The following is a 144179-nucleotide window of genomic DNA, read 5'->3' on the forward strand; positions in this document are numbered from 1 at the left end:
ATGATGTCCCAAAATTCTTGAAAGAATTCAACTGGAAAGCCATCAGGACCATGAGCCTTCCCCTTAGGCATGCCAAAGACCACCTCCTCCAGCTCTTCCAAAGAGATTGGATGCATGAGATAATTGTTCATTTCCTGAGTGATAAGGGAAGGAATACAGGACAAAATAATATTTTCTTCATTATCAGCAGGAGGAGAGTCCTCAGAGAAGAGGGTAGATAAGTACCAAATAGCCCCCTGGAACAAAGCTGGCAAGGAATTCAGTTGGATACCTTGATAATTAACCAAAGAAGAGATAGTGCTCTGATTCCGACGAGATTGCACTGTTTTATGAAAAAAGGAAGTGTTTCGATCACCTTCCTAGAGCCAATCAACTCTAGCCTTTTGCTTCCAAAAAATTTCTTCTCGAAGTTCCCATTCTTCTAGAGCTCTAGAAGCAAGGGATTCAGCCTTGCCAAGATCCTCTGAGAAACCTCGATCTCTAATCTCCCTTGTGATGACATCAAGATCTTCTTGAGCAAGCCTCTTCATAAAGTGAAGGTTCCCAAAGCATTGCCTATTCCATATCTTGAGCTGCCTTTTAACATATTGAAGCCTTTTAGAAAATGAGAACATTGCAGTACCATATGCAGGAGCACCATCTTTCCACCAACAGAAAAAAAAAATCACGAAGAGAGGAGTCACGAAGCCACATCAACTGGAACTTAAAAGGAGGATGCTTCGGAACACAAGCCCCTATAGCAGAAAATTTGATTGGCCAATGATCTGAACCTTTCCAGTCAAGGATTTCTGAAGAGATAGTAAGGGTACCACTAACCCAGAAGCAAGAAACAAGAAATCTATCCAAACGTTGTGAGATAGCAGCAACACCAGTCCTGCGATTATTCCAAGTATAGAGACCATTAGAAGGCTTAACATCAGAGAGATGCAAAAGAGATATGTGTTGCCAAAGAAGAGCAGAAGAAGGGCCAAATCTAGCCAAACCACCATGCTTCTCCTCCAGACTTAAAACTGAATTGAAGTCCCCTGCTAACACCCAAGGATGATAAGGATGACAATTTCTAACATATTGAATATGTTCCCAAAGTTCCTCCTTTCCCGCAAGATCAACAGGTGCATACACATTAGTAACCATGATTACCTCTCCTGAGTCTATAGCAGAAGCTACCATAGAGAGAGCTGAGCGAGAAGACATCCAGCCAAGGGGAGAAATTTTTTTAGGATCCCAAAATATAGCTAAACCACCAGCACTGCCTGTTGCCCCAACACACTGGCATTGGCCACGAGACCAAATACTAGAGGCATGTTGGACCATAGACTCCAGAGAGAGCTTAGTCTCTTGGATACAAAAAACATCAGGACTATGATCAACCACCAAGTTATGAATAGCCTTTTGTCTAGGGATGCTATTCAACCCCCTAACATTCCATGAGAGAATAATCATCATTGGGTAGAATTGGGAAAATGAGAATCCAAAGGTTTCACTGAACCAGACTCAATCAATATATCTCTTGTGAGTTTAATCTTCTCTTGGTTTGTTTTGCGCCCACTCCTTAGAGGGGGAGTAAAAGAAACCCGCTTAAAGGGTCGAGGCATCAACCCCAAGGGGAGAGGAGATCCCTTGCCCTTACCTGATGGTAGCACATCCTTAACCAAGTCAGCCAAAACAACATCATTATCCTCCAACACTGCAGGAGTCACTAGAGCTTCTGTCACAGGAGCTACAAGGAGCTCACGGTTCTAATATACTACAACTTGGGATGCCCCACAAGCATCATTAGGAACAGATCCCGCATTTGGGCAAACTGGATCAGAAGAGATAGGAGGAGGAATACCCTCCTCTGGAACCATACTATCCAGCACCTCAAAGCGGTTAAAACCTGAATCAGATAATCTTTCTTTCAAAGGCCTCTTTTGACCACGTCCCTTAGCTCGAGGGCGAACAAGGGTAAATCCATCCTTATCTTGCATTTGAGCCTTACCCTTACCTGTAGCATCTTGCGGATTCATCCCCTTGGTAGTATTAGCCATCTGAGATTGTCCTTTCCCTGTAGTATCTGCCAAACCACCAGCATTGCCAGCTATAGAACCATCCACTCCTTTGAAACTCGAGTTACGGGGGCACTGACGCTGTAAATGACCATACTCATGACAAATCCGGCAGCGGAAAGGGAGGGATTCATAATCTAATTGCTACACCCAAGAAGAATCCCCCAAACAAATTTCCAAAGAATCTGGTAATGGGTTATTCAAATTAATTTCAACACAAATTCTAACATAAGAAATAACCTTTTTATCAAGGGATTGATGTGCGATCGCAACCGGCTTCCCCAACAAAACAGCAATTTGTCAAAGGATGTCCTCACGCAAAACCTCCAAGGGAAGGCGAGGCAAGTAAACCCAAACTGGCACTGTTGAAGGGAGATCCTCAGCAGAATTAAAACCTGAATGCCAGGGTTTGACAAATAACCCCACATGGTTGTAGAAATGAGGGCCTCCTTCAAAAACATGATCACGATCAGACATGCAAGAGAATACAACAAAAAAATAACTATTCCCTGCCAACATAATCTCCATATCGCCTTCCACCTACCATGAGCGGCGAATCCATGCCTCAAGAGCAAATAGGGAAATTCGGATTCCAAAAAATTTGCATATCAAAGCATGCTTGGTCCAATAATCAATGTCCTCCATTACAGCCGTTGGAGGAATAACTAGAACAAGGTGATCATGGCTACGCGGAAAACAACCATTAACTTTTTTCAGCTTGGAGCTCTCCCTTGAATAAAACGATTTAGATCGCATTGCACGCATAGTTGGAGAAGAACCATCTGTTCTCACCAACGCAAAAGAAATCCCAGGCCCTGCCATGCAAACAGAAAAACCCCAATCCAAAATTGACTGCAGAAGATTTCCAAAAACACCCACACAAATTATGTCCAGCAGCTAGCAATCCAAACAGAACAAAAAAAATAGTAAAGATCAAACAATGATAATGAGTTTAAACTTGAGTTGAGTCTAGAGAATGCAAGTCCTTTTCGTCTTTCTTCAACTACATCGATTAGTGGTGTGTTGCTCTTTACCTTTAGAAGGCCACACAACTCCATGATCACACCTTGCAAGCTATTTTCCCTTTGAGGAAAGTTTTTGATCATCACTTTCTTTTTCTTGTCAACATCCCCTGCCCATGGCTTAAAGGGACAACTTGACCCTCCCACTTCTAACCACTCCAAGCACGTGAGGCCTTGCAACGAGTATTTTCAATAACGATACGCCATGTCTAGCAATTTTTTGCAACAATCTAGGGCTCCTCCCAACCTTAAACCCTTTCTTTCAATGTTATTCTCACTCAGAAAGGACCCTTAGTCTTTTTGCTTCATTTGTTTTGTTTTTGTTTTCCTTTTTTTCTTCTTCTCAAACACCATTTGGTACTCCTATTGTTGGTTGTTGCCCTAGTTGTTTGCTTCAAGTCCCTTAGACCATTTGTGGTCTCTTGCTAGACATTAATAAAACTTATCTTATCATATCTTATAATGTTCCTTATGCTAGTCGAATTTATAGTTTGATGTATAATACGGTATGCACTAGACCATATACTACCCAAGCAATGGGGTTCTAAGTAAGTTTGTATCTAAAATGAGTTCAAATACTTGTGAGTTACTTCTAATTACTAATTGGTTCATCATGGTAATCATGATGTGGTAAAATAAAGTGGGTCTCTTGGATTATTAAAGATCCACAAGTTGGCATGTTTTTGTTTTGTTTGCAAGTAGAATTAATTTGATTTTCTAGCATTGTAATATAGTATATGGTTTACTTACATGCCTCTCTGCATGTAGCCTGGTTACAAAGATATGATAATGATATTAGTTTTGAGTGCAAGGCAAGCAAAGATCAAATGTGACTACCATATGTTGGCCAAAAAACTTACTTGTCATGATCATATTAAGCATGTTAATATTCAATATAACTTTGTATGAGAAACAATTAAGAGTGATTAGGTCTTGATTGAAATAGACAATAGTATCGATAGTGTTATGAAGTCATTTAAGAAGCCAATGACCACAAATATTTTTTCTTGGTGAAGACTAGTAATCGACATTAATCATTTTACTTAATTTCGATTTTTTGTATCTATGTTTGTAATCTACAATTTGTGATACATAAGATAATGCAACGATTTAATTGTCATAAACTTTGCAAATCCTTGAATTAATACTTTCCTCATAATATTTTTAAGTTATTCATGAGTGATGAAATCATTTAACCAATAGTATTAAAATGACTTACTCAAATATTATGTCAATTATTATTATTTAGAATTAAGGAGAGGGATTATATAGTGAATCATTCTCGTAAGAATATTTGATTTTAAGGTGTTTGGAGACGCAAAAGATGTTTTATACAATGGTCATGACAATTATTGAGTTACTATAGTTACATTTATGGCAAAATATTGTTATTCTTGTCCACAAGTGTTCGAAGTGGTAAATGCATTATCACAACTATAAAAACATTTGTAAGCATTTATTTGAGCTACACATGCTTGTAAGAGGTAAGGCATTAAACTTTTCAGAGTAATTTTTGTTTATTGTTTAATGATACCGTAATTGTATCCACTCCCAAAAGCTCAAAATTAGGGACTTGGGCTAGTGTCATTCTTTTTTTAGTAATCCCCATAAACAAGAAGAAACATTTTTATAATTGGAATAACTTGGATCATGATACATGTATTACTATTAAGCACCTAGTATCTCAATATGCAAGTTATAATATTAAAAACAAATGGAAATGTGCAACTTATAGAAAGCGTCTTTCCATCCAAATATACAATTTCCTTCGCAATGCATTGTTCATAAGACATTGATCATAAAATTAAATAATTCTATTTCTTTAAAAAGATAATTTTATCATATAACTTATTAAAATATCAATTATATTATTACGAGACTTAAATGGTTCTCAATCACAATTTTAAAAATATCTATTATTTTAAACATGTTAAAATCAATCTTCAATTTTTTTTTAATTCATTATTGAAATTATTATTTATAGAATTGTTAAACTATTCATAATAGTAAATATGAAGCTGAAAACATTTCAATTAAAATTGAAGTATTAGGCAACATCCAATCCAATACAAATTCCACAACATACAAAACCAACAATATAACATTCAAAAAAACCTTTATGTTTGATGGACATATTCAAATCATTCAATGTTATCATTAAATCAAAAATCAATTAGCAATACAACTATTTTATTTTCAATTATATTATCTCAAATAAATATTATAAAATACTTTTCATATTTTAAATATAAATTGTGATTATATAAAAATTATATACAATGTGACTTTTAAGTTTTAAACGTAAGTCTCTTATTCTAAGCAATTTCTTTGATAGAGTACCAATTCTTGTGAAACTATAGAAGACCATTTCTGTTGACAAAAAATAATATTTTGTTTATTTATGTTGAGCAAATATTTAAAAAAATCTTAAGCATCTTCTTTCTGAATATATAATATTAATTTTAGATTTTTGGTTTGACTAACTCAAACTTTGCAAATGTAGAAAAAGTTTCTATATGGTCACCAAATTTTCAAAATCAATATCCTTAAAAATAACGATAACTAAATTAGAAATTGATAAGTAGGAGATAATTCCACAATAAGTTAAATTGTGATACTGCTATCACGATTTAACTATGTACTTTTTTTAGTCAAACTCATTGACCCATATTTCATGAGTAGTCATATCTCATGATAACTAGAACACTTATCACTCATTGGATCTAGGTGATGACTTAGGTCTGGGATGGGTGACCTCCCGAGAAGTCCTAGTACTTCACCTTTGTGAACATCACCTAGATCCAATGAGTGCTAAGTGTTCCATTTGTTATCATGAGAGATGGACTCATGTAGATTCACTACTCATGAAATATGGCTCAATGAATTTGACTCAAAAACTACACAGTTAAATCCTGATAACAATTTCACAATTTAACTTGTGGAATTATCTCCTACTTATAAATTGATGAGCTTAAGGGGCTTTCTACTTAATGGTTCATAACGCACAACACTTGGTGAAGGTTTTGCAAATGGGGTTGCAAGCGAAGTGGGTTTAACCATGGAGGAAACTCTAGTTAAGCTCACTCAAGCTAGAGTAGTACTAAGATGGGTGACCTCCAAAGAAGACTCGATGCTTCACCTCTATGAGCATCACCTAGATCCAATGAGTGCTAAGTTTTCCATTTATTATCATGGGAGATGGACTCGTGTTGAATCACTTCTCATGAAATATGGGTCAAACTCTGAAATATGGGTCAATAATGAGTTTGACTCAAAAACTACACAGTTAAATCTTGATAGGAATATCACAATTTGACTTCTTGTGGAATTATCTCCTATTTATCAATTGATGAGCTTAAGGGGATTTCTAATGAATGGTTCATAAGTTGAAGGTTTTGTGAATGGGATTGCAAATGGGTTTAACCATGGAGAAAACTTCGTAGTTGAGCGCACTCAAATTGGAGTAATACTGGAATAAGTGACCTCCTAGGAAGTCCCAATGTTTCACCTCTATGAGCATTACCTAGATCCAATGAGTGCTAAGTGTTTATTATCATGAGAGACGGATTCATGTTGAATCACTACTCATGAAATATAGGTCAATGAGTTTGACTAAAAAACTACACAATTAAATCCTAATAACAATATCACAATAAATTAGAAATGGCATTCTCTCCAATCTATAATTTTGAAGCTCAATGACATTACACTGGATTCTCCATAACCAAAATCTTTGATTTACTTGCAAAGGGAATTTCCTGTCGGTGTTCACCTTATATATTTTGCTAGTTTGTGTATTTGACATTTAAAATAGAATTTTACGTATTAGAGTTGTGGATTTGACATTTGGATTAGAATTTTACATATCCTATCTAGAGTAATTTTAGAATTCAACATAGCACCGTTCAGTGTAAGAGTTCACAACAATAATATATTTGAATTTATTATTTGTGGATTTGACATTTAAAATAGAATTTTGCATATTCCGTCTAGAGTAATTTTAGAATTTCACACAGCACTGTTCAGTGTAAGAGTTCACTTTATTTGTATATATGAATTTCACATAGTACTGTCCAGTGTAAGAGTTCACTTTATTTGTATATATGAATTTCACATAGTACTGTTCAGTGTAAGAGTTCATTATATTTATATATTTGATAGTTTCTGGATTTGACTTTCAAAGACAAATTCAAAATCTGACATAGTACCGTTTAGTGTTAGTGTTCACTATGTATATTTGATGGTTTTTGGATTCGACTATCAAATAGAATTGTCTATCGTCTTTTGATGATTTTATAGATTTGTTAATAGTTTCATTATGTATATTTGATGGTTTCTGGATTCGACTATCAGATAGAATTGTCTACTGTCTTTTGATGATTAAATAGATTTTTTAATAGTTTGTTTTGAGTTGAAAGTTCAGCTTTCGCCTAGCTTCCTCGTTAAAGAACTGTCTCATAATTTTTAATGAGAATTTTTTGCGCTGGCATGATACCCTATGTTAAGGGTATACTGCAGAAAACAAACTTTTTATATTTCGGTGATGAGGTGCTATGTTAAACTTATTGATTGCACAACCCGTACTTCATTATTAAAATGTCTGTCTTCAAAAACGAAAATGCCTAAACTATATGGAATTTTTAGCTTGTAAACGACTAGGTTCAATGGGTTTCCGTACAAAGCTTAAGCTCCCACACACATTTTTATTAGCCTTTGAGTTGGAAGAAATGTTATGCTTTTAATCTGGGAATGATAATGTCTTTTAATCTTCAGGTCTCCCTCACCAAGGACTGCAAGCGCCATTTCCAAATCTATTATGGACCTTTGCGCTTCACTTTATTACATGTTTCAATCAATTAATTGGGCATCGATTTTCAAGTAATCCAGTTTGGTTTAACCCAGTTTATCACGATCTTTAATCCAATGCGATATGCTTGTTTCAGTCACGTTGATTCACCACTAATAAAATGTTTTGAGTCCATAAATTGGTGGATGGTTTGAAAGTCTGTGCGGGCATAGGCATCTGCATGTAGTGGTAATAGTTATCTAATTGTCAAGTGCTCATTCCAGCGTAATTGAGTGTACCAAAAAATTTCAGGACTGGTCTTTAAAGATCGTGTTTAAGATGTCGAAATTCTGATTTGCTTCTTGCATACAGCAGAAGGTTTTACCGCAGAAATAGCAACTAAAGAGAAATTAAAAGACTCTTGATCCAAAACATGACCAAAGAGCAATGTAGCCATTAAAATAATCTAGAGGTCTCTAATACAGAGAATCCAACCTCTTGAACTAACCATAAGCTTAAGCCCCCTGTGACCTTCGCTGATTTAACACAGTAGACCTAACAGCTCAATAATATATACATACTGACTTGACCGTTTATCTTCAATTGTCTGAAATGTCAAAAAACAATCACCATAAAAAACAGGTTTCAGTTGAGTTGCACAGCAAAATATAACATGGAATATTCGACAGGGTTCCGGGCAAGGCCCGGAAGACAACCTTCCATGGGTAACAACGTAATTGTTGAACATTGCAAGCAGCACAAAATTTTGCAATTTGTAAATCACTTGAGCCTGTCTTGCTGTGATTAGTTTGAAGGCAAATACATTATGCTTGTGAAATGATTAAATGCATCTTGTATCCTCTTATGTAGCAACTGTTCAATTTGCATCCAAATCCCACTTGAGCACGACTCTTCACAATTGTAGGAATGTGTACATAGGCAATAGCTGCGCAGATTCCCATGTATTTGGTAGTTAATTCTGCTTGAATTACATGCAAAGTATAGAGTAAATTAATATAAATAGTCTGCTTGGGGAAAAAACATGTTTTTTTGTTATAACTGTATGTTTATTACCCTCATGAACTAAATCACTTCGTCATATTCCTTCTTGTTCACGTGTCAGATTTGGATCTCAAAAGTGTCAAAACCGAAAACAGGAAAAAGGAGCAATTCCATCTAGTATTTATACAAACTTAACACGAAAATATTGGCGACAACAGTAGTCTATATGTCCAATGTTTTAACATGAAGCGATTGTTTAGAGAAGCATGTCTCAGTTTTGTCAAGTGTTTTCTATGGAACATATATATGATTGCATCACAATTTGTCCCTTGTTACAATAAAAATCCATGTGCTCTTTCATTAAATTATTGCATATTTTAGAATATGCCAGGAATCAATAGATAGAGTTGTAGTGATGGTCTCAAGAACAATTTATGTTTACAAATAGATAGGTGTGGTGGCAATGATGCTTGAAGTAAATGTCTTGTGCATAGATAAAGACAACTGTTGAAGTGTGCTTAAGAGATTTGTTTTGATGCTTTATAGCTACACAAATTGATAATTACACTCTAGCTACATCAGTTAATGATTCATTATCAACAAAAAAGAGTACTACTTATTCCAACAGATCTTATTTGTGCATAAATCTCGACTTATTAAAGCAACAACCATTATTTCTATATGTTTTCACTTGAAAAAACAAGAATTATTTTCATTACATTCCTTATATGCAGAATTTCAATCAAGTGTGTGATACACATTCTTATCATATAGGAGCTTCAAGAATCTAGCCCACCTTCTCAATTTAAGATTCAAAGAGCAGGGTCCAGCTGCGTCCAATTAATCGCGGCATTTTATAGTGTATAACCTATAACCAGATATGAACCAATGATCATATATGACAAAAATTCAATCTCACTGTTGCTTATATTAAACGCCACTAGAAACCTTCTAGCAGCCTTATAGATCAGCCGGGATGAGATAAAATAGATTCTAAAGCTGCTATTGGCTCATTATGGTTCTGGCCAGCATCAAGATGTAATAAATCCTTATATGATGATGATTACTTACTATTGTGGTGGTGTCCACTTTTGGCTCAGGATTGACTTCTTATGAATGAGAACTCCAATCATGAAGGCCTACGTGAAAAAAATTTAGACGTCTCCATCAAGAGACTGTGACTATTCTACTAGACACGATTATCTGCTGGAACTAGTTCTCAGAGTTGATGACAGCTCGAAGATTTTAAGCTGGGTGAGAAGGTGTGGTAAAATAGATGCCCCACTTTAGTTGCTAAAAGCAAGTGATTGTGGCAGAGTATAGAATGTAGAGTTATATTACAAGCTTTCTAAGTATTTCTTGATTTCAAAACTGTATTTTCTGTTCCAATAGTAGATTGTGAATCTCACCATATTTGGAAACTCAAACAAGTTCATAATTTTCCATCTGTGGAAAACATCATTTCTTCGTTCATTGGCAACTCAAACATTTGTTCAACTTCATGCTTCAGTAAAAGGATAATTGATGATCCTAAACACAGCAATGTGCAACAGGAAAATCTCTATCTTTTTATAAATGGACTATTTCTCTGAAAGAAAAAATAAAACATTTTATCTTTTCGAGAGCTGCATTCAAAAATAAGATGAATGATGCACTCTTGACTACAAAGACCCCTTGCAAAACAAGGGGAAAAAAATCGCAAGCAGTCCCTCTTAGCAACATTATTTTGAAGTTTACTAGCAGTAGTGGAGCAGCATATTTGCGGGCATCTAAATGACAAACCTCTATTAACTGCTGTCAATAACTTTATATATAGAGAGATAGTATGTATGTATGTATATTCTTGTATGTCAACAGTTCAAACCCATGGATACCAGAAAAAGGAGGGATGGTAATGAAGAGATGAACAAAACATGCATTCATAGTCATTTGTTTGTATTGATGAGCCTCCCGTGCATGACAGCAATATGATGGAAGTTATTACATTTGCGCATTCGTAGTTCTATATTATTATTTAATACTAATATACATTAAACATAATATATGAAAACATCAATACCCTTATACCTTATTATGTTTTATATAAAACGTATCTGTGACAAAATTTTGAAAATACGCTAGTCCAACTGACTACACTTACCAACCTAAATACTACCAAAGTGAGCATTGGGTTAACTGATACCAATGATTAAATGAACCAAACAATATTTATAAAATAAATATACCACAGCTCACCAACTGAACAATGCGGTGCCAGCATCTCATGGGGAAAATGTATTTCAAATCGATTTCATAATAGATATCTATGACAAATACTCACATTCAGTACTTTAAGGACTCTGAAAATAACAAGGTAAATATTCAAATAATTGAACAGTGTTCCTGAGTTTCTGGAACAGGGCATGGGGACCTTGGAACATAATTTCAGGGAACCCCAAAAACAATTTCAGATTTTTAGGATGGGATAGGACAGCCATTTAAATCATTTAAATAGAAATAAAAGCAGCTGGAATTTCAAAAAATAAACTGAATATGCTCAATTTTTAATGATATTACTTTTTTAGTTTCATCACCTTTTCAGCATTTTTCCCTTAATCCTCTAAAAGTCCCCAGGTCCCACTCCATCTTGTGTATTGGGGCAATGATGCGGACTCGGGAATGCTTTCTGTGGAATACTAAGAATAAAAGAAAACAATAACTTCCATTTCGAGTAGAGCCCTAGAGAGTTCTCATTACATAAGTCCAATCTGTTTATCATATTGAAGTTTGAAAGGGCAGCTAGGGCCATTCTGGGACCAACTAATAGTAGTCAAGTTTCTTGGAATTCCATGGGTCAACAGTTTTTTATCTATATGATAGATGTGTGAGTATCATGTGTGAGTTCTAACAATAATAACTTTGCTCAGGCCATATATATGGTCAAAGCATTCAAATTTATAAGATTCATAGTTTCTAAATTCCAAAACATTCACAAACATACAAAGGATGCTGAGCTGAAAAGATCACCAGATTTCTAAATCAGGTACGGTATTACAATTCTATATATTATTATATTCCAAGACGGTAATTAAAGCAAGGACTTAGCAATGAATGTATGAACTAAGATTACAAGGCTACCAGAACTCTAATTAATGTTTGGGATTCTATATGGCTTATAGTGAGTTCCTTGTCTAACAAGGTTTCTATTAGAATGACATTTATTAAGCATGTCTGAAGTGCAGATAAGAAACCCAAATATATGGTGGTTTTGAGTTCTGATATCAACAGAAGCAGAACACACTTAACTTTAAACAAAAAGATGTCAAGATGCATGTAGAAATCCTCTTCACATAATCTGTAATATTTATCTTACCAAAAAAGAAGGCACTGCAAAGAGTCCTGGACCAAGTATATAAGGGCATAGCTTATATATTCATTATAACTGTAACGCAAATCATTTCTAAAGCATCTAACAGGAAAAAAAATCACTCTTCTTGAGAAGCATTAGAAGATGTTCACCTATTCATAGCCCAAACTAATCTCTTACCTCACCATGTCACATTACGAAATACATAAGGACCTAATCATTCACAACTTCACGAAAAGATATTTCCAAGGATCCCTATGCGATTTTTCAAGGAAATAACTTCTAAAACACTAACGTATCATGTCTTTGTTCTGAAAGATCTTCACTAATATGCCCCACTTGTTTATCATTTATTAAATCCCCCCTCCCTTCCCCCTAAATGTGAATTCAAAAAGAACTAGAATATATTAGACTCTACCTACCGAATTGATTAGAAACTCTATCCAAAATATACTATGCCATGGCAAACATGCAGTAGGGGTTTCAAGTATAAGAGATAATGTAGGATAAGAGAGAAAAAAGTTACAAACTACTTGTACCTCATTTTTGCATTATGTTTGATCAAACAATAATTAGTGATTATTGCTGATCCCCTCCCTTGGATTGCTGTTGAATCTGTTGAAGAAGAGCAGCTGCCAATTGCAATGTTGCTTGCAACCGCTTTTGCGGATCTGCTTCTGTCTCTTCTCTACCATCATTCTGTTTTTGATTGTCAGGTACTAGGGATTCTGCTATTCGAACATCACTCAGATTCCCTGTGCGAGGTAGCATACCTTGTTGAGATGTTTGTTGCTGTGCTTGCTGACCATAACTGAATTGAGATGATGGCAAGGGCAAAGGCACATTTGGCTGTATATGAAAGTTTGTCTGTGGAACAGAACAAAAATTTGGAGCTGTTTGAGGTGTTGGTGGTGGCAGTTTCTGTTGGTTATCCTGAAGGGATTGTGTAACAGCGAGCGGTGCAGATTGTGATTGTTGACCTAAAAGGCTAGCAAGCTGAGCTAGATGTCCAGATTGTAATGAAATGTTACCTGGTACAGGAGGCATGGGGTGGCGCAAATGCTGATTTTGATCACCTGGACCAGCTAGATTGGGATTATTTGTAAGTCCCACAGACTGTTGCTCAGGATTTGGTGCTAGAGAGAGGCCTGGCTGCTGCTGCTGCACTGTAACAACTTGTTGAGCAGATGAAAACCCTGGCTGTGATGGCATAATGAAACTCGAAGAGTCAGATGCATACGTTACTGCTATTGAATTTGGCACATGTGATCGGTCTTGATTCATAGTAGACCAAGGCGAGGCAGGAACTTGACTTTGGGGTGAAATGGTATGATGCATGTTATCATTTACAACAGTTGCATTTATATTACCTTCAAAAGAGCTAGATGATGGAGAAGTCCCAGACCCATGAGCCTGGTAAACAACTGGAGCTGCTGCTGAAGGTGGAAGTGACTGAACTGGGGAGAACGATGCATTAGGGGCCTGATAATGTTCTGTATAAAAATTTGCATTGCCATGGCCAGCATATCGTTGTGGAGGTAATGGAGAAGGTGGCTTTGAATGAGTACTATCTTCATGCATTGGGATCCCATTCGTAACTGAAGGCCTATGTAGGAAAGGATGTGGCTGGACATTCATCAAGTCAGAAGATGGATGATGAGGAAGACCATGGCATGAGTTTGGCTGATCAAATTTCAAAATGACCCCAGAGATGCTCACTTTCCCCGGCACTTTAAGAACTTGCTCAGAAAACTGTGATGGTGGAACCAAGAACAGGGTAGTCCCTTCACCCAATTTTGTAACAGCGGCACGTTGCTTCTCCCCTAGATAATGCATGAACTCATTGTAAGGAACAATATCTGGATCACTTTCTGGAACAAAAAAAACAACTCCCACACTCCCTGCCTTATTAAAATGGGTGGCAAGCATGTCCAAACCAGTTCTCGCAGTGCAATTTAGGAATTCAGGCCTGCAATGAATTAGATTGCCAAAAGACATGATTAAATCCATTGTAATGACAAAAGAAAAGGCAACAAATATAAATACAAAAGACACTACAACTATAAATAATAACAGGTTAAAAAAAGCCTACTGAGAAATTAAGGCAAGATACCCCATGTATATGCAAAGTATTTCATTTTAACCTAACACTTGTATCTCTACAACTTCAATGGTTGAACTTGCGATTCCTTCAAAAGAAAATCTAGTTAAACCAGTTTAAAGAAGCCCCAACCAGTCCTACAAGGATGGGCAACGGTGTTTCTAGGCTTCCGAAGTTAATGCCCCACAGTCTTTCTTTTTGCACATATAGTCAACCAAACATAAGTTCTTTTGAGAAAGATGAGATCATATTTTTATGTTTTCGCCAATTAGTAATTTGCTTCTGAAAATTTCTGCAATGGTTCGTTATTGGCATAGAAAACTTGTCTAACTACAGAAAGTGAGCTTCTTACGTCAAACAATGCACCAGAGTCAAATTTTCATCTTCCATATATCTAGCTTGTTTAGCATGCATGTTCAATGTTCTTATTGTTAAAGTTCTTAAAACTATATGCCCACAAACTTCAAGAAAAATTCCTTTGCATCTCCTTACAGATCAAACTCTGCACTATAACCTGGTGTCCCTGCATTCTGTCAACTTTTTGATATGCAACACCAGCACATTTTCCTTGTCCTCCATTTTTATATCAAATGGTCAGTATAAAGCTAGAACAGCCTTAGGGTAACTGATTCACTGTAAGAATATCTAGTCCAAGATCCAGCCCAGAAGAGCTGATGCTCACAAAAAAGATATGTAAAGAGCATAGCTATATATGACTCTCAGACTCCAAGGCTTCTTCTGAGCCCCTCAGCTCCTATACAAAAGCTTCAAATTAAAGGCCTTTATGCTGTCCACAATTCTAAGCAGTTCCATATTTTTCTTGCACAGTGCAAACTTACAACATACAATATAGTACTTTATTAACATTTGCACGTTGCATAAAGGAAGTTCCTTTCAAATTCTTACAGAGCTACATCACAAGCAGACTGACATCTGTAAGTGCCCGTGTCACATTTATTTTCACCATATTCATTTGATTTATCGTTTATCAGTTTTAGCCTCTCTCATTTTAGGGTTCTGAGTTTTGAATATCTGCTATTGCAGGTTTTGAAAACAGTCGAAAACCTACCAGATGATGACTTTTCTTTTCTTGGTCTTGTCCATATACAACAAGCGCCCATCGTAACATGTTACCCCTGCCTCCTGCATCCCCAAATTACACAACTCAAAAAAATTAGAAAATAATAAATAATAAAATAAGTTCCCAAAGGAGGGATGACCACAGCAAACAAGGATGGAGCAAATGTGTGCCCCTCTCCAGCTCCCCACTATAGGAACCTAGGATATTTTTGTGGAGAGAGATTATCAACTATAGGACCTCCAACCAGGGTATAGGCTCAAACAGACCCTTATTTTTTACATCACAAAATCAATAAAACACATCTTTAAAATTCAAGTTACCATATTCGCCTTCCCCAGGCCAAAATCAACATTTGGTTTGCTTGGAAGTCAGGTTCAGCGAAGATTTGATGCAAAGTCAACTGTCATCTAACAAATTCGATTGAAATTCCTTCTGCAGGACCCTAGTCGACTTTTCAACGACTTTGGATGGCATTTGTGTTCCACATTTCGAACCCAGAATGACTTGGCGATGACTTTGGACTAAATTTGGATTTCATTGACTTTTCAAATATTTATTTATTTATTTTGCCGTTGAAAACCTAAAAATTGTTAAGGTGGATATAGATTTATTCCTTTTTTACTTTTTGCCTGTGCTTTCTTCCATGACAACCAGGCTTTCTTCCACCCTTTTTCTCCTCCCACTCAAAAGACGATTTGCAAAGGGTTTAGTTTGCTGTTTTTCCGCAGGTTCATTCATTGCAGAGGTGGAGCTTGAAAGTTGCAAGCGTAAACAATAACTATGCTTCAGACTTTTACTAAGTGTTTTTTTTCTAGGCTTCATTACTTGTTTTTCCCAGCCGTTTTGGTTACTTCATTACCTGTAGAATCTGTTTCTTCTCAAAGCTATTTCAATAGAATCTGAATGTAGAATTATGTTCCTGTTCTATAGATGAATTTATTACCAATAATGAAGGTCGAGTTCTGTTCTGGATGATTCTTCACTGAAGAATCATTCAGATCAGAACTCTGATTTCATTTATTAATTTTATATCATTTTGTAAATATAAATTCTATTTCTAATTAATCCTAAATTCTATTACGTATTACTGTCTAAACACAGTAATACAATTCTATTATGTATTACTGTCTAGACACAGTAATACATAATAAAATTCTATTGTGTATTACTCTGATAAAATTCTATTGTGAATTACTGTGTCATTGAAATTCTAATTCTAAATTTAGGCTAAATTCTATTGTGTACTATAGTATTACTGTTACTGTATTACTGTGTAACATAATAATATTTAATTGTGTTACTGTATTGCCTTGTTTTAAAATATTAATATATTAAACAAAAATATGTGGCATTGAACGAGGATGTTGAAGTGTAATTTATTCCTCTTCATATAGGCATAATAAATGTGTTTGTAAGTACATAGCATTTGGTGCTTCTGGGTTACATTGTTGTAAGGGGTGTAAGGCTTTTCTTTGCAAGGATGGATTGTAAAAGAAAAATAAGTGTTCAGAAGGTGAGAGACTGATCACTTTCAGATGTGGAGTTTCAGTTGTGTCCTTTAAAGAGGGTTCTCGCCAATGCAATTTGGGTGCTTCAACTGTGGAGCTTCAGTTGTGTATTCTAAAGAAGGTTGTTGCCAATGCAAGTTGGGGATGTCTATTAATTTGGGGATTGCAAATTAATATAAGCAAGAAGAATTACATATTCTAAGAATTTAAATGGGTGTCCTCCAAGTTTTCTGTTGTGACATGACATAAGCAAGGTTTTGGCTTCTTTACAAATTATTCATCATAATCAGGTTGCGAAATTGGACAATGGTTATACAGTGCTTATACTTTGTGGCTTTACACTACAGATGGCTAGGTTGTAAGATACCCCAACCAAGTCTAACCTTAGTTTTTGTAGTTTTGTAACACTGGCATTTCGTCAAACATTTGTATGTAAGAAGCGACTGATAAAATAACTTGGATAGTAGAGACAAAATCCTAAAACTCGTAAGTTCTAACATTATGAACTAATCACTATCCATCAAGGTAATTCCACAAAGCACTTATATCAGCATAGCATTCTGAACTATTGGTTTTCCAGGATCATTGCAAATGTACTAAGCACTGCCATGTATTTTGTATTTGTTTTACAAATGTAGCTATCAATACATTTATATGGAGAAAGAATTATGAATAGACAAGTCTCTTCAAGGACATGTCTATTCATAATATTAAGCATTATAATCATATATTATCTCTTTCTCTAATATATAATAATAATAAAATATTTATAAGTATATATACGTGTGTGTATGTGTGTACATCTGATATATATATATATATATATATCTTCAATAGAGTTTGTACATCTGTACTCCCTCTTAGCTAGGGAGAATAAACACAAGACATATATAACACCATTGGTAATATTAGGAATGACAAATTTTAAGGATATCTCAAAAGTTTTCCACCACTTGATCTTCCATTTGGTATCACGAGTCTTGGTATTCCAAATATCAACACATGGTATTAACCAAGTACACAAATAAAGTTTCATATCACATCTGATATCAAGAGTATTAGCCTCCTAAAATGTCAATGATATTCACCAAATACTCCTTGAGTAATGGCCTTCCAGAATGTTGAGATGCAAAACATTCACCATATACTCAATTTGCTTGATTTCATAATACAAGTTACTATAAGATTGTCACCTTATAGTAACTCTTGCAAATACAAGTGACAACATTTGGAAGTCATCACTTCCTTATGATGTACACAGGGGGTAGGCCCATTAAAATCACATACTCATGAGGCTATTCATGAATCACAGTATTCTTGACTAATATAATTTATTGATCACTCGAGAATCCATCACAACATAGTTTACTCCTAAATCAATATGATCAAGACCACCGAAGGCGAAGGTTGACTGAATCATATCCTCTATCTGTTCCCTCTCTTTCAAGGTTGCCTCTATTAAAATGTCAAGCTCCCTCTGAACCTCAATCTCCCACTTCCTACAAGAAATTCTCGAAGGAAAAAGATCAAGGCACATAGATCTTATAGTACATAAGAGAGAGACAACTATGAATAGATAAAGGTACTTATCTACACATGAACATCTATGATGCAACCTTTTATACTTCTTGGTTCATCCTCTTGATATTAATATCAAAACTCCCTGTAAAGATCTTGTATACACATACTCTTTGAATTCTTCGATTGATCCATTATCTTCCCTTTGAATACTCTTTAAATGATTAAAAATATTAAATACTCTTTAATGATAAGTATTATTAATTTAAGTAATAGTTCTTATAGGGAGTTAATTATATTTTAATATGCAATCTGATAAATATGATTATAAATTGGCTCACCACCTTTTGGTCATCTGACATGACTAATTCCTTGTGGTAGGGCTCCCATTACCTGTGTGGCATGTACACTAGGGGTCCTCTAATTTTAGATTATAGATTTTTTTTTGGTAATTGTGATAGTTTTCCCAAATCGCATTTTCCTCTTTATGAACATCCCCCTGTATATTCGTGCCTCTCAGAATTTATGGATAACCTATTGTTTTTGTATGCTTCGCGTTCGTTTGTTTTAAAAACCATATGGGTAAATCAATTATTGTAATTCGGTAATTACCAAGTACACCTCTTCACCACAATTGGCCACCCAATCACATCCACTGCACACCTCTTCACCACTCACTGCATTCAGAATGACTTACAAACACATTGGTAGTGCAAGGTGTCAGGCTTTAATCGCTGATGTGAGGTACACACACCTGCAACACAGTTTGTTGAAGATGCGCAGCCCAAATTTGAGCAGTCACAGCCAGCGAGGCAACTCAGCTTTAAGAATCCCTTAGCTCGACATCAGAGGTATTCCGTACACAGCAACCGAACACTATCAGCTCATTATGCTTGGTGATATTCTTTGCATGTGCAGTCATCAATATCTGCATCAAACATTCAATTCTGACCTGGGCTCAATGAGCTAGAAATCCATTGTTCAGTGTGGCGCACTCTAATCTGCACACTCAATGTGTAGATGAGAGTGCAATCAGTGTTGCGAATATGACTTGCATGATGAGGTTTATCTTTTATCCACTCTCCATCGTGATTTTATTTTTTGTTCCATATTATCAAAACCTCAATATTATCCATGACAACAGATTCTTGAGTTCGTAATAATCTCCACTAACCCTTATGTATTTTCATTAACAGTGACTGGTTATAATGTTACCATATTGTAACACTTGTGCTATCTTTAATAGTGGTTGACTATCAGGTTCCATGTTTATTAAAACTTGTATGATCATACTCTTTGTCACTAATCTTTATTAGTAAGGATATGGGTTTGCCATTTTGACCATCAATACCAAATGTCAATGAGTGATCTGTCCTCTTATGGTCTGGGTTCTTGCCGACGGTTTCCCTTCACATGATCTATGCTCTATATTTATCTGTGTGAATTCCTTTGACATTGGTATTTTACCTTTCCTTCAACACTGCTGCTGTCGATATCACTGTGATATGCTGGCTATTCTTGTTATTTGTGTATCCATGAATATTGGGCATTATTTCTACAGTGTGTTTTCTTCTATTCCAATTTTTTTTTAATTATTCAATGCATTTGCAGCCTGCTCTGATACCATATTGGTTTTACGGGATCACTGCAAATGTACTAAGCACTGCCATGTATTTTGTATTTGTTTTTCAAATGTAGCTATCAATATATTTATATGGAGAAAGAGTTATGAATAGACATGTCTCTTCAGGGACATGTCTATTCATAATATTAAGCATTATAATTATATATTATCTATTACTCTAATGTAATAAATAAAAATAAAATAAAATATTTGTAAGTACATATGTGTGTGTGTGTGTGTGTACATCTCATATATATTAAATATATATCTTCATTAGATTTTATCAGACCGAAGCTACAAAACATTAACATGAACATAGTCACACTTATAACAGTATAGAATTCTGAACATAGTCACTTACAAAACAGAAACATTTCAATAAACAATTGGGATGCAGTTTCTTGTCAACTAGGAAAGTCAGCTCAGAATTTATTATCATTTAGCTTGCTGTTACAGACTAAAAGAAAATCACACTAACATACTTCATAGACTTGTGTCGTCTCCAACTTGCATTAATCAGATTGTCATAAAATTGTGCGTATAAAAATCAGTAGTTACAGCTGATAGACTGCATGATCATGATTCCAAGATTATTGTCAGACATAACATCATCGCATGTAAGGCACTCATCATTATCATTGGTATATTCAGTCTTATTAATCAAAATAAAAAACACCAGCAGAGCTACAATGTTGTGCCTGATATTGGCGTTTTACACAGTCCCAAATTTGTCGTCTCAGAGGGAACAAATATTCAGAAGTTTCCTTTTTGTATTGCACCCACATATCACAAGGTCTTCTCTTCCTTGCTGTGAGAGTTCAATAATATCACAACCCTCTCCATATTCTGCCACCTATTCACACTGCAATGAGTCTTTCTCTTCTAAACTCCTTTACTGCTAATTCCTTGATGCCAACATCACATGCTGTCAACTCCTGCTGTAGGGTTTGAGAGATATCTAGAAAATTTTGCAGCTTTTGTTTGTATACTCAAGGGAGGAAGCCCTCAGCCGATCACTCATACATAGCTTCCAAATCACTAATAGTAACAGATCCTTCTGAATTCAAATCTCTGTAATCAAAAGCAATTGTGAATTCTGATGTAAATCCACCACTCAAGGAAGATAGGGGTTTCATCCAGCCTTCAAATTCCAAGGCGTTTTGTCCATTAAAATAATTTGTTACTGTTACAACAGCAACTATGGAAGAACAGCCAAAAACCAAATGAACACATAACATAGCCTCAAGTCAAAGAGTAACTTGTTTATATAGCCTTATCCTTACTTTATAATTCCTCCTTATGAAGTAGCTTCCTGAACATGCTGGAGAGCTCTATTAATTAAAGTGACTACATATTGTCATTTTATAAAGTAACTTTATGAAAATTACTTGGATACTCTTTAAACCCCCTATGATTAATATTATTAAACTTGTTTTATCTTTAGCAATTTAACTTAAATCATTAAACCCATCATAATTGTCTGGGAATAATCCATCCACTTTCCAAATATAGATATGAAGCCAATTCATCACCTCTATGACTTACTATTAATAGCAAGTATGGGCAAAACATCCAAGTGACTTAAAATAGTAAGTGTGAATCATTAGACCCATGATTACTTGCCAATATCAACTCATGGGAATGATCCCTCCACTTTCCAAATATAGATATGATGCCACCTAATCAACTTGATGACTTAATGTTCTCCAGAAGGCACACAACAAATAAAATAGGACACTCAGTTGAATAATATTGAAAGAAACACTAAAATCTAGGGACGTGAGAGCCTTCCATTCCTGGAGATTGCTTGCCCCCAAGCAATCTGCTCATGTATACTGATGTAAACCAATCTGCTGCACTACTCTGATGTAAACATCACTATGCTCGAAGTTGTGAACCAACTCATCATGGTCTACAAAAAACAGTGCAGCAATCATGAGGACTCCAAGATCCTAAACCATCCCGCATGCATATTCAGTCAAGTCAACTTGTCATGTGATGCTACCATGAATGAAAACATCCTCAATCGAACGGAGAACCTCACTCAGGCAAAAGCCATATATACATCTTATATCAATGATGGTAGGAGATCAACATTTTTCCAACCGCTTTCAAAGAAAGGATTATACAAATCCCTCCAATGCTTTCGACCAGCTCTCTGAAACATAATTATCTAATTTACCATGGTAACACACCCCCCCCACACACCAGGAAAAGTTTGAACTGCTACGTGGTATTGGTTCGGTTCAGACTCGGTTCGGGCAGAGTACGAATTTTGCCCTACGGGTTCCAACTTGGCCGAAAACTGTTCATTTTCTTGCATATAAATTATGAAAATGTATCTAATTTCTTGCCACGAGGAAAGGAATGGCATCTACCTCTTCATCAATAGGCAATACCGAACAAAGAATAGAACCCAACTCTGATTCTCCTCTATGGAAGCATGTAGACATTATAAGACCCTTCCAAGAGGTGGCGCATTCCATTGGAGATGTCGGGGTTGTGGTGTAGAAAGAAATAATTCTTATTATCGTGCAGTGGGTCATTTATGTGGATACACTGGAAGAGGAGTGAACAAATGCCTTGGCCAAAAAGGTGCCCCTATACCAAATAAAAGCGTGATAAAATATATTGAAGAGCATGAGGCGACAGAAGAGAGAGAAGGACGTAGTGCAATAGAACTCAACAACAACAAAAGTAAAAGTAAAAGAGCAAAGGGAATGCAACCCCTAGAGATGTTATAGTACATGACCACCCCTTTTTAAGTACCACACTGGACACTAACACTGAATCTGTCCCCTTGTACACAAAAGAAAGGGACCACTAGAAACTGCTTTTCAAAATAAGAGTCGGGAAATTGTTGACATTAAGGTGGGAAGATGCTTGTATGCAAATGGGTTGTCCTTTAATGTTGTTCGCTTTCCATTTTGGAAGGACATGTTGAGGGGTGCCAGTGAAGCTCCAAGAGAGTATTGTGGCCCCGAGTATGAGAAAGTATGCACCACCTTGCTGAATCAAGAGGTCCAACGGATTGAAGATCAATTGAAGCTCATAAGGGACACATGGGTTGAGACAAGGGTGACAATTGTTTAAAATGGGTGGAAGGATTCCAGGAACCATCCCTTCATTAATGTCCTTGCGGCGTCCCCTAAAGGGGCAATGTTTCTGAAAGCAGTGGATTGTGAGGGTCAAGTAAAAGATAGACCATTTATTGCTAATATCCTAATTTTGAGGCCATTGAACAAGTGGGTACAAGAAACGTTGTCCAAGTCATAATGGACAATGCAAAGAATTGTAGAGCAGCTGGTTTGTTGGTTGAACCCCGATATCAGCATATCTTTTGGACACCTTGTGCAATTCATTCACTCAATCTTATGCTACAAAAGATTGGGAACCAAACTGAGTGGATCAAAACAGTGTATGAAGAGGCTGAGGACATCCAAATGTTTGTCACAAACCACCACATGACTCAAACTCTTTTCAGAACCACTCAAAATTGGAGCTACTGAAGGTAAATGAACTTGAACTCAAGTTAGTAATTTAATTTTTAATATTTGACAATTTTTGATTTTTCATATTTTGCTCGTACAATGTATATGCTTTTCTAAACTATGTATCTAATAGTTGTTATTTGCTCTAATTTATGTCAAGGGTTGCTAAGACCCGTTTTGCATCACATATAATCATCTTGAGATGACTTGTGCAAGTGAAAGATGCACTTCAAAGTATGGTAATCAGCCACAATTGGGGTGTAGGAAGCAAAAGAACACTGATAGAGAAAACAAAATAAAGGATAAGCTATTGGCTGAATCATGGTGGGAACATGTGGCATATCTCCTTAAGATCACCGAACCCATTATGAGCATGCTTAGGTACACTGACATGGATAGGCCTTGCCCTAGAGATATCTATGATGGCATAGACTCACTGCTTGAGAAGATCAAGCAAATTATAAATGAGGAGCAAGATCCACAAGAGACCGTTTTCAAACAAGTGCAAGTAATTATTGTTGAAAGATGGAACAAAATGACCACTCCACTACATTTGCTTGCCTATGCCTTGACGCCCAAATACTATAGCTCTCAATATTGTAGTCTACCAGGAAGGTTGCCACCATATAGAGATATGGAAGTGTTTGACAGGTACCAAGCAGCATTTAAAAGAATATTTCCTGATGACGATAAGAGAGATGTAATCATGGATGAGTTCATAGAGTTTGTGAAAGCTAGAGGTCTAAGTAATGATGCTCTTTGTCATCGGTTCAAGAAGGATGCTCATAGTTAGTGGTACCTCCATAGCCAAAGATTCCAAACCAGCCCCTTGCAATCAAAATCATATCACAAGCAAGTTTTATTTATTTTTAAAAAATAAATCACTTTATCTTCAAAAGAATCATGCCTAGAAAGTGATTTTAAATTTTTAATAAGATTGAATTAATTCTTTTTCAATTGCTTATTGTCTTCATAGGTTTCTAGTTCTTCTACATCAAAAAGAAATTGGAGCACCTGTTCTTTCATCCACTCGATGAAGCACAATAGGTTGCAATCGAAAAAAACAAAGGACCTGGTATATGTGCATAATAACTTGCAAATTCTTTCCCAAGAGTAAAGAATGCAAAGAAGGGGAGACAAAGAAGTGGGATAAAGGTGCAGAGATTGCGAACATGGATGCTTCCACTGCTCGGCTTACAATGGATGATTTTGATGACTTTGATGCCAATACCATTGTTGCTTCTATTGCTGATCCCATTGGCCTTAGCTCAAGTAATACCGGAGAAGAAGAAGAAGAAGATCAAGATTAAAGAACTTAGAATATTAATAGGTTTTTTTATTTTCATTCCATTAGTTGAACAATGAACGTGAAACAATGATGCTTGAACTTGATATTTATAATTTTTTAAATCTTTGATATTGAAGTTGATTGAACTATATGATGATATGATCACTATGATTACAGTTTAACTGTTAATGGTGTTTTTGTTGTCTAAATGTGTTTATGCTACTATGCTACATTCTGATTTTAACTCATGCTTAATTCATATATATATAGCTTTTACATCTTTTTTTACTGACGAACCCAAACCCCTTTCCAAAATTTCGACGAACTTGCAAACCAGTTCTTGAACTTCGAACCAAACCCGAACCGACAACTTAGATAATTATACATAGAAATGCTCCATCTGGATCACTCAAGTATAATGGCCATCCACCATTCCCTCCATCTATAATATCCTATTGCTCCAAATTGATTTCAAGTGTAATGTGCAACTGCCACGACATTGCCTCTCTAACCTATTGCTCCAAATTGATTACAAGTGGAATGTCCAACTATAGTGATCAAATCGGAGAGGCAAATAGAAAGGCCTACAAGATTTGGGTGATTTCTCTATAGGAAAATGTCTCATACCAATCATTTGTCCCAATCTTAGGTGTCATTCAAGTCATCAATGGATGGGCTGAATGGAAAAGAATGTGCATATCTAACAATGTAAAAAAGCATTACTATGCACAATCTACCTATAAAGGCAGATGAATCATATACATCATGCTCTATCCTTGTGTTCTCATCATGCACATCCCCAGTGATAACAAAATCACTGCTGCCCTAAATTATTTCATTACTCCCAACATCATATACTTCATCATTAACTTGTTCAATCTTTACAGCCCTTGAGGTAACCTCTTGTACCTCTCCTTGCAAATGCTTCTATATACCTGCCTTGCAAATGTTAAGGCACAATCTATACCTAAAAGCAATAGCAGGTGATCTGATTTTATTAGATCGTCTAAGTGTCTGCATGCTCGAAACTGAGACTCCATCCCTAGGCCCCTTTTGTGCCTCATTAAAATGAACAATCCAGATGAGGTATTCAAAGGATTTATCTGCAGTACTAAAACATGCTAAGGCTTGTGCAGCTTCCTCTTTTGAGAGCACATCCTCAAGAGCTACTCCAAAAAATGGAACCTGTTGAAAAAAAAGTATTCCTCGTCAAAGTTTTTTCCTTGTGGCTGCGAGTTGCACATCCCTATGAATTCTTCTTCACTTCTTTCAAGAGTTCTAACTCTTGATCTATTTTTTCCATCATTATTGCTACTGAGGAATGAAGTTCCTCCTCCGCAGCTGATCTATAATCAGCATCATACTTTACTGAAACAATTTCATGGCTGCAATCAAATCATCTTATACCAATTTTCTCATAAGTTCATCAACTCCTATTACCTGTTGGTCCCCCTCATATGTCATAAATGTTAAGTTGAAGAAAAAAGTGACAAAAACAATTTTTGACCAAGGTCATCTACCTGATTTTTAGCTTCATGAAGTGCTACTAAGGTAGCCTCTAGGGTGTTCTTAGTATTAGAGAGCTCAAAAGTAAGGGTGTCTACTTCTTCATCCACCTTCCTCAGGGCCTCTGAATAAATCTCTAAAAGTATTACAGAGTAAGTATTCCTATTCCCATATTTATATTCCCACAGCCAAACGGACCCTAAAAGATCGAGAAGATGATCTTAACCTGAAAGTATGTGTAGACAATCTGATTTTCATCCCCTCCTTGACCGCCTACAAATGTGAAAATTCATCTTTTGACTCCTTTTTGTCTCCTCTACAATTGTTACAATTAATATACTTCATGATCATGATGCCAAGATTATATTCAGACGCAAGGCCATTGCATGCATAACACTCCTCATATCATGATATACTTAGAATTATGAAGTGAAATAAATAACACCAGCAGAGTTACAATGTTGCACCTAGTAATACGTTTTACAGTCCTAAATGTGTCTTCTCAAAGGCAATGAATGTTCTGAAGTTCCCTTTTTATATTTGTTCACATATCAAGGTCTTCTCTTCCTAGTAATGACAGTTCAATAACACTACAACCATCTCTGTATTTTGTCATCTATTCACGTTTCCACGTATTTCTCTAAACTCCTTTCTTGTTAGTTCCTTGATGCCAATCCCACCCACTATTAATTCCTATTACAAGGTTTGAGAGATATCTAGAACGATTTGTAGCTTTTGCTTGTATACTCGATGGAGAAAGCCCTCAAATAGTCACATACATAGCTTCCAAATCCCTAACAATTCCTCTTTGAATCCGAGTCTATGTAATTAAGAGCAATTATGAATTCTAATGTAATTCCACCTCTCCAAGAAGGTAAGGGTTTTGCCCAACCTTCAAATTCCAAAGGGTTTCATCCTTGAAATAGTATGTCATTGTTATTATAATAGCAACAATGGACGAAAAGCCAAAAATCAAATGATCACATAATATAGCCTCAAATAAGAGAGCAACTTGTTTATAGTCTCTTGAGGCGGAGGATACACAGCCATCAAGTAATGTGAGATTTATCATCCTTACTTTACAATTCCTCCTTATGAAGTAGCTTCTCAAACAAGCTAGAGAGCTCTATTAATTTTAGTGACTTTATATTGTCATTTCATAATGTCACTTCGTAAAATTGACTTAAATATACATCATATCATAAAGTCATTTAATATGATTAATATTATTAAAGTTAACCTTGTGCTTACCCATGATAATTATTGGTATCAACTCATGGGAATAATCTATCCACTTTCCAAATATAGATATGATGCTAACTAATCACCTTGGTGACTTACTATAAATAGCAAGTATATGCAAAACATCCAAGTGAATTACTAAAAAAATAAGTTGAAAGCTAAGTGCTCTCAATGATTTCCAAAAACTCACCAAAAATAAAATAGGACACTAAGTTGAATAATATTGAAACAACCACTAATGTATAGGGACATCGTAAGAATAGGGTGTTGCAATTGTGTTTCCTACCTCTATTGTAGCACATAAAATTCCCCGTACAAGGTAGCTCAACCAATGCGGATTAAAAAATATGTAGCTAATCACAGTGATATTGTAGATTGTAATAAATGGGTATAGTTTCAAGGTGGTAGACATAGTTTGCAAACTCTATGAGTATTGTCCAAGTTTGCGAGTACATTCTTTTTTTTGTTGGGCAAGTTTCCACATATTTATCTCTCACAATTTTACAAACACAAAATGATGTTGGTAAAATGACAACAAAGGTGAACTACTAGTTGAAATGCATTTTCACATGTTTTTCCTACAAAACCATGCATTTTCTCTTTCAAGCTGAAGTAGAAATTGCCTGCTTGAATTAATGAAATCAACGGGTACATATAGAAGACTAAAATAAAACAACTAAACATCCATTGAGAGAAGAATCTGAAAAACTTGCCAAAATAGAAAGAGATTCCAAGATACTAAATTATTCCAATACCCTCCCTTAATGTTCATGCTATCAACTACACTAGGTTGCCCACTAAACTTGACAAACTTTTCCATACTGAGAAAGACTTGGTGAGGATATTTGCATCTAGTCCTTAGCGAGAACATACTACTACGTCACTAATCCATCTTCAACGAGGACATGATAACGAAGGTCAACATACTTAGCTTGTTCATGAAAGATTGGATTTTCTACAACTTTTACGACCACTTGAATGTCACAAAACAAGGAAGTAGATCCTACTTGTGACATGTGAATGTTAGCAAGCATCCTTTAAAGCTAAACTGCCAAAACAATTCCTTGATATTATGCTTCAGTTGAGGAATTAGCTATTACCTACTACTACTTGTCGATCTATATGACTGCACTTGAGCCCAAACTGAAAACATACACCCAGAGTGGACTTTTTGTCATCAACACATCCTAACCAATTTGTACCTGTAAAACCAACAACCCTAGGATCTCTTCTTCTAATGTATTGAATGTTAAAATTGAGAGTGCCCTTAATATATCTTAGCACACATTTGATGACACGTCTAGTGGGGATGAAATAGATGTGGTTGCCTACGAGTTCCCTAAATGTTGATCCATCCACCACTAGTGAATCTGACTTGGTTGATAGTTTTAGCTCTCTCTTCATTTGGTTGGTCTGTCCACCACCAAAACAATAATTGATAAGTCTCAAATCTAACATATCAAAAGTCCAACACAAATTCCATTTGACCTCCATGTTTGTACCATACACGTGGAACCTATTTGAGGCCATAGAGCGCTTTTACCAATTTGCAAACATGATGTTTTTTACCAGCAACCAAATTAACAAAATTCCCCATTATTGTTAGATACACTAAGGCCTTAAACTTTTGATACAAAAATACACCTACATTTTTCTGCTGAAATCACCAAGAAGTAATATAAAATAGCCACATCCAAGGACTAAAGAGTGTTCACAGGTATACATGTATCTACATAAACGAAATAGGGATGCCCTCCAAGCATCACCATCTAAAAATGAAGTTCGATGCTTTTTCCTAACCTAACAAACTCTACAAACTCCATGATTTTGTGTCTAAATCTTATGTAATCCAGCCACTAGATACTAGAGATTGTTGATGGAGGTGCTACTAGTTGTCATGGCCTACTCCTAATCAACATTATTGCACTTGGGTGAACTAAACGTAACATCTAGCTATGGAGAATGAAGCATAATCCAATTGACTACCAGTAGCTTGAGCTTCGTGCTTGGGACAAAGATCAAATCTCTCCCACCAAGTGTAATCTAAATGGCAAGTGGCATCAAATTCAAGTACCGTGCAGTTGATTTCTCATGAACAAATGGGCATGTAGCCATGAATGGTATAAGGTAGACTTCTTATTAGAATGTGTAGTAGCTTGGTCCTTCAATTGAGACCCTCCTTGTGTAGATTATGTGGTTGCCAACCACTCTTGCAATCTATCTTCGTGTGACCAAACTTGTAATAATAATTGCATTGAACACTCTTTTTCATTGAAGATGTTGGAGGTTTATTTGGTGATTTCTGCAGGAAGGATTGAGGTTTACCTATGTTCTTGTCTGAGCTTTCGGTTGTTAAGGCACCTGTTGATGCGAGTTTTGTATCACTTACATAACATATTAGGATTTGAATATTCAATATGGGATATCAAACATGCAACTCCTCTCTTGAAAAGTTATTACTCATGAAGACATAAGCAATAGCTCCAATGTTCCTTACACCGTTGGATACTCGCTTAGTTTTATTGATGTGATTTGCTGGTAATCACGTAGGCGGCCTTACGCTATTCATTCGAGGATGACTTGGACTTTGGTAGAATGATGGAGATGACGACTCGGTTTGTGAAATGTGCCGAGGTAGATAATGTTGATGGTGGCGGTGATGGAGGATGTGTCTGCCAGTGATGATGTTGATGGGAAAGCGATGGTTGTGGAAGGTGAATGAATGTGTTCTAATACTTAACTTACTCCTCTAACTTGCTTCTCTAAGCTTCAACTACCCAGCTACTTACTATTCTACTCCTACTCCTATGAATGGAAGGTTAGCAAATGGACGGGGATCGAACCTAATGAGAGCTGACCAGCGGCCTCACTTCCACAAGTGCAATGATTCAAAGGAATAATAAACTAGCTTACCACACAAAGCGTCCCAACCAGCCGCTAGGATGCTAGTGGCCTAGTATTGACCCCTATCAAACATTTACCAATGCTACCATACAACTATCCATCTACTTTAACTTCACTTAAACAACTTCCAATGCAACCAACTTTAACAACTTGAAAAGAAATCTATGTGGAAGTAGAAAACATGCAATAACACCCAATGTTCTTAATCAACATGCAAATCGCAACAATGAAAAAGAGAGCAATTTTGGTATTATCTTCGCAACAATTTCTCCAACCCCTTTACAAATGAGAGCAAATGGCCTTTTATAGGGGCCAGAAATACAACAGACGGTGGAGATCAAAACAAGATCGACGATCCAGATTGGATCCTCAAAACCCTAATTAGGGTTGCCACCCCATTGGCCAATGAGAAGCCGCCACCTCACCAATGGACCAATGAAAAAAGCGCAAAAAGTAGCAACCAATGAGAAGGCACCAAAATGGTGACCAATCAGAAATAGACACTTGTCCTATTCTAGAAAAAGGGAAATTGCCACTTGGGCTTACATCAAATGATCTTCTAATATAAATCTTCCCTTTTCTTTCATCTTCTTAGCTAAGGCAATGAACTTCGCTAGCCTTTCGTTAACTTCTTCCATAGGAGGACAAGGTGTGTGCTTCGCCCTAAGTTCCGCTGACTTCGCCACGCCACTTGTTGCTTGTAGTATGCTTTCATGATCCTTCTCATATTCTTTCTCAAATCCAATAAAAGCATTGAAAGAGAAAAGGGTGCCCAAATGCTTCTTCTTGATAGCAACTTTCCCCAACTCATCCAACCTTGATCCAAAATCTGTTTCATTGACATCCTCTTCTCTGATATCCTCAAAATCAAGTGCCACCTCAACGTTGCTCATCATGGTTGAAATGGAAGTGTCGACGCTTGGGTTGTGATGTGCAACTGCCTTTTGTATATCCTTTTATGGTACTGCCATTGGTATTGATTATTCGCCTCATTTTTTGAGAAGGGTGTTTTGGGCATCATATCCTCTTTGTCTTTCTTAGTCTGGTCCGCTTGGGATTCTTATTTGCACTACCATCCTCCATGCTCATCGCCCTATTACAGGATGGTATAGTGGTGGACCAGAAGGCAAGTAGAACCAAGAGGAGCAATCCTTAGACTAGAACGAAAGAAGGATGTCAGCTTAAAGACCCCTTGCAACTCTAAATGATTTGAAATTACCTCTACCTATAGCCAAGGGGGATTGTCCTTCCTTTAGTCTGTCCTTCCTCTGTATCATGTCCACTGTAGCGATATTGGTGTCAGTTATTCTCTTCATTTTCGAGAAGAAGGGAGTTTTGGGCATCGTATCCTCTTTGTCTTTCTTAGTGTTTGTCCGCTTGGGATTCTTACTTGCACTAACATCCTCCATGCTCGTCGCCCTATTATGGGATGGTAGAGTGGTGGACCAAAAGGCAAGAACCAAGAGGAGCAATCCTTAGACTAGAACGAAAGATGGATGTCAGCTTAAGGACCCCTTGCAACTCTAGATGATGAAAATTCACCTTAACCAATAATCTTACAACGACTTTTCGGACCCTAGCATATGACTTCAAGAACTTCAAATCCCTTGCAAATCATAAATTTATCATGCAATTCACCTCCAAATAAAATTACCCAACCTAGGGCAAAAATCGCAGCCTCTTGAAAAAAATCAGAATTTTATCTTCCACAAATTTTGGCTCCCACAAATTTCGCCCTCCACAAAATTTGGCTCCCACAAATTTCGGCTTCTACAAATTTTGCCCTCCACAAATTTCGCCAAGCAAGAAGAGTGCAGATCTGCTCTTGCAAAATCACCAACACCTTGAGAAGGAGAAGTGAGAAGTGAAGAAGAAATGGGAGAGAGGCCTCCTCTTATACCCAACTTTCTTATTTCCCCCAAGCTGGCCGACTTGGACCCTGGGAGAAAGAAAAACAATAATTAATGCAAAATTATGGCCCACAATTAAATACTTAACCAAAATTAATTTTGCCATGATGAAAATTAACTTTCTAAATTGTCAATTAGTTCTAAATTGCAAAAAGAAATTAAATAATGCCTTGAGGGTGTTAAATATTTCCATTTAATGGAGGTTTAGTAATTAATACATCATTAAATTTGGATTTTGGCTAACCAAAAGCCATTTTTTCAATATTAAATTACCAATTTCATTAAAGGCAAAAAGTCTTCAAGGCAACTTTAATCTATTAAAACCATTTTTTTTGCAATTTCTCTCCAAATCGATTTAGCTAAGCAATTTTAGCTTTTTAACACAAATAAAATTATTTCTCTAGAGCCTAAAATCAATTTTGCAATTTTATTTCACCATCAGAAAAATTAATCCTTTTCACCAAAAATAATCAAGATTTTCCAAAAGACCAGATTTAACAAAATTTTCATTTTTTGAAAATTATCCAAATTTATACAATTATATCCAAATTTTCAAAAGAAAATATCTAAGTACAAATTTTACAATTTTATGCTGTCAAGTGTTGCTCTTTTAAAATTTGTTCAGCCTAAGGATGAAATTGGTGGCTCTGGAAAATCAAGTTGAAATCGGGTGAAAATAAATCTAACCCTCTCCCCACTGGCCCTGAAGGTGTCCAAGATGTGAAATCTTCAAATTTGAAACCTCTAGACCGAAAATTGCTAAGGCAATTGAAAAAAAAGGGGGTCCCCAAAATTTTGGGGCGATGCTGTGAAAACCTCACAACAGCACCCTATTTTATGGAGGATGAACTAGCACTACTTCCAAGTTATTACTTTCCTCTGTAAAGTTGAAAAAGCTTATTGCAGAGATTAGGAAATTTTACATCAACAAAAAGCTTGTAGGATCGGAGCAAGCTTTTAAGCATAATCACTACCATATCTGCTTCCTCCATCTTGTGGCTAATGGCCTCTTGTTCATCACAAATGTCCCTAATTTTTGTAAGAAGTGCCTAAATAGAAATCTTCTCATACATAATAGTAGAAAACAATATATTCTCCAAAAAGACACCGCAACTGTTGTCAAAAAACTCATAAAGGTCCTTTAAGAGTTCCAAGGTCTCTTTTCTCTTTTGTTGTTTTGCCAGAAGGCACCTAAAGGAGTTTAACATCTACGACAAAAAGTTTGATAAGCATCACAACTTCCCAATTACACTCATCAATTTTTTCTTGATCTACTCCAGCTTGTGTAGGACACGTTTTGTCCCTAGTATGATCTTGTATATTGATGTAATCCTAGTATGATGTTGTTTAAGTTTCTTAATGGCACAGGTTCCAAGGCAAAATTGTTGCAAATCCTCTAGGGCCATGGTTGCAATCACCCTTGGTAACCAATTAAATACTAGGATTAGGGCCTTCTATACTCTTACCAATCTAAGTAACACATAATATACTTGTTATTTAACCAAATGGGATATCCAATGTATAAAGGAATCTAGTTTGTAAATCGAAACCAACCCAAGGAGGCTTCATTAAACTCAATTGTGATGGAACTGCATTAGAATGGAGGTAGTTACTTTCTCTCAATCAAGCTCCTTCAAAAATGTTACTTATTCCTTAGCACTAAGATAAACATAAGAAGAATTAGTAGTCCTTGAAGGGGTTAAATTAGCCAAATCTCTAAGCATAAACTTTTGGATTTAGGTGTCTTTAAAGTTATCATTTATAGCCACCTATAATATTCAGGCACTAGAAATTTAGAAGCATCGATGATGAAATAAAGTTGATAGCTGGCAACAATGAAGTCATAGGTGTTGATCTAGGTGAGTGTGCGATAAGAGGACCTTCTATGTGCCAAGGCTTTGCACCATTGTTTTGACTCCCATTATCATCCATGTTATAATCTAAAATTCTAAATGCAAATCCTAGCTCCTTCATGCATGCTTATTCAAGATGTAATTAAATTCCATGTAAATCATTAGGCAAGATTTATGCAATGCTTTCCTTACTGTTTCTTTGCAAGTTTGGTTAGGCAAGTCCGTATTAGTGCATAAAGACAAAAGGAGCCAAGAGAAGTCACTGATCTACTCATTGTGAGGCAGTTTCCAACTTTTAGAACAAGCTCACCTTTCAAATTTGAGACCTTAAATCTTTTGCCTTTGTCACCAATACTCTCACTAAGGATATCTTTGTCAAAATTGTGCCACAGTCTAAATAGCTAAAGGTTTTGCTACCAAGCTTTTTTGCTATTGATAAGGGAATGTGGTTTAAATGCCCTTGCCTTATCTATTAAGGTGTTGTCTATAGAAAACTAAGAGGGATGATGAAAGATTTGGATCATTGTAGATAATCTCAAAGCCATTATAACAAATGGCACCTTGACAATTTCAAACTTTTTTACCCTTTCGTCCTCAACATGTGGTGTACCCACAGCTACTAAGAAGTTTGTAAAGGACATGTTGATCTTGTATGTTGATGTTTTGTCCCCAAGAGAAGCAATTGACATCGTTCAAAGCTTTACATGTTCTATAGAGAATGCCCAATTTGGATCACATACAATCTACACATAGCATAGAGCATCTCTTTTGAGATGGAATGAAGAGATAAGGGTTTCTCTAGCATGAAAAATTGTAAGTCTCCATCTTTAGAGTTGGAGCTATCCTCGAGAAAATGTTGACTGTAATTTGAAGAAGAAATGGCCAAGGGAGGGTGATTGTTATTAGCAAGTTGCCCTAGTTGCAATTCCCAAAATTTATAGCCAAAAAGGAATAAGCTTTGTGATGATGTAGGAGCATCTTGGGTTTGTAGCAATCTTGCTCGATACAAGCACTAGACTATCATTGTGATTTCGCTCGGTAGCTGTTTTGGCAGCTGACTCAGTGGAGTGTTCTTGTGTTTGTTCACCGAGTAACATCGGTGAATACTCTGTCTATTCGGTGATTTCTTTTCTTGTTCACCGAGTTGTTCTATTGCTCAGCGTTGATTGGCTCTCGGTCTCACCGAAGGGTGTATATTTATGGCTGATTCATGTATTTAATCTGCGGTCATGATTAATAATAGGATCAATCATTGGGAAGCGTGTGGGCCTATATTTGGTCATTGCTTTCTCCAACGCAGATCTAGAAAGTTTTGTAAGCCAGTTAAGTATAACGAGGGAGTCTTGTTCTAGGTTTAGAGAGGGCAATTAGGAGGATTGGAGATCACGGATCTCGCATGGATGTATGACTATTCTATCCTGACATACATTCTTATTGTATTTGGTCGTAACCGGGAAGGCCTTACAGCCCGATATGTATGAAGGTTATTGAATGAAATTCATTGATTTTGCAGCTCTATCTCTCTCCTTGTGTTGTTGTTTCTGTGAGGTTGCTTGGTCATTAGGTGAGTCTTTGGCCCTAATTATCAACCTACCTTGCGTCATGTGATTGGGAATCCTATTGTTTGAAAATCCGCTTCTAGTTGAAAACTCAGTTTTTAATATATATTTAGTAATAGTTTTGATTTTTAATTTTAAAAAAACAATTATATAATAAAAAAATTAACTAGACTTCTCCCTCTCTCTCTCTCTCTCTCTAGTTAATATACAATATTTAATATTTATATAACAAATATGTATATGTAAAGCATATTTGCACCGACATTCCTCTATTATCTGTAAATTTTGAAACATAACCACCATTCCCAAAACGTATCCCTACATTCCACAATTTCAAAACCTAGTAATGTATATAAAAATATACTAAATAAACAGTGCACTAGCAATTATTTTGAAGTTCCACTTTTTCTACCACAAAGATTTTGGCGAACAAGATATTTACTTAAATATAGGAAATACTTAAAACCCTGAAATCCACTATAATGACAAACCTATTTACTTGATATTTAAAGTCATAACTGACATGGTAAATATATATGTCACTAATATTGACTCACTTTACTCGCCCTTAATAAATAGAGGACTCGAAAAAAAAAATTCACATTCATTGTAAGCAGATTCTAGCTTCATTATGCTCTTATGCAAACATTCTTAACATAATTTAGAATGAAATCATTACCAAAATTGTGAAAGCAATCAAATTTTGCTACTTTGTAGAGCTTTTATTGCCACCCTAAAATATCCAATAATATGGAGATTACATATTCTATTTAATTAATCAGACTGTCTCTTTTGTTAGATATATGTTACTACACATACCATTGGTAGAAAAATTAATTGCATTAAACCACCTAATAGTTAAAAATATGGGTTAGAGGAAAAATAATTTGAACAAGGAATTTTGAAACGAATGCAAGAAAATTCAAAGGAGACAATTGCAGCCCAAAAATAACAAGACATCAATAATTCCTTCGACTCCCAGCTGCTTCATTTTTAACTTTTCTGGCCCTTTAAGGATGCATAAAATATCTTATATATGGACATGTGCCTCTTCATTCAATTATCATTTCAATGCCACATAACTTGGATCATATTTTCAATAGCTTCAAACAAATATGACAAAATGATGTGTCAAATCTGAGACAAGAAACTTACAAAGTGACATCAAGAACTTTTCCCACTGGAAAGCAGCGGGCTCGACAAACTGGGGTTCCTCCTTTAGCAATTGTGCCCTGCCACTTCCACTCCTCATTCAAAGGTCCATGATGTGTCTCTGAAACAGGTCCATCCCACTTCCCAGAGTCTAGAGGAGGAATGGTAGATACAATCCCTGATTCAAAATTATTCCGCACATTCCAAGGCCCATCCAACTGTTGGGATGATCTGTTGGGATGCCTTGTATTTTCAGAAATAAGATTGTTACTGCAATGGCTAGCCCCGACATCATTGTCAGAGCCTACAGAAAATCTAGAAAACTTGTAGGATTCAGACCCTGGATTCATTGCACCAGATCTTGGGGAGCAAAAATGCTGCATATCTCGCCCTTGCTCAGGAAAGGGCAGATCAGATGAATCACTTCTAGACACTGGTGCAAACCTCGCTCGTTTAACATCCCGGCTTGACACATCATCACTAGATGACTCCCACATATCCTCATAATAAGGACCACCACCACGAGATTTATCCAGGCCATTGCTGCGCCAAAACGAACTCCTTTCAACACGGGGACTATTCATGGGAAGATCTGGTACTTCCTTTGAAACTCCCATCTCAGAGCCTATCCTTGTTGGTCTTATGTCATCATACGCACTACCAATCTTGGACACTGCAGACATTGGCCTTACTGAATTAGAACGACTAATAAGATTGCCAGAACTGGAGAGCATTCGATCAGAATTAGGACCAAAACTTGCACTTGGATGGCATAATCCCCCTGAAGTCATACCCTGATGTCTTTCCTCTCTAACATTCTCCACAGCTTTTGAGCCAACACCAGAATTGGAAATCGCTTTATGAGAGAAAGGCAAGCTGCCATTTGTTAAGTTTCTACCATGTTCTACAGGACCTACTTCACTTTTTGAAAAACAGATGTTTACTCGTGGATTGTTGAATAATTTCCCTTGAAGAGCTTCTTTGGCTCTACAAGCAGCAACCACACTTCTAAACTGAACAAACGCATAAGTCCGACCAGGAAATGTAGTAACGTGTTCGATCTCACCAAAAGGAGAAAAAACTCTTCTTAAGCTTATTTCGTCCACTTTCATGTATGCTGGAAAGCCTATCCACAATACTTCACTTGGTTCTGCATTCCTATCTCCTTTATGTTTCTCAGAGAAAGAAGCTTCAGAATTAGGACTCAAAACTCTTGAATCTCTGGTACCTGAGAGCCCTGCCATATCAGAAAAGCGCCTCTCATCTCGAAATCTTGTAAGATCATCTGTATGTGGAACTGATGATGGATGACTATCCTGCAATTAGGAAAGACTTTGTCAGACAATCAAATCATGCCTCTATATTTAAACTATAACACAAATTAAATTCTCTATGGATTAGCTGGGGTTGGAAAAGACACGAAATTGATGAAAAATACGTGATAAAATCCTATTTACCAAAATAAATCCAAGGATGGTAAGAACTAAAATAGGATTTACATTCTCAAGGATTATTGCATTCATTAAAGTCAGCTTGAAAAAGGCATCAATGAAGCTATTTGCAATGGCCACACTGCATTGGATTACTCAGATTTTTTTTATACTTTTACCATACAGTGAACAAACCATATCAACAATCTGCTAAATATTATCAAAAAAATTCATTCAAACATAGTAACAACTGAAATCATCATGATGAAAAGATCTTTAACCGTCCATTGTTAAGAGATCAATAAAATATATGTATGATTTTAGGGTAAATAATACAAAACTACACAAATTCATGAAAAACAGATGATGGACTCAAGGTTAAGGCCTAGGGATCTACTCATATTTCATAGCACAAACCATTTCAGAATTTTTTTATCTGTATAATATACTTTCAAGTAACCCCTCCAAGATCCCATTAGATGATGTCATTGCAACGTCATAAAATTGCAACATATAATGGGCATGTAACAAATACAGCTTAAGTTCAATATCTGCTCTTATATGTATACGTACTAGTCCAAATCGAATCAGTCTAAAGTTTGATATTTATTATCTCCACCAACTCATTATATTGAAAATTCAAAACAGAAATTAGCAGCATCTGATACATAGGAATTAAGATATAACCAAACCACAACTCCTATGTTCCCACCTAATTTCTTCTTAACCTTTCCACTCTCATGCAATAGCATAACTTAGCTTCGTATTCAATGCAACAAAATTTAAATATAACTTACAATCTCAAGCCCATCTGGATGCCAGGAATATATTAACTGCACCTGATCTCATTATTATTAACAATCTGGATATATCAGAAATGCAAGACTCTGCAGGCCATCACCATCCCAAGCAACAAATATACCAATGAGCTAATCACCCAAACTAGAAAATAAATATTAAACTTAATGACAGTTGCACAGCTTTTTCCCCATAAAAATGCAGATCCAATAGGAGATCGTATACAGATGGACCTTCATACTTTATTTATTGTATTTTTGCATCGAAAGATGTGCAAAAAAATGTTTAGGCTTCACTTGTATAAAAACAAATTTGTAACTATCTAAGAGCTGCACAACCAAGAGTCTAGACTATAGTGCAGTTGTTCATCGGACACTTCAATCAAAAACTTCCCTTCACATTATCAAGATCACCTCACAAGAAAATCCCAACAACTGAAGTACGTTAGAATCAAAAGCACGTATAAGATTACCAGGAGATTTCAACTTTAATTCAACATGATGAACATTCCTTCTCGTTCTTAAAAAAAAGATAAGAGCTGCAAAGCTTACACTATGGTGTGATTCCACAATGAACACATTCAACAAAAACTGCTCAGCAATTTACAGTAGACTGCAATAGCTTATGGAATGATCTCTCATTTAATTCTTGTAGATTATCAGATTCTCTTAGTGTTCATAATGGAATTCCTAGTTGTGGCATTAATTAGTGGAATTAGAAATGGAGAAGTTAGAAGTCAACTTCCCTTTGCATTCTCAAGTTCAACTTGAAAGAAAACTCAGAAAAGCACAGCTATCAAATCACCAGGAAATTTCAAATTTAAAACATGCTAGTCAGCTTTGCTAACTTCTTTTACTTGTTCCTAAACCCGTTGCACTATGTAATACCAGGAACATCTTCTAGCATAGGTAACACTTGATACTTTTCACAGATTATAAATAAAGACCACATCCAAAATCCCAATTTACACAAGATCAACATTACAAAACATCTATGCTTTTCTGTATTTATAATTAGTTAAAAGTCGTGAACTAAATTTGACCACATCCAAAATCCCAATTTACACAAGATCAACATTACAAAACATCTATGCTTTTCTGTATTTATAATTAGTTAAAAGTCGTGAACTAAATTTTCCAAAAATGATCATTCTTGCAAAAGATGTCTTATTGTCACTTCAAAAATCTAGAATGTAATAAATATGAATTTCTAGAAAATCATTTAGCTAAAATAACAACTGTAGCTATCTGTCTCGTTTAATAGAAACATTTCTTCTCAGTTATTCAGAAATCTCGCAGGTTTCTTTAATATGCCTAAATTAATAAAAGGATATTCTATTAAGTATTAACTAAGCATCCTAAATCCTTATATTAACTTGCACAGCTAAATGCCATTGGCCAGACAAAAATAATAACTTTGCAACAAAATCTCTGCTTATTTGACATAGTCTACTGAATGCCCAAGGTGAAACTGAATTATTATAGAATTACCAGAAGCAATTATTTTCTGTTTATTGTGACAATGCAATCGAATCCTAAAATATTCTCTAAACTACAAGGTGAGTGCTACCTATCTATGATCTTTTCAAAGCAGTCAATGATCACCTCATTGCAGCCTTATTATATTTAAAACACAGTGTTCCAAAGGGATGCATCTTTGCAGATTTCTATTAAGTTCCAAAAAACCCAGGGGCTCGGTGCCTTTGAGGGAATGTCCCCTTTCTTAGAACGGGGCAAGCCACTCATTTGTTGCAATAATGTTTTTTAATCTAAAAACAATGCCAAAATCTCTAAAAAATTATAGTGGAAGGACTATCGTTGCAAAATCAGCACAATGTATTTCTTTTCAAAAATTTCAGCTGAATTTCTTTGCAAAATATTGCTGTCCCTGAAACTGTGTCTCCTTGTGCGGGGAGATCAGATAAACACTGCTGACACCAAATAAACATATATCATAACAACATTCACATAAGTGGGACAGAAGTAAAATAATACCCTGCATGTACCTCTACAAACTAGAATCACTCCTGTTCTGACAGAGCAAACACCTTTCCTTGGGTGATCATAATTGGGCTTGCTTTTTATAATATGCCAAAAGTAACAACATGATGACATGGACATGATTTCTATTATGAGCTATAGAGATTCTTTAGTGGACTAATTATGAACATGTGCTTCTAAAACTAGCTCTCAACTTCTAACTTTGTTATTTTTGTAAAGAGGTCAATGCACTCCTTTCTCCACCCAAATCTGTTCTTATGCCAAACAACGTAATACAAAAAATCACAAGATTCCCATTATGGTAAGTTAATTTAGCCATATACATGTAAAATGGGAGCCAACTTCTGTCACTAACTTCATCATGCTGCAGTAATGTGCAAATCTTCCCCACTATTGTAGCTATACTGTACTCAACTGTACAGATTACATCTTTATTCCGTTAGATTAAAAGATAAATATTAAATACTTATAAACCTATGGATAATTTGATATAAACATTTTTTTTCCACAAACTTCTCATGTCTTAAATTCTACCAATATTGAAGTCACTCTATAAGGAAAAGAAACTGGAAGCTTAATAAAAATGGTAAAAATAAAGCATTTTTCTAAAATTTGGCTTTATGATTCTCATGTGAAAATTGGCAGTAATATATGAAAAAAAAAGGTCACCAACTTCACGCTGGTGTAATATGCAAATGTTTTCCCAGTATAATAGCTAAGTCTTTCTTTCTTAGTAGATCTTTCCCTGCTATCATAGCCATTATGTACTGTAACTGTTTATATTAGATTAAGAGTGACCTTTCTAGAAAAATCTGTGTATAATTTAAAATAAGCAGTTTCTCCACAAATATTTCCTGTCGTCAGTTTTGCCAATATAGAAGTCATTTTAAGAAAAACTCAAAGCTAAATTCAAAAACGCATTTTTTCTGAAATTCTGTTGTTTGGATCTTCATTAAAAATTGGTAGTGACATATGCTTTTGCTTTATTCCATCTGATTTATACATCACAAAATTCAGCTCCAATATATTGCAATAATAATTAGCCATTGCAAAATAATAGAAACCTATCAACTATCAGTTGACATGTTGCCAAATAACTTAATCTGTCCAGTTTCTTCTGTCGTTAATAAATCATTTGTTATTGCCTAAGCATGCAGTATCAAGATAAACCACTAAACAAATCTGATTATGAATGGTCAGTGACAGTGAATAACTAAAATACAGCTAAGAGATTTTCAGATCTTTCAAATTTAACATTTTTTTCCACAAGCTCTGTGAGGGTCATGGATTTGCTGTAGAATAGAACAAAGCAAGGTAATGTGTCATGTGTCATGTGTCAAACTCTCAACACACATAGATAACTTAGTTATAAAAAAAGTATTGAATGTAGTATAGTGTTCTCTCACAAGACCTGCATGTTTGTTTAGTGTTGTGTGCTTTAACATTTATGAGCTTTCCTTACATAACAGAAAAGAGATACATAACCATCCATATTATGATTTGATATCATTCTGGTAATGACTGTTCTGTATATTCTGATGAATCTTATCTTATTTTAACTTTTGTGGACCTTCAAGTTTCATCAGAGTTGCAGTTCCTATATTCTTTGCACGCTCAAGTGTCCTAATGTAGTTATCAAATATTAGCGTGTACTAATTAAATGGTCTCAATCTGATATTTAGTGCTTGACATAAATGGCAAAAGGTTTCAATTTATTTTCAAAATAAATGGCAAATATAGCTAAAAATAATATAGTCTATGCCTCAAGAAACAAAAAAATTATTTCAAAGATATTTCTTATTAATAGATTATATTTAGTGAGTCATGACAGAGCTCTATAGATCTATTAGTCGGAATGTGCTGTGTAATGTTACATCCCTTCATGAACTTTACATTAAACTGTCTAACTGATTAGTAATTAATTTGGGAGGAGATAATAATTTTGAAATATAGTTATTATGTATATTAATGAATATCGGTGCATATTCATGAAATATTGATGTATTTTTAGGACTGCAAATGAATTATGCTAGCAACAATTATTTATCATGATGATGCCAAGGCTAAGAAGATTATGCCTAACTACCTGGTGCCAAGGATAAGAAGATTATGCCTAACTACCTTGTGCCACGTGGATGCAAGAGGATGGATCACCCTTGAAGAAGGGAGGGAGAGTATCATCAAGCAGAGGATATGCAGACATAGTGAAAGGTCAAAGTTGTCATCTAAGCCTGGGACCTAGAGATAAGCAACTTTTGGTCATATGATAACCTAGAGTAATTGGGACAAGTAGTTATAATAAGCTGTCAGTCATCCAATAGGTTTGGTAGAGGTGAAACTTCTCTTGTTCTATCCCATTAATTAAAAATCAAAGTAGACACCTCGAAGAGAATTTAATAATTGAATAAGAAACAGGGCCAGGAGAAATTAAGTAGTCAAGTAATTTAATTACCATTGTCTTAACTTACAATAATCTATTCATGGGAATACTTGTGGATAGATGTGAAGAACACAATATTTATAGATATATGCTTACGCATTTCAAATTTGTGCATAGATGTGATGAGCACAATGTATATAGATATATGCTTACGCATTTCAAATTAACAGAATTAAATGAATTAAAAACTACATAAAGACATATATCTACATTTGCATATAGTTTATGGAGCTCGTGTATACGCTTTTACGTATTTATATATATATATATCTTTGTGTGTGTATGCAAAATCAAGTTGACAGTTTAAAAAAGTAAGATTAAATAATCAAATCCATACTATACGTCTCAAAGACAAATTTCCTAACTGATATTGAAAGCCAAATTTCCTAAGGCCCCATTTAATAGCAGGAATTGAGTTCGAATAGGTTAATGTAAATACCGGAATTATCATCTCCGCTGCTTGGTTGTAAAAAATAAAAATAGAATTAGAATTGGGCACTTCTAATTTTGTCCAAAATAGGCATGGCGGTCTTCCCTCAAAAAAGGTGGAATAGGCATATTTTTCTAAACCAAATTTGATTTGGGCTCGGATCTGGTGCAAAATCATTTTTTCGTTTGGCAGCAATCGGAGAGAGACTGTGTAGTTGGATTCAAAGCTGCACTGTCCTCGTATTTCATGAGTTCAAAGAGATTGCAGGAGTCACTGGACAGATCACTGCTGGGCGAGTTCTCGGCGGCAACAATCTAACCGAGGTCATCCCACTTCCTCCATTGCAGGCACATTTCAACCTGACCAAACACTGATCAACACCAATCTGACCTCCACCAAACACAAGCTTCCACATGAGCTTCCTCTCTATGAAATTGGAGATCAGTTTTTGCATCAAGCATGCATACGCTATACAATCTCAGCAACGCCCAACATCAAACATTGTGATACCCGACCTGACTTGCCAGATGTGGCACTGAGCATAGCAATATCCACACAAGACAACACAGTTCTCTAAGACATCGTCTTCCACTATCGACCTCCATTTCTAAATGCGGTGATTTGCACTCAAGAGGAACAATGAGGCATTGGCATTTGAACCCCCACGATTGGATCCACCATCTATTGTTGTAGCAGCACCTTATGTGCGTACCCGTTGTCCACCTTAACAACCTCGTGCTTCACAAATGGACTTGTCATCTGATCGTAACAGAACTTCAGATGCCATCGTTCTCTGCAATGAAACAACCCCTTTTTGCCAATTTCTCTTGCTGCATTACTTGTATTAAGTTAGAGCAGTCCCCACCATTTATTTCAGAATGTGCAGAAGATTTCGTGAAGCTATTATTAAAAAAAATTAAAATAATCTTATTTCAATGCCAATTCTTGCAACCAAACACAGAAAATGCATCTTCTTACTCCTCTTCCAGGTCAACCAAACAAGTCTAAGTGATATTCCAAAAATTATTTTAAGAATGCGCGAGTTCCAGAAGTAAGCTTATTGGAGCACAGCTGATTATCGCATTCCGCAGTTCCTCAAACCAAACGGCCCCTAATTGATATTGAAAGTGGTAGTGATCATAACTCCATCTTGCCATCTCATCACCCCTTGGTGAAAATTATTAAGCACCGACGAAGTAGAGCTTCTTACCAAGAGTTTGATCTCATCAATTGCCTTCACTTTTCCTATTTTTTTGCATTGAGAACAGGATTTCGGCATATCGTGAATTCATACTTCAAGGTCATCGTGCAAGACATCATCCATTCAACTAGGTGTTATTGCGGTAAAGATGGTGAAATTATTTCACTTTCTTCTTTTACCAAATACGTTTTTATCGTTTGGGGAACTATGGCATATTGTCATTACATTCTTTAAAAGCGGAATCTCTCGGCAATGAGGTTTCTCTCTAGAAATGCTATAATCTTTTTTTAGTTTCTCAAACATGTATGGTTTATGAGCTACAACATCCACTCCTTTTAACTAGAGGATTGTCTTTTCGAACCGATCGCTACTTGTGCTCTATAAAAACATTCATTTTCTCTCACATCCATTTTCTCATAGTTTCTCAATTAAGCTTTACATATAGAAAGAATCATTGTGGAACACTTTTCTTTGACTCTTAGCTCTCACAACCTCTCCATTATGACCTTATGCATTTTGAGTAATTCTATTCTGCTAGAGAATTGAAATAGTTTGCATTCATGTGAAAACCAGCATCTGCAATATATAACGATCCCCAAAGATCTTTGCATTGTCTTGCCTCATAATACCTCTGATAAAATACGTAACAGCAAGAGGAAGGATTGCTTAGGGGATTCGAATCAATCGCAACATAGCATCCAGGAAACTTCAATGATTATTTGAACAGGCAAGCCAATTCTTGCCATTTTTATTTCTGAATGAATACCATCGTATGTATTGAATATTTGATATGAATCAAAACATTTCTGCATTATCATCGTTAATCCTCGTTTTCCTATTATAAGAGGGAGGATGATAAATATCAATGTCATTCATTTGAAATATGCATATTAGAATGTGATATTTCTCGTGTATAGTAATTTAAATTCATTTGAATCTGCACAGTAGAATGAACTATCTGCCATATATGGGCATTGGCACTCATTTAAAAAACTACATAATACAATGAAATCTTTCTTATCTACAGTCATTTATATTCATTTGAATATCTGGACAGAAGAACGTAAGAACTGTCACATATTCACATTGTCATTCATCGAAATCTGCATATTAGACCACTGTAACCACTCATTTATAGACCCTATCATACATTTGAAATATGCATAACAGAATGTGATATCGATTATCTTAAGTGACTGACATTCAAATAAATTTGTTTATCAAGAAGCTCATAGTTCATTTGGAGGGATAATTGGGACAGTAAGCACAAAGAAATGATTTCTTCTTTACGTAACAATTAAAATGGAAATCGACACGATACAGTAAGCACATTTTCAAATCAAAAAATCTTAATTAAATTTATAATTTATTTAGAGTCAACATGGTTAAACAATCAAATAATTAGAGCCTCTGCACAAAATACAAAATTTCAACATATTCTGATATATTTGGACCGTCTACTGAAGCATTCCAAAAGTATTAGCAAAAAACATGATAATGGGTAGGTCATGTGTATGATAAATATTTTGTAAGAATGACATTAGTAATTAAAATGTAAGATGTGCCCAATATATTCCGTACAGTGGGATCACCATGTGAATGACAAAAAATATATAATGTTATGTGTTTGGATTATCAGTTCATGTTTGAACTCAAGACTACAATGTACTGCATAAGAGATCACAAGAAACAACAAATGGTATGGAACAACCCCCTTTGTTAAGGAGGACCCACTCCCTTTCAAGGATGATACGAATCCTTCTTTATTAATGATGGAACTTCCATTTCTTTTAGTGCTACGAGGATTCCAAGGATCCAGATAAATTCAAATTGAACACTTTTGTGATGTTTTATTGTTTTCACATGCTTGGCATCACTGTATGTGCGAGAATTTCTATGTTGTAAATGACAGTCAGGTTCAACGGTCTCTGCTGTGTGTTTTGTGTTGCAATGTTAAGAGAGAATTTGGGGGAAGGTTTGCTTTAGCAGGAGGATGTTGTCTTTTGCCTTCAACAGACAGAGGAAGTGGATTAGCTAAAAGCATAATGCTCATTCCCTCTCTAAAACTCATGAATATCTGGCTCTTTCTTGTCAAGGCATAGATTTCTGTACATATAATGTTGGTATCATATTCCGTGATGTTGTTTGGAAATTTCAAGTTTGCAATTTCATGCTTTATCAGCCATCTCAACAAGTAGGGTCTACCAGTGTTCTCATAGATCTGTCAATAAGCATGGTATCCAGTTGGTGGCTGAGAAAAAATTTGCTACAGATCACTCTTGCTGACCGAGTCTACTTGTGAGAGTTTGCATATATTTTGTGTTGTCTTCTATTGTTTCCTTCTCCTTAGCTTGATAGCTGCAATTTTTGTTTAGTTGTGCTAGTTTTTACCCTTTTTCCTTTATCTGTTTTGTGCACCTTTTTATTGTCATAGTGCCTTTTATCTCTGGGCAGGAACTCTAACAGAACCATCAATCATCAATGCAAATTAAAAATTTATATAATAAATTAATTAATATATTAACATAATTATTTATTCAATTAATTAATATAAATTAGATGTAAAATATAAATATAAATTATGATATGTACTAATTTAATAATTAAATTATATATGACAACATATTTGAGTTTGTCTCATTTGCAAAAACAGAACAGAAATGTATTGGTAGAAATCAATATTTAACATGAATTATTATTAATTTTAGTTGAAATTCAATGCTGAAAAAAAATCATTTCACATTGACTTAAGAGATTTTCTTTTTAATTAGCATTGAACGAAGAGGATGTTATGAAGGTTGTTGAGGAACCACTGATGAACCACCTAGGACTCGAACATTTGCTGCTGAGTGCTCTACCACTAACCTACTGGCCTCTTTGGAGCTTCCATTTGCTGCTGAGTGCTCTACCACTAACCTACTGACCTCTTTCATTGGTCCAGGTGTTGCTTATTTCCAACCAACCTTCTGCCACCCCCTTCCCACTCCCTATAAGCCACACTATAGGTATTTGGGGTTCTTAGCCTGTCATAGCAATCATACTTCATTAAATTGTTGCTCATAGACCAGCTGGAACTCAAGCCTTGAACCTTCCACTTGCTGCTGGTGTGCTCTACCACCGAGCTATTGACCCCTTCCTGACCAATCCATCACTGTCCCAGATGTGGCTTATTAGTTATTTCTAACAACAGTTATAGAGGAGGAACTGTATAATATATAACATGGTGCCCAAAGATGAGAACTGTTCAGTTGAAGAACTGATTCAAATCATCATTCTCCTCTCTACATTCGTTTTTTTGGACTACTTACCATGAAATAGTGGCGAGTATACATGATCTCACAAACATTCATGAAAAAACATTTACAGAGCTTATCTGCAACTTTTAAATCTGTGTTTTTTGTGTAAAATGTTGAGTAGAATGTCCATGCAGGGATAACAATTCCAAGGTTCCCTTCCTCTGGAGGAGACAACTGAGATGAGGATAGGGGATATTTCATCACAATCTCACATCCCTGGAGCATTTCCACTACACCTTCGTCAGGTTTTACACTGTAAACACTCAAACATCAATAAGAGATATCGACAGTCGCTTGATTAACAGGTAACATAGAGCTTCATAAAAGCCTGGAGGAGGAATCAATGAGGGTAGCCAAAAGGTGAAGTTCTAAAAATATCCCAGAAAACCTTATTCATCTATGATTTAAACGATAGGCATCTTAAGTCCAGAAGAACAATAAATAGTAATACATTTTTAACAAAGGGTTTAACACACAAATGGCTTCTCATTTCATAATCACATCCATCGAAAGCCTTCCCAGTATTTGCTATAAAGCTGGCAAGATCATCAGTATGACCGTAAATGAATGAACAGTGGGGCATGAGCATTGCACACATTCCCTAGCATGCATATCAGAGAGATTTCAAATTACTAGAGGTGGCTAACTCTGTAAAAGGGTTTAACATGCTTCAAAACAATCTAGACCTTTCTTGAGAGTTGAGACAAATCTAGTGTTCAAACATAGGACAAAATGGTATCTGGTCATTCAACATTCACATGCAACTCTATATTCCTACAAACTGCCAACCATTTGCCAATGGCAGGACCAAGATGTTATTGTTTAGGTTCTGTGGTCACTAAAATATTTGAAAACTCAAAAGATATGATGTTAAAACGACATATCCCAGCTACCCTCTGCATGGTTATAAGTCATTCGGATAGTTAAATTCTTCAACCATGCAGGGCCACAGTCCTTCAAACTGAATAATGCAGAGGCATCACGTGAACCAATAAGTTTTCTGTATCTCATTAAGTCTCATTCTTGGATTACTGTTGCAGCAGTGACAAGAAGTAAGATTAGTAATCTTTTTCAGTTTTGGAGCTACAAAATATGCAGATTTGTGATCGATTGTCAATCATGACTACAGACAAAGGCAGGAAGTCGGCCAGACCATGGGTAGTTTAAACAATCATCCACAGTTATAAGCTTATGTTGGAGGTTGAATGGACTCATCTCCTGTCTGGGGATATAAAGATGAGGTTTGTTTATGGGCAACGGAGATAGTGAAATGTAAGAAGGCCAAAGACCGAGTTGAGAAAGGGGGTCTCCGAACCTGTATAATGCAGGTTGAACAAATATCACATGAAGTGGCATTGGTATTATCAGATTTGAAAAGGTTCTGTCTTCAAGAAAACGACAATCAGCAAGACTGATGCGTATTAGGGTGAGCCCACTATTGGAAGTAGATCCTTGTTGGAAGAGGAGAAGCATATCAAACCAGAAGTAAAGAAGACTGATTGAGAGGACATGAGCCTTGTTGAGTCAGCAGAGTAGCCTGGAATTAATCATAAGGAAGGAAATAAAGTTTGAGATAAAGTTGGACCATTCATTTAAGGATCCCCAATTTTAGTAATTGTTCTTGTGTTTGAATAATGAAATAGGTCTTCTGTCTCTGTCCTGAAAAAGTATCTTTTGAGATGCTGATTCTCTGTAACAAAAACCTGTAATAAACAATTATATACTGTTTGAGCAATGATGATTTCATTTAGACAACTTCTGACATGACCTGAAACTTAAATTAATCTATAATCTTTGTCTCAGTGTCCTTATTTCATCACTGTTCTTAAGTAGTTATTCGAAAAGATTATATAGCTCTGTTATAATAGTCGGTACATGGAAGCTCCTGTCACCTAGGGTGTGTCATTACAGAATTTTTTTAATTATGAGGGAGTAAAAGATTGTTGCCATCAAGTGGTATCAGAGCCCTAAAGATCTGGGCAGAGAGCACAAAGTGTGTTCATGTATTTCGCTGGGTATTGTTGTGTGAATTGTAGATTAACAGAACCCAAAAAAATTTATGGGCAGTCAATATAGAATGTATCATTGATATATTAAGTTGCAGTTTATTGTATGTTGCAGTGGAATATAAAAGATAAAGTGTGGCACTAAAAGACTAGGCAACAAAGGAAGCAAAGAGAGCCCTAGTTGACGTGACTAGAAGATGAAAGAAAACAAGAAGATGCAAAAGCATGCAGAAATGGAGAGTCTCCCAGAGAGAAACAAGAAGAAAGAAGGTGCCTTAGAGAAGGACAGAATGAAAGCCAATAAGACCAGGCAAAACGCAGAATTTGAGAAAGAATTGGTAGATTTAAAGAGGGATTTGGGAGCATAAAAGCAGTGGCTAAAAGAGAGAACCCAATTTTATTATTTGGCCAATGTTGAAGAAAGTAAAGTGGCTTATACAGGAGTGTTGGGAAAAGGTGAAGGCAAAATACCTTCATAAGAGAGTATAAGAGCATGAGAGGATCCCACGGAAGTTGGGATAGCAGATTGTTGCCACGTGAGCAGCATACACAAGGGGTGGTGAAACAAGTTCTCATTGAGGAGAACATGTGGAGAGAAAATAGAGGAATAGGAAAACGAATGCAGCAAAAAGCACTTGGAAAAGAGAGTAGGAAGATAGGAAAGTGTCTCTGAAGAAGGCACTAATGGAGATGTTGTGGCTTCTTTTATTATTTGCTAACATTATGTTTTCAGATGTGTATGGAGATGTATGGAAGAAGGTTATGAGTGAGACCTTTAGGATGTTAAAAGATGGGAATAGTACCCAGGAAAAGAATTGGAGATGAGAGGAAATTAGTGGCATCAGTATGCCAGAAAGTGTTTGCAGCAGAGGAACATTGCAGAGTACCAAAGAATGAACAGGATTTGTTTGTTGAAGATTTCCAGAATAATGATGGAGAAGATGATGAAGAAACCATGGAAATTTTGTGATGCCCTTGAAGTTGTTGTAACGATGTTGAAAGTCAAAGAAACTAAATGTTGGCAGCCATTTGGAGCAGAAGTTAAAGGAAATCTTAATGTTGATCTTGGAGGTGTAAGTAGAAATGAGGATGTTGGTTTTCATCAAGCAAATAGGAAGAAATGTGAACAAACAGAATTATAAGAGAGGAAGAAATTGATAAATCATGGATATGTAATTCCATATTGGCAAAAGAAAAAGATAGTTTTAAGGGCAGAGGTGTAAATGGAAAGAAATACAGGATTTACTTATGTTTGTACTAATAACCAAGTGCAAAAGATGCTGGATCTGCATATCCATAAGAGTAAACCAAATTGGAGGGTAAATTGGCAAGCTAGATGACACGGAAATTATGTCTTTAATAAAGGACCATATTTTACATTGGGAGAAGCAATAAGGAAAGGGCAGCCCATGACTTTGGCAAGAAAAGTATGGAGAGAAAAGGGTGCAGTAACAGAAAAGGAAAATGAAGCTGCAATAAAAGCTGTTGAGGTAAAGATACAAGTTAAAAAAAGGAGATGTTGGAATAAAGAATGCAGAAAAATTTAATGAGACGAGCATAAAAGCAGCTGATTGGCAGAAGCAAGGAATTACTGAATATATGAAAGGAGAAGAAATTTAGAAAGAATGACAAGTGAGAGAAAGAGGAAGGTCCAATGATCAAGGAGGAATAGAGAATTCAGTAGAAGGGAGGATAGTAGCCATGAGCAACAAGTGAAATCACAACTGCAGAAGCAAGGAGGAATGGAGAATTCAGTAGAAGAGAGGATAATGGCCATGAGCAAGCAGTGAAGTCACAACTGCAAAAGCAAGGTGCATGCAAGGTAATGTGGTTTTCAATGAAATTTACAAAATTAGGGAAAATATGTGGAGAATTTCGGATGAAAAGGAGATGAGAAGAAATGCGGGAAAAGACAGTCCAAGATGAACACGTCTGTCGAGAACAAGAAGTTTGATGAAAGAGTTGAACAGGAAGCTAGGACAACAGAAGTCTATATTGATAAGCACATGCCAATGTGAACAAAAGAATGGAATGTGACAAAAGTATAGATGAAGCAACAGATTAATAGTAAAGTGTTGAAATAGCCATGGTATAGAGGAAGACCAACAAAAACATAAGGGATAAAAAGTAGATCTGGAAATAAGTAAAAGGAGCAGCAATGCAGTACCACGAGGTTGATCTATGGAAACAAACTGTAATCATAGAAAGAGAAAGGAACGAAAAGATCGAAGGTTAGAGAATGTGTAAAACAGACAGGGGTATTCTGAAAGAGAATGAAGAAGAGATATAGAAGCTGTTGCAGGAATGAAGACAGAAGATATTGCAGATTTTAAGATAGAAGTGATGTACCACAAGAGGAAGAAATAGAATGAAGTAATTCTGTTGTAGCAGTTGGCTATGGAGGAAAAAATTGTTGAGCAAAATTTTGTATGAACATGTCATGGGGATGGAATAGAAGTATATTTTTACAAAATGTTGAGGATCTTGAAAACTTTGAAATCTTTTCATTTGTGTATGGAGTGTTACATGGTGAAGAAAGAATAATCAAGAAGTGGACAGAATATTGCACAGAGATTTTGAAAGGAAATGGCATATGATCCAGAGGGATTGGAAAAAGTGGAAGACAAGAAAGTTGAAGCGTACCAACACCACATGAGCAGGAGCACATAATCTTTTTGTCCCCTGGGAAGTCTGATGCAGAGGCATCACATGAACCAATAAGTTTTCTGTATCATAAGATGAACTCTCATTCTCCGATTCCTGTTGCCGCAGTGATAGGAAGTAAGCAAAGCAATCTATGTCAGTTTTGGTATTACGTTATAAGCAGATTGGTAATCGATGGTCAATCACAACTAGAGACTAAGGCAGGAAATCAGCCAGACCATGGATAGCTTTAACAACCATCCACAGTTATAACTAGATCTTGGAGGTTGAATGGACTCGTCTTCCCTTTGGTGGATATGAAAATTAAGGTTTGTTGATGGACAACGGAGATAAGTGGAAAAAGGCCAAAGGCCAAGTTGAGAAAAGGGGACTCAAACCTGTATAATGCAGGTTGAATAAATATCACACGAAGTGGAATTGACAATATCAGATTGAAAAGTTCCATCTTCAAGAAAACAACAATTGTGAAGACTAATGTGTAGAAGGAGAAACCTGCTATTGGAAGTCAATCCTCATTGGAAGATGCCATGTCGCCCTAACCCATTAATCCATTTTGTGCCTTACTAGCTCATTTCACCATTAAAATGAGTTAGCGTAAATTGCTAGGAATGGTATCTCAAGGTGGTACTTAACTTTATTTGTTACTAGCATTACTACCAGCTCTCTCTGCTGCGGTTATAACTGGTTCCAGTCCCGTGTGAATGTTCTACATCGGTTACTTCCCATTTTTGAGTTGGCAGAATTCTGGTCTTTGAAACGCACGTCCAGGCTGTTTCTCCACTCTTTGCCATAATGCAGCGTAACTCCCATTTTCTCTGGCCCTTTTGTAACAATCCCAAATGGCATGTTAGGGAGGGGGAGGGGCAAACGAAAAACATGGATTATTCGGCAAGTTTGAGAAAGGTAAGTCTACTTTTTTTGAAGGATGTAGCCCCTTCTGCTTGCGAATAGGACGGCACCCCTGTCTGATTCTACTCAAGTTCTTCTTTATATCTTTGAGTACGATTGCAAGTTACAGGAGTTATTATTGTCACAGGATTCAGTGTTGGGGAAGAAAACGAAGTGGTTATCTCAGCTACCTGGGCACGATACCAACATATCCACAGGCGACAGAGAGTTACTGAGTTCAAGTCTCGGGTATTTTTCCACTAATCACTGTTGAAGGGACTGCATCACTGGTCATCGCATGAGGAGAGTTCACTGAATCAGAGGGACTGTAACTGCTTTGCTACAAGGAGAGAGTGAAATTCTTTCTTACACACAACCTGCAGCAAATAAGGTGCTGTAATAAATTCATGCTTATACATTACCATACGGCAGAAGTCACATGTCATGAGGTAGATGGTCAAATAGTAAGTGCATGATAGTTATCGATTTTGTTTTACTGGTCTCAGAGATTTTAGTTAGTAGTTTCCAACTCGATTCCATGCTCAATGAGTTCTTGAAATACTTCATAAAACTTTATGCTTAAAATTCTGAAGATTGTTATTCCAGTTATAAGATCTGTGACATCAGCAGTAGCTGTGATTATGTTTGATGGCACATCATTTGTTAGCAATATCGGAGATTAAGCTTTATTGGTTTGTTTAAAATTTACTGTTGGTAATTTCAGAAATCAATATCCTTTCCATAAATCTTACTTCCTACAGAGAAAGGTCATATTACAGAAGAGGAGAAGCACATCAAACTAGGAATAAAGAAGACTGATTGGGAGAAAGAATTAATGGAGCCTCATTGAGTTGGCAGAGGAGACTGGGATTGAAAATAAGAACAAAAAGTTTGAGATAGAGTTCAACCGGACCTTCAAGGATCGCCAGATTTGGTAATTGTTCTTATGTTTGAATAATGAAATATGTGTTTTGAAACATTGATACTCTGTAAAAGCAATATGTAATAAACATTTATATACTGTGTGATCCCTTGGTGTCTGAGCAATGACGATTCAATTTAGACAACTTCTGAAATGACCTAAAACTTCAATTAATCTATGATCTTAGTCTCGATGTCTTTATTTCATGGTTGTTCGGGTGCTTATTGAAGAGTATTATATAGCTCTGTTATTATATTCTGGACATGGAAGCTCCTGTCACCTAGGGTGTATCATTACAGAATTCTGTTAAATCTGAAGGAGGAAAAGACCGTTGTCATCATTGAAGGTCAGGTACACAATGTACCAACCTAACAAAAATCCAATTTATGGCCACTGAGCTTCAAACAACTGCCATAGACAGTCAATGATGACCACAAGTGACATTGGCCTCTAGCTTGATTGCACAATGAACTTGGAACAGCACAAACTTTGCATGTCCATTTCATTGTAATTCGGTGACTGGCACTTGCATAAAGCATTGTCTTTGACAATTTTCTCTCATAGCCATTGAATTGCATTTGCTCTGATGATCAATAAAATGCACAAGGAAGATAAAGCAGCAATATAAGGTAAATAATCCCTAGCAACCTACTGATCACTTATCAGTTTCTCTTAAAGTTGTCAATCCGAGAATGGAAAGAACCTTCTATCTTTACAAGATTCAAATATGTCTTCACTGCTGTGAAAATAAAGCAGCTTGATTTTTAAACTGAATGGACTTAAATATTGTAATAATTCCTTTCCAGCCTCCCTTAACAGAAAGCACTAGCTATTGCCGCTTAATGGTTCCTTTGCAGCCTCCCTTAACAGAGAGCATTTTCTAAGATTTGACCAAAAAAAAACAATTTAACAAACTATTTTATTATAACATAGCATGAGTTTCAATATGCAGATTATCAACAACGTAGAAGAAACAGACAGACGAAAAGAAATAAACAAACACATAATAAAGAAACTAGATGTGTCAGGGTATCAAACAACATTAACATACAAGGAGAAAAGCGTGTAAAAGTGATATAGGGGAAACAATACCATTGGAATATAATACAACCACCAATAAGTATAACACGAGAAACAAGAACCGGCATAACAAGTAAATAATGGACAGGAAATATAATATAGGGGAAAAAACAACCAAAAAATGACACCCACAAGATAACCATGAATTGGCATGACCGTCAACAGGGATCAATTACTTTATCATATGATTGATAATTTTTGGTTGAGATTTTATGTTCAAGCAAGAAATAATGTTTTAGCTGTCTATTTATACAAAGCAGTTTAAGTTAACACCAGTCATATCTTCTCTATAGGTACTACGTAGCTCTTGAAGACGAGGAACCCTCACCATCAGTACTTGTGTATCAAAGAAACAGAGACTAAATTCATCAAAAGGAGAAGTAACAAAAAGAAATTAGTAGTCACATGTCAACAGAAACAAAAAATGCCAATAAGAATATGAGATAAGAAGGTAAAAATGGGTAAGCAGAACAAATGCGTAAGATATTGAGTGTTAATATCATTAGGTTAAAAAGGATATGATGGAAAGAACGCAATTGTAACATACACGGTGAGATGAGGAGACACAACAAGCAGGTCAGATGTTGATGCAAACTCTGGAAATCGTAAGCTATGTCACATTTTCTAGTAAGCTATGTCACTTTTTCTAATAATTTAATAAATCTTGACGTAAATAGTGAGTTTTTACTGTCACGTACTCTTTGTAATTGTAAATGTAAAGCTTCTTGACATGTAATATATTTTAATCAGGCATCTGCACAGTTTGTAAAGGTTGAACCATGCATATCTAGATACAAGTAAAGATCCAGCCCAATACCATAATATTTTTTGTGCTACACAAAAATCTCTTATACCCTTTCAAAAAAAAATTCCGGTTTACACCTGGACTTCAATAAAAAGATTTACTCTAAAACAGGACCATCACATAAATGATCCTGAATTTAAGGTAAACTACCGGGAAAGGAAGACAGAATTGGAAAAACGTTTAGATCTCTTGATTCAGATCACAACAGGCACCGTAATGTATCTGAGTTGAGAAACAAAATGGCAACTTAAGAACTTACCAATTATTGAATTTTTCCAATAACTTCAACATGCAATTTTTATTTTTGCTCTTAACCATTAGGACTAAATACTATTACAATGGAACTAACATCAATGTCAACTCAGGCATCCCAGCTCTGTTCCACTGCTTCTTTCTATTTCAATTTTGCCAGGATAGATTCATATTGTTTGTGTATAGTCATGAAAACCTTCCATTTTTATCCTCGATGTCAGAAAGTTGAAACAAAAAGCAGCACTATAACTTTCCTCAAATGTAGAAACCGGTTCTTAAGAAATGATGTTGACGTCAGAACTTAAATTCAACATTTTTAGAACTTGTTTCATATTGTTTTGAACTTCAGACTTACAAATGTGACAACAACGGTTATACTTTACACAATAGTTGAAAAATTTGGTGATATCGTTCATTGATTTGAAGATATTTAATATTTTCGGAATAAAGCAGTTAGTAAAGTCATATGGGAAAATTATATACAGCATAATGTGCCATTCTTTTCTTCTTATAATGTGCTCATGCCACAATATTTGTTCTGATCATCTATGCCAATGACAGTGTTATTTCAAAACTATTGCGTCTACTAATTTCAATCCTATCTAAGTTCTTGAATGGATATTTTACAGTAGAGGCAAAATCTCAAAATCTGATAAATTTTGTTTTTATTTACAATGAAGACAACCAATTTGTTTTTTGTCAACACTTATTTTCATCCATATGGAAAACAGTTTTGTAACAATTGCTTGAGAAATACAGCCTTAAGTTTTTTGTCTTGTGAAAAGTTATCCTAATCTTCTGAGAAAATGCAAGACCAATGGCATAACCAGTTAATAAATTAAAGTACTCGTTGTTGAATTGTTAATAAGATAAATCTGATAAATTTTGTTTTTATTTACAAAGAAGACAACCAATTTGTTTTTTGTCAACACTTATTTTCATCCATATGGAAAACAGTTTTGTAACAATTGCTTGAGAAATACAGCCTTAAGTTTTTTGTCTTGTGAAAAGTTATACTAATCTTCTGAGAAAATGCAAGACCAATGGCATGACCAGTTAATAAATTAAAGTACTCGTTGTTGAATTGTTAATAAGATAAAGTGGTAAGATGAGTTCAGTTAGCTTAAAGTTCTCTATTAAACAAGATTTTGAAGACAAAATAGAGCATTTACTTTATCCATTTAGTTCACCGTTCTAGCATTCAAAGCTTATCCGTATTGCATTTTATTTTCATTATACGATGTTCCCTGCAGGATGCAACAATAACAATATATTTTTCACAATGTGTAATATGATGATCTTTTATTCTTTTGCAAAATTCCTTGAATATCTAATGCACTGCAGTCCTGCAACGCCTACACTCCTCAGTTTATTCAAGAGATCAAGATTTTTCCTTTAACAATGTATTGTTCTTCCTGGAATACGTTTGTTGGTAAACCAGAGTTAGCATATATAAAATAAAATCAAGGTGGACACTTTGCAGTGCATAGATGTATTAAAATGCATTTTTTATTTCATTTCATACCCCTGCAAACTCTTTAAAAAATTGGTCATATTTTTTATAAGATTGAATCCAATGTGGCTTATTTGTTATTTTAGAATTTTACTGTAATTTTGAATAAGAACGAATCCATTGGGGATTAAACATATTTACCCAATCATTCAAACAACATTAGCTTCCTCAAACATTTCTCTCTACTATGTCTAACAATCTTCATCATCTCTTTGCATTGCATAAGTTCACAACCTTCAAATATCAATTTAATTAAATATTGTAAATTTTAACATGACTTTATATATTCTACAATAAAAATTGCTAATAACTTTTAATGAAGATACTGAAAGATTGTCTTGATGGTGGCGATAAGGTCTCCGCTAATTATAATTATTCGCTGAAATCTTACAGAGGCTAAATATTGACAAACTGTGCACGTGCAATGAAATGTGATTATAACATTTTGATCCCTGTGGATGCCCGAGTAGAGTTGCTGAGGATGGGCCACATGTTATAATTCTTAAGTTCTTAACATGTTTACAAACCCCTGAAAAATATTCGGATTTAATAAACTAAAAACGATCTCAATTAACTCAACTAAAGACACTCCCAGGAACTAGATGGCTAGCCTATCTTAAAAGAAATTATCTGTCACCGATTTTACAGACAGAATAAGCCCATTATAACAATCAAATGCTACAAAAAATCCCGGTTAAAATGGTCTAGCCATAGAAATTTTGATAAATCTACAATTACTGACACAGCAGCCTTTGCATAACATTAACAGCTAAAGCCATTTACAAGGCATTCAGTATTAATGGCTACAACTCAACCAGTAAAAGAATGTACAAATGCCTTTCTGTCAGTTTAGTGACCAAATGTATAATATAAATACAACAATGTCAAAGGTAGATAACATTCTATATAGACTTAGTGACTGATCAAAATTTTGAATATTTGAGGTTTCATTAATTGATTGTGTCTTATCTTTTAATATTAAATTGTATAATTTGGTACAGCTGATGAAAAAATGTCGCAGTTCGAAACAGAAGATATGGGATACTATCACCGAATGGACAAAGGAGAAATCAATTTCTAATAGGATGTGTGAGTGTGGGTATATTACATATCAATATAGCCATCATTAGGATGATTTGGATACAGCTACAGGATCCTGATGTTCGAACAAGTTCGATTATGGGTGTACTTCTGATTTTGCATCATATATCCATGCCACTAAGTATCTATCATGACTTATGTCAATTCATTAATACTAACAATGACCCCTAAACATTTAAATGAATACCAATGCAATAACTGATATTCCGATGGTAGATAAAGGACTAAGACTATGATTCCCTCAAACATTTAAGTGCCTAAGTGTGCACAAGTAACAACTAGGAACTCTAAATCATTTAGGGATAAAAGCTTTCAAACAAAACAGACTAGCCATGGTGCTAGACATGACCTTAGTCACCAATACCAATAAGGACTGGAGTTGGGCATTCTGTCACCTGGTATTAGAAATAGCAAAAGCCAATCCCAAGACAACCTAGCAATACTAGTGTTACCGAGCTTATTGGCCCAGTGCAGCAATCCATGGATATAATAAACAGAAAAATCAAACTATAAGTCCAATAATTAGATTTTTTTAAATATGACATGAAAGTGAATTTTTGTATTGTACAGTTGACCATCCACTCACACTGTATAACAATAACGTGAAGAGGCAGGCTGTAGTTTAAATTGATTTTAGTGGTGATTAACGTGGACCATCTTCAATGAAAATATATCTTATCCTATTAATTGGATTGTTTCTAGGATCTTATTAAATGTTGTAGTCAGTTCTAAAAATGCAGTGTAAAATATATGCTGCATGTGAAGGAATATTATCATCGTCAAAAATGCATGGATGATTGTTTGCGAGTTGAGTTCAGATTTATTCAATCGTCAAGAATGCATGGATGTTTGTTTGTGAGTTGAGTACAGATTTAGTATATTTGGGCTTTCAAATGCATGTTTGCATTATCAACCCAGTAGAACAATAATATTTCATCCAAATGATAAAAAGCTACAAGAAAGACTAGTTGACAATGGGAATTTATTAAACCCGTGGGGGAAAAACAAAGTACATTTAAGTTAAGGCAAAAAGTTCAACACTGACCCCCTTTGCAAACTCTATCCTTAGAGCCAGACCACCGAGGACCAACCCTTGAAGGCTTCTCTTTGCAATAACTGCATCCTCTTCTTTCCTGAAGTTTACGAAGGCATAGTTGCGGGATGAATAGATAGTTATACTTTCTACTTCCCCAAATCTAGAGAATTGTTCTGCCAACACAGTTTCAGTGACATGCTGAGATACATTGCCAACCCAAAGATTACGAGAGTTCTGAAGTTCATCGTGTTCCATTTTCTGAACTCCAAAAATATGACCCTTTTCATCATATCGAGGGCCTTGTACTCTGTCCTTTGCAAAAGATGTTCCCTGCAAAATTGTCAAATGTTATCTCGCAGGTTGCTTTATGCCTACAACTCAGGGTGAACAAAATTAAATACTCTAAAAGAAGATAATTTTCCACTGAATCCCAGCTAGATACCTATCCAGAACTATGAAAAAAAAAAATTGTACATATGCAACTCTTGCCTTACAATAAAGTACTTCTAAAAATATCATACAATATAATAATCAATTATGCATGTAACAAAAATTTTAAATTGAATAAACATACCATTGTGCACCCCTTATCATAAGGGGAACAAACATACCTCAAAAAAGTAAAAGAGAAACCACTACAATATCTTCCATAATCTAATGCAATTACCATGTATGCATGTAATAGAAAATTCAATTTATAATGGCATTAACCACTTGTTTTTCACATGAATGCGTTCACACCAATGACATACCTCAAAAAAGTAAAACAGAAAGCTGTACAATACCTTCCAAAATCTAAAGCAATTACCACTTATGCATGTAGTAGAAAAACCAGTTTATAATGGCATTAACCACTTATTTTCCACATGAATGTGTTCATGTACAACAACTGGCTGAAGTGAGAAAAGATAGCCCAATTCTTCCACAGCTATGTTTGGGAGCAACCAAACTAAAACCTCTAAAACTTATCGCTAGTAAGAATCTATAACCATTTCAGGAGCTAAGTGGTAAACATCCTTTGGTTTAGAACTTGATTCTCAAAAATAGACTTCTTGAACAAGTGAACAACAGAGCCATTATAATAAACCCATTCATTTGTAGACAACTGTCAAATGGGGAGACATTGAAAGTGCCTGACAAACCGAAATAAGTATTTTTTTTAAACATTATAATAAACATTAAACAATAATAGGAAAGTCAGTATAAATTCGATAAAAATGATGTTGGAAAAAAAAATCTTGACCAATAATGACTGCTACCTGGCAAATTTGGATTTTTCATCAAGAGTTTTGGCTCCTCTATTGGACCTGGGAGGAACTAAGCTTGATGCCTTGGTACTGATGCAAAAATCTTTGTACTGGAGATTCTGCTCAATGACATGGATATTGTGGTGAGACGTGAGATTGGGGTGGGAACCCCTTGGTCAAAGGACATTCCGAGGCTGCTAATTCCTGGAGCAGTGGTTCCTAAACAGTCTTTCATTCTGAACTTAGACGGGAGGGAGATCGGCCACCACTGCAACTGGGGCACAGTGGGTTGTAATTTTCTGAGGTAACTCAAAGCCATTTATGCGGTTGACAATCTAAACTGGGTATTCCACTTTGTCTACACTGTGCTACATGGTGACTTCTTCGAAGACGTCTGATAGTGGTTGCCGGTATATAGAATCTGGGTAATATAACAGATATAGTCTGTTTTGATTGTTTCTAAATGTGTTTAGAGTCTTAGACCTCCATTTCTAGGATTTTTGTAAAGGGATTTAGTGAAGGGTAAACAATTTCTGTAATTAGTAAGCACCGGGGGCTCCATCATGCAGATATTGTTGTGGTTTTTCTCTGCCTTTTTTGACAGCAAAACAACATATGCTGTTGTGATGTAATTAAAACCATGTATATATGTTTTTTTATTATACAAATTTCCCACTTTAACTTTGTACCAAGCAAAAAAAAACAATAGGGAAGCAATTGGGGTTTATGTCAGCATTAATCAAAACCAGTTTTAATGTTTGATAAGATCTGAACATAAACAAGGACACACACAGACATTTTCACAGGAAGCCTAATCCCCGGACATATCTCTCCCTCTGCTCCTTTCATGGTTCCAATCACTAGTAGCGTGCATTGAAATGAGATAGGAACAGAGGTACCCAAAACAGCAAAGCAAATTCGTTAAATCATAGGAAGAGATGCTAAAATTACCTCTCCAATTGCCTTTTGTGCAAGAAATGATCAATACAATTGTAGATTCTGCATGACTCGAGGCACAGGACAAGGCCCCTAAGATTTCAGAGAGACCAACCAATAATGCAAGGAACCTAAGCTTAAAGATTCCTCCAGCTCCTACACTTGCGCACCAGAAAATTTTCAAAGCCACTTTTGCCAATAAAACGGAACACAAGAACCAATCCTTGCAGGCAGAACCTTGGCTTGCAGTAACAACTAGTCCCATTGCAACTAGAGTTCCTTAATTTATAGCTTCTAAAGCATTTCCTGGCACTCTTCTTTAAAATTTAAAATTAATAGAAGTTCTCCTTTGTGGAAGTATACAATAATAATTGAACATTGTGTTGGAGGGAGAGAGGTCGAGGGGTGTATATATGGAAATGCATTTTTTGCAAACCAAATATAGATATTACAATAATAGATAAGACATCTATTATTAGTTAATGGTTATCTTGTAAATATCTTTAGCTTTAGTTTGCTTTCGTTTTTTGCTTTCTCTAGAATAGAATGTTTCTATTCTTTACGATCGTTTCCTAAGGAAACATCGTCTCTTCCTTTTGTATAAATTGACCTTTCGGTCTCTGTTATTAATAAGCAAGTATTTACCAATTACCTCGTAATATGGTATCAGAGCTAAATACTTAAATTTTTTCGGAAAAAATTATAATTTCTTCTTGAAATTATTTGTTTAAATTTTTCCAAAATTATTTCAGCTAATTTCTCCAAAACCCACCTAGGGTTTTTCTGCTCGGAGAAATTCCCGAATTATGGGTCTGCAAATCGCATGGAAATCGTGGCCATTTTTTGGAGACTCGCGTTTTTGGGGTGAAAATCTGCATGTTTCTATATCAAATTTTCATGCTCTTAGCCGTCTCAGTTTGTCATCGTGCTCTGGGAAGCAGATTCGACCATTTTTCATCAAGAAATCTGAAGTTTTTTCAAGCTTTTTTCAGCTAGGGCCGTTTTTTTCCGAAACCCTAATTTTTGGGGTCGAAAAAATTTTTTGTTTGCAGATTCTTGGTGGGTTTTTCGAGAGCTCAACTGGGTTGTCGTCCATTTTTTCTAGGTGCCTCAATTTTTGAGCCAGCGGATTCAAAAAACGACAGCAGATTCCTTCTGGGTTTTTCGAGCTCTCTTTTGGGTCATTCTCTGATTCTTCTGGGTCTTCCGTATTTTTGACTCGAAGAACGTGCCTTCACAAATTTTCACAATTTTTCATTGAAAAACGTGCCATGGCATCTCTGACAAATATTCTGCTCGAGCATAATTCCAAATTCAATGGTCACAATTATGGAACCTGGAAGCAACGCATCATTGCAATCTTCGAATATCGAAACACTGATCAACTTGTTTTGGGTGTTACGCAGCGTCCGACTTCTCCAGGTCCTGATCAAGATACATGGGATCTGAATAATCGAGAGGCAGTAATGCTTCTCAAACTCTCCGTAGCTAATGACCAGCTTTCTCAGATTCCATTCGGCAAGACAGCGGCCGAAATTTGGACACATCTAAAAAGTCTTCATGAGACTTCCGACAAGAGCAGAGCCTTCTTTCTGAAAAACACTCTGTTTTCTATTGTCATGGATGAGCGCACCTCGCTCCAGGCACACCTGAATCGGATTCAGGAAATCCGTGATCAGTTACTTGCCATCGGTCGCAAGATGGAGGAAGAGGATATTGTGGTAATCACTCTTCGGAGTTTACCAAATTCCTATGAGCATTTTATCGAGACTCTCAACATCACATCTACTGGTGTTGATCTAAAGTTCACTGATCTCTGCACCCTGCTACTTCAGCAAGATCGGTGGAAACAACAGTTCGGTAGCAGCTCCAGTTCCACCTCCACTGAGCAAGCCTTTGCTGCGAAATCCTTTCAGAAGGATAAGGGCAAGTTTCAACAACCATCTCAGCAGAAGTCTTCTGCTCCAGCATCCGATGGTACCAAAAAGAACATTCAATGCAACTATTGCCACAAGTATGGTCACATGAAGGTTGCATGTCGGAAACGCTTAGCTGCCCAGTCTAAGCAATTAGGTTCGCAACCCAAAGCGAACAGTGCAGAGCACACTGAGCAGGTGGAATCTGCCTTTTATGCCTTCGTGGCTAAAAGACCCGCAGATCATGTACAGTCATCTGCCTGGTACATTGATTCAAGTGCCTCTCGACATTTCACTCACCGCAGAGACTGGTTTACTGACTACCAACCTTATTCAGATTCTGTTATCTTTGGTGGTAGAGAAGAGTACACGGTTGTTGGTAAAGGCAACATTCAAATTCAGTCTGTTGGGAGGAAGCTCATATTCCTTGATGTGTACTATGTTCCAGGGATGGAACTAAATCTACTCTCGGTCAGTCAGTTGCTGCGACATTCTCCACACTTGGCAGTCACCTTCAGTTCACATCAGTGCACCATCACTGATCGGGCAACTAAGTCTACTGTTGCAGTTGGTCTTGAGGATCATGGTCTTTTCAGACTTACTGATTCTGGTGATTCTCAGGACTTAGCTATGGCTGCTCGGCGATCTTCCATCAGCACACTTTGGCATCAGCGATATGGGCACTTAAATGTGCATTATCTCTCACAACTTGCTCGGGATGAGCTTGTTCTTGGTTTGCCAGAGATTCAAACCCAACACCTTGGAGTTTGTGACACATGTCACGCTGGGAAGCAACATCGCACACCTTTCCCCAGTGGCAATTCTTGGCGAGCTTCTCAAGTACTTCAGCTTGTTCATGCTGATATCTGCGGCCCTATGGCCACTCCTTCTGTTCTTGGGTACAGGTATTTTCTGTTGTTTGTAGATGATTTCAGTAGAAAAATGTGGGTGTATTTCCTTAAAAAGAAATCCGATGCATTTATTGTATTTCAGAAGTTTAAACCCTTAGTTGAAAAAGAGTCTGGGAAATCTATTATTACTCTTAGATCAGACAATGGGGGGGAATTTTGTTCTAATGTTTTCTCTAGCTTCTTGGATACACATGGCATCCAACGCCAGTTCACCACACCCCACACGCCACAACAGAACAGTGTAGTTGAACGTCGGAACAGGACAATCACCGAGATGGCTCGTTCCATGCTCGAACACAGACATGTTCCGAAGCGTTTTTGGGCAGAAGCAGTTAACACAGCAGTTTATCTGTTGAACCGGTCACCCACAGTGGCGGTCAACGATAAAACTCCGGAAGAGGCTTGGTCAGGTCGCAAGCCCAGAATCAGTCACCTGAAGGTTTTTGGCTCTCTTGCTTTTGTTTGGATCCCTGATGCTTGACGCACCAAGTTGGATGCCAAGAGTCAGAAACTGATGCTTGCTGGAGATAGCAGTCTTCACAAAGCCTACCGCCTTATTGATGTTGAGACATCTCATCTCATATACAGCCGCGATGTAGTCTTTGATGAACAGCGAGGATCATTCATGCCTGTTTCTCCTGTTCCTGATCCAGCAGACCAGCCTATGCAAGTTCATGATTTGGGAGTTCGGCTTCCATTAGGTCCACCTGATGGGAGGGCTCCAGTAGCTCTTACAGCTCCAGTCCTGCCAGTGATACCTGTACAGCCACCTCCGGCTTCTCCTGCAGGATCACCTCGTTTTGAAGATGCTTCACCTGAGTTTGATCCAGATTCTTCTGATCAGGATCCTGTTGATCAAGCATCTCCTAGTACTATTGTTGGTCATTCTCCTCTCCGGCCTAAGTGGTGGGCTAAGACACTTGCTGATCTTCATTATGATGAGCTCATTGATGGGAGAACTACTCGAAAAAAGAGCAAAACTATAGATTCTGTTAACTTTGCTCTTATGGCCAACATTCACAGTGTGTTTGAACCTCAAACATATTCCGAGGCTAAAGGAATTCCAGAGTGGGAACAGGCCATGCAATCTGAACACCAGAGCCTGCTGAAGAACAACACTTGGGTCCTTTCTGATCTTCCCCCAGGGAAGAAACCCATTAGCTGCAAATGGGTCTACAAAATCAAATACAAATCAGATGGTACTTTGGATAAGTACAAAGCTCGTTTAGTGGCAAAGGGCTTTTCTCAGCGTCAGGGCATTGATTATGAGGAGACCTTTGCTCCTACTGCAAAGATGAGCACCATCAGATTAGTCCTAGCCATGGCAGCACAGTTTGGCTGGAAGGTCCATCAGATGGACGTAAAGAGTGCTTTCCTGAATGGTGATCTCCATGAAGAGGTCTACATGACGCAGCCTCCTGGTTTCAAGGTTGCTGGTAAAGACCATCAGGTTCTCAGATTGGTAAAAGCTCTCTATGGTTTGAAGCAGGCCCCTCGGGCATGGTACATCAAGATTGATACGTACCTCAGTGATCAAGGCTTCAAGAGGAGTTCTTCAGACTCAAATCTGTACATCAAGACTACTGACAGTGACATCATCCTTCTGGTTATCTATGTGGATGATCTGATCATCACTGGCAGTTCGGCATCTTTGATTCAGGGAATCAAACAACACTTATGCCAGTCTTTTGATATGACTGACCTTGGGCTCATGCATTATTGCTTAGGTGTTGAAGTTTGGCAATAGTCTTCTAGTATATTCATCTCTCGGTCCAAATATGCCAGAGCCTTGTTAGACAAATTCCGAATGCAGGATTGCAAACCTGCATCTACACCTATGGAGAAAGGTCTCAAGTTATTAGCCAAGTCTGATTCTCCTTCCGTTGATGATACTACGTATAGGCAACTAGTAGGCAGCCTCATCTAACTATCTGCTACTAGGCCTGATATCAGCTTCGCAGTCAGCTGTATTTCACGCTTTATGACAGCTCCTAAGGCTGATCATTGGATGGCAGTGAAGCGTGTGCTTCGTTATGTGAAGGGCACTTCTGATTATGGACTTCTGTATTCTCGGAGTTCTAATCCTAAACTCAGTGGGTTCACAGATTCAGATTGGGCAGGCTCTGTTGATGATAAAAGTCAACATCTGGATATGTGTTCAGTTTGGGATCCGGTGCAGTCACATGGACCAGCAAGAAGCAGCAGGCAGTTTCTCTCTCTTCTACAGAGGCTGCATATAGAGGGACTGTTAAGGCAGGATGTGAAGTTGTCTGGCTTCGTCGGATGCTTGGGGATATGCAGATGTCACCAACAGGACCGACTACTCTGTTTGTTGATAACGAAGGCATTATCAAGTTAGCACGGAATCCAGTCTTCCATGAACGAACCAAGCATGTGGATGTTCATTGTCATTACATACGACAGCTGGTTGAAGACAGGACTATAGATCTGCAGTATGTTCCTACCTCAGATCAGACTGCAGACATTCTCACCAAGCCTCTTGGTCCTGATAAGTTTGTCAAATTCAGAGGACAGCTTGGTGTGTTAAATAGATTAACCATTAAGGGAGGGTATTACAATAATAGATAAGACGTCTATTATTAGTTAATGGTTATCTTGTAAATATCTTTAGCTTTAGTTTGCTTTCGTTTTTTGCTTTCTCTGGAATAGAATGTTTCTATTCTTTACGATCGTTTCCTAAGGAAACATCGTCTCTTCCTTTTGTATAAATTGACCTTTCGGTCTCTGTTATTAATAAGCAAGTATTTACCAATTACCTCGTAATAATAGAAGCTCCGTTTACCGAGTTAAACATCATTTAATCACAAAAGGAGATAAAAAGGGGTTGCCAATTACTCAAATAGCAGCCATTTTAAAAGAATAACAAGATACTAATAGGTTAGTGTCAAGGACGAAATAAGAAAAATCAAAGCACAAACCACCAACACCACCCTCTTAAACAACCACCAAGCATCATCCCTTCTTGCCTATCCCTTCTACGGATGAAGAAGTAGAAACACCCCCAAATCACCACCCCCAAGAAAGGCCCATTAGATAGGGCATTTCAAAATTAATTGAGAGAAATTGCTGATGTAAAGGTTAGGCATTACCTCTATATGAATGGTTTTTCATTCAATCTAGTGAGATCACCTTGTTGGAGAGAGATGGTGTAAGCAATAAATGAAGCACCTCGTGGTTGTCGAGCTCCTGAATATGAAAAGAAGAGAACCACCTTATTGCATAGTGAGAGAAAGAATGTAAACACCCTCCTACCAATAAGAGATCTTTGGGTCCAAAAGGGGTGACTATTGTCTCTAATGGATGGGAAAATTGCAAAAACCATCCATTAATAATTGTGATTGTTGTCTTCCATAAGGGGGCCAATGTTTTTGAAGGCGGTTGATTGTGAAGGGCAGGTAAAGGATACAAATTTTATTGCTTAAATTCTCATTGAATCCATTGAGTCCGTGGGAGTTGACAATGTTGTCCAAGTAGTAACAGACAATGCTAAAGTTTGTATGGCTGCATGTGCCTTGGAAGAAACACAATATAATCATATCTTTTGGACACCGTGCATCGTTCACTACTTGAACTCGGTGATGAAAGCAATTGGCATCCAAATTAAATGGGTGAAAAAAGTGCATGAGGAGGGTGAAGAGATCCAAATGTTTGTGACAAACCACCATATGTCAGAAGCAATTTTCGAAACTTTTAAAACACTTGGAATTATTGAAGGTAAACTTCAAACATTATTTAGTTTTATTTATCATTTTGTGTCCAACTTCACATAATTGAATAATATGTTTTTCTGTGTTGTATATATTTTTGAAATTTGTTATTAACTTACAAATAACATGGCAATAGATTGTTGAAACTTAGTTTGCTTCACACAGTCATCCTTAGACGACATGTGAGGGTGAAAGATGTGCATTGATGCATTGTCCCAAATGGTTATTAGCAACCAAAAGAGTGTATGGAAGCAATCAAATACAACAAAGACTCGAAAGATGAAGGCAATAATCTTAGATGATAATTGGTGGGGTCAATGGATTTTGTATAACATTTCGCTGAGTCCATCATGTTTATGCTTCGATTTGCCAACACTAATGAGCCTTGTATGGGGGACATCTATTTTGTCATGGACCCCATGCTAGAAAAAGTGAAAACAGTAAGTTTAAATTTTTATACAATACTTTATCCTTGTTTATCGAGAGATTTGATTTATAATTTTAATTAACACTGCATCAAGATAATTTATATGAACATCATTTGACATCCTAAGTCATTTATAGGAAAGAGCAGAATCCTAAGGACACCTTGTACAAAAAGGTGGGGTTGTTCTACATTGTTGGAACAAGATGACTACACCTTTACACCTCTTGGCATATGCACTTTCTCCCAGGTATTATAGCAGTGAAATACTTGTTATTCCTAGTAGAATGTCACCATACAAAGATCTTCACATTGTTAGTGGGTATATGAAAGCATTGAGCAGGCTCTTTAGCAATCCCGAGTTGGTATCGAATGCTAGAGAGAGTTTGCAAAGTTTGTCTCAGGAAAAAATGCAAAGTTTGAAGCGCGAAAAAATGCAAACTTAGATGCAATCAATGACCAAAGTAGAATGGAAGTCATTGGATGGTGATACCTAAATGGGCAAGATTACATGTACCTCCAACCTCTTGCCATTAAGATCCTATCACAAGTAAGCATTTAAGTTTTGTTTTCCCTTTTTGTATGGCCACTTAGCTTGTAGAATTAGCGTTGTTAAATTCCTATTGTATTACAATTTCTAATTTTTTTAAATTGTGTCAATTGTCTCTCTAGATTGCGAGCTCTTCTGCTCCTAAGAAAAATTGGAGTAGATACTCCTTTATCCACTCGGTGAAGCATAACCAGTTGGGTTCCAAAAAAGCAGAGGGCTTGGTATATATTCACAACAACTAGTGCCTCCTATCATGCAAGTATCCAAAATACAAGGAGGAGCTAGAGAAGTTGTGGGTGTATAACTTGAGTTTGCTAACATGGAAATGACCGTCCAAGATCTAGCTAGAATTACCTTGCTAGATGTTGAGGAGCTGAAGGATGATATGGCAGCATCTAGAGCTAGTGGAACCGATTTGGGTTCCAATGATGAGAATCTAGATATAGTTGCAGCCTAGGACAAAGTCATTGATCACTCCTTTTTTAATGACCCATTTGACCCTTGAAGGACATTTGATGCTACGATCATTGATAAACTATTAAAAACCTGTCATTTATCATTATGTTTCAAACTTTATTATTGGATGAACCTGTCTATGTTTTGAAATTTCACTTTGTAATTTAATAATTCAATGTATGATTTTCTTTACAGTAATGAACATAGATTAATGAGCAAGTATTTAATGTTTATCTTTGACATTTGTCATTGATCAATGATCAAGCAACATATATTCATACTATGATATGACTTAGTTTTGCAATTCAGTACATTTATCTTCTTCTTCTTTTTGTGTGTGTGTGTGTGTGTGTGTATATACATTGACAAACCCACCCACAAACCCAAATGGAGAACAAATTGCCCAAACCCACAACCCCGAGTTCAAACCCAAATCTGTCCGCGAACCTGAATCGGCAACTTAGGGATTACTCGAGGTAACAGGTAACTATGACAGAAATGAGGAATGAAGTGTATATCAAGCTGGTGATTATTCATCAGATCTCCATCAAATACTTGGTTGTGTGTTTGAACAACTTAGTTGTTTGGTTAAGCTACTTGATTATTTGTTTAAGCAGATGTGTGCTTAAGATGCATGCTTGTCCACTTGAGCTTGTTGGTGTTCTAGTACACTTGTTTAGTGGATTGCCTTGTCACAATAAGAAGGTTGAATCTTCAATACATGTGAAGAGGCTTGATTCTCTTGTTTTTTGACCTGTGCTAGTGGCTTCAAATTGCACTAATTAGCAGTTTGATTTTTAAAAAATTATTTATTCATTTTTCCTAAGTTTTGTACAATGTCTTCAAATCCTTTGCGATGTTTATGAAAGAGTGAGTTATGTAGATTATGAGAGAATAGGTGGCTTATTTAAGTAGCGTAGCTTCAAACTCGTATAACACTTCTTGGGTTACCTGTTCTAGAGGTTGCATGCTTAAGCTGCATGTTTGTCTGCTTGAGCTGGTTGGTTGTGTTTGCTAGGGTGCCATGTCACAAGATTGAAGGTAGATTCTTCAAGACTAGCCTATATAAAGAGGCCCAATTCTCTTGTTTTTGAGCTGCAAGAGTAGCTTCAGATTGTACTTCTTGGAAGTTTTTATTTGAAACAATTTATTTGTTCATTCTTCCTAAGTTTAAAATGTCTTCAGATCCTAGTGTTAAGTATAGTGGATCTCTGATAGATAAAAATAATTACAAATAAATTCTTGCAAAGAATATCTTACTTGAAAATTGCAGAATATCTTTGCTCTTCTATGACAGCGATCTTGGTAATATATTTATTTATTTTTCTCCTTCAGCAGTAATTATAGCCATGAAGTGTTATAGAACAAAACAATGATGATAACAAAATGATGCTTATAGATAACATTGTTGCTGACTGCAAGTACTCAGATGCCTTGAGATTGATACTTTCACTGCGGTAGCTTAACACATATATATAGTGGTGAGAGATATGACTCCGAAGAGTCAAGGGCCACGTAGAGACATGCCTCTTCGGAGGCATGTTAGTTAAACAATAACCAAGCCTGCCCGATAACTAATCAAGGCACGATATACACCCGATAATAAATCAAGGCATAATAAGAATAAACACCCGATAATCACAGGGCATGATATGCATTGATACCCAATACAAAGCATGGTATTGAAGTCTGCCAAAATATGAAGCCCGACCATTATGAAGTCAGTCAATAATATGATCTCTACACTGTCGATGATTCATGAAGCATAACAGGGATGTAGGCATACGTATACGTATACATATATTAATATGTATACATATACATATGCTTATATCTCTGTGATTCATAGAAAACAATAGTAACTTCAGTGTATCAAGAAATTCATGTTTTGCTTCTTCTAACGCTAAACATTAACACTCCCTCTTTAGCTAAGAAGAAGTAAAACATTAATTAAGTCAGAATCATCATATAAGCAACACAATATAAACAGTAAATGATCTCTACTTGCACTTAAGCAATGTCTAGAGATAGCACATATAATCTCTACTTGCACTTAAGCAATGTCTAGAGAAGTTCAAATAATCTCTACTTACACTTAAGCAATGTCTAGAGAAGCCCAAATAATCTCTACTTGCATTTGAGCAATGTCTAGAGATGCACATATAATCTCTACTTGCACTTAAGCAATGTCTAGAGATGCGCATAAAATATTTATTATTTACAAGATCGTCACCTTGTAAATAATTCTCTATAAATGACCATGTCTATGAAAGATCGTCACCTTTCATTACATATCAAATACTATTAGGTAACCAATAGAAACATAAACTCAAATGAAATAAATATTTTATTTCAAAAATTTGTCATTACAATTAATCATACCAAGTTTTTCTCTGAAGTATTTCAGTTTCACTTTGGCAAGAAGCTTGGTAAGGATATCTTTAATCATTTGTACATATGTATTCCAATTGAATAACTCCTCGATTAACCATATCTCTAATATAATGAAATGGAATTTCAATATGTTTGGCACGGTTGTGAAATATTGGATTAGAAGAAAGCTTAATACAGCTTTGATTATCACAATAAATCACAGTGGGCTTAAAAGATCTTTTGAAGATATCTGAAAGCAATTTTCATAGCCATATTGCTTCTCTAACACCCAAGGAAGACGCAATGTACTCAGCTTCGGTGGAACTTAATGCTACTGAAGTTTGTTTCCGACTAGACCAAGAAATCATACCAAATCCAAGACTGAAACAATATCCTGAAGTACTCTTTCGCTCAATGGAACTTCCAACCCAATCAGAATCTGAATATCCAAGTAGTTCAAGGTTGATTTTGTCATATTTGATTCCCATTCCAATAGTACCCTTCAAATATATCAATATGTATTTAGCTACATGTAAATGTATTAACCTGTGTGAGACAGCTTAATATATCAATAGTACCCTTCAGATATTTAGGAGCACACATAAACTGACTCAAGGTGTGAGTTGCATAGCATATGTCCGGATGAGTATTAACCAAATACATCAGAGATCCAATAATTTGTCTATAGTAAGTAGGATCTGCAGCCTTAGAGTCGTTCATATCATCTTTTAGTTGGTATAGATTTATTTTCATAGGGGTAGCAGCGGGTTTACATTCCATCATTCCAAATTTGGTTAAGATATCAATTGCAAATTTTCCTTGGTTTAATATAATACAATTGTCTTGCTGCCAGATTTCTCATCCCAGAAAGTAGTGAAGTAACCCTAAGTCCATTTCAAATTTTGCAGTTCTTGCTTACATTTCTTTATGAGATGTTCCTCACCTGTAATTAGCAAATCATCAACGTATAATACAAGAATAACCATATCATCACCTTCAGTTTTGAAGTATAAGTTTGGGTCAGCTTCATTTTTGGCATATCCCAATTTCAGTAGGTGATTTTCTATTCTTTCATACCAGGCTCTAAGTACCTGTTTGAGTCCATAAAGTGCTTTCTTTAATTTACAAACATGAGTCTTGCATTCATAAGTATTGAACCCTTCTGGTTGTTCAATGTAAACTACTTCTTCAATCTTACCATTGAAAAATGTTGTTTTGACATCCATCTAATGTACTTTCCATCCTCTGGATGCTACAATTGCTAGGATTGTTTTGACTGAAGTGTACCTGACAATAAGGGCAAAGGTTTCTTCATAATCAATACCTTCTTTCTGAAAGAAACCTTGGGCCACAAATCTTGCCTTGTATTTTTCGATACTATCATTTACAACATGTTTAATCTTGAACAACCATTTGGAAGAAACAACTGATTTGTTCTTAGGTCTAGGTACCACCTCCCATACATCATTTTTCAATATAGAGTTATATTCCTCAATCATTGCTTCCTTCGAAGATTGATGTGAAAGTGTTTATTCAACATTAGTAGGTTCAAATTTTATGAGTTCAGATAGTAATGCAATATAAGAAAATTGATTTCCGGTCCTTTTGCTTTTCTAAATTACTTCATTTGATTCAACTTGATTTTCCGCTAACATTTTTTTAATCCAAAAGGGTCTCTTCTTATTGATATTGTTGATGTTTTCAGGTTCTGTATGATTAGACATAGAAGAGAAGTCAAAATTCTCCTCCCTCTCAATTTTTGTAAGTTGATCTTTTGAAATGGATTCATCGCTATTACTAGAAATTTTAAAGGTTGTCTTCTTCAAATATTACATCTCTACTAATTTCAATTGTCCTTTCCCTAGGAATGTAGATCCTGTATCCTTTTGTAGTTTCACTATATCCAACGAATATTTCCTTTTTCCCGGAAGGCTCCAATTTAGTTCTTTTCTCTTTTAGTATGTGAATATAGACTGGACATCCGAATATTCTCAGGTGGCTTAAATCTGATAATGCCTATAAATACTTCTTTTGGAGTGGTATTTTCTAATATGGAGTGAGGGCATCGATTTTGAATGTAGACAGCAGTATTAGATGCTTCAGCCCAAAATGAGTAATGAAGATTTTGATCATGTAACATGGCTCTGGCTGATTCAACAATAGATCTATTTTTTCTTTCAGCTATTCCATTCTATTGAGGATTATAAGGTACAAAAAACTCCCTCTTAATCCCAACAGAAATACAAAAGTTTTTAAAGATATCAAATGTGTACTCACCTTCATTGTCAGACCTTAGGGTTTTGATTTTTTGACCTGATTGATTTTCAACTAAGGCTTTAAACTCTTTAAACTTGGATAAGACCTCAAATGACTCCTTTTGTTTCAGAAAATAGATCCAGGTTCTCCTAGAGTAATCATCAATGAGAATTATATAGAAAAGACATCTATTAAGAGAGGGAACTGACATAGGACCACAAAGATCTGTATGAATCAATTCAAGAATGGAGTTAGATTTATAATCACTTTTGGGAAAGGAATGTTTAGCATTTTTACCTAAAGCACACCCTTTACAAATACTTGAATGCTCTGCTTTCAGATTAGGTAGACCTTTTACAACTCTACCTATAGATGATAAGGCTCGAAAGTTAAGATAAGCTAGTCTCTTATGCCAAATTTCAAAGAAATTTGACTTATCATTACTAAGGGTTAAGTTTAAATTAAGATTTTGATTATTACAAAGCTTATAAAGACTTCCATCTCTGACTCCAATGGAGATGGCTTTCTTAATAGATGAGTTCTTAGTCCAAAATAAAACTCTATCTTCTTGAAATGCAATTTTATACCCTTAATCAAAAAGTCCGGAGATGGAGACAAGATTTCTTTTGATCCTTGGTACATATAGGACATTCTTGAGTTTAAGTGTGATTCCAAAATTCAGTTGAATAGAACAAGAGTCAATTCCTTTAATAGGGTGAAAGCAATTATCTCCAATAGTTACTTCTTCTAACTCATGTTTTGAGAAGGTTTCAAACTTATCCTTAAATCTAGTGATATGACGAGAAGCTCCACTATCTATGATCCAAGTATTGTGATTAGTGCTTAATTCGCTTAAGAGAGCTACGAGGAATGCATAATTTTCTTTATCCATTTTCTCATTATTTTCTTCTTTAACTTCTACTAAAGCTACTTGAATTTTTTGCTTTTCTAGACATACATAATAGGAGTGACCAAGTTTATCACATTTAAAACATCTAACTTTGGATAAGTCACAATGTTTGTGAGATTTGTGATTTTTGTTGAAATCTTTCTTGTTACTCTTAAACTTTCTTTTCTTATTTGATTTGGTGTATAATGCTTGAATGTCTCCCTCTTGATTTGAACTTAGAGCTCTGAAAGCTAGTCTAGACTCCTCTTGAGTGCATTCATTCTTTAGTTGATCAAATTTTGGAAGTTCGAGTCGTGACCTTAAACCTCGTATGAAAGTTTCCCATGACTGTGGAAGACCTCTAAGAGCAATCATGCTTAGTTCCTTATCATCCACTTGGCTTTGCATAGTTGCAAATTGATCCTTTAATTCAGTAATTCTTAAGAAGTAAGCGGTTATGGATTCTCCACTTTTCATTTTTATGTAAAGTAAATCTTGTTTTAAAGTTAATAATCTACTTGTATTGTTAATTTCAAATGTATTTTGAATGGAGGAGAACATTTCAAATGCAGTTTTAAGATTAGCTATAGATGGAAGTATATGATCATTTACTGAGTCTATGATGATTTTCATCGCTTTATTATTGTGCCTTTTCCATGTTACTTTCTCGGATTCATTTTCAGGCATAGGTAAATTTGATTCAATGTAATTTTCTAATTCCATCTTAGTACTATTAATAATCTGATTTTCCAAGATGAGAAGTTTGAAATCAGTTTAAAATAAGTATCTTGTAAAAGTTTTCCTATCAATACAGCTCTGATACCATGTTAAGTATAGTGGATCTCTGATAGATAAAAACAATTACAAATAAATTCTTGCAGAGAATATCTTACTTGAAAATTGCAGAATATGAAATTTCTTCCTTTAACTTTTGAAATCAGTTTAGAATAAGTATCTTGTAAAAGTTTTCCTATCAGTACAGCTCTGATACCATGTTAAGTATAGTGGATCTCTGATAGATAAAAACAATTACAAATAAATTCTTGCAGAGAATATCTTACTTGAAATTTGCAGAATATTTTTGCTCTTTTATGACAGCGATCTTGGTAATATATTTATTTATTCTTCTCCTTCAGCAGTAATTATAACAATGAAGTGCTGTAGAACAAAACAATGATGATAACAGAATGATGCTTATATATAACACTGTTGCTGACTGCAGGTACTCGGATACCTTGAGATAGATAGTTTCACTGCGGCAGCTTAACACATATATATATAGTGGTGAGAGATATGACTCCGAAGAGTCATGTCTCTACGTGGCCCATGCCTCTTCGTAGGCATGTTAGTTAAACAATAACCAAGCCTGCCCGATAACTAATCAAGGTATGATATACACCCGATAATAAATCAAGGCATAATATGAATAAACACCCGATAATCACAGGGCATGATATGCATTGATACCCAATACAAAGTGGTACTGAAGCCTGCCAAAATATGAAGCCCGACCATTATGAAGTCCGTCAATAATATGATATCTACACTACTGATGATTCATGAAGCATAACAGGGATGTAGGCATACGTATATGTATACATATACGTATGCTTATATCTCTGTGATTCATAGAAAACAGTAGTAACTTCAGTGTATCAAGAAATTCATGTTTTGCTTCTTCTGACGCTAAACATTAACACCTAGATCATCCTTATTGGCAGTTTTTATTTGAAACAATTTATTTATTCATTCTTCTCAAGTTTATAATGTCTTCAGATCCTTTGTAAAGTACATAATGAATGGGTGGGTGGCTTATTTAGGTGATGAGGCTTCGGACTTATATAACTATACTTCTGTTACCTGTTTGAGCGGTTACACGCTTCAACTGCTTGTTTGTCTGCTTGAGCTGGTTGGTTGTGGCTGCATGAGCTGGTTGCTTGTGTCTGCTTGAGCTGGTTCCTTGTCCAGTACATCCGTTTGCATGTCACAGTTTGAAGGTTGATTCTTCAAGACTAGCACATATAGAGAGGCTTGATCTCTTGTTTTCGAGTTGTGATAGCAGGGCTTCAGATTGAACTAATTGGCAGTTTCATTTGAAACGATGTATTTATTCATTCTTCCTAGGTTTTGTACAATATCTTCAGATACTTTGTGGCATAGACTACGAGTGGGTGGGAGGCTTGTTTATGTGACGCAGCTTCAGAACGTATAACACTTATTGGGTTACTTGTTTGAGTTGTTGCCTACTAAAGCTGCATGTTTTGTCTACTTGAGCTGGGTTGTTTGCGCCTGCTCCAGCTGGTTGCTTGTCCAGTGTACCTGTTTGCTGGATTGCCATGTCACAATTTGAAGGTTGATTCTTCAAGACTAGCCTATAGAGGCTTGATTCTCTTGTTTTTGAGCTGCGATAGTGGTTTCAGATTTTACTTATTGGCAATTTTATTTTAAACAATTTATCTATTTATTCTTCCTAAATTTACAATGTCTGCATATCCTTTGCAACGTAGATTATGAGTGGGTCGGTAGTTTATTTAAGTGGCAAGGCTTCAGAGTTACATAACACTTCTTGAGTTACCTGTCTTCTTGAGCTGGTTGGTTGTGTCTGCTTGAGCTGGTTGGTTGTCCAGTACATCTGCTTGCTGAATTCCCATGTCACAGTTTAAAGGTTGATTCTTCAACACTAGCCTATGTAATTGTTTTGGAGCTGTGACAGTGGGTTCAAATTGTACTAAATAGACAGTCTTATTTAAAACTATTTACTTATTCATTGCAGTTTTATTTGATACAATTTGTTTATTCATTACAGTTTTATTTGAAACTATTTATTTATTCATTACAGTTTTATTTGGAACAATTTATTTATTTATTCATTGCAGTTTTATTTGATACAATTTATTTATTCATTACAGTTTTATTTGGAACAATTTATTTATTCATTGCACTTTTATTTGGAACAATTTATTTATTCATTGCACTTTTATTTGGAACAATTTATTTACTCATTCTTCATAAAGTTTTGCACGATGTCTTCAGATCCATTGTGATATACATTATGAGTGAGTGGATAGCTTATTTAAGTGATGCAGCTTCAGAATTATTTAAGACTTCTTAGTATCGAAAGAACCTTTCTGAAGTAAATGTAGAGCACTCATTTTCTTTTTGTTGAAGCATACCGAAACATATGGAATCTGAAGTATAGCAAATGGCTAGCCATATTTGAGGGAATCAGCTTTTTGTATAGCACGATCATTTCTTAATTGTCATGGCAGTCCTGCAAGATGAATTGGTCTGTCTATTAAAACGTGTGGATGCATAATTTTCCTGTGGGTAGTTGATGCATAATTTTCCTGTTGTAGAGAAAGGATCATTCCCACTATTTCATGTGCTATGTTTTTTCTTCTTACAATAAGAGTTGATGCATGGTTTCAGCACTTACCTCACAGGCAGCGCAGTATTAACGACTCTAGGTATGACTGAGCAGTATGATTTTGAAGAATGTGCAGTCTTACTGTGCAGCAGTTTTGAGTCAAATGTTCTTGCAATTGCTGGCAGTTTCATTTCTGGGAGTCTTATCGAGTCGAGCTGAATATTTAAAAAGAATATGATTTGTATGAAGGATATTATTCTGTGGTGAGGGATTAATCGAGTAAAGCAGCATTTTTCACTTAAAGTTAATGTGTGGATGGATGATTTTGGAGTGTAGCATTCTTGCAATATCTGGGCAGTGTGTGCTTTTGTTTACGAGTGTTTTTAAGTGAAGAGGTTGTTTTTAAAGTTTGTCAAACATTTAGATGTCAATTTTGTAATTTCTGAATGTCAATACTGGCAATTTGTTTTTGTATTGACTATGAAGGAATTGGTTTGGACGTTAGAGCTGTACATAGTTTTTGAGTCGAGTATGATTATTAAGTCAAACACAATCTTAGGAGCCTAGCTAATCAAAGAGAATTCTTTATCTTCTGTGCTGGAGTAAATAGAACTGGATTTTTAGATGTTTGAAAAATTGTCCTTCACATGGGTTATCACTAATATTGCTGCTGAAGACTGACTTCGGGGTTAATTCCTGTTATTGAAGAATAAAGTGCTGCTGCTGTATGTATCAGATCAAAGAGAATTCTTTATCTTCTGTGCTGGAGTAAATAGAACTGGATTTTTAGATGTTTGAAAAATTGTCCTTCACATGGGTTATCACTAATATTGCTGCTGAAGACTGACTTCGGGGTTAATTCCTGTTATTGAAGAATAAAGTGTTGCTGCTGTATGTATCAGATCAATGAGTGTTACATGGAGTTTGGAGTGCTGAGTATGTTCTGGAATGTGTTATTGAGTTTTGTATTTAATGCTAAAACCAAAGTTTATACTCCAGCTGATCGGAGTTGGTGCTTTAAGGAGTGTTGGTGCTCTCAATCAATTGGTGCTCACTTAAGTAATCTCAGTTTGGTGCCCATTCCATTATGAAAGCTATCAATATGTCATGGTTCTTTACCGGAAAGGATTTTCCACGTGAAATTTAAATTTAAAAGTTTAAAGTACTGATTCACCCCACCCCATCCCTGGTATCTTCAATGTGATCTTCAATGCATACAACATGTGACTGGAAATATTTTGTTCATCAAAAAATCATGTTTGGAATTTAGCATTGATGGTCTTTTAGACACTATTGAAGTACGTGCAGATTTTCATGCTTACATTTTTATTAATTATAATATATTATAAGATAGTATATGTTACAACAGATTTCTCATGTTGAACTTTGAAGATCACTGAATCAAGTAGTTAAGAGTTTTTAAGATGCTATTCAATTAATTACCATTCATTCCAAAAGATGAGGAAATCTCAAAGGACACCATAATGGAATAACCCAGATATCCCTCCACAAATTTATATTATGAAGAAGGTGAAAATAAAGTAACTCACATTCCCTGAACGAAACCTCTCTTTTTCATTTGAAATGATCATCCATGCAAAGACACGCTTGTATGACAATTATCCATTCTAAAGTATTTTTCTATATAGAACATTTTTCTCATACTTTGCTTCATTGTATTTAGGATTTACACACTGTAGTCCTAATCACTTCTTATTGACGGGATGCAAAATTCAAATTCCTTCTAGACATGGAAAAATCTATGATCAAGAAAATTTATTGCAAACACTAAACCTAACAAAAGTTATTTAAAAAAAAGTAAATCAGAGTCCCCATGTTGCTGCTTAAATACAATTTCTATTTAAGTTTAAGCAAGTTGAGTGTTCCTATGCAAATTTCTAATCAATGGAAAAGGATAAATTAAGATATTTCCCTATTTAACTGGAGCAACTACTGCCAGAATCAAAAATAAACCTTTTAGAAAGAAGGGCTGGAAAAAAGAAGCAGCTGTATATTGAAAAAAAGGACACAGTGCAGCACAATATTTCCCTCCTTTATTTGCTTTTAATTTTACCTTCTTGTTATTTGCCTCCAATTTTTTCTACAAACTTTAACTGCAATTTACTATAGTTAATATTCTCAATTAAATAAAATTCTAAAGGGGGAGCTGACATAGCATGAAGTTATTTCCAGCACTATTTCAGCGTTTAACGATTTTAGCTCTGTGAAACGACGGGATATATTTGATCTCAAACGTTATTTTTTTAGAGTATCGTTTTATATTTACTTTTCAGTTGGTTTAACCTTCTCCCAGGTCAGTCTTGCCTTAAGAAAGCTTAAAATTTACACCGAACTTCAGAAAACTATGATGTGAGCTTTCCTGTAAATGCCCAACAAACCCTAACAATAAAGACTGCATCGACCACCAGATATGTCATATAATGACCAGTAAAATGACAAGTGCAAAATGACCAGAAAAGCAATTTCCTAACCTTGCTGACAAAAACTCTAACCGGGTTTAGACTAGACATCCCTAACACTGCTCAAAATAAACCTTATCACAAATACAAAGCGGCTAAGCTACCCGGTTTTCATATTTGACTAAACAAAGCTAAATGCAAGCTACGTACATTAATAGGCCATTGAAAACCCTGTTGTTTACAGCATCGTAATCGGAGACCCTATCTTTTAAGGTATCAATATCGAAGATATCGCATACACGGAAGGAAACAAATGCCGAAACGATTTCTGCTTTAATTTATTTTAAAACGATCTAGGGTTTTGAAAAACAATGAGCTTACCCATTTCACTCCCATGCCACTCCTCTGGTCCCTTGAATTTCCAAACATGTTGAATCACCCGCGACTTGGAAAGCAAATAAATCTTTTGAAGTAAAGAAACGGAGATTCTAACCTTTAAAAAAATCACCGCCGCAGCAAAGGCAATGTTAGAAGAAACATAAAATTCAAAATGATCGAAGCATATATAGAGCTTGATCGATCGATCGAACAGACAAATGGTAAAACAGCAAGAAACTGTGAAGATAAAAAGGGTGGGAGAAGAACCGGGCACACCGTCGAGCCACCGACACGCGTCTGTGCATGTGACATGTGCCTGCAATTATTATCGATTTTAGCAGTGGAACATTTCTAGGCTTTTCATTGTTGGGTTAAGATTTTCGGCGCCCTTTTAGGGCTTGCCTGGTTTAAAAGAGTGGTAGGGCGGATGCGTGGGGTTGTTTATTCATTATTATTTATTAACGTGAAATGACGGGCCCAATCGATTATTAGTTCCTGCCAAGGGAAACTAATGGAATAACGAAGTTTCAAATCTCATTGATATATTAATGTTTGCAAAAGGTTTATTAATTTGCATTTTTTTAAATTGAAAAATATAATTTTTTTAAAATTTTATTGGCTCGTGATGAAAAAATTCAATTTTCTTTAACAAAAATACAACTATTTTTTCCAACACTTTTATTAATGCAAGCATTAATTGCAACTTTATTTTTTCTTGTGAAAAGTGGATAAACTTTTTTTTTAAATAATCATTTTTCTAACACTTCTATTAAAGAAAAAAATCACTTTTAATTTAATCAAATATAGACATTTTAACTATTTTAAATTGTCAATTTTCAAAAATTATTTTTTATATAATTTAATTTCATATTTATTTTAAGTTTAATTTGTAAATAAGTTTAAATTATAATTTAATTATTTTTATTTTTACATATCTAAATCAATGCTTTTAATAGATTTTCTTTTATTTTTTATTTTTATATATAATTTTATTAGATTATACATTTATTTAACATATATAATTTTTACTATATTGATATTTTTAATTTATACTTTAAAATACATAATATTAATTTTGTATCAATTTTAATAAAGTTCAAATTGTTTAGCTTGGTATATTATCAACTTTATTTATTATAAGTGTGTTTGGTTTTTTGAAAGCATAAATGTTATTTTTAAATTAATTTATGTTTATTTATTTTTATACATTAGATTTAAACTTAAGAATATTGTCCAACTTCTACAATTGGATGAATTTATCGCTTGAACAAGATATATCAAACAATTTAATAATTGAAATTAAACAATTTAACTCTTTTTTTTAAAAATTATACAATTTTATCTATATCTCATGTATAATTAGTTGATAAAAATCTTTGGTATGATAAATGTTCTTTAGGATGTCATCTAATTTTAATTTAGCATGATACTATAATGTTTATTTATATATTCTTTTACTATTTTAATTAATATACATCATTGTAGTTATATAATTTAATAATATACTAACTATACTCGTAATTTAATTTAATTTAGCACTATAATGTTATATTTTTCATTACTATTTATTTGTTATTTTATTAAATTAAATACATTATATTTTAACCAAAATCTACTTCAATCAACCATAAAATCATGAAGGCAAGAACTTTGGCACATGCGCCCCTTGTTTCTAGTGAATCGGCTTTTAAAATTTTTAAAATATTGTGTTTTTTTTTTGTCATTTTTTTTTTCCTATTTGTTGTATGTATCATTTCGTGGATTGTTGTCTTTGATTAAATGAACTCTTTTTCAATCTTTTTTAAAGTATTTCTAAGTGTCTAACTTTTTACATATTTTTTAACTTAACAAATTATGAAAATTATTTATTGAGGATATGATTGTTTAAAATAAATTGAATTTTAGAATAATTTTAATGTTGATTTTCAGTTGTATTGTATAAATTTAATCTTGTAAGTCTTTCTTTTTTCCACATAATCTTGAATAAAATAAAATAACTGAATTTTACCAAATATATATATATATATATATATATATATATATATATATATATATATATATATATATATATATATATATATATATATATATATATTTTAAAAAAATTGTGAAAATTTAAAAAAATGGTGAGCTTTACACGATTTGCGAACTCTGTGATTGGAGAACATCTCCATATCATACTTCTCCAAGACAAAATATGTTAAATAGGGCCCTCTGCAAATATCCAGTCAATTCTTTGTTCTTCAAACAATTAAAGAAGATGGTCGATCAGACAAAGAAAATCCTAGGGCTTTGGCTCGAACGGTTTCAAGCATAAATCCATTATCATCAAACAAATTGGAGTGATTGGAAAAGGTTTTTCTTAAAACCAAATACTCAAAACCAGTTACCTCAGCAAGTCAAGATCATAATGGATGGATATCGATAGTTGGGAAAAATAGATGATCAACAAAAAAAATTGCAGCAATGTCAAAACCTAGTTTTCCCCAACCTAAATAGATTTCTAGATCCAACTGGATGTCAATTGGAAAATACCCACTGATGCATATCTCTAAATCTAACCATCAAAGCATTAAAACATATGTTCCTCCCCGTCATAGATTGGTGGCCCTCTATTCTAAATCATCATTATTGTTCTAGAGGCTTGACCCTCCCTTTTGCAACCAATCATCGAGGAAAGCTAACCCTATTTCCAATCCAGAAATCAAAAATGACAGAAATAAAGACTTAATCTCTGGAGATATTCTTATAATTAGCAATAAAGCTAGTGAAGAACGATGGGCGGATTGCCAAGAATGGGGAATGTTTGCATTCTGGAATGGTTTTGCCTCAAAAAACTCAAGTATCATCAAATGACTGGAAGAATTTTGTGGCACCCTGTAATGTCCCCTTTCTAGCATTCATAGCATGATGTTGTCGTTAGCCTATTTCCCCACAGTCTCGTAGGCTAACTAGGACATTAAAGGGGCTTAGAGGCCATTTAGCCTAGACAGTTTCAGTTGCAGGTCTTTCTGAGGGGTTCTGAGGCAACTTTGGGCATACTTACTATTTATAGTAAGTCATCTTGGACATGGCCGGACATTCAGTCACAGTGGTATGTCGATGGTAATTGTTTAAAATCGACAAGAAGATTTATTTATCATTGATAAGATTTGTTATGCATTGATAAAGCCATTTTATAAAGTTAAATTTAAATATTTAACTTTATTAATGCATAGACTATAGTTTGTGGGAAATATTTAAATTAAAAGAGTTCCCTTTATTTTTATAACACATTGGAGACATAAGGTACATAAAGGGAATTATGTTTTATCCCACATTGAGAAAACGAAGGATTGAGCTCTTGTGAGAACACTATAAAAGAAATGGAAGAGCTTTTTTTTTGTATGCTTGGATGAAGATTAATGTTATGTTGTTGGATATTTGATTATCGGGCTTGGAGGACGGAATCCCTCTTTGCTAGCATTCTCTTCGCTGTTGGAAGACACAGTCAGGAGGATCAAGGGTGTTTTCACTTCAGGAAACACACTGGGTTTCATTTGGGACGTTTGCATAAAGAAATTTACAAGGGTTTGAGGTGCAGATCTGAAGTTAGTTTTTGCTACAGTCGGCATGAACAGTATTTCGCTACAGTACGGCGTGAACAGTGTTGGTATCAAGTTTACTTGTTTTTTCGGCTGATTAGGAGTTTGGAGGGCTGGCCGACTACATCTACAAAATACTATGGCCACTAATTCCAGGGTTCTTCTGTTAAAATTTGATATTTTGCATAATAATTGTTGAATACAAGTCTGAATAGTTGTTGCAGCCTTTAAGGCAGTTGTAAGTGCACATCTACATTTAAAAATCACCCTTTATTAGCAGATTGAAAGAGTTTCCAGATTTTTCATAAACTATTGAATGTGTACCAAGTGTTTGTGAAAATGTTATGATGTGTATTATGCATTTTAATGTCACTTCATAGTTGTTCGTAAATCTACTCATTGGAAAGCAATTTATTGAGGAAATCAGCTTTATGAGTTTGCATACAAAGTGTTTGACAATATTCCTTAAGTTAAATTTCTGCAAGTCAAAGTTCAAATCAGGGGAGGATATTACAGTGGTATCAGAGCTATAAGTCCTGCCATCCTGTGGAGGTCTTATAGGAAATTTGGAACTGGCGATAGAGGGGAAAGTGTTTGATGAAATGTCAAAACACTAAAATCAGAGCATTTATGTTTGAGCATGCGACAGGGGCCTTATAATTTTTGCAATACCAGAGCAAGACAAAGTAGGAGTTCAGACCTGCAAAGCAAACAGTCTAGTTCATCCATACAGGAGGGTATAGAATCCAGTCATACAGACACAGCGGAGGTATTCTTTGATCAAGACAGCAATATGGGTGGTCGAGATGACAGGAATACAAGATTAGGTGGAGGCGGGAATGCCGGTCCAAAGCCTGGAGAGGAAAGATTCTTACAATTATTAGAGACCTTGGTACAGGGTCAGCGAGTAGCAGAACAAAGGACACAGGAACAGAATCAGAGATTGGATCTTATGATGCAGATGATGGCTCGTCAAATGGGGTTGAATGCTAACATGGGTGGAGGAAATAATCAGAATGGTAACAATCAGAATGGAAATGATCAGGATGGGACACATAATGGAGATGAACAAGTTGGGAACAATTTCGGTCATGCACCCCAGCGAGCTAGGACAGTGAGTTCAAGGCCCATGATTCCTACATTTCCTCCTAGAGCTCCAGAGCAACTCGTACCAGAGCCCCAGATTACTGATATATAGGACCAGTTGAGGAGAGATTGGGAACCCGGAGGGCCAGATTTTACTGCTACAATTACCTTTAGGGAGTATATGGATGTGCGGATGAAACATATGCCACATGGACATGACAGGAACCAAAGCTATGAGCTACGGAAGAAAGTAGGGAGACTTGAGTTACCATATTATGATGGCTCAAGAAAGTCTACAGCAAGAGCTTGGGTTCAAAAGCTTAACACATACTTTCAATTGAACCCTATGCCCGAGGAAGAAGCTATTAAGTACGCAGCAATTCATCTAGATGGGTTAGCACACGAGTGGTGGCATCATGGTATGGTCACTATGGGACATGCACACATTACCTCATATGTGGAGTTTACAGAGAGGCTGATTGAACGTTTTGATAGGAAGGATCCAGAACTCCATTTCAAGGAGTTAGCTCAGCTTAAACAGTGGGGCTCATTGGAAACATACATTTCAGAGTTTCAGAAACTTGCAGTGTTAGTAACAGATGTATCTGAATGGAGGATACTAGTTCTATTTATGGATGGGTTAACTAATCCGTTGAGAGGGTGGATTAAAGCTCTCAACCCTCCCACTTTGCAGGAAGCCATTAAAAAAGCTCGTGACATGGATTCCTCTTCATCTTCAAAAAATAAATTCCAGGCAAAGAGTTTCCCTTCAAGGAAAGATAAGGACAAGAAACCTTTTCATAAAGAGGTTCAACCAGCTAAGGAGGAAAGTAAGAGGTTGGACAATGAGACACTTAATGATCTCAGGAAGAAGAAGCTTTGTTTTCATTGCAGGGAGCCTTGGGATTTGTCACATAAGTGTCCATTGAAAGAAAAAGCTAAGCAGATGGAGTACTTTTCAGCCGAAGAGTCAGTAGATGGAGATTCAGAGCAGTCATCTGAATCAGATGGAGATGATGATAGTTCTTCATAGGAGGAAGCACGCGGTGATAGCACGATAGCTCAGTTGTCAAGTATACAGGAGGTCGTCACTTTCAGAGTTAGGGGAACCTTGGATAGACAGAGAGTTGTGGCACTCATTGATACAGGGGCGACACATAACTTCATTGATGAGAAGTTTGTGACACGCAGAGGGCTACATACAGAGGAGCATAGGGGATTTAAGGTGATGGTTGCCGATGGCTTCAAAATTGAATGTACCAAGAAAATCTCCAACTTGCAGCTTCGTTTGGGAGATTATGACATGACAGGAGATTTCTTTGTGGTCAACATTGGTGATCAGGATATGGTGCTTAGGATGAACTGGATGAAGTCTCTAGTAGAGTTCACATTTAACCTTGAGAAAATGGAAATGAGGTTTGAGGCAAATGGTAAGAAGATAGTGCTCAGAGGTTTGTCAGATGGGAGACTTCGAGTGGTGTCACTCAAGCGGATGCAGAGTTTCTTTAGACATGATCAGGTGCAGTGGGCAGCAAAGTTTAGAGTAATGCCTGAGATGACAGAGCAGCATAAACTAGAGTATCCACCTGATGTACAAAAAATAATAACCAAACATACTAAGGTGTTTGGTGAGATACCTCTAGGGAGACCCCCGGATAGGGGAATCGAGCATGTTATTGAATTAGAGGAAGGGGCTAAGCCAGTTATCATCACACCTTACCGCCATCTAAAGAGATATAAGGATGAAATAGAAAAGGCAATTAAGGAGTTGATTGACATGGGCATATACGACCAAGCAAAAGTCCTTTCGCTTCTTCAGTAGTATTGGTGAAGAAGAAGGATGGTACAATGAGGATGTACATTGATTATAGGGAGCTAAACAAGAAGACAATCAAGAACCGATACCCTATCCCGCGCATCGATGAGCTTATTGATGAATTGCATGGTGCATGCTACTTCTCCAAGATTGATTTGAGATCTGGCTACCATCAGATACGGGTTAGAGAGGTGGATGTGGAGAAGACAGCTTTTAGATGCCACTATGGACATTTTGAGTTCTTAGTCATGCCCTTTGGTTTGACAAATGCCCCTGCCACTTTCCAGTCCTGTATGAATAGAGTGTTCGAAGATCAATTGAGGAAGTTTGTGTTGATATTTTTTGATGATATACTGATATACAGCCGTACTTGGGAGGAACATTTGAAGCATATTGATACAGTGCTCAGTATTCTAGAGAGGGAGTCATTATATGCCAAGATGAGTAAATGTGAGTTTGGGATGACAGAGTTGCTCTATCTAGGGCATATTATTAGTGCAAGAAGTGTTCGGGTTGACCCAGACAAGATTAGGGCCATTCTGGATTGGCCACCACCGAGGAACACTTCACAACTCAAGGGATTTCTCAGGCTTTGTGGGTTCTACCGTAGATTTGTGAAGGGATTTTCACAGATAGCAGCACCACTTACAGATTTGACACGAAAAGATAGTTTCAAGTGGTCAGAGAGGGCTCAAGATTGTTTTGACAGGTTTAAGGAGCTGATGAGTACATGTCCTATTTTAGCCATTCCAGATTTCACCAGGCCCTTTGAGCTACAGTGTGATGCCTCGGGAGAGGGCATAGGAGTTGTTCTCATGCAAGACAAACATCCCATTGCATATGAGAGTAGAAAATTATGAGGTGTGGAGAGAACCTACAACATCTACGACAAAGAGATGCTAGCAATCATGCACGCACTAGCTAAGTTCAGGCAGTACTTAGTGGGAAGCCGATTCACAGTAAAAACAGATCATAATAGCTTGAAACATTTCCTTGGACAAAAGGACCTTAATGATAGGCAACAGAAATGGGTGAGTAAATTACAAGCCTATGATTTTGACATAGCATATGTCAAAGGGAAGAAAAATATTATTGCAGATGCTTTATCTAGAAGGCCTCATTTGCTTGCTGTTGGGATAGTCATGGATGATTGGAGAGAGATGATCTTGGCAGAATATGCTAAGGATAGTTGGGCATCTAGCATTATTGAGGGAGCTATTCAAGATAGTCGATACACTATCGTAAATGATCTGATCATCTACAAGGAAAGGATTTATTTAGTACCCGGGTCTGCTATGAAGCAGAAGATTTTGAGGGCATTTCATGATTCACCAATGGCAGGACATCTCGGATTCTTTAAGACATATCGGCAGGTGAGAGAGCGCTTCACTTGGAAAGGACTCAAATCAGAGGTGCTTAAGTTTGTTAGGGAATGCCCTGTGTGTCAGCAGAACAAACAGGAACATTCTTTTCCGGGTGGTTTACTACAGCCCCTACCCATACCAGAGAAGAAGTGGGATAACATTTCCATGGATTTTATCACAGGCCTCCCCAAGGCACAGGGTCAGGATTGTATCTTTGTTGTGGTAGACAGATTGACGAAATTTGCACATTTCTTTGCAATTTCGTCTACATATTCAGTAGCACAAACATCATAACTATTTTTTTGAGAGGTATTCAAACTACATGGGATACCACGGAGCATAGTCAGTGACAGAGACAGCATATTTATGAGCCACTTTTGGCAGGAGTTGTTCAGGTTATGTGGAACAGAGCTCACTCCGAGTACCAGCTACCACCCCCAAACTGATGGGCAGATAGAGATAGTTAACAAATGGGTTGAGGGGTACCTTCGAAACTACATTGTAGGAGAGCAGAAGGCTTGGGTGAAGTGGCTACATCTAGGGGAGTACTGCTATAATACCTCTTTCCATATGTCTATTCAAATGTCCCCTTTTATGGCACTGTACGGGTATGATGCTCCTAATTTTTTGGATTTGTTATTTGGGGACAGCAGGGTGCCTAAGGCCAAGGATACTTTGCAAGAGTGTCAGGACATTATGCGATCCTTGAAGGAAAATTTGCAAAAGGCACAAAATCAGCAGAAGCAATATGCTGATCAGCACAGGGTTGAGAGGTCTTTTGAGGTGGGAGATATGGTGTACCTCATGTTACAGTCGTATAGACAGTCCTCTCTCAAGAAGAGTGGAGCAGAGAAATTGAAACCACACTACTATGGACCGTTCAAAGTAATCAAGAGAGTGGGCGAAGTAGCTTATGAGTTGGAGTTGCCTGCAGACAGTAAAGTGCATAATGTGTTCCATGTGTCACGCCTTAAGAAGGCATTGGGTCACAATGTGGTGCCTTCAGTAGTATTGCCACCTCTTGATGATGAGGGGAAGCTTATCTTGGTTCCCGAGGCCATACTTGACTCCAGGGAGAGGGTGCTTCGCAGGAGGACTATCAGGGAGTATCTAGTGAAGTGGAGGAACCTACCTGTTGAGGATGCTACTTAGGAAAATGAGCAGATATTGCAGCATCCAGAGCTGAAATTGCTTGAGGACAAGCAATTTTGGGAAGGGCGGACTGTAATGTCCCCTTTCTAGCATTCATAGCATGATGTTGTTGTTAGCCTATTTCCCCACAATCCCATAGGCTAACTAGGACATTAAAGGGGCTTAGAGGCCATTTGGCCTAGACAGTTTCAGTTGCAGGTCTTTCTGAGGGGTTTTGAGGCAACTTTGGGCATACTTACTATTTATAGTAAGTCATCTTGGACATGGCCGGACATTCAGTCACAGTGGTATGTCGATGGTAATTGTTTAAAATCGACAAGAAGATTTATTTATCATTGATAAGATTTGTTATGCATTGATAAAGCCATTTTATAAAGTTAAATTTAAATATTTAACTTTATTAATGCATAGACTATAGTTTGTGGGAAATATTTAAGTTAAAAGAGTTTCCTTTATTTTTATAACACATTGGAGACATAAGGTACATAAAGGGAGTTATGTTTTATCCCACATTGAGAAAACGAAGGATTGAGCTCTTGTGAGAACACTATAAAAGAAATGGAAGAGCTTTTTTTTTGTATGCTTGGATGAAGATTAATGTTATGTTGTTGGATATTTGATTATCGGGCTTGGAGGACAGAATCCCTCTTTGCTAGCATTCTCTTCGCTGTTGGAAGACACAGTCAGGAGGATCAAGGGTGTTTTCACTTCAGGAAATACACTGGGTTTCATTTGGGGTGTTTGCATAAAGAAATTTACAAGGGTTTGAGGTGCAAATCTGAAGTTAGTTTTTGCTACAGTCGGCATGAACAGTATTTTGCTACAGTACGGCGTGAACAGTGTAGGTATCAAGTTTATTTGTTTTTCCGACTGATTAGAAGTTTGGAGGGCTAGCCGATTACATCTACAAAATACTACGGCCACTAATTCCAGGTTTCTTCTGTCAAATTTTGATATTTTGCATAATAATTGTTGAATACAAGTCTGAATAGTTGTTGTAGCCTTTAAGGCAGCTGTAAGTGCATATCTACATTTAAAAATCACCCTTTATTAGCAGATTGAAAGAGTTTCTAGAGTTTTCATATACTATTGAATGTGTACCAAGTGTTTGTGAAAATGTTATGATGTGTATTATGCATTTTATTGTCACTTCATAGTGTATATGAGCAATGTTAGTATGCTAATAGAAACCAAATTTAAATAAAGCTTCTACAAACTAAACAAAATTCATAAACTTCAAGATAGACTAAGATGAACTCTCAATTGAGAATATGAGCCATTAATGGACTCTCTCAATGAGAAGCTCTCTTGTTGAGTGGCTTTGTCTAAATAGATAGGATATATGCTCAAACTTATGCTTCAAAAAGGGCTTCAAATGGAGTTGGAATTTGGGTGTGAGTGTATGGTTTTGATGTAAAATGGCTTCTCAAAATGGCATTATGACTTTACTTCATGGATTGTGTTAAAATGGCTTGGGAGAGGATTCCTTAAATAGGCAAAGGGCTTGAGGGATCAAGGGCTAGGATGCAAGGATGGGAAAAAGCTCATGGAGGGCTTAGATTGCATGAGAGGAGAGCACATGGATTGTGCTTCCTTACAACCAATCAAGGAGTGACACATGTCACATGGTGAGAGGATGGAGGAAAGGGGAAGGATGAGTCAACAAAGGAGGCTCAAGGGATAAAATCTTCATAAAGACCCTCATAATGACTTGTAAGAGCAATAAAAGGGCTTGTAAGAGTCATTTATGACCTAGTGGACTTCATAAAGTTTTATGGTTGATATATTTTGAGGGTGATGAGAGCAATTTCGACTTGGACTTGATTAGGAAGGTTTTAAGCTTGTTTAGGCTTGTGCAAATGATTAGAGGATGGATTAGGATGGTTTAGGATTAGCTTAGGGATAGGCAAGTGGATGGCATTTAATGAGGGTTGGTGAAGGAGGAGATATTTGTTAACTTTGGCTTGGGTTAGTAAGTCTTAACCCATGTTTAGGGAATGTGACAAGGTTAGGAGGGGATTAGGATTAGGTTTAAAGACATCTTCTAGAAGAGTCTAGACTTTGGATGAGGATAAAGACTTTCTAGAATAGTCTAGAATTTCCTAGGATGAGGATGAAGACTTTCTAGAAGAGTCTAGAACTTCTTAGGATGAGGATAAATTAGATTTTTAGGAAATAAATAAAGTTTTATTTATTTCAAGGGTTTGGGTTGAGGAGATATTTATTAAAACTTTTTTAATAAACATGAGAATTAATATTTAATCTTAATTAAATATTGTGAGTTGGGATTAGGGGTAGGAAATGATGGGATTAGCCTTTAATCGAAATTAAAGAAGGATTAGAAGATTTTGGAAGAGGTTATTGGTCATAAGGAAATTGGCCAAGTTTTGGGCAAAAAATAAATTTTTTATTTATTTTAGGATTTTTGGTCAATTTATTAATTAAATAATTAATAAATAAGGAAATAATGTTTAAATAAGATTTAAACATTTTTGGGAGGGATTCCTTAATTAAATATTTTTAATTAAGATAAAGGGATTTAATGGCATAAAAATTAATTAATTAATTAAATAATTAATTAATTAATAAATGATGATGTCATCAGGACTTTTTCAGAAAATAAAAATACTTTATTTTCTAAAGGTTTTTAGGTGTCTACACATAGTTGTTCGTAAATCTACTCATTGGAAAGCAATTTATTGAGGAAATCAGCTTTATGAGTTTGCATACAAAGTGTTTGACAATTCCTTAAGTTAAATTTCTGCAAGTCAAAGTTCAAATCAGGGGAGGATATTACACACCCAAGTGAGTATATCCTTGGCCTCTAATCATTTTTTTTATATATATTGCAAAAACAAATCAGTTAAGGAGGACTTTCTTTTAGTACGATTTTATTTGTTGAAAGGATATTCAATAAAATTCATTAAATGGAAACCTAATTTCCCCAAATCCTTTTCTCATAAATATCAAGCCCCAACCAGGGTTGAGATTGATTCTATCCCTCCTGAAATAAATTACTTTGACATCATTAAATGAATTGGATCCTTTATTGTTGAACTCATAGGGATAGAAATGAGTTTTTGCAAGTATAATAACATTAAAATGCTTATCAATCTAAATTAGGTCAATTGGAATTTAAACCCATTAAACTAATAACCAATAGATCTATTTACTAATTTGGGTTACAAAATTTGAAGGTCGTATTAAGGATATCATTATAATAGATGTACATTGAACCATTTATCTAAAATATTTAGCTCTAAACTCATCTTTAAAAGAGATATTCTTAATGATAAATATAAGAAACAATAATACTCAAATAATAAAGAAACAAGAACTTATGAACCAATCAAATTCAGATAGAGTGGCAAGAAGAATTTCCAAAAATATAAAAGAGTGAGTGAGTGAGTGGGTTTTATAGTCCACGACACTATGTCATAGTTTTTGGGTTTACATATGGTGACAGTGATATGGGACTACCTCGTACTCTTTTTCGAGAGGCGCTTGGTGTTACAAACAAAGTGTACATACCCTACCCCCCAGTGGGATTTGAACTTGTGACCTCTCTTTCAAGAGTACAAGTTCTCCACCACTAGGCCAACTCAGGTTGTACTAGGAGAACTTATAATTAATGACTCAAGTTTCCAAGCCTCTCCTTTAATCCAAGAGTTTCCAATAATCAATACTCATATAATAAGGTCAAAGATAGTTCATGAAGTGGCTGACAAGGATACAAATAATTTCTCCAACATTAAAGAAAACATGCATATAATGCAAGGGTGTGATCAGTGCACCAAGTATAACTTATTCATTTAAGAAATCAAAAGGAATTTGATCCTTTACAAAAGGCTCACCCATGACATCATGTTAATTCAAAATGACATCATGTTAATTCAAAATGGCATCAATGATATAATCATACTATGGGAAGAAGCATAACCTAAATAGTATGCCAAACAGTGCAAAGCCAGATAGCAAGGTAATTGAATCTATAGAGACCATAAAGACTCAAGAAGGAAAATCATATGACAAGATTCCAAATTCTGAATCTAACAAAGAAACACAAGATCAAATAGACATTCCAAATATAGGTACTTATAAAGAAACTAGAGCCTATAATAGAGATGAAAGAACATCAAGAACCACAAGTATAAATAAAGAAGCAAGTTCACAACATCAAGATATAAATCAAGTGTATGCTTCCAAATCTCAATCTTTTAGCAAGGAGGATGATACGACCACAACCCTTACCAGAACAAGGACAAAATCTATCTTTCAAGAATGCAACCCACTTCACTCAGAACCACTTATACAAACAAGACACGTCTCATTTAGAAAGAGAGCTAAAGAAACATGAAGAAATCCTATAAATTTTGGCAAACACCTCAAGATGGGAAAGACCCATTGGAAATTTTAAAAATAAAACTCTGAAAAGGTTCAGGGTGAAAGAGAAGAACAAAACTAGAGTGGTATCCCTTTGGAAGTAGAATCCTATATTATAACAAATAGGTTTGAAATAGCAGGAGACAAAAAAATTAGTTTTCAGAATGGAAAACACAAATGTAAACTCTAAAGAATTATGGGAAGAGTTTGGGGTGCAAGAAAGTCTTAATCAAAATTAGTGTGAAATCACAAGTAAAAATAAACACAATTCAAAAAGTCTAAAGAAATAAGTTTTCCAAGATAAATCAAACTTAAGTGACAAGATATTCAAGGAAACAAGAGAAGAAGAAGAAGAATTAGAAGATGAATCAACTGAACACAATCTAAAAAATGATAAGGATAATATTGATACATTAGGAGTAGCATGAAATATGGAAGGTATAGGATCTCCTCGCTACGGAAAACAAAATAAGAAAAGAGGAAGGAAAATGCTAGTTGAATTAAGAATGACAACTAGTAAGGCAAGAAATCAAAAAAAGATCCACAGAGTATTGAAAGCTAGGAAGGGGAAGTGTTTTCCCTCAGGGAAATGAGGTTGACAAGATGGAATGCTAGGGGACTAAATGCCCCTAAAAAAATGTTTACTAAAGTGTAATCTAACTTTATTCAAATCAGAACTAAGTCTAACACAAGAAACAAAACTAAGTAAGTCAGAAGGAGATAAGTTATGTAGGAAACTTGGGGTTTGGAAAATTGATTTTATAGAATATGAGGGAGCTTCAAGAGGCATTGGTATCATTTGGGACTTTAGAAAATTAGAATTCAGAAAATTGGCAACAAACAACAATAGGATGAGTGGAAGAATTAAAAGCTACAAAGAAGATCTACAATTTATTATAATCAATGTTTATGGACCCACACCTACAACCAACAAGAAAGCCTTATGGAATGAAATAAGTACATTTGTAAATAGGTATCACATAGATCTCTTTTGGATTCACAAGTACTTTAATTCTAGAGGGAAAACATAGAGGATCTCAAGTAATCTCCCAAGTCGTGATAGATTTTAGAGATTGGTTCATAGAAGATAGTCTAATTGACTACCCTCCTATGAATGGTCTCTATACCTGGTTTAATAAAAGGAAGGACTCCTATCAAATTGCGGAAAGACTAGATAGATTAATTTTTAAAGGGGATCTTAGAGCTTTCAATCACTTAGTTTAATCTCCAATTCTCCCAAATGCATTATTGGATCATTATCCACTCATATTAGAAATACCAATTCAACATAAACCCTCTAGAAATCCATTTAAATGTGAAGGAATGTGGTTCCAAGATGAAAGGTTTATGGCACACATAAAGCAATGGTGGTTAGAGGGGATCTTTGAAGGATCAAGAATGTTTTGTTATGTCTATAAACTAAAGCTATTACAAGCAAATATCGCAAAATGGAACAATAATCACTTTAACAATATATTCAAAGAGAAATTAGAAATAGAAGAAGAGCTAAAAAAAACTTAATGAAAAATCATTAGAGAAAGATTGGATAATAGCAAATTTATTGCTGAAAAAAAAACTATTAAAACAAGAATCTATATTAGTGGAAGAAGAAATCTTTTGGAAACAAAAATCAAGAGCAATGTGGTTATCAGATGGAGATTGCAAAACAAAATTCTTTCATAATAATACTATTAACAACAAGAACATCAACAAAATATCAAAAACTATGGATGGACAAGGAAATGTTATAGAAAATCCAAAATAGATAATAGAAATATTTTTAGATTAGTATACTAATATTCCCAATAACTATGAAAATTCAAACTTAAGAGCACAAAGAGCCATGATTAATGTAATTCCAAAATTAATAACCAATGAAGATAACAAATTCTTATATAAGGCTTTCTCTAAAGAAGAACTCAAAACCACTCTTTTTAATCTAAATCCAGACAAGTCCCCAGGACTGTAATGATCCCATCTTTTGGCCTTCACGTCCTTTTAGTAGTTGACCGAGTGTGTGTGCGTTAGCCTTGTTCTACATGGTCCCGAGGGCTAACGAAGGGTTTAATGGGATCCTGGAGTGTTTTGGCCTAGTCCTTTCCAGTTTGGGCCTAAACGAAGTTGATTTACTCAGTTTCAGGCATACTTACTATTTTTAGTAAGTCGGTAGGACACAGTGCAGGTCAATTTTGGTGATTGGATTCGATACTCCTCGGTGAGGGCTTTCCGATGAGCTATCACTCGCATTATTCAGAGTCCGATTGCTAATACATTTTAATGCCTGAAGTTTTATTAAAGTAACGTCTAATTTAATTGTAAAATATTAAAGTGTTACTTTAATATTTATTTTATGGTGATGTGTACCCAAGGGAGACATAAGGGGTATTTTAATATATGTTTTATATATTACACATCTTTTATCCCACATTGCCCATATGAGTTGAGCGGACCCTTGGAAATAGAATAAAAGGAAGCATTTGTGGCTTCATTAGACAGGTTGAATATGAGAAGAAATTGGTGTGTGAGTTGCAGCTTTGTTCTTGGCATTTGAGGACGTCTATCCTCTCTTGTAACATTCTAGACGTCATTCCCTTGGGGTTTGGCCTTTGGAATTCTTTCTTATTGGCTTCATTATCAGGCAGTTTAGTTGCATTTCCGGCTACAGGTAGATTTGGTATTTTGCTCATATCTTCTTCACTACTTGTCCGACGCTTATGCCGCTTTGAGGGAATGGTATTACGAAGGTAGTGGACTGATTGAAGGACAAAGTATTGTAGCAACAAGTTCGAAAGCATGGGCTGGAGTATTATGTCAATACTGTTGAAGTAATTAGTGAGTTGTTAAATCTGGCATGTATTTGGTTTTATGAATTCTGAAAATAACATTTTATTAGCAGCAGTTCATTTCCACTTTGCATATTATTGTAGTTTCTTTCTTGTTTATGTTGTATGATACCAATTCCATGCATAAACACAACAAACAAATAAACGTTTGATTTTCGGAGTTATAAGGGGTTTAAAACATTAAACGGAGAAATAAGAGGTTGCATGCAAACTGTTTGACAAAATTCCTTTCAGCAAATTGGTTTAGTTTTTTGGGACATCCAAGGGTGTCCATTACAAGGACCGAATGGGTTTCAAGCCTCTTCTTTCATAAATGTCGGGACATTTTAGGAGACAAGTTATGGAAAGCAATAGAAGCCACAAGAAACTCAAGGTCATTGTTAGTAGAGATAAACAACATGTTCTTAGCTCTTATACCTAAAAAAGCCAATCATGAAGAACCCAATGATTACCAACCAATAGGTCTATGAAACACTATATATAAAATTTTAACCAAAGCTCTAACAAACAAACTCAAAGGGGTATTGCCTAAACTAATATGAGAAGAGAAAACTAGATTCATGCCCAATAGATCAATTCTAGATGGTCTTATCATTATTCAAGAAGTGATTCACTCCTCTCAAATAAATAAAGAAGCATGGATGCTCATGAAATTATATATTCAAAAAGCATACAATAAAGTAGAATGGAGATTCTTGTGTAAGACCCTTGAAGCATTTGGCTTCTCGCATCAATGGATTAATCTCATCTTCAACTATATTGCTACCCCAAAAATCTCGTTACTCATCAGTGGAACATTGAAAGGTTTTTTCAACATATTAAGAGGAATGAGATAAAGGGATCCAATTTATCCCTCCCTATTTATCATTATGGCAAAAGCCTTTAGAAGAAGTATTAAGAAGGCTCAAGAAGAGTCCCACATCAAAGGAGCTCTAGCTTCATAATGTATATCTAGAATTACCCATCAATAATTTATTGATGATACCATCCTTTTAGGAGAAAGCTCTATGGAAGAAGCCTCTAATTTTAAACAAATCATTACAACATACATTGAAGCCTCTATTAAAAAAATTAATGAAGGCAAATCTAAATTTATTTTCTTAAATACCTCATCATATCTAGAAAATAGAATATGCTAATGAATGGGATTTAAGAAAGGTTATTTCCCATGCAAATATCTATGTGTACAACTCAAAAAAGGTTCTATGGAGACAAAGTCTTGGTATCCTGTACTAGAAAAATTAGATTAAAAAATATCAAAATAGAAAAGTAGATGGTTAACTAAGCAGGAAGAGTAACCAAATTAAAATCAATATTATTGGTCATTCCAACCTATCAGATGTCTTGCCTACATCTTCCTAAAGGGGTTAAAAATAAGTTAAACAAAAAGATGAGAAATCTCTTTTCAAATGGGTTAGAAAACAAGAAAATACAAGCTCTTATTAAATGGGATAATATATGTAGACCTAAAGAAACAAGAGGATTAGGAAATAAGATTTTAAGCTAGCAAAATGAAGTTGTGGGGGAAAAACTAGTATGGAGAATGTATCATGAGAAAGATAGTAAATGGGGAAAATTCTTATACATCACAAATATCTATTGTCATCATATCCTATATCCATATTTTGTACTATTAAACCCCCCAAAGGGATCTAGATCCTAAAATTTTATGATGCAATGTTGAACCCTTATTTATAATATTCTAACATGGGATATAAGTGATGGGTGAAATGCTCTATTTTGGGAAGACTATTGGGATGATCTCCCAACCCCAAATAACCTAAATCTCCCTCTGAATATTAAAAATACTTTGGCCAATCTCTAGGGTAAATCTATCTATGACTATCAAACAATCACCACCACAGAACAATTAGTATAATGCAAGTGAAAATCAGTTTCAAATACAAACCTCTCAGAACATGAAAAAATGCAACATAAACTCTTTATAAATCAAAGAAAATAAAATCATAAAGATAGAAAGGACAAACTTGTTTGGTATTGAAAACATATTGATACAAGTATGATAAATATGTTTAAATCATTGTTTTGTCACTAATGCCAAACCTGTTATCTGTTGGTAAGACAACTGCTTATATGATTTAAAGTACTATCATTTATTTCATTGATGGAGAGGATTTGATCAAATAAGGTAACAATAGCACCTAGAAGAAAGTTTGAGTTATGATATGGAAAAGGTGTACAAGAATTAACTAAGATAGTGTTATTATAGTGCATTGATAATCTACTTAAGGTTGGAAAGGTTGGTTACATTGAGCAAGTTCAGAAGAACAAGTTAAATGAAGTTAGTCTACCAAGCTTGATGATTTGCATAGTAGGTGCTGAGAAAAGTTAGTACAAGTTGAGCAAAAAATCAGTTGGAGCTAAGCAAAAGTCTATTTTAGTGTAAGCCAAGTGAAATAGTTGATGCTGAGTAAAGTTTAGTTGATGTCGAGCACCGGTAAATTATAGTTTGTGCCAAGTGATTTTACAGTGGATGTCAAGCAACACAGTATGTGTTGAGCATTAGAAGCTAGTTAATTTGAGTGTCAATATTATTAGAAATATCATGAATTTGATGGATCTAAGTTATCAAAGTTGATTTATTGGATTATGTGAATCAAGTGGAAAATAAGATTGATGAGTTGGTGGCACAGAATTCGTGGTTAACCATTTTTAGGAAAATTTAAAGAGGATTAAAGGAGAAGTTTCTAGAAGGGAATGAAACGAAATAAGGGGTAGATTCATTGAATCCTACCTAATTTTTCCTAACCTTAAATTGGACAATGGAGGACGAACGACAAAATATCTTGGTTCTCTATTTTTAAATATGGTTGGTCAGAAGCAAAGATTGTCATTTGCGAGAACCTAAGGAAGACAAGGAGTCTAGGGTATTACTTCATTCAGTGATTTAACGGAAGAGTTTGCATTGGAAAGTTAAGTAAGAAGGCTTAAGGGTATGGATGCTTTAAGGATGAACAAGCTATCAGAGTTGAAGTGTGTGAAAGCTAAGCAGAATGGAGGACTAAAACAACAATTTGTAATCTACAAATGGAGTTGTAAGTCGTTATCAAATCAAGCCTTACTATTACTCTCTAATAATTGTATCAACCTAGGGTAAATCCTTTGGATTAAGGTTGACCTAATAGTCATTTGTAAATATTTTAACTAGGTGATATTCCAAGTGAATGGTCTAAAGTCCTCTAACAAGGTTCCCTCCTAACAAGGTGATTGAAATCCTTTAACAGGGCCACATTTAACAATGTGTATTATAACCTTTAATAGGGTTAGCCTTTTATAGGGCGTCACTTCAAAAGAGTGAAAAAGAGTAGCATGTTACTGGTGTTTTTTCCCAGATTGGGTTTCCACATAAACCACTATGCCAAGTGTGTTATTGAATTTGTTATGTTTCATGTTTACATTTCTACAAATTGATTTGACAGTAACCTACTAGTTTCAAGTGATTGCATAATCTTATGGATGCATGCATGATGAAAATGTTTTATGGGTTCACTAAGCTGTAAAAAGTTATAATAGTACATTTAGACCTTGGATAACTGATTTGACCCCCTCCTCCTCCTCTCAGTTATTCTAAAGAATTCCAACAACTGGTATTAGAACTACTTAAGAGGACTAGTTTGAAGGTACTAGAAGCACAAGATCAAGATTTCAAAAAGAGAAGTACCAAAGCTTAATATAGATAACTTTTTTGCATGGCAAAGCTTGATGAAGCTACATCTTTAAGGACTTGGAGATCATGCACAATCTACCATTTTTGTTGAGCATGTTGATCTTGCTAAAATCTTAACTGTTGAAGATCTAAAAAAGAAGAAAGAACGCAACTAGACAATGTTGGAGATTGCCTCTGCCTTAAGCTATGCTAAGTTTGATGATATCAAAGTATGTGACAATGCAAAGAAAATGTGGAATGATCTACACACCATCTATGGAGGTGACAATAATGTTTTAAGAGCCAAAGTTGAAAGTCTTAGATGTGAGTTCAATGATATGAGAATGCAAGAAGGTGAAAACATTGCTCAATATTGCTCTAGGACAAAAGATGTTGTTAATGCAATAAGAGGAGATACTAGTAAAATAAATGATGATATTGTACTAAGGAAAGATTTGATAACACTATTGCCCATCTATGCTATTAGAGTTTCTGCAATACAAGAACTAAGATGTGTGTCAGGGAATGATCTAACTCTTGAAGGTTTGGTAGGTAAGCTCATTGCTTTTGAACTATCTGTAAGAATTTTCCTTAGGGAAAAATCACCCAAGATCAGGGAACTTAAGCACAAGCATAGAATAGACCAACAGAGTTTGATCAGAATAACAATATGGTATTGAATTGATGTACATACACACTAGGAGTGCCTGAATATAAAGGCCTCTAGAATGCCTCTAGAATTCCTAGGAGTCAACACATTGATAAGTCTTACAACCAAGCACATGTCCACTAGGAGTGGATTATCCTCCATTAAGCACAGGAGATAGTGCGATGATGAGAGGATAAGCCTACAAAGGTGTAGCACGTAAAATTATGTTGTAGACACCATGTGCTAAAATAAGAGTGCAAATCACTATGTTGTCAACATGACAACTTAGTTAATTATGCAAACTTGAGTGTTGTAGACACCATGTGTTGAATTAGAGTTGCTAAGTCCTGTGTTGTCAACAAGACAACTCATAAGATTACACAAACTCTTAAGTGTCTCACCTAAGAAATAATAAAATAATGCATTGACCAAAGTAAACTTAAGTAAAGTGTACATAGTGAATACTTATTTACACCAACACCCATCCTTAAGTGCGTAAGCTTATGAAATCTACGATGAAAATGCATGACGAGTCCCGACTACTAGGCCATGTTAGGTACCCATCTACAAAACGTAATGAAATCTCTCATAAAGTAGAGAAAAGGGGAAAACCTCATGGGAAAAAACCCTCCCTCAAAAAGAGAGATGAAAAAACAAGATGCATGGATGGATGGAGTAATCAAGACCCCCCCATTATGACACACATCAAGTATATACAATAGAGAAGTATGAGAAGAACACAATCCCAATAGAGGAAAAGGTCCCCCCTGCAAGAGAGAAGAAGAAAGGAGACAAAGTAGTCCCCCCCCCACCCAAATGTAGAATGTCGATCAGTGGTAGCTACTCCAATGTAGAAGCTGATCTAGGACTGTTGAATAACGTTCCTCACCTTTGGAAGAAACAATATCATAGGTACATATGAGATGCTCCCCCAATGTGTAGAAAGAATCCTGATGATGAATGGTGTCTCTAAAACCTGCTCAACTGTCCCTATGTCAATACTGATGCTCGCCCCTTCCAATACTGCTAAAAAGAATAAGTGCATATCTAACAAGGATGGATGTAGAACCTATCCCAAAGAACCAATTGTCTCCTTGAATGATAAAGAAACCTCCTGCAATTGTTGTACATAAGGATCCACAATCATATCAACCTATGAAGAGTGATCATGTAGAGAATGGACAGGAGGGTCAGAGTGAGCCCTCGTAACAACTGAAGAAGGATCTTCTTCATCAAAGAGAAGATGTATATCATCAATGATGTCTCCCAAATTTTCTATGTGGAACTCCACAACCAAACCTGAAATGTTTGTCAAGAAGTCATCCATTGATGCTGGAGCTGGAAGACAAGGTGTACCCTGTTGTTCTAATTTGCATGGACCTAGCAATGTATGCATGTGGAATGTGTTGATATTGTGATGTCGCACTGTATCTATCAATAGGATCCCACACATTTGAATCTACTGAATCACTAGCACTGTTGTCACTATCAGTTTCCACAATATATGAAGTACAAAGAGGATTAGAGGATAAGCTAGGTGAACTTTTTTCAAAGTGAAAATTCATCTCTATGAAGATCTCATGAGTCTTAGGATCCATAAGTCTATGTGCCTCAACACTGTCTTCATATCCGATGAAAGTACAAGGCCTTGATGGTGGTGCCTTGCATTTCCTAGAAGATATGTTTTCCCATGTTGAACAACCAAAGACACTGAAGTGTTTCACAACTGGTTTTTTGCCGCACCATGCCTCAAAAGGAGTCTTTCCATCTAAGGCATTATGAGGAGACCTATTAAGTATGTGATTGGCACTGCTGATAGCTTTGACATCAAGTGATGGATCAAGAGAATTAGCTTGAATCATGCAACTTGCCATAGACTTAAGAGTTCTAATCCTCATTTCTGCAACACTTGTCTTTTGCGGATTGAATGCTACTAGATTCTAAAGATCAATACCCTTAAGTTTGCAAAAGTCTCTAAGTCTTGTGTTCACATATCTACTTTTATTGTCCAGTCAAAGAACCTTGATTGCTTTTCAACATGACTCTTGAAGGCTAGAAATCTATCAAACACTCAATTCTTGTGATCAAGAAAGTAGACCCATGTGTGGCATGAAAAGTCATCAATGAAAGTGAGGATGTAGTGACCCTTGCTAACTGATGTTACTGCAAAGGACCTGCTAAAACTGTGTGAACCAACTAAAGAGCGACTGATGCTTTGCAAGACTTTCCTTTATCAAACTTCTCCTCTAGATGCATATCCATTGAACAAGTTGAACATTCACCTTTAGAAAAGTTGATTGTAGGTAGATCTTTGACCATGTTGTTGGAGAAAAGTTGATGAAGATAGTGGAAGGCAAGAGGACCATACTACTCATGCCATAATGTACTTTTTGAATGAGATTGAGTCGACAAGGCATGTGAAGGAGACTTAGGCACAAAGTGGGAGAAAGAATAAAGCCTTTTGTGATGATTGACTTTACCCACTGCAACCAATGAATCATATTTGAGATTGTGCATAATTACTGAATCAGGAAGGAACTCAACTTTATTGCCATCTCCATAGTGAGTGATTTGGTAGATTGAGAGGAGATTAGAGCTAAGGTTGGGAACATAGAGAACTTCTTTGAACTCCCCATTATCCATCTCAACTTGTCCTTTCCCTTCAACTTCTATTTTTGTATTGTCTCCTACAAAGATTTGTGGTACCTTAGACTGCTTCAATTAAGAAAAGTCTCATTTTGAAGAACCCATATGATATGAGGCACCTGAGTCAAGAATCCATTCTGCTAAAGAACTTGAACTAGCCATAAGTGCTTGCCCTTTTCCCTTTGAAGTAGGTGGAGTTGAATCCTTGGAAGCATTTGGTACATTGATTTTGTTCTTCTTGAGTAGGTTTTCCAACTCATCAATTCTCTTAGAATTGCAATGATGCTCATCATGATTTGGTTTCTTGTAATATGCACAAAATAGTTTATTCTTCTTATAATTGTTTCCCTTCTTGTTGGAAGAAGAATTGCCTTGCTGTGAAGAGGTAGATTGTTGTGTCTGAGATTGTGATTTTTGCTTCCACTGCTTTTTCTTGTTTTTGTTAGAACTTTTCCCAATTTGGTTTGATTGGTTCTCATTGCTAGCCACCAATGCTTTGGTCTTTGATAACTTGAGAAGACCCATATCTATCAACTTTGATTGTTCCAACATTAACATTTATGCAAATGCATCAAATGTAGGCTTAGTGAAGGCACTTCCCATGGTCAACCTATGAGTGGTGTAACTCGAAACAAAAGATGCATACTCTAGAGGTAGCCTCTTCAAGATGTGATGAATTAGTCGATCATCCTTCATGGGATTACCACAATCTTTAAGTAGTGCTCTCAATTCATTGGCTTTGTTGACATAATCTTGAATTCTATCAAAATTCTTAGGATCCAAGAGAAGTAGATCATCCTGAATCTGGTATCCCTTTTCCTCATCCACCTTACCATATAACCCTTAAAGTTTGTCCCAAGTAGGCTTGACTTCCTTAAAGCTAGAAATGTGGAAGAAGAGATCTCTATGTACACAACTCCTAATAATTCCTAAAGCCTGATTGTCTTTAGTTTGACAATTAAATAGTGTTGTAGCATCTGTGGGTTTTACAATTGTACCATCAACATACAGATTATAACCTTTTTTCATTAATCTACTCCATACAATATCTTTCCATGTAGAATAATTCTGTGAAGTTAGAAGTGGAGTTTTAGGTGAACTCATGATGCAGAAAATGAAAAAGAGCATAAGTGTAAAAGATAGACACAAAAACACAAGAGATACCCCCCCTATTCACTCAATCAAAAGACCCCCCCAAAAAGATGCTTTTGGCACTTTATATGTAGTGTGTGTACAATAGGCCACTTGTCAAAATGGACAAAAGTAGGCTTTTTGATTTTGCTATTTATAACTACCTTTTGAAATTCAGATCTGGCACTGAGCACTGTAGCTCAAATACACAACAATTTTGGAAAGTAATCAAAGCAATATAATGCAAAAAAGGACCTAATTTTGAAAGTGATATTTTTGTCCACACAAGCCTATAATCTGATTGCAGATTTGGAAAGTAGATGAAAAATTAAGCACTTTAAAAAAAAATGGAACCTAAAAAATGTGTCCAGATGAGCCCGTATGGAGCGTTTGAAGTTGCAAAATGCAGGATTGGACAGGTATAGTCACCAAAAAATGCAATTTCTAACAAATCTGTGCACCAAAACCAGAAAAGAATTGCACCACTGAAAATTTCAGGAAATTCTACCCAAAATAAATAAAAATGCACCTGATTTAAAGTCTGGATGACTAAGTTATGGCCTCCCAAAGTCAGACTATCAAATCAAAATAGAATTTGGAGAGGGGTCTGGGCAACAAACTGTGAGGTTGAATTTGACAGTCAAATGCTCGTTGCAGTAGTTCAAATTTTCCTAAAAATGACATTTAGATGACCATCAAATTTGGCATAGTCAAATGTTGATGTCAGGGAAAAAGGCTACCCTAAGTGATATGGTAGGGTTGTACAGTATGAATTATATAGAAAGATGATGTGGCAAAATCAATATGACTAGGTTGCTAAAATCAATAGACTTGTTGATGTGGCCTACACTGGACATGTATCTTAGTTGTAGCTATGAATGTTGACTGTCGAGATCTTCTTGGCCATTACCAATACTAGTTTATGAGTGCCAACTAGAGGATCCAGTTCGGTGGTTTGAAGAAAAAATAGTGTCAGCAAAATAGTTTTCGATGGTCAAAATTGTAACTGTCGCCAGGGGTCGGGTTGTGTTTAACAACCAACGGGTGTTTGAAAGCCGACGAGAGGACTTGTATTTAGTCCCATATGCATTGTAAAAACACAAAAAAAGATCTGTAAAAGACTTCAGCTATGGGAGGTAAGCAAACCAAGCCATCGTGACATGTGCTATGTCTGTCGGGGTTTGGGTTGTTGACCAAAATGTGAGTGGAATTGGCTAGATTGTCTAAAGTGTTGAACACTGTGGTGTGATAAATGTCAAATTCTAGTTCACCAGTTAATGAAGAATACTCTATGAATATTCTCTGTGGGGGCCGGGGTTTCATCGCTCGATTCCTACAACAAAAAAAAATCTCTGTAGGCTCGATGGGCAAAAAAAAATTCCAAAAATTTCCATGAAGAAGCAGACATAAATTGTAAAAAAAAATATAGATCCAAAAAATAGATTATATAGATCTAAATAATATCATACCATACTCACAAATTGGGCCTTTGAGTTCCAATTTGCAAAAAAAAATTGCCTCAAATTTGACAATGGTTTAGGGTAGGCAAATTTATAGTCAAATTTTATCAAATCAACATTTCGGATGCAATGGAGAGGTTCGTTTTGGCTCTAGATGCTCCCAATGACTGCGATACTTTGGATCTAGGTCAAGGTGTCCTTAGAGAGGTGAAGGAAGATCGGTCTCCAATGGCTATGTGAAGAGAACTTTCCCCAGCTCTAATACCATGTAAGAATTTGCCTTAGGGAAAAATCACCCAAGATCAAGGAACTCAAACACAAGCACAGAGTAGACCAACAAAGTATGATCAAAATAACAATATGATATTCAATTGATGTACATACACACTAGGAGTTCCTGAATATAAAGGCCTCTAGAATGCTTCAAGAATGCCTAGGAGTCAACACACTGATAAGTCTTATAACCAAGCACATGTCCACTAGGAGTGGATTATCCTCCATTAAGCACAGGAGTTAGTGCGATGATGAGAGGATAAGCCGACAAAGATGTAGCAGGTAAAATTATGTTGTAGACATCATGTGCTAAAATAAGAGTGCAAATAATTGGGTTGTCAACATGACAACTTAGTTAATTATGCAAACTCTAGTGTTGTAGACACCATGTGTTGAATTAGAGTTGCTTACTCTTATGTTGTCAACAAGGCAACTCATAAGAGTATGCAAACTCCTAAGTGTCTCACCTAAGAAACAATAAAATAATGCATTGACCTAAGTAAACTTAAGTAAAGTGTAAATAGTGAATACTATTTACACCAACACTATCTAATTTTGATAATTACAAACCTAAAAATATTGAATCTGCTTTCAAAGTTAAGTTGTCATTAAAAGAATCAAATGAGAAGAAGAAGAAAAAGAGAAAATATGTGTCTAGTGACAGTGATAGAGATGAGGAAGATGTAGAATAACTCGAAGCACTATTTGCAAGGAGATTTCACAGAGGTAAAGGCAAGTTTAAAAGTAAATTACCTATCATTTGTTTCAATTTCAATGAGGTTGGTCATATTGCTGCTAGATGCCCAATGAAGAAGAATTTTAGAGATGATGACAAGTAAAAAAGTAGAAGAGATGAAGACAACAAAGATTACAAAGACAAAGGCAAGAAGTCTTGCCACATTGCTGAAGAGAAACAAAAGATGAATTTGACGATCATGATGATGAAGTGGTGTATGTTGCAATGAAGGACGCATCTAATGAAGATGAGGCAACTACACTTGTGTCTTGTGTGAACAAGAATGATAGATGGATCATTGACAGTAGGTGTTCACATCACATGACTGGAGATAAAAGTAAGTTCATTACCTTGAATTCTTATGATGGAAATAGTGTAAGATTTGACAACGATGCACCATGTTTGATAAAAGGAAAATGTTATATTAAACTCACATAAAAGATTTTATGTGACAATGCTTACTATGTTGAAGGACTTAACTATAATCTATTGAGTGTGTCACAACTAAATAATTTAGGATGTAAGGTTGAGTTTGAAAATAAAATCGCTAAGATATATGATATTGATTGGAAAGGGTGATCAAACTAGAAGTAATCTATTCTACCTTGATATAGAGGATGTTAATTGTTTAGTTATAGAATTTGATGATGTGTGGCTATGGCACAAGAGGTTATGTCATGTTAATTTTGATAACTTGGTTAGTATCATTTATATGAGAAAAGTTAGAGGCTTGCCTAAGTTGAAGAAGTTTGACAATATAATGTGCAAACAATGTCAGTTAGGCAAGATGACAAAGTCGGGTTTTAAAAGTAAAACACATACCTCTAAAGGAATACTAGAGATTGTTCATATTGACTTGTGTGAACCAATTGAAGTTCAAAGCTACAAAGGAGGTAAGTACATTATGATGCTTGTTGATGATTATTCTAGAATGATGACAATTATGTTTCTGAAATAGAAATTTGATGCTTTCCAAATGCTTAAGTGGTACTTATCAAGAGTTCAAAAGGAAACAGGTAAAAGCTTGAAATGTTTGAGATCTGACAAAGGAGGAGAATTTACATCAAATGAGTTTGAGATGTATTGTAATGACAAAGGAAACAAAAGACAAACATCTGCTCCTAGAACCCCTCCATAAAATGGAATTGCTGAAAGGAACAACAAGTCTATAATATACTATGCTAGGATACTCATGATGGAGAAAAATGTTGCTTTAAAATACTAGAGAGAAGTTGTAAGTACAACTATCTATACCTTGAATCATGTACAAGTCAAAAAATGTACTTATGTAACACCTTTTGAACTATGGTATGGATACTCACTCAATGTAAAATATTTTAATGTATTTGGAAGCAAATGGTATATTCTCAAAGATTTTAGGAATGGTAAACTAGATGCAAAAAGTGAAGAAGGTATATTTCTAGGTTATTCCACAAGAAGTAAAGCTTATAATTTTTTTTATACTAACACTAACAAAGTTGTGGAAAGTGAAAATGTGAAATTTGATGAATATATAGAAGTATATGAGGCTGAACCTATGAAGGAACCAAAAGAATACAAATCATTAGTATCCTTTTATGAAGGTATGCCTACTGAAGAAGATGTTGAAAATCAAGTTACCAACTAACAACAAGTTTCAGTGACTGCTGAGTCACATAGTATAAATGTCAAGCTGCATTTAGGAACCAAGTTACATTCAGATGTCAAGTTATAGAATGAAGTTGAGGCATATTCTGATTACGAGATTAGTGTACATGAAAGAGATGTTGAACTGCTTGATAGAGATGTACATAGTGATTCAGAAGTTGAGAGACCAAATAAAGAAACCAGAGCTAAACCAAAACTATCTAGATATGTCAAGAGACATCATCCTACTACACAAATCATTGGAGATAAAGATGTTATGCCAATGAAAAGGAACAAGTTGATAAATTATACATGTTTGTTGAGTATGAAAGAACCCAAAATAGTGAAAGATGTGTTAGAAATGTGGACTAGAGTAAAGCCATGGAAGAAGAGATTGAACAAATTGAGAAAAATAAAACATGGACTCTAGTTCCTAGACCAGAAGACAAAAATTTGATTGGCACCAAGTGGGTATACAGAAACAAGTTAGGTGAAAATGGTGAAGTCACAAGGAATAAGACAAGATTAGTATATAAAGGATATGCACAAGAAGAAGGGATTGACTATGGAGAAACATTTGCTCTTGTTGCTAGATTGGAAGGAGTAAGAACCCTGCTTGCTTTTTCTGCATACAAAGGTTTGAAAGTTTATCAAATGGATGTTAAGTTTGCATTTCTAAATGGTATATTAGAGGAAGAAGTCTATATAAAACAACTTGAAGGATTTGTTGATGTCAACAACAAAAACATGGTATGTAGATTACACAAAGCTTTATATGGTTTGAAGCAAGGACTAAGAGCATGGTATGAGAGACTTCATAATTGTCTTGTCAAGATTGGATTTAAGAGGACTGATGATAACAAAAATCTGTGCTTGAAGATAGAGAAAGACAAAGGTATTTTGTTATCTAATTTTTTTTTGGTGATATCATATTTGGAGGTCAAGATACTTTATGTAAGGCTTTTGCAAATCAAATGAAATAAGAATTTGAGATGTCTATGTTTGGAGAGATCAAGTTCTTTGTGGGTTTACAAGTACATCAAATGAAATATGATGTACACATCATTCAGTCAAAGTATGTTAAGGAGATATTGAAGCTTTTTGGATTGGAAGATTCCAAGCCAGTAAGTGCACCTATGGTGATAGGAAATAAATTGTCAAAGAATGATGATTCAGCTGAGGTGAATCAAACATTCTATAGGTCTATTATTGGAAAATTACAATATGTAGTACATGGTAGACTTGATATGACATTATCTGTAGGGATAGTTGCAAGATTCTCTGCTAATCCCAAGGATAATCATTTGATGGTTGTAAAGAGAATAATGAGATATCTGAAAGGAATAGAGGAATATGGTCCATATTACACGAAAAAATGAGAAATTTGAATTGAGAGCCTATACTGATGTTGATTGGGTTGGAATTATTGATGACAGAAAGAGAACTAGAGGAGGAGCATTTTTCTTAGGTAAGAGGCTGGTTACATGGACTAGCAAGAAACAAAACTACATTTCTCAATCTACTACTAAAGCTAAATATGTTGTTGCTACAGTAAATTGTACAAATATTATATGGATCAAACAACGACTCAAAGGTACGAAGGAAGAGATCATTGAACCAATTATATTTTATTGTGATGATACAAGTGCTATACATATATCAAAGAATCCTATGATGCACACAAAGACTAAGCACATTAGAATCAAGTATTATTACTTAAGGGAATTAGTTCAAGATAAAGAGGTGAAGATGGAATACGTTAACACAAAAGAGCAAAGTGTTGATATCTTCACAAAAGCATTACCCAAGGATGCTCATGAGTATCTAAGAGGTAAAATAGGGGTGATACCCCTATCAAAGGCTATCTAAGAAATAAGAGGAGTGCCCTACATCAAACAAGTTGATTAACATATGTTACACATTGATGTAGTGGATCCTACTTTAGGAGTTGTCTAAAGTAATCAAAGAGTCAGATTTACAAATCAATCATGAGCAAGGTGATCGAGGGAGAAACTGAAACTATTCATATTTGCATATTTAAGACGACAAGTCTTTTGAATTGTTGTCAAAGAGGGAGATATACAAGGAAACTAAATAGATCCCTGAAAGATATTGAAGGGAGAAATCCTATGGGGGAGATAGAGATTGTTATCAAAGAGGGAGACATTGTTGAAAGCACATAAAGGAATTGAAAAATAAGAGGGAGAAATCCTAACACACAGTATGAGGGATTCCAACTGTTGAGAGAGAAAGGGTATCTACTGACTACATCTACCTAGTAAGAAGGAGATAATGTAGAGGGAGATATAAGAAGTAATTCAGAGGGAGTCATAAGGATGAGTTGATTGTCTATTGATCAAAATAGAACAAAATTTTGTAACCTATTCAGAAGATAAAAGTTGTTGATAGAGGGAGAGATTTCAATACAAGGAATTATTTTCTTTTTGGTATTTTGTTGGTCTTACTGTTTAAACATGGTCAGTTTTGTTGATCAGTTTGGTTTGCCATCAATGCCAAAGGAGGAGATTGTTGAAAATAGATTGATACAAGTATGATAAATATGTTTCAATCATTATTTTGTTACTGATGTCAAACTTGCTATCTACTGGTAAGATAGTTGCTTATATTATTTAAAGTACTATCATTTATTTGATTGATGAAGAGGATTTGATCAAATGATGTAACAATAGCACCTAGAAGAAAGCTTGAGTTATGATATGTAAAAGGTGTACACGAATCAACTAAGATAATGATATTATAGTACATTGATAATCTACTAAGGTTGCAAAAGTTGGTTAGACTGAGCAAGTTTAGAAGAACAAGTTAAGCAAAGTTAGTCTGCCAAGCTTGACAATTTGCATAGTAGGTGTCGAGCAAAGTTAGTGCAAAATGAGAAAAAAATCAATTTGAGTTTAGCAAAAGTCTATTTTAGTGTAAGCCAAGTGAAACAATTGATGTTGAGTAAAGTTTAGTTGATGTCGAGCACTAGTAAACTTTAGTTCGTGCCGAGTGATTTTATAGTGGATGTTGAGCAAAGTAGTATGTGCTGAGCATTAGAAGCTATTTAATGTTGAGTGTCAACATTATTAGAAAATTCATGAATTCGATGGATCTGAGTTGTCAAAGTTGATTTCTTGGTTTATGTGAATCGTGTGAAAGATAAGATTGATGAGCTAGTGGCACAAAATTCATGATAAAATATTTTTAGACAAATTGAAAGAGGATTGTAGGAGAAGTTTCTAGAAGGGAATGAAATGAAATAAGGGGTAAATTTATTGAATCTTGCCTAATCTATCCTAACCCTAAATTGGGCGACGGAGAATGAATATCAAAATATCTTAATTCTCTATTTATAGAGATGGTCAGAAGCAAAGGTTGTCATGTACAAGAACCTAAGGAAGACAAGGAGTCTACGGTATTGCTTCATTTAGTGACCTAAGAGAAGAGTTTGCATTGTCAAGTTAAGCAAGAAGGCTTAAGGGTATGGATGCTTGAAGGGTGAATGAGCTATTAGAGCTTAAGTGTGTGAAAGCCAAGTAGAATGGAGGACTGAAATAAAGATCTATAATCTGTAAATGGAGTTGTAAGTTGTTATCAGATCAAGCCTTACTATTACTCTCTAATAATTGTATCAGTCTAGGGTAAATCCTTTATATTAAGGTTGACCTAACAGTCATTTGTAAATCCTTTGAGTGACATTCCAAGTGAATGGTCTAAAGTCCTCTAACAAGGCTCACTCCTAACAGGGTGATTGAAATTCTTTAACAGGTTCACATTTAATAGTGTGTAATGTAACCTTTAAGAGGGTTGGCCTTTAACAAAGGCATCACTTTAGAAGAGCAAGAAAGAGTAGCATGTTACTGGTAGTTTTTTCCAAATTGGGTTTCCACATAAATTTTTGTGTCAAGTGTGCTATTGAATCTCTTATGTTCATGTTTATATTTCTACAAATTGATTTGATAGTAACCTACAAGTTTTAAGTGATTGCATAATCTTATGGATGCATGCATGATGAAAATTTTTATGGGTTCACTAAGCTGTGAAAAGTGATAATAGTACATTTGGACCTTGGATAACTGATTCACCCCACACCCTCTTAATTATTGTAGAGAATTCCAACAGTCTAGGAGCCTCTAAGGATGGGAAATATAGAGTTAAAAAGGGTACGAGGTAATTACTAAATCTCAAAGATGGGATGATATAGAAATCCCTTTAACTCTTTGTTGGGATCTAACATGCCTGCCAAAAGAAAGTATCTTCTTATGGGTAGCTATCCAGAACAAGATCCTAACAATAAACATATTTCTGAAGATGAATTTTGAGAGGCTCTTGAGATGTCCATTATGTCACACCTATTATATAATTGTACCTTCACTAAAACATGTTGGCTATGGTTATGCAACAAAATCAATTGGAAAGTGTCTCTCCTAAATAATCTTTGGGATCATCTCAAAAGTTGATCCAAAAGTGGATTTTCCAAAATTTATAATAGCCTTTGGAAGATTTTCCTTTCAACTCTATTATGGGAAATTTGGCAAGAGAGAAACGCTAGAATTTTTATTAATGAGGAATTGCCTATCCCTTCCTTTTAAACAAACTAGAGGCTAGTATCATTGAAAATATAAACAATGAGCTCAAAAACTCAGTTAAAGAAGAAGGAACCTTTTCAAATTAGAGTGCAAAAATGAGGCAAAATTGGAAAAATCTTATTAACCCCCCTACATTGTACTATAAAGCTAATAAATAGGCAAGAGTGATTTACATCTATGGAGTTGACCACCTAGCAGATGGGCAAAATTAAACTTCAATGTTGCTTCAAGAGGCAATCCCGGGAGTGCAAGGATAGGATGCATCATCCACATAACAAATAGAGAGTTGATAGCTAAATGAGCTAAATTCATAGGGAAGGTATCAAATAATGTCACATAATTAGAAGGTTTAATAGAAGGTTTAAACCTTAGTTTAGAACTAGGGATTAGGAACTTAATCATTGAAGGTGATTCACAAATCACTCTGACTGCCATAAGAAAATGAGGGACTCCCAACTGCTAACTAAATTCAAAATTAGAATATGCACTACTATTAATTAACAAATTAAAGGAAGTCTACATTCAACATATTTACATAAAAGGAAATAGAGAAGTTGACTCTCTAGCAAATTTAGGGGCAGATGGAGAAGAAATACTTATTAAAAACATCAAATTACTTTAATTTTAAATAATAAGCTAAGTTAAATATAAGAAAATTTAAAGTTGTTAATCAGACGTTTGTTATTCTAATGATTAAGTGAATTTGGTTATATATTGTTAAGTAGGATTCAATAGGTAACAGTTGAATCGATTCACCTTCTTGATAGTTATCTCTTTTGTTATATGTAGAATTGTCCTTGAACTGCTCTGATGTGACCATTCCAAGCTTGAAGCAATGTCAAGATCCATTACACTTAAGGGTCCAATATTCATATGGCATTTGATTGCCCTATAACTGGATAAAGACTTAGGAGTATATTACTTGCCACCTATTTTTTAGTAGTAAGAGCAATGCAAATAATTTTGGGACAAGAGTTTATAAATAATGGGGAAAGATACAGAGTAAACTCAAACATTCCAGTGATATTTATTGCTTCAACCTTGCAAGTAGATCCAAATAAAGTCATCATCAAACTTTTATGCATAAGAGTATTTAAAGGGGCATATATTCAGGATCTTGAGATAGTAATCTTGAACATTAGGAAAGATTTAACAATCCCCAAATTGATATTTTACCATCAACAAATGATAACAAATAGAGAGGTCATGACATAGCCAATATTGGTAGTAGAAGTCATTGATGGGTTCCTTGATTGGACTCCAACCCTTTGTAGAAACATAGAGTTCCTATTTCATTTTCTACATGTTCGTCCTCCTGTTGGAAATATAAGAGGAGTAACCAAGAGGGGAGGGGTGAATCAGTTACCATAAAAACAAATCTCAGATCCCTTAGATGTCAATACAAATCAAAACCAAACTCTATTGAAACTGAAAATACTATTGTAACTCAGTTAGCACTGAATCACCCGACAAATACTAAGAATCTTTGTTACCCAACAATTACTAAAGTAAATGATTCTAAAGATGATTAATGTTATTAACCACAATTAACTTAGTTTCAAAAATAGAAATAAAATAAAATGAAAACATATGACACCAGGATTTAACGTGGAAACTCAATTTGGGAAAAACCACCAATTACAACTAGTTACTATTTTTCACTCTTCTAAAGTGAGCCCTATTAGGAGCCAACCTTGCAAAAGGTTACAAAACACACTATTAGGTGTGACTCTGTTAAAGGATTTAATCACCCTATTAGGAGTGGCCTTGTTAGACATCTTTAGACACTTCAATCTAGAAATGCCACCTTGTTAGAGGATTTGGAAAATAGTTGTTAATATATTTGATCCATTGCTACAACTATTAGAGAGCAACAATGATATGACCTGATTGTTGATGCAATTGTATTGTTAATTTCAAATCTTTGTTCTAGCTTGAATACTTGATCCTCCTTGATTAGATAAAACTTTGCAGTTCAATCAACTCAAGATACTCTGCTATCCTTCCAATTCACTTCCTTGGTTTATCTTTTCAATCCCATGCTTCTCTTACTCAATACCACAACTTGACCTTATACTTATATCTTTTGCCTAGTCAAGTCAGCTTGAATACACTTACAAATATTCAATATTCATCCCTTAAGGTAGATAGACTTAACAAATAAATTCATCGAACTAAATATGTTGATTCAAGAAAAAAATTGTTAGCCAACCCAGCTCACTCAACACTAATTTAGAAAAGAATTTCCTTAGACTTCCTTTGTTAACCACATGAATTCGTTAACACTACATCCTGAATTAAATTTCCTTTAGTAACTAAGTAAGCTTGGTCAACATTGGTTTTGTGCCAACTTCTCTTTGGTGCCCGAGTGAACTTGACAGACACTATCTTCTACAAACTTCCTTAAGTGCCTGAGTGAACTCGGCAAATATTGTCTTCGAACATGATTATCTCTAGAATGCTTGGTAGACACTGAAAATTGTCTTGTATGCACCACATACTGAAGTTTTCCAATCATTTATTTGTATGTAGTTTGATCTACCTCTTTTGAATCATCTTATTTGGAAAGCTTTTGTCTACTAGACATAATTGTTCCAACTGGTCTAGAATCTTCTATTCCAAAAATTTTCAGTATCTCCTCGATGTACTTTGATTGAGTAATATAGATACTATCCTTCTTTTATTGAATCTGCAAACCAAAAAAGAACTTGATCTCTCCAAACATTAACATTTCAAATTCCTTACTCATTTCCTTAGAAAAATATTTGCACAAATCATCATTTCCAATAAACAATGTATCATCCACAAAGATTTCTTCCAACACAATCTTCTTATTTGGTCCTTTTTTGATGTATAAGTTGTTGTTGTCAATGGTTATTTGAAAACCATTTTTTATGAGATACTTGTGCAATCTCTCATACCAGGCTTTGGGGACTTGTTTGAGACCATACAAAAGCTTTGTGTAATCTACAAACCATGTCCCCTTTACTAGGATCTATGGAACCTTCTAGTTACTCCATGTAGACTTCATGTTCTAAGATTCCATTCAGGAATGTTGATATCACATCCATCTGATACACTTTGAATTCTTTGTGTGTTGCATATGCAAGGAGTGTTCTAACACCTTCAAGTCTAGCAACATGAAAAAACATGTCTCCACAGTCAATAACTTCCTCTTGAGCGTAGCCTTTGTAAACTAGCCTTGCCTTGTTTCTTGAAACTTCTCCATTCTCATCCAACTTATTTTTGAATACCCATTTTGTGCCAATTACATTCTTATCCTTAGGTCTAGGAACAAGAGTCTAGGTCTTATTCATTTCAATTTGATCAATTTCCTCATTCACTGCTTCAATCTACCTTTCATTCTCTAATGCATCTTTTATAGATCTAGGTTCAAATTTGGTAAGAAAACATGTACCTTTTAATTTTTTCCTTGTCATTGTACTAACTGACTAATCTCCAATTATTTTCTTAAGTGCATGATGCCTTCTGACATATCCAACAAGTTTGGGCTCCTTCTTTCTGAAATTACTAGGTTCACCATGATCTTCAAAATCATGCTTGGGTCCCACTATCTGTGACTCAGGTCCATCAAATTGTGACTTAGTTTCCTTTTTCTAAAACTCGAGCCCTTCTAATTGCAACTTGGGTCCTTCTGATGACTTGGGTTGCACTTGCTATAACTCAGGTTGAACTGGAGATTTTGGGGACTTGGGTTGTGAAGGTTGTTGATTGCCACTTGCTTGAATATTAGATACAATATCATACTCATTGTAAACAAAGTTCCTATAGTCTTTAGGTTCCTTACTGCTTTGTTCTTCACTCTTTTCTACAAACTCATCAATCATTACATGTGCACTTTCTATAACTTTATGAGTAGATAGATTCAAACATTTATATGCTTTGCTCTTATTGGAATATCCCATAAATATGCCTTCATCACTTTTTACGTCAAATTTTCCCTTTTAAGACTCCTTCAGAATATAACATTTACTATCAAAATACTTTGAAGTAACACACATTAGGTTTATAGCCATACCATAATTCAAAGGGTGTTTGATTTGAATCCTTCATCAACTGAACTTGATTCAAGGTATGAACTACAGTATTGATCACTTCCTTCCAACATTTGATAGAAACATTCTTCTCTATCATCAAGGTCATTGCACAATCCATGATTGATCTATTTCTTCTTTCAACAATGCCATTCTGTTGAGGTGTGCCAGGTGCAAACACTTGTCTTTCGATTCCTCTTTCATTGTACAATTCATTAGAAATAAATTCTCCTCCTCTATCTAATCTTAAACATTTCAATTTCTTTCTTGCTTCTTTCTCCACCCTATCTAGATACCATTTGAATTTTTTAAAAGCTTTTGATTATCCTTCAAATACATAATAATCATCGTTCTTGAATAATCATCAACAAATAAAATAAAGTACTTATCTCTTGTGTAGATTTTTGTGTGAATAGGTCCACAAAGGTTTGTATGAACCAACTCTAGCACTTCTTTAGAATGATAGTTTTTGCTTTTAAAATTTGGTTTTCCCATCTTACCAATTTTACAATTCTTGCACATGCCCATGTTAGGTTTCTTCAGGCTTGGAATGACTTTAACCATTTTATTCTTGCTTATGTTTACCATGTTATCAAAATTCACATGACATAACCTCTCATGTCATAACTAACTTTCTTCTACTTGAGCAATGAAACATGAACTTTCATTAAGATCTAGGTAGAATAAATTACCTTTTGTTTGCTTGCCAGTCCCAACCATATTTCCTTTCCCATCCAACAGATTGGCCTTTCCATTCATGAATTCTACCTTGAATCCAATTTTATTCAATTAAGCCACACTAAGTAGATTATGCTTCAATCCTTCAACCCAATAAGAATTATCACATCTGAGATCATTGATTAGTGTAGTACAACCTTTATCTTTCACATAACATGGTTTATCATTGCCAAATATAAAACTTCCACCATCATAGTGTACCAAGATCTCAAATTTAGATTTGTCACCAATCATATGGTGAGAACAACCACTAGCAATAATCCATGTATCATTCTTACTAATATGTGAGATAAGTGCCATCTTATTATTCTCATCATTTGATTCATCCTTAACAGCAATGTAGACCATTTTATCTTCTTCTTCACTACTATCAAAATCTTTAGCAATGTAACATGATTTCTTACCTTTGTCTCTGTAGTCCTTGTAGCTTTTGAAGTCCTTTTTGCCTTTGTATTTGTCATTCTTATTTTGTTCTTTGCCTTCTCTATTTGGAGACCTTGTAGCAATGTGGCCAACTTCTTCACTACAAAAGCAGATCAAAGGAATTTTACCTTTGTACTTTCCTTTTCCCTTGGGAAATCTTCTTGCAAGTAATGCTTCAATGACTTCAAAATCTTCATCAGAACCATCTTCATCCTCACTGTCAGATTGAATTTTAGAATTTTCAACTTTCTTCTTAAGTGATAGCTTGGCTTGAAATTCAGACTCAAGGTTGCTAAGTTAGGAACCTAGTTATCATAGTTATCTAGCTCAAATGTTGTCAACCTTCCCACTACTACATCCAATGTTATATCATTCTTGGAATTGCATCTCATCTCTCGAATTGCTAAAAATCTAATTGCATATATAGGAACCTTTCTTACCACTGTCTCATCTTCTATCTTTCCTCTAGGGGCTCTGATTGCACACACATTGACTTTGATTTATCACTATATTTTGCAATGTTCTCACCTTCTCTCATCTTCATTTGATCAAATTAACCTCTAAGACTTTCTACCTTAGCTCTCCTCACATTATCATCTCCTCCATACATGGCTTTCAGCTTGATCCACAGCTAATGAGTAGTATCACAGTCTTTGACTTCATAAAATTCAACATAGTTGAGAGTTGAAGCAATATCAATCATCATAATGTTATGATTCTTCTTTTCTATAATTTCTTCAACAGTCATAGTTCCAGTAGGTGCCACATACTTGGCATCTAGGTACTTTAGGCTTGAGTCTCCAATGGTTTCCAAATGCAATCTCATGAGTTCTTGCCATGCCTTGAAGTTATCTCTATTTAGCTTAGGGATCTCCCTTCTGTAAGACATCCTGATCTTTAGCTTAGGTCCTTGAAACATTCTCTGCAAGCACCAGAAGCTTTGATACCAATTGTTGGAAATATAAGAGGAGTAACTAAGAGGAGAGGGGTGAATTAGTTACCATAAAAATAAATCCTAGATCCCTTAGATGTTAATACAAATCAAAACCAAACTCCGTTGAAACTGAAAATACTGTTGTAACTTGGTTAGCACTGAATCACTTGGAAAATAATAAGAATCTCTATTACTCAAAAATTACTAAAGGAAATGCTTCTTAAGATGTTTAATTTTATTAACCATAATTAACTTAGTTTCAAAAATATAAAGAAAATAACAAGAGCACACATGACACCAGGATTTAACATGGAAACCCAATTTGGGAAAAACCACCAATTGCAACTAGTTACTCTTTTACTCTTCTAAAGTGAGCCATGTTAGGAGCCAACCTTGTTAAAGGTTACAAGACACACTATTAGGTGTGATCTTGTTAAAGGATTTAATCAACCTATTAGGAGTGGCCTTGTTAGAGGTCTTTAGACATTTTAATCTAGAAATGCCACCTTGTTAGAGGATTTGGCAAATGGTTATTAAGCTAACTATGTTAAGAGATTTAATACACTACTACAATTATTAGAGAGTAAAAATGATATGACCTAATTGTTGATGCAACTATATTGTTGATTTCAAATCTCTGTTCTAGCTTGAATACTTGATCCTCCTTGATCAGATAAAATGTTGTAGCTCGGTCATCTTAGGATACTCTGCTATCCTTCCAATTTACTTCCTTGGTTTATCTTTTCAATCCCATGATTCTCTTATTCAATCCCACAACTTGACCTTATATCTTTTGCCTAGTCAAGTCAGCTTGAATACACTTACAAATATTCAATATTCATCCCTTAAGTTTGCTAGACTTAACAAATAAATTCATCAAACTAAAATGTTGATTCAAGAAAATTCTTTATTAGCTGACCCAACTTCTCTTTGGTGCCCAAGTGAACTTGACAGACATTATCTTCCTACAAACTTCCTTTGATGCCCGAGTGAACTTGGTAGATATTGTCTTTGAACATGATTATCTTTGGAATGCTTGGCAGACACTGGATTGTCTTCATCACTCGAGTAAGCTTGATAGATACTAACTGGTAAAGACTTGACATTTTGTGTAACATAAAAGACAGTATACAATTATTATTGTTATCAACACCTGCACCTCAACTGAACTAGATTGTCATTTTCATTATGGAAGATTGAATTGAAGTTTGGGAATGGTAATATGAGACGATTCAAGAGGAAACAATTGAACATATGTCGAATGACAACATTTCAATAGAATTGGAATCTATATGATTCCTTATTGATAATAATTAAGATTTTATTCAAGGAAATGAGATTATTGTAGGATCTCCTATATAGAGAAATCATAAATACACATAGCCTAGATTAATTTAAAAAAATTCCCATTGTGTTTAATAAGGAAGTAAAAACACAATACATAATGATTACAAAAAATGTGAGATATATCACAAGTTTAGGAAGGAGCAATAATCACTGACACTTCAACTAAGCACCATATCGCAAGGCATATTGACAAACCTCAAGTTTCTAAGATTTAAAATTAGTAAAAAGTGTTGCTTTTGATACATACTATATGAACTAGTGGATGGAAATCAAGTCACATTTAATTAGGAAGCATTTAGGATGGGTAGAGAAATTAAAATTATTAGGGTGTGATATTTGTCTACCTTAAGTTTATTCAAGTACTTCATCATTATTACAAATTTGTTTATTTATACCTAGTTTGTTCAAAGAAAATTGTTCAAGGCTCTCTGGCATTTACTTTGGTAGGTTTAGGTTAGCTCCAGTCATGGATACTTCCATCCATATGATATCAGGCAAAAGAGAAATGTCATTTTGGGGGGTTGTTAGTGAGTTAAGAATTAGTAATATGGTTAAAACCAAGAACAACCTGGTCTTTAGGGCAATTAACTAGGTGGTAGGGGAGGAATTTTCTGTGCTAATAGATATGTAGAAGCATAAAATAGATATTGTTGCTATGTTTGTGGCTACGATTATGCATGTAGATGAGGACAAAGCTGTTATTAAGGAATTTTTATAGAATAGTCTTCAAAAAATCCATAATTAAGGAATTGGATTTAGTTATAGCTAACATAGATGAGAACCTTTGTATTCCCAAGTGTAGCGAATATGGTGCTCACAATTACCCTATTCAAGTATACCCGATACTGGAAATCAAGAGGCATGTGAGTTTTGCTACTAGAAGGGATGAGATAATTAGGAACTGGATGTTCTTTCTCGCTGTCACCCATACTTGCATTTGTGAAGATTAGAAGGGTTTGAAATGATATCTTAATGAAGAAGGTTTTATGTAATGTTTTGGGCTCACATCATTTCATTAGGGATGAATTTTTGGGGCTCTTTGTTCTAGTTTTTTTGGCATATGCCCTTTAGCTGTAGTGTTTCCCTTCTTTGGTCCTCTACTTCTTCCTTTTAGTTTGCTAGGCTCACAAAGCTCTTTCATTTCTCTAATGGATTAGCTATTTTTTGAATCTTCATCAATGTAGGTTTCTTTGTATATTTTCTCTATTCCCTCCTTTTCCTATTTCCTCTCTCTATAGTTCTTCTCATCACTCTCCAAGCATTTAGTATTTTCTCCTCTATTCTTGCATTTTGCTTACATAATATGAACACAACTTGTAATTACATAAACATTAATGAAAAGATAATATATTGTATACCTCTCATCTCTTTAATATTTATTTTTCTAGTGTTTATCTATTTAATCTTCATCATTCTTTGATCATATATTTGACTACTTGCCTAGTTTGGTGTTTTTTAATCTAATTTTATATAGATAATGATCTAGATTTGAGTTTTAATATTAAGGCCTAAAAGGAAGGTCAATAATAGACTATGAGGAAAAAAAGGTTGTTAATATGGAATGCATTAATTCTCTTCATTTATGCATACACTTATCTCAAGTTTCATAACACCATTAAAATAAAGTAGTGATGATTTTTTTTTTTTTTTCAATCCTCCTTTTTATCTCCAGTTTTTCTTTTGTTTGCTTTCCTCCTACATTACTTGTTGGGCTAGCCTACTTCTCGAAAGGGTTGGATTTCTTGAGACTAGGTCTTTGGTTTGCATATTTTGGTCTATATAGAGTATAAGATCTTGTGCAGATATACTTATTAAGGAGAAAATATCTGTAAAGAAGAAATAACATTTTGATTTAATGCATATTATATTTCTAAATATCTTCTATCCAGAGTTTATTGTAATCAAAGAAACAAATAAAATGAAAAGAAAGAAGATAAATAGATTATATAGGATATGGTGATTATGAAATAGGAGGAATTTTGTTTAATCACCCTTGTTTGAATTAGATGGATTATTTATATCTCAAATGACAAAGTGTATAATGGATGGTAGAAAAATGCATAAAACATGAGGGATCAAATTTAAAATTAACATGACTTGATCATCCCAAAGATAGATTAAAATTTCATTGGAATAAGCTAACACTATAGTTGAATTTAACCTAAATATCAACAATATTAGAATTATAGAGTAAACTAAACAATAGGAAATAAGAAATGAGTAGATTAGTTAGGGCTTTAAAGAACAAAAAGACAAGCAAAATTTTTAAACAATATAAACTAATAAAAATTAGAAAACCTAAATGATATCAAGATTAATGGCTTTTCATCAAATTCATTAAATATAAGAAATGAGTAGATTAGTTAGGGCTTTAAAGAACAAAAAGACAAGCAAAATTTTTAAACAATATAAACTAATAAAAATTAGAAAACCTAAATGATATCAAGATTAATGGCTTTTCATCAAATTCATTAAATATAACACTAATAAAAATTGGAAATTAGATATAAATGCAAAAATACAATCATTTAAAACCCATCTTCTATTAAATAGTTTAAACAATAATTGAAAAGGAATATAGATCTTAGCATAATATTTGTTTTATTCATTGATCCTCTTAATGAATAATGATTTACTCATAGCACATGTTGATCTTAGATTGGTTTTGACAAGCGAGTGTCAACGCACTTAAGTTACTTGCTTAGTTCATGCCGAACAAGTAGTGCATGTCAAGCACAACATGAATATTATAGAGCATGCCGAGTTACAATGAGTGCCAAGCCACTCATGTGTCGAGTAACTCAAGTGCCGAGAAAATAGTATATGCTGAGTGATTTAGCTGTCAAGTAAATAGTGGATGTCAAGCATTACAAATGTCGAGTCATAGTATAAAGATTAGTGCATGTCAGGTATCAAAAACATTAGATGCCGAGTGAAACAATTTTGACATATTTGTTTGTAAAGGCACAAACAACTATGCAAACCATTTTTGAGCTGACTTAAGATTGAATTTTGATATTTTGGAGATAAGGACAAATATATAGCTAGATTCCCTATGCAATTACATGCAGTGAATCAAAAAATAGAAATGATTAAGCGACAAAATGGATGAATCTCAGTCATAGACTCAAACCTAACCCTAAGTCACCAAGGAGGAAAAACCCTAAACTTTCTATGAATGTTGAAGGGGTGAAGAGAATAGTTTGTATTAACAAATAGAGCATTCATGGTGGCTTAGAAGTTAAAAAGTGAGATTGTATTGCAGAATCAATTAGAGCATAACAGAGGAAAGAAAATGATACAACAAAGAGACATCTGATCAAGAAGGATCAAAGATACATCAGTTTAGAGGTGATATGTTATCAGGCAATCAAGTGCTAACTGCAAGATCAAAGCTGAGACATTTTAACAGGTGATTTTAGTCAAAATCTCTTAACAAAGTAGTCCTAACAAGCTGTATGAAATCCTTTAATAGGGTGCTTACTTAGTTGTGGGTTTAAGTCCTTTAACTAGGCACACTTCTAACAACGTGTTGAAATCCTCTAACAAGGTGAGACCTAATAGTCTTTGTAAGGATTTTACAGGGAAGACCTTTCATAGGGTAGATCATGTTTCATGGTCAAAACATTGTAACCTTCATTAGATACACTTTATTGCTGCAATAGTGAAGATTTGTGGGTTTCATCCCCACCCCAATTTCACCTTCTCATTGGAGGGTTTCTAGGTAATCATATCTGGTGTCATATGTGTGTGATTACTTATATGTTTACATGCTTTACATATTATTTCAGTTTATTCATTGAATGTATGAGATGGATGTGTGGTGAAAGTTTTATGGGTCCTAGTGTAAACTACTAATTCACCCCACACGCACACCCCCACCCCCTCATAAGTTTACCTTTACTATTGTAATTCCAACAATTGGTATCAGAACCTAGTTCTCTGAAAGAGAAGCTTTGCAACTTTGAGGAAACATCTTGAAATGGAAGTCTACAAGTTGGGAAATATTATTGAGAATCAGGGAATTGAGATACAACTCATTCTACATCAATTGGATGAAGCAAGAGAAGAACTAAAGAAGTCTTTGAAGAGAAGGAAAGAAATTGCTATTGCAAAGAATGACACACAATACAAAGAGATTGACACTACCAAGCTATTTGCAGATGGAGACTCAAATGAATTTGATGCAAAAGTTGCAGATCTGATGGAAAAGAATAGAGTCCAAGATGAGGAAATTAAAAATTTCAAGTTAGAGCAAGAATCACAAGCCATACTGCTATGTGAGATGATTGAACAGAAGAAGAAAGCTATGGAAGACAAATCCATGATTGAAGAAGGCAAAATAACTCTAAGCAATAGACTGGAAGAGAAGTCAACAAAGCCAACCAAGATTTCCAATATGCAATTGGATATTTTAAGTCAAATGATGAATGCTGACTATGAACTGAATGTCAAGGACATTGAGATAACTACATTGAAATTGCATAATGAGAAATTGCAGAGTGACCTAAAGAGGGAAAAGGAATCTGTTGAAAGTTTCAACAAGCCAAATGAAGCCATCAAATACTTTGAGAAATTATTGAGATCTCCTACATCCAATAATGATACATCTGGATTGGGATTCACAAGTACTGAAGAAGGAGAACCATCCAAAAATGTAGAAGAAAGGAACGACAAAGGTAAGAACTCCAAACCTACTTGTCACAATTGTGGTAAGAAAGGACATACTGCTAATGTATGCAGAAGCAAGACTACAAATCATAATATCAAGCCTAAGCACATGGTTCACTGCCATAAGTGCAAAAAGCAAGGTCATCAAGCACATGAATGTAGAACCAAGACCATGCACACACAAAGATTTGAAGGATATTGCTACAACTGTCAGAAGTATAGACATAGAGATTTTGAGTACAGATCACCCATGTGATCATCAAACGGGAAAATAAAGGTAAGGAACAATGACAAATCTTATAATTAGGATTATAACATAAGATACAAATGTCATTATTGTCAAGAATATGGACATGTTCCTGAGAATTGTATTAGGACACACTTCAGTGGTAACTACCAAAGGTGGTTAAGCCAAACCACATGTTTTAGCTATTTGAAGATTGGTCACATCAGTAGATATTGTCCAACAAGATCAAAGGCACCAAGTTGTGAATTTGATAAAGGCAAAGGCAAGGCAGATGTTGAACACATTAGAGATGAGATGAAAAAGACATGGAAAAAGAAAGATGATTGCAACACATCAAATGGAGAAGGGATCACTTCGCCTGATGGGTCAAGTGACCACTCCTCATCAAACTAGGCAATCAAGAGGCATATGGGATTGATATTCAAATGTTATATCATACATTAGTTCCAAAAGGATTTAGTACTGAAAGGATTATATTAGCATGAACAAAGATGCAAGATTTTGTTAGAAATCCAAGATAAATCTTTAAGTTTTTCATGTTACTGTTGAGTATGAAAAGTTTCCTATATGTGTCAAGTGGAATGCTAGAAGATGCCGAGCTAATAGACTAGCTAAGTTGATGTTGAGCTCATAGTGGTTACCGAGTGATAGAAACGTTAATGGTTACCAAGAGAGCCTGAAACTAGTTTATGTCGAGTTTACAACTATGTAAGCACTTAACATTAATTGCAAGGTTTTCAAAGCATATTTGGTCAATTTTAGCCCATTTTTCATCATTTCGAATTCGAGAAAGAGAGCAGAGCAAAGGGCAATATGGAAATCCATCCAAAGTAGTTGCAAAAGATTTTAGTAGCAATCCTACATCATTTCATGAAATTCCATAAGGTATTTATCAAGATCTGAGCTATATCGTTTCAAATTTCATAAACCCTAGTTTCTCATTATGGCATCGAGTTCAAAGAATATAGAAGGAAAGGAAGTTTTGAATGTTTAGTTAGTAAGTAATGAAGTCAAACAACCCATTTTCAAAGCTATTTTCGATATTGCTTATAAGTAAGACCCTTCTGGTGCATTGTCAATGATTCCACCAAATGTTTTAATGGTACAAGATGTAAGAAAATGCTACAACTGTAAGATAGGAAGCATTGGTGATATGGAGATTAGGGAAGCATATAACAGACTCTATAATGATGGTGTTTTGAAAGAAGAATTCAAAATCATTGAAAGGAAGGAATTAACATGAGCCCCAGATTTTTTGACTGTATTCAAGACATAATGGATTAAGATAGTGCTTAACCGAATTCATGATGGTTCATTATGGCTAAACAATGGACCTATCAAAATTACTAAGAGAATAATTCATAGGGTTATTGGTTACCCAACCCTAGATTGGCCTAAGACATTAAGAAGTGACTCAAAGGAGGTAATTGAGAAAAATACTAGAGCTGTCTAGAATAAGAGAGGCATGACAATTGACACAATCACTGATCCTCTGATAGACTTTGTTGTAAGGGTTATATCACATAAGTTATATCAAGATTGTTAAGAAAGATCATACATATGATCTAGCAAAGCTACAATTGCAACAATTGATAGAGAACCTTGGAGAAATCAAAATGACAAAGATTGCACAATGAAAATTTGGTTCCATATTAATATGCATATTATTTTATGTGCAAAACACCTTTCCAACATTTGGAATAGTTGCTTGGAAAAGAAATAGATTAGTAGCAATGCAGATTGGTGAATACATTGGACAGTTAGGGGAGAACTTTGAATCTATAATGACTAGCTACTTTGAAGATTTCAAATAGTCAATGAAGAAAAGGTTCAGAATACCAGTGTCACTAGTAGAGAAACACTATGATGATGTATGTTTTCTTGTGGATGTCGACTAGACTTTTGTACAAGCTACTACACCAACGGTGAGATGGTTGAGACCCTTACATTATGAAATAAATGTGGATGAAGCCTCTACAACCATCACTACTTTACTATCATAAGAGGTAGATAAAAGTGCAAAGATATTTGGAAATTATGAAATAGCTAAATCCAAAATCACTATGGAATTGAAGACTACCTCTGCCATGAAGAAAAAGGAGAAGATAGTGAAGAAGTTGAAAGATAAATTTGGAGAGGGTGCCAAGGAGGAAGAAGAAGAAGAAGAAGAGGATAAAGAGGAAGAAGAAACCCAAGCACAAGAACCTCTTGCATTAACATAGGGTATGGGTGAAGATCAACCAAAAGAGGAGGAGACTAAAATAACTGAAGGTGTGGAGGAAGGAGTAGCCAAAGAAGAGGAAGGCTAAGGTCCAACCAGTGACTAAAGCTAAAAAGATAGCTAAGTTGAGTCAGCCCAAGCCCACTGCACCTACTACAAGGGCTAGTACACATGCAACAGCTCAAAAGGCTAAGGAGAAGACCAAACTGACAGAACAAGGAGGTCAAGTGACAAAAAGGCCAAGAAGAAAATATGTTGCACAAGTAGAGTCTAATGAAGAGAAAATAGAGTCAGATGACATCAACCAATTTAAGGTGGTGAGTCATAATTCTCTTTTAGACCTTGAAAATTTATGTGAAAATGTTAAGAATAGTGCAAACTTATCAGGATTTACACATGTTGATTTTGAACATTTGGGTAAAGTGGAGAAAAATCAAGTGGAAGAAGCCATATATGCTATGATGGAAAAATTCAAGACAACTCCACTAGAGATTGCCAACTCAATGCCAAAGATTTTATATGAGATAGTTGAGCAAAAATGGCACTATTGTCTAAACTTGGAAAGACAAATTAGGGAGACCACACCAGCCCAAGTGATGCCCTGAACTAACTAAGGAACAAATTGCTAAGGTTGTAAAGAAGTATGCAATTAGGTTCACACCAAAATACAGAGCCTTTAGCATTTTGCAAAATAATATTGAGGACGTAGTCAAGAAGTCCATCCAGATATGGAGACTCACTTATGGGTTGACTACAATGAAGGAAGGAGAACCTGAACCCATTGAAGTGAAGGATGATGATCATAATGACATTATTGAGGGAGGAACATAAATGAACATAGATGACAAAGTAACAACTGAGCCAGAGATGCAACAAGAAGAACAAAGTGTGCAAGACACATAATTGTGGAGTGTTGGTCCTCAACATGACACAAGGCAAGGATGTCTTTGATGTTACAACTTAGGACATCAATCCTCTCATAAAGGAAGACCTTAAGAAGATACTTGATCAAACTATATTGCAGGCACAATTATGTGCTAATCCTATTTTGGTAAGTATGGATGAACTACAGAAGATAATGACTAATACTGCAAGGGAAAAGGTGAACCCACAAGAACGATCTTGTAATGTACAACCTTTGGTCAAAATACCAAAAGATACATCTAACAAGGTTGATACAATTTCCAAGGTTGATATAGTAGAAAAGAACACCGTGGAAACATAATTTGCTACTATAAAACAATAAGAAATAGGTTAGATAGACTTATTTGCACCTACAACACAATATCAAGGTGCAAGTCAAGTCATTGTGATAGAATAGGGCAAGCCTGAAGAGATAGAGAAAACACCCAGAATGAAAGAGCAAACAACCATCCAAGTCTTGGTAACCTTTCCAACATTTGGCACTCCTTCCACACAAACTCTTCAAAAGTTGAGCACAGATGCAACTTCATTATAGATCTCAGTGCCGAGCCTGAGTTCATCAAAGGCAGATGAAGTCATATAGTATGGAGATGTGAGCCTTGATGAAGAAATCATTTTGCCCAAATATGACTATGATACAATAACCATAGAACAAATGGGCATATTGTAGCAAGCCCTAGCAAGGAAAAAGCATCAAGAAATGCTTAGAAGGGAGCACAGACAGAAATATGCACTACAAGATATTAAAAAAATCTTTTTGGATGCATTTAGTCTACTGACTCCTGATGAGACCAAGCCATTAATAGAACAACTGACAAATATAGTGGAAAATGTTAGTAATGAAGACCTGGATACAAATGGAAAATTACTTGAATGGTCATAAAAGAAGTTTCAAAGCAAAGTCAATCAAAAGATATAAGGTGATATAGCACTAACACAAGTTGCATTAGGAACTAAGGTTGAGGATGTGAAGAAGGTACTTGAGAACATATTCTTATTATATACAAAATTGTGCAATCCTTCACTCTTAACCCAAGAGACTATAAATCACATCTTGAGCTTGGAAAGTCAAATTACTTCATTAGGTGCCAAACTACCTATGAATCCAGCTCAAAGTGAGAAGCATTTTAGGACATTGCTCGAAACCCAAAGTCAATTAGCTGTATTAACAGCAAATGAGGCTAACATAAGAGCCAAACTGACTAGCATATAGGCAACTCTCACCCCCCATATGGAAATTTTACACAAGGAATTGGGCTATGTTGAAACCCTAATGAAGAAAGACCCAAATCTTTCTACACTATATGGTCTAGTTCACCTTGCTACCAAGTTAGCAGTCCAAATCAAGTCATTATATGTAGCATGTGAGAACTGGGATGCAGATCTCAAGATGATGTTGGATGTCCATAAATCTTTTCTAGACAAACACACTATAAGTGTATAGCCCATTGACATAAGTGTCAAAAAGGGGGAGAATAAGACAAAGGGGGAGAAATATTTTGGGGGAGAATAAGAATTTTTGGAGATTTATAAGGAGAATGAAATGGGAGAGTAAGCAAAGGGGGAAGTAGAAGCAAGACAAAGGACAAAGTAAAGACAAAAAGCTAAGAGAAGAGCAAGTTTATTTAGCATAAAGTCAAAGAGTATCAGATTTACTCAACAAGAGTACCATATTTTGGACAGAGTATAGACATATCAACTCAAGGGGAGTTATCGAATTTTGAGGTATACAAGTTATTATAAAATTTTGACATTTTGAAGTTTTGTATATAAGATGAGTTAAGATATGTTATGCTCGTGAAATTAAGGATGTTAATATATACTCAAATGTTTTTGACACTCATGTCAAAGGGGGAGATTGTCAATCTCAAATTGGTTTTGACAAGTGAGCGTCAACACACTTAAGTGAATTACTTAGTTCATGCCAAACATGTAGTGCATGCTGAGCACAACATGAATATTATAGAGCATGCCAAGTCATAGTGAGCGCCAAGCCACTCAGGTGTTGAGACACTCAAGTGTCGAGTAGATAGTATATGCCGAGTGATTTAGGTGCAGAGTAAATAGTGGATGCTAGGCATTATAGATGTCGAGTCACAGTATAAAGATTAGTGCATGCTGAGCATCACAAACTTTAGATGCTGAGTGAAATAGTTTTGACATATTTGTTTGTAAAAGCACAAACAACTATGTAAACCATTTTTGAGCTGACTTAACATTGAATTTTGATATTTTGGAGATAAGGATGAATCTCTAGTTGGATTCCCCATGCAATTACATACAAAAAATTAGATAATAGGAAGGATTAAGTGGAAAAATGGATGAATCTTAGCCATAGACTCATACCTAACCCTATGTCACCAAAGTCTTCTTAAGGAGGAAAAACCCTAAACTTTCTATGAATGTTGAAGGAGCGAAGAGAATAGTTTGTATGAACAAATAGAGCATTCATGGTGGCTTAGAAGTTAAAAAGTGAATTGTATTGTAGAATTAGTTAGAGCATAACAAAGGAAAGAAAAGGATACAACAAAGAGACATCTGATTAAGAGGGATTGAAGATACATTAGTTTAGAGGTGATTTGTTATCAGGCAATCAAGTACTAACCATAGGATTAAAGCTGAGACATTCTAAAAGGTGATTTAAGTCAAAATCTCTTAATAGAGTAGTCCTAACAGGCTATATGTAATCCTTTAACAGGGTGCTTACTTAGTTGTGAGTTAAAGTCCTTTAACTAGGCACACTTCTAATAGAGTGTTGAAATCCTCTAACAAGATGAGACCTAACAGTCTTTGTAAGCCTTTAACAGGGCAAACCTTTCATAGAGTAGATCATGTTTCATGGTCAAAACATTGTAACCTTCATTGGATACACTTTATTGCTGTAGTAGTGAAGATTTGTGGGTGTCATCCCCACCCTAGTTTTACCTTCTCATTAGATGGTTTCTGGGTAATCATATCTGGTGTCATATGTGTGTGATTGCTTATATGTTTACATGCTTTAGATGTACATGCTTTACATGTTATTTCAGTTTATTCATTGAATGTATGAGATGGATGTGTGGTGAAAGTTTTATGAATCCTAGTGTAAACTACTGATTCACCCCTCGTCCCCTCTCAAAAGTTTACTTTTCCTATTGTAATTCCAATAGTATAGTGATTCATAAGACTAATTCATCGGCATATCTCAAATAACAATTAAGAAATATTTTGATTTTAAGTAGAATTACATTGATCTTGGCCAAGCAACTGATTTATGCATGAAAAAAATGAATGTAATGAAGATATCTTAGATTCAAACAACCAATATAAGGAAGGAAGCTCTAGATCAAGCAAGGATAGACAAGAAAATGACTCCACAATAAAATGCTTATTTTGTAATCTTCTAAAGGGCACCTAGAAGAGTTGTGAGATCCTCTACTCTTAGCAATGCTACAAAATAATAAGATTTCTTGTAATTCTATTTAAATATAATTATCAAGTCTTAGGCCTTTTACCACACACACACACACACACACACACACACAGATTTTTTCTTTAATCAATGCACTTTGTTTTTTAGGTTTATAATTAATATATATTTATTAATTAAAAAGAGATATTATAGTAAGTTCACAACTTCAAAAGAACTTCATCTAACCCTCACAAACAAATATAAAATCTCTAAGGCCCCAAAAACCAAAGTAACCTTACAATATCTACCCATTTTAAATACATGTGTGCTCAATCCAATAATTTTTAAGTATGCAAAAAAAGGGCACCCAACATTGCAAACATCCACCTGAAATAAAAGTACAAAAACCCATCTCAAGCTTTACTAACATTTACTACAAACATCTATATCCACCTAAAATAAACCCTCCTTCCATCACATCGTCACCCATTTCTCAAGTTCCAACTGGCATTTTCTCTCTTTTCTAGTTGGAGTAGTAGCCCCACTAATTTGTAATGCCTCCTCAATGCTAACTAGATTGTCGCTAATCTCATTGGATTTCATGGGTTGTTCACTCGATTCCTTAGGAGGAATCTACTTTTTCTCCATAGAAAAAAATTGCACAAATCTCATTTGCCGCTCTACCTTCTTCTCCACTATGTGGTGTTGGGCAATAAAATTCTTCCACCATGTCGTTGCCTTCCACACTCTTCCTTTGTCAGACTTAGCTTCTACATGTCTAGTTTGAAAACATATCATACATCTAAAGGGAATTCCTTCACAATCCACTAGTTGGATTGAGTTGCCCTTTAAAGTTGTTATTACAATCTCTATTGGAGCTCCTTCATGTGCTATCAAATTCCACAACAATTCAAGCACAGGTAGAGTATAATAGATTTGAGGAGCACCGTTAAGAAATTATCTAAAGCACCACCTATTGCTTCAAGACAAGAATCAAAACAAAGATGCAAAGGTAAATTGGGCAGTCTCAACCAAATATTTTTTTTTCCAAAGGATTCCTTTATCAGATTGAATTATGGATACCATGGCTTTAACATCAAAAGAAAATTATTTTCCCAACTCTATTGGTAGTTGTATAGAATCCTATTTTTATCTTGTACATGTTAAAGAATAATAGTAAAAAATACCTTTAGCTACAACGTAAATCTGCAATAACCTTCCAGAATTGGCTCCCAATACTCTAATATCCATTTGTAAAGATCCACCAAACTTGGCCAAGACCCTTTGAAATGACCTATCAGCCCCAGTTCAATGAACACAACCATGTTGTGAACAAATTTTCTCTAGCTCTACCTCAAACACAATAGAGAAAGCTTTATGAGAGGATGCGATGGCCATGTTAGTTTTCCCATTAATTGGTTAAAAGGGGTCTTGCCTCACATTTCCTGAGCCCATACCCTAGTCACTGCTTTGTATTCCCTTTTCTTGCAAAACTAGTTATGCTAACTTAGCCTTATCTCATGTTGTTTGATTTGTCGTACAAGATGGGTAACCTACATCAAACCCTTTAAAAATTGGTTGCTTCATCTTTTATTTGAGATTGTTGGGCTCCAATGTCATCATAGATGCATCACCTCTAGCTGTAGTGTCCTACTATCTACCATTATCAAAACTCAAAGGTCATTTCTACTTGCATGGCATGTCTTAACACCGACATGTTTTGCAAGATCACTAGTCTACATGAGCTTTTCGAAGATGAGCACCATATCTTGTATTTTAATCAATGCACCTTTGTAACGTTCACGACCTCTATAACCAATCTTAAATACATGTCAAATCAAATTTTAAAATATATAACCTACAAAAAAAAACAATTTTTTTTTATTAAAACTAATTAGGTTTTGTAAATAGTGTATAGAATAGTATTCTAAATCTATTAAACTTCCTAGAATATTTTTGGGAAGTAATTTTATATGAAACAAGGTTCTAAAGCAATTAAACTCCTCCAAAAAGTGGTAGGTTTATTTAAGTTTATTTATATAAATTAAAGTATGGATGTTGTTGGACATTGGTTTAAAAAATGAAATAATAAATTATGTAGTAGATTTTTAAATACTACTATAGGCTTTGATCTATTATCTATCAAAATATATATAATATATTTTATAAAAGGACAAGTTGAAATTTGAATGTATAAAAAAAACAATAATAATACAATAAAGACAATTTGAATTTTGAATTTATTAAAAACAAAGTTTGTATCAAAGCCATAGTACATTGATCATATGGCAAAGACCATATTTTAGTGGTCATATATTAAAAATATCAATATATTTATAAAAAAATACATACTTAAAATTAAAGTTTATGATTTAAATAAATTCATCAATATTTAATATATAGTTCTCTACTTTTAATATGCTATAATTTAAAATCTCAAATATAACATTAGGTCACCATAATAAATATAACAAAAATGTTATTGTTTTAAAATATTGATTCAAACATACTTTAATTGTTTTCTAAACATCTATTAAAAGTTAATCTTTAGCCACATGGTGGACATCTAGGAGAAATATGTCCATATCATCTTAACCAGTAAAGACAAGTTGAAATTTGAATGTATTAAAAACATAATGATAATATAGTAAAGACAATTTGAAATTTGAGTTTATTAAAAATAAAGTTTGTATCAAAGATATAGTACATTAATCATATATTAAAGACCATTTTAGGTGGTCATTTATATAAAACTAGAAATCACACTTTGGGGTGCAATAGGTATGCCAAATAAGTATAATGAGGAAAGTTTTTTGTAATGCCTACTCCTAGTTTACCCTTCATGTTTTCCTTTCAAATTCTTTTAGGTCGGCTTTATGGTTATATTTTATGATTTAGTGGTACTCGGTTGCCTGATTTGATTAGATGTTATTTAATACTTAGTTCATATATATGATGACCTACTTGATACTAAGTTATTTCATGTGTTTATGTTTATCCTTTCAATGATGATGCTTCGTATGTTCATATAGTGATTTTAGTTATTTCATGATGATAGTTAGATGGATGATTTATATGTAGTTTTCTATGGTTACTTACCCCATACTTGCATGTGTGTGGTGTACATGTATGTTTTACTTTATGTTTGACGTTTCTGATGTGGTTAAGGGAGGGAGTCATAGTCACCTGTTAGTTGGGATCTACATGATGCACCACTCCCCACCATTGCTTGTTTAGTTTAGATTTATATGTATATGTACATGCTCAAATTTTATGCAGATTGTAGGTATCGGGCATCGACTTCCATGAATTGCCAAGATAAGTGTGCCCTATCACAATATTTCAATGGTAAAGAGGGAAGATAGTTCTTGAGTCCCAATCCTAAACCTGAGCCAATTTTCCTAGAAAATAGGACAAACATCTGAATTAATTACCCTTCCAAATTTGTCAAGTGACGTGAATTCAAGTTTTTTGACCCTTGAGCTTGATTTAGTACTTTGTCTTTAAAAAAATTCTCTTATTTAGTTTTATGGGTCTGTTGTGATTTTCAGTTATAATTAAATCAAATCAAGAAATTATTAAATGATTTAATTCAATGAAAGTTCGATAAAGAAAAATCAAATTTTAATTATATTTAAAAGATTTAATCAAAGTTCTTATTTTGACATAATTATATTTATTTTAATTTAATAATAATAATTATTTTTCGATCAGTAAGAGGCTGAAGCCAAGATTCATTATTATGTATTATGATTAATTATTATTAATATTTATTAAACTCGAGTGGAGTCAAACCCAAGATCTCTGAGATAAGAGACTCACAATTTATCATTGTGTTGTAGGCTCATGCCTATATTTTGATGCAGGAGCATCCAGAGGTATAAGGGCAATCCTGTGTCACCCAAAAAAATGTACTTAGACTTAGTTTCTGTTTTATGTCTTTACATTTTTGGATACCCATTTGGCTCAAATAAAGGTTCCAACTCTCATAGTTCAACTATCAGTGCATTTGAAAATCTTGAAAAAATAGGAGCATGCAATTTGACCATCATTTTGGTGACCTAGAAGGTACGACTTGGCCAGATGAATGTAATTGAGATTTAGAGCATTCCAGAAAAAGAATCAGGTCAAAAGGCCCCACGGTTTGAAAGTTATTGCAGTTTTTCAGGTTTTTGAGACCTCCTAAGAATGCTTCAAAGTCAAGTTTGGGGCATTAAATGACCTCGAAAAGGGTCAAAAAATGGGGGACGAGCGAGGCTTGTCCATAGGGCTATAGAGTGCTTCGAGAGCTTTTCGAAGATGTAAACGGTTCGTCAATCAGAGTTACGGTTCAAAAGTTATGCCTCCCGGAAGTTCGGCTACCATTTCTGGATTCTTCTAGAATTGCACTGACTTCTAACGCAGCTTCCGGAACCTTCTATTTTGTCGGTGGATGCCTACTAGCACTTTCTGGAATGTACTCCTAGTCCTTAACCCTTCGGGGTCTATTTAAGGAGATTTCTGGCATTGTAAAAGGCAGTTCGGATTGGAGCTTGAGAGGAGGTGCTAAAAGGAGAAATATTCTCCAGATTTATGCTATTGTAAGCCCGCAGGGCATGTTTTGAAGTTTATTTTCTCTGCACTGTTTGTACTGGCATATTTTCTCAGTTAATATAATTCCCCTTTCTATTGTGTCTATTCTATTGTTGGGTTGTGTCCCCATCATATTTAATAATAATTAATTTAGGAGTTTCATTTTTAAAAATAAACTCTAAACTTTATTATTATTTAAATTAATAAATTTACTTCTAAAGACATCTTGTGATTTTATAAAAGACAGAATTTTTTTTTAATAAAAGTTTATTTTAATTAAAGCACAAAAATTTTACACATGAAATTAAAATAAATTATAATAATAAAGAAAAAAGGGTTTGCGTGTTCGTAAAATTGAAACCCTAAAGGAGAAAGCTCTTTATTAAAAAATTTAGGCTCATTTCTCCACAGATAGGTTTGGAGGAGAAAATTTCGAGAAAGAGGGTCTTTGAGAAGACGAGAATTCTTGCAAGTTATGAGCATTCATCTGGTTAGCATCAGACCGAGGTAGGATCTTGTTGAGATTTCTCACAGTAATTTCTCTTAGAATTTCCTCTGTCTTCTTTGTGTTTGTTATGGATATGTTTTCAGAAATAATTCTGGTTGAAACGCTTGTTGTTAAAATATTTGTTCTTCATTATTGAAAATGCCTATGAATGAAATCAATTTGAAACCCTTGTTCAAGAAACTCTTTTAGAAAATTGGATTGTTTTAGAGAATTATGAATCAGGATAGGGTTTGGAAAAGAAAACCAAAATTTAATTTAACAAATTTGATAGTTTGCAATTGTTTCCCTATCAGATCTATATTGGATTTTTTTTTAATAAAAAAAAAAAAAAAAAAAAAAAAAAATATATATATATATATATATATATATATATATATATATATATATATATATATATATATATATATATATATATATATATATATATATATATATATATATATATATATAATTACCATAGTAAATAAATTACTGCAATAATGTTTATAGTAAAATGGCAACTATATTTTACCCAAAAAAATAAATTAGTTTTCATATGCATTTGAGGGTGGGGGGCTTTCGTTTCTGTTTTGTTTTTTAATATAAAATAAACTTTAAAAAATGAGGAGGGGCCATGACCTTCCCCCCAATTGCAATGGTAGTGAGCATTGCCAAAGTAGCGAACACTGCCAAGGCAATGGATGCTTCCGAGACAGTGAACGTTGCCATAGCAACTCGAGTTGCCAAGGTGACATGACTATCGAGGTAGCTACCCCTTAATTTGGAGCTTTTCATTCAATATGCGATAAGTGTTTTATTGTTATTATTTAAAAAAAATAAAAAATAAAAAATAATAATAAATAAATATTATTAAATTATATTATTACTAAAATAGTTAAATATAAATAAGTATTATTTTTCATATAATAATAATAATAATTTTTTTAATCGGTAAACGACCAAGGCCATGATAATATATTATTAATAATAAAATAATTACAATAGCATTCCATCGTTCAAATGAGCATTGGTGGGAAAGAACGGGGAAATAAAACCTCTAGTCTAGCCCGGGACCTAAGTCCTTTATTATTACAACATAAAAGGGGCATACCCCAGTCAGAATCTCCTAATTATACATTACAATGTAAATATCTATTTACAACGAAAATATAAAGTACATAGTTCTTTGAAGCCACCAAAGCCTCTTGGCAAGGATTCTGATACTTTCTTTTCATTTATGCGTAGAGACTAAATGCGATCATCCCTATCTAGCTATCTTGCAATCAAACTGGTTAATAATAAATATTATAGAGTCTAAGATAAAATTCTATCTAATACTGAATCAATATTGTTAAAATCCTAAATGGATAATGAAGATAAAGACATCAATAGATGCATTTATTATCTCCTATACATATCAAGAAAATAATAATCATTAAGCCTATCCAAAACAACACAATAAAGGAGGATATTAACTAATTTATATTGCCCAAATAGAAATCATAAAAACTACTAGAAATAGATATAGATTTAAGATTCGACTACTAAATTCCAGCAAGAACAACTGTAAATGCCACCTAAATCAATCTATCTAAGTGGCTACAAGTCTACCCAACCAAAAGGACCACCAAATAAAAGGGGGGGGGGGGGCTATATCCACCACCCAGTTCCTTCTTTCCATACTTGGACCAGCACCATGAAACTGCATACCAAATATTAAGATACCAACACAGAGAGATGCCTTACTAAATATAATAAAAAATTGCATCATAAGTAAAAAGAATATGCAGGATTGGAAACAAAGATAAAGGAACACAAACAAAAGACCATAATATGAGGATAGAGACAGATTATATAGCACCATTTGAATATAATGATAATAATTAATAAAATGAAATAAATAAAAAATAAAAAATAGATTAAATTAATAAATTTAATTGAATTTAATTATATTTAAATTTTGATTATCATTTGAAAGCTAATTGGAATTAGTAATTAAATGTGATCAATTTTTAATATGATTAATTATAATGTTTCTTGCCTGATGGCTTTTGTTAAGAAAGAGGCGTTCTTCTAAGAAGCATTTGATTACTGCACTAAGAAGTTAATACATGATTTCTAGAAAATTATGGTTTTAACTTTGAAAATGGAACTTTCAATTTGATCAAATTAAAATGGGGAAATTTATCAACTAAGAACTTTAGTAAACGATAGACTCTAGTGTTATTCCAAATCTAAACTTAGAGGATTCACAATAGAAAATTGGAATGATTAACTACACTGGTTTTTAATTACTTGATGAGATGTATGTTGCATTTCATGTTGGGGCTTGGGTAAAACCTAGTTTGACTAGTTAGGTGTGTTTACTAGAGTTTTGAGAGATCATTGTTTTATGATGTTGTATGATATGTCATGGTTTTATGTTTTGATCTTTGAGTTATGGATCAGTGGTTATCTTGGGCTTTCCAATTGCTTGTACAGGATTGCGATGAATATTGTGATTTTCTTGGTGTAACCTTTGAGTTTTTGATCAGTTATCTTTTGGTTCGTTTTAGTTGCTTGTATAAGATTGAGGTGAATATTGTGATTTTCTTGTTGTAACCTTTGAGTTTTCAATCAGTTATCTCTTGGTGCTTTCCATTTGCTTGTATAGGACTGAGGTGAATATTGTAATTTTATGAGTTGTACTTTTTATGAGCTTAGGGTAGGTTATCTATGTGTATATTGGGAAGTGGCTTTTGATGGAGGCTGGAGCCCTAAAGAGGTTGCCTAGGTAATCCATTATAAGTAGTATTAATAAGTGATAACGTTTCATTAAATGGATTAAAATGAATTAACAAGATTTGGTGTTTTACCTTGCCCATGCCTTGAGTGCTAGTACAGGCTAGGATAGGAGTAGAGAGGATGCTTGGTTGCAACCTTGCCTCATTAGTATGCCTTGTATGTATGAAAATATATTGATGCCACATAGAGTCACTAGGGGGTCGGAGTCCAGAGAGGCTACCAAGGTAACCTTAGAGTTGAATCATGTGATGACAATTGTCCACTTACATGGTAGATTTCCTATGTGTCTGTGTTGCCTCTAGGTGTAGATGTTACCTATATCTTAGTACCTTTGAGATAGATTGCTATCAGGATTTCCTTGACCTAGATGTTGGTTATGAGTGTTGGATTTGATATCAGTATGGGACTTGAGATTATCTCCTCAACACGGTGGGAGTGGGCCATTTAGGTTCCATGAGGTTGGGTGGTAGTGTTTCTTATACCATTGAAATCTAATAACTAGATATACTTGTGCAACTGATCCTTTCATTCCATCTCGTGTTTCAATTGGATGGTTATATTCCATTGTATTGTACTTGATTATTTCGAGATCAACCTTTTATGCCATAACCACACATTCAAAAATTTAGAAAATAAATGATGTCATTCTCTTCCCTCACGAATGAAATGAGAAACATATACACATAGTTCCCAAACACAGACATAGACACACACACACACACACACACACACACACACACACACACACACACACACACACACACACATTGTGCATCATTCCAAACTCTTATTTAGGCAAAGTTGTCTAGAAGGTACTGATAGGGCAATACAAACCAATAAGAAGATGACATGTGGAAAGGATGACCAATAGAATGTTTTATTTATAAAGTTTTATAAAGGAAATATGTTTTCCTTGTTTGTAAAGCATATCCAGTATTGTATGAAGTGCAAAGTGCGAAAAGAAGCAGAGTGTTTACTAAATATGAGTAAGCGATCCAAGGGATTGCTTGAGCTTGTCTTGCTCCTTCTTATTGAGAAGGCTTGTTCCATCATTGATATTTGCATGATTTAGAATGTGTGCCTCTCCTCTTTCTTATACTTGATCTTCTAATTTATTTCCTTCTCCTAGCTTGTGTGGGATCAATAACATTGCCGCTGAATCATATATGGTATAAATTATAACTTTATTGTATTCCAAGCATGTTAATCTTGTTGGGGATACAACCCAGGGTTATGAGAGAAGCCCCTAAACTTGTTCACCCTACATATCCATGCTCATCACATAATGAGTGCTTGTAAGCCCTCACAATATACTTATAGTTGTAGAAAAAAATTTCAAGAATTTTTGAAATATTATCATGATTTAATTTTAAAATGAGAATGCTAGAAAGGCTAGTAAAAGAACAATGAATCACGTGATTTTAAATGGCATGAAAACATTTGAGGATTTTCCCTGATCCAATCTATCAAAACTAATTCAATACTTGATCCTTTTGTTATACTTAAAATTGTTGATTATAGATCTCCTCCTTCCAATATTTGATTTGGTCAAGTTGAGGATTGACGCATGAGATTGAAGAAGATGAATTAAGGAAGCAAATTGGAAGGATATCAGTTTGCAAATGCTCCTACCATAGGGAGGCATGACCCTTCAACCTAGTAACTGCAATTTTCACCTGAAAACTAAAAGATTGAAAACAAACTTAGTTTTATTACTTTCACACAT

General features: G+C 35.2%; 1 protein-coding gene across 3 annotated transcripts; it reads right to left on the reverse strand.

Moving 5' to 3' along the window:
* Positions 1 to 8266: 8266 nt before the first annotated feature.
* LOC149579618 (uncharacterized) lies at positions 8267 to 83067 on the reverse strand. 3 transcript variants are annotated; one of them, XM_089786140.1, is made up of 6 exons: positions 82931 to 83067; positions 82658 to 82769; positions 60813 to 61133; positions 36945 to 38257; positions 12744 to 14173; positions 8267 to 8835 (listed from the first exon to the last, which is right to left on the reverse strand). In XM_089786140.1, the coding sequence occupies exons 2-5, from the start codon at positions 82703 to 82705 to the stop codon at positions 12784 to 12786; spliced, it is 3072 nt and encodes a 1023-aa protein (XP_089642266.1). In that variant the 5' UTR covers positions 82706 to 82769; positions 82931 to 83067; the 3' UTR covers positions 8267 to 8835; positions 12744 to 12783. The 3 variants fall into 3 exon arrangements, with proteins under 3 accessions (XP_089642266.1, XP_089642258.1, XP_089642263.1); XM_089786132.1 differs by having other exon boundaries at positions 82922 to 83063; XM_089786137.1 differs by lacking the exon at positions 82931 to 83067 and having other exon boundaries at positions 82658 to 82870.
* Between the last annotated feature and the right edge of the window lie 61112 nt (positions 83068 to 144179).

Source organism: Cupressus sempervirens, chromosome 1, assembly GCF_028749045.1.
Source record: "Cupressus sempervirens isolate cs-2001-9-10 chromosome 1, ASM2874904v1, whole genome shotgun sequence".
Classification (NCBI taxonomy): Eukaryota; Viridiplantae; Streptophyta; class Pinopsida; order Cupressales; family Cupressaceae; genus Cupressus; species Cupressus sempervirens.

Coding starts and splice junctions, on each gene's coding strand:
- LOC149579618 (XM_089786140.1), bottom strand. CDS start 82,705: ATGTTTGGAAATTCAAGGGACCAGAGGAGTGGCATGGGAGTGAAATGG. Junction 38,258..60,812: donor GGATAGAGTTTGCAAAGGGG/GTCAGTGTTGAA, acceptor TCCTAATTGCAG/GATAGTCATCCATCATCAGT. Junction 14,174..36,944: donor AAAGTTCTTGATGTCACTTT/GTAAGTTTCTTG, acceptor AATTCATTGCAG/GCCTGAATTCCTAAATTGCA.